This window comes from Pseudopipra pipra, chromosome Z, assembly GCF_036250125.1.
Source record: "Pseudopipra pipra isolate bDixPip1 chromosome Z, bDixPip1.hap1, whole genome shotgun sequence".
NCBI lineage: Eukaryota > Metazoa > Chordata > Aves > Passeriformes > Pipridae > Pseudopipra > Pseudopipra pipra.
The window spans coordinates 29,959,796-30,103,974 of NC_087581.1; the positions used below are offsets into that span (position 1 = coordinate 29,959,796).

General features: G+C 39.3%; 5 protein-coding genes, 2 long non-coding RNA genes and 1 pseudogene across 8 annotated transcripts; 4 read left to right on the forward strand and 4 right to left on the reverse strand.

The window, feature by feature from the left end:
* Positions 1–1,445: 1,445 nt before the first annotated feature.
* C7 (complement C7) lies at positions 1,446–28,506 on the reverse strand. The gene is made up of 18 exons (XM_064643301.1): positions 28,155–28,506; positions 27,802–27,857; positions 27,209–27,284; positions 26,094–26,235; positions 25,176–25,317; positions 24,238–24,376; positions 23,463–23,585; positions 22,164–22,407; positions 21,399–21,512; positions 17,660–17,826; positions 16,423–16,651; positions 15,666–15,837; positions 15,208–15,295; positions 13,788–13,920; positions 12,823–13,014; positions 10,331–10,427; positions 4,993–5,177; positions 1,446–3,095 (listed from the first exon to the last, which is right to left on the reverse strand). Exons 1-18 carry the CDS (start codon positions 28,158–28,160, stop codon positions 2,908–2,910), a joined length of 2,493 nt encoding a protein of 830 aa, XP_064499371.1. The 5' UTR covers positions 28,161–28,506; the 3' UTR covers positions 1,446–2,907.
* LOC135407881 (uncharacterized) lies at positions 6,498–13,655 on the forward strand. Its single transcript, XR_010427062.1, has 3 exons — positions 6,498–9,214; positions 10,086–10,169; positions 11,999–13,655. It is a non-coding gene; the product is annotated as an uncharacterized LOC135407881 (long non-coding RNA).
* Positions 19,412–21,026, reverse strand: LOC135407248 (coronin-2B-like; annotated as a pseudogene).
* Positions 28,507–41,999: 13,493 nt separating the features above from the next.
* On the forward strand, positions 42,000–44,470 carry RPL37 (ribosomal protein L37). The gene is made up of 4 exons (XM_064641594.1): positions 42,000–42,121; positions 42,675–42,810; positions 43,105–43,189; positions 44,359–44,470. The coding sequence occupies exons 1-4, from the start codon at positions 42,119–42,121 to the stop codon at positions 44,426–44,428; spliced, it is 294 nt and encodes a 97-aa protein (XP_064497664.1). The 5' UTR covers positions 42,000–42,118; the 3' UTR covers positions 44,429–44,470.
* Positions 43,502–51,353, reverse strand: LOC135406976 (uncharacterized). The gene is made up of 2 exons (XR_010426610.1): positions 51,071–51,353; positions 43,502–44,133 (listed from the first exon to the last, which is right to left on the reverse strand). It is a non-coding gene; the product is annotated as an uncharacterized LOC135406976 (long non-coding RNA).
* On the forward strand, positions 51,124–70,589 carry PRKAA1 (protein kinase AMP-activated catalytic subunit alpha 1). The gene is given in 10 exon segments (XM_064641590.1): positions 51,124–51,321; positions 51,323–51,470; positions 56,824–56,965; positions 58,197–58,290; positions 59,540–59,684; positions 61,404–61,491; positions 62,383–62,607; positions 63,929–64,415; positions 64,802–64,928; positions 67,514–70,589. Coding segments are annotated over 10 exon segments (1,884 nt in total). The 5' UTR covers positions 51,124–51,138; the 3' UTR covers positions 67,759–70,589.
* A 738-nt stretch (positions 70,590–71,327) lies between these two features.
* On the forward strand, positions 71,328–109,657 carry TTC33 (tetratricopeptide repeat domain 33). Of its 2 annotated transcripts, none has more exons than XM_064641592.1 (5): positions 71,328–71,596; positions 71,791–72,019; positions 93,631–93,712; positions 98,793–98,924; positions 105,814–109,657. In XM_064641592.1, the coding sequence occupies exons 2-5, from the start codon at positions 71,799–71,801 to the stop codon at positions 106,162–106,164; spliced, it is 786 nt and encodes a 261-aa protein (XP_064497662.1). In that variant the 5' UTR covers positions 71,328–71,596; positions 71,791–71,798; the 3' UTR covers positions 106,165–109,657. The 2 variants fall into 2 exon arrangements, with proteins under 2 accessions (XP_064497662.1, XP_064497663.1); XM_064641593.1 differs by lacking the exon at positions 71,328–71,596 and adding an exon at positions 71,650–71,721.
* Positions 109,658–113,155: 3,498 nt separating this feature from the next.
* Positions 113,156–124,152, reverse strand: PTGER4 (prostaglandin E receptor 4). Its single transcript, XM_064641591.1, has 2 exons — positions 122,773–124,152; positions 113,156–115,303 (listed from the first exon to the last, which is right to left on the reverse strand). Exons 1-2 carry the CDS (start codon positions 123,601–123,603, stop codon positions 114,710–114,712), a joined length of 1,425 nt encoding a protein of 474 aa, XP_064497661.1. The 5' UTR covers positions 123,604–124,152; the 3' UTR covers positions 113,156–114,709.
* Between the last annotated feature and the right edge of the window lie 20,027 nt (positions 124,153–144,179).

Below are 144,179 nucleotides of genomic sequence, written 5' to 3' on the forward strand. Positions count from 1 at the left end.
CTTGAACCTGATGCTCTGCATGAGGCAAGCCTTTTTACTGAGCAGTTTGTGATATCTTCCAAGTTACTGGCCTCAGATGATCCTATCAGTAGGGATAAACAAGTTTTTCTATACCTAGATCTGTTTACCTTACATCAATCTGAGTTAAATGTAATCTGCCACAGCTGTCCAAAGCTCAGGTCATCTGTTATAAAATTCCTCCCAAGTACCCTGACACATGGTGATGAGGCAAATGCTCATGCAAAAAAAAGCACGTTTTATTTAATTCAGGTAAAACAAAGGGGTTTACCACTCTCTGCCAAGTAATTTTGATTCCATGGAACCATGGTCCTGTCATTGTTCCTCCCATGTGACACAAATTCATCTGATTTTGCTTTCTTACCAAGAAAAAATATCCTGCAGTTCCTTCTTAGTTTAATATCACTATAGTGGACTAGAGTGACTGGAGATGCTTCTGTACTGAAAGGGCCAAAGTGTGGCCAGCAGATGTGCATATCATGGGGATGGATATAGGACTGGACAGACATTCGTCCCAGACATTGTTTTTACACGAGTACCTGGTTTTCCTTCAATACATACTTATATTTCTTTGAAGAAAATTTCAACCTATTCACCTTACCTTTCCTCCCAAGCAGCATTAGACAGTCAGCTGATTGGTTAAAAAAATCAAAAAAAAGACACCATGTCTGTTCTAAAAACTGTAAGATATCCTCAGGTTTTCAGAAGAGGCGATGCAACTGAAATGCCCCGATGTGCCAGGGAAGTTGTAAGTCAGGCAGGGAAAGGACTATGGTGTCACAGCACAAAGGGGAGCAGATCCTTCCTGGACACCTGCAGTCAGGCAGTTATGAGGGAAAGTGTCCACATAGAAGGAGCTAACTAGGTTGAGAATCAGGAGGGGAAAAGATGGAGTGGGTAATTAGAAAGAAAGAGGAGAGAAAAAGGATCCCTGAAAAGATTTAGATGGGTCAGATAAAGTGAGATGCTGGGGACTGAATGAAGCATCTCAAATGCAGCCTTCATTAATATTTTGTTTGTGTTGTCTCAAACTAATTTATTTTATGGACATGGAGAGCTGTTTCTGCTGATGTATTGAGATGATTATCATACAATCTTATTGTTTTTTGGAACAGGACTTCTCAGCATTTCTTGAGGCTCTCTGCTGGTTTTCTACATTTCCCTATGTTTGAAGACATGAATCATCAAGTCACTATTATTTCTGGGTTATCTCTCATGAAATTTCCAAGTGATTTTCTCTTTTCTTCAGCAGCTATAGAAGCTATTGCTATCCAGTGGGCTCAGGGTGCAATCACATGTTGTGCCAGTTGCCACAAGAAAAAGGTTAGAAATTGTGGACAAGTGACTGGGGAGTAATCAGGTGGCAGACAGCTGAATGCTCTACAAACATGGTACTCCTGAGCAAATAATAAAGAGCTAATAGCCAATTAAATTTATTTGGATTTTATTCTACTTGCTTTCATCTGTATACTATTCACAAAAATTTATTATTTGCTATTAAAAAAAAAAAATTATTTTCCAGACCGCATAAAGGTCAGGAGGTCCTTTCAGCTAGTGTGGTGGTAACCTTCCCCCAGCATAGCTGCCCCCAAAAGAGAGAGTCTCCCACGAAAAGCACGCTACTCCTGTTCTGTCTTACTCCTCATTGTAAGCATCACCCAAAGCAAAGCTTTTCCAGCTGAGGGTAGGGATTACACAAGGAAGCTACTGGTAGAAACATGACTACCAAGAGAGATGTTTCATCTTACTATCTCATTGATAGTAAGAAATAACATCCCTTGCTTTAAAAGCATGCATGTTTCTTGCTGGCAGTATTGCACTTGCCTGAACACCTGTTTGCTATCCAGCCTTTTGACCTTGTTTGCATTCCTGAACAGTCAGAAGGGATGGGACTACCAGCACAGGTTCATGAATGAACTTGTAATATGTAAGCAAAGGTGTCACTATCTGACTACACCAGAGAGCATGCTTAGCTGTGTAAGGAAAGAGCGTAAGAGACTTCTTTTATTCAGGAACAGTCTTTGAAGACTGTCCAAAGGTATTTCCAGGGGGATTGAATACAGAATGTCTCCATTGCTGTGAGGATAAGTTTTCCCTAACAGCTGTCTTTAACAAAGTTTTACTATGGTGGAAGGCCTCTTTGTGCAACGGTCTGTAAGGAAACTGGTCTTGGCACAAACATAAATGTACGTGACAGATGCAACTGAGTTACCTGTGCTCCACGTAGCTCATGATAACAATGACAAGGTAAAATGGCAATTTTTCATTAAGTGGTTCTGTGCACAAGAAACTGCAAGCATAGCTGTGTTCTCAATGCTTTAAGGTGGCTTTCTTATTAACGCACACTGTTTGGACCTTTAAGCCCATCAGGCTCAACAACAGGTTCAGTGCTGTGCGCACTGTTTGCTCAACTGAATAACACACAGTAGGAATAAACTGCTTTATTAAAAGAGAAGAATCATACCTCCTGCTCTGTAAAGCTTAGTCTATATGTTTTGCTGATATAGATGCAAAGCATATGTGTGGCTTTAGTAAAAACAAATTTACCATGTCAGACATGGTAATCCATCACTATAATAGCTACTTTGGCACTTGCACTTCAGCAATATTTTTTAAAATCTGATGGAAATATGAAGTAAACCTGCCAGTGCTAAGGCTAGTGCCTAAGCAAGAGCTTTATTGTGAGCAGTAGTGGCAAGTACATGTCTGTCTAACGAAGAGCCTCAGGCCTTGATTCAGAGCTGACCAGATGCATAATCTCATCAGCTGAAGTGGATTTCACAGCAGAGCTTACATTTGGCAGAGCAAGGTTCAAAGTATGTCCTGCCCAAGAGCTAACACATTTTGAGATATCCCCTGGCAATAACCAAAATAAACTGTAACCGTATCTTATTTACTCTGCACGTCGCAGGGCCTTATGCTGACAAGGGTGACAGCCTGCCCCTGGCATCTGAGCTGCCCAACCTCGCACTCCGTCATGGTCCGACGGGCAGCAGAGCCGCTCACTTCAGCACAGACCTGTATGCCTCCGTCCTCACACAGACCATCTTCATCACAAACACAATTGTTGGATTGCACTAAACAAAAAGCACAGAGGAAAAACATTCAGGATAGGATCCAAGTCACCAAAAAAAAAAAAAAAAAACCAGACTAAAATGTTTCCAGTAAAACTGTAGGTCTGACAGAAATTTTCTGGAGGGTGCTCAGCACAAGGAAGACATGGATCTGTTGGAGCAGGTTCAGAGGAAGAAACAAAAATGATTGGAGGGCTGGAACACCTCTCCTGTGGAGATAGGCTGACAGAGTTGGGGTTCTTCATCCTGGAGAAGACTCCTGGGAGACCTTATAGCACCTTCCAGTATCTGAAGGGGGTTTATAAAAAAGATAGGGACAGCCCTCTTAGTAGGACCTACAGTTGTAGGACAAGGGTTAATCGTTTTAATCTGAAAGAGGGCATATTCAGACTAGATATTAGGAAGAAATTTTTTCAGATGAGGGTAGTGAAACACTGTATCAGGTTGACCAGTGATAGTGGATGCCCTATTCCTGGAAACATTCAAGGCTAGGTTGAATGTGGCTCTGAACAACCTGGTCTAGTTGAAGATGTTGTGGCTGATTGCAGGGGGCTTGAACTAGGTGGCCTTTACAGGCCCCTTCCAACCCAAAGCTTTCTATGATTGTGTGATTGTTTCCCTAACCTAATTCCCTAATCCTTTCAGTAATATTAGCTTAGGTTCTGCAGAACAACTAGAAGTAGAAACAATTGGGGCGCTGCTGGGGCTTCCTCTGCTCGGAGAGGCTGATCGTGTTTGTGGGAAAAGCTTGCTCAAGGTGTCTCAAAGATTTCTCTGATATTACTGCTTGAACTGGTTCATGTATTTACAACTCCAGTGCTCAGATAACACGTAAGATGAGAGATCTGTCCTTGGACACTAACAAACTGATCATGCAAACTCTTACGTCTTGTATCTTTATTTTCATACAGGCAGTTTCACTAAGATTAAAGTATTTGCTGCTATAAATAAATGTATGTAGCTGTATCCATGACAATCACATAAGAAGATTTTACTTGAGATTTATTTTTCATAACAGTGGCTTTGTTTTGGTGTTGTATGCTTACATTTTTTTTGCCAGTTTTTGTCTCTGCTGAAGCTTCAGCCAGTTTTATCTTTATTTTTTTGTTATTATTTTTGTCTGTTCAAAAATAATAACTGTTAGACAAAACAGATGAACTCATATCAAGTAATCCTTTTTATTTTCAAATTATAACAATAACTGTGCCTCTAGCTTGGGCACTTCTAAAACCCTAATTTATTTCTTCATCTTGCCTATTCCTTGCAACACTCCATTAAATGAAACATAGTGTAGGACACTCAGGGAAAATATATCAGGAAATTTGAAAACTTCCACTGCAGACAGGTTACAAAACACAGGAACTATTTCCTCTGAGGGAAGAGAAACTGTGTGAGAAACTGGGGATAGACAATGAAGTACAAACAACAGTAACTGGCTTTCCTACCTAGTATGCAATAAGACATTTAAATCCTTGCCACAACATACTGCTGGGGAGAGTGCTTGGCAAATTTCTGGAAAGGTTTACCTATTCCTGTGGGCAGTAAGGACTCCCAGAGGTAGAAATAGTGAAAAAGAGAAGGGCAAGGGTTTCACCCAAAACTTCCAGTGGACCAAAATGTTGACTCACTTAAGAGGGACTAGGAATAAGCTTTGCCTGCAGATAGTGTACTTTGCTACAATATCCTGTGGGGTTTTCTTTTCCATGGTTGGAGATTCCTGCTGTGCTTGGACACCAAACACTGGGTTGATGGTTTGAATCAGCTCAGCAGTGCATGGTGCTTCTGGGAGGAACTGGAGATGCCATACCAGGACAGACCAACTGCTAATGTGTGACTGGGGGTAAAGACTTCATTTTGGTCGTATGAAAAATTTTGCTTAGAATTGTGACGAATCTCTTACCATTGCATTTTTCCCATGAACGACATGATCCACAAGGTATTTCAGTTGCCTGGGATATTTTGCAGTTTTCTGCATTATTGAGAGAATATTTTCTGCCTGTGCACTCCAAGGCATGCATCTTGCAAACAGTTAAATGTGTGTTTCTCTTGGTTCTTTGATCTGTAGCACAGGTGTCCAGGGAAGGACTGAAAACAAAAGAAAGGATTGCACTATTTAAATGTGCTTTGTCTTGGCACATCTTAAAAAGAGCCGAGAGAATGGAAAATATTCAGAGTCCAGTTCCAGTTTCTCTGTTCATTGAAGTACATCTTAAGAGGGCAGCAAGGAACTAAAGACATAGACATGCGAAAAATCCAGACTTCTTCCTTTTCCATATGGCACCTTAGCAAAGTCAAGATCTGTCCTGTGTGAAGGACAGGGATATTACTCTCTATTTGCCATTGACCTCTGTAGCAGTGAGAGACTTTAGATAAAAATACTTCAGACTTCAATTAATCTCTAATTTATGACATATACAGGAACATAAGTACATAAACAGAAAACATTTTCATACATATAATGATATATATGAACATGCACAAATATTAAAATATTTTACAAGTATTTCTTAATTTTAATACATTAGGATATACTTATAGATCTTTACTCTGCTGTCCTTTAAAAATCACAGCTTTTACTAAATAAAATCTTATGATTCACCATCAGAGACCAAAGATATTTCTGGAAATACACATGCATCTCCACAAAAAATTTATGAAAAATATTTATCCAGGAAACTTGCCGGTGTATTTCTTGAAATGTGGATAGTAACTTAACACCCACAAAAAATGTGTAGAAGTGGCAACAACAATTCTTGGACAACCTTGAACTGTATTTTGGGGACAGTTCCAGGAAGTTGTCATCATTTGTGATTCATGCTCTAAGTGTAGGAGCAGAGGAAAAAAACCCTCCTATTACTTCTGTGTTTTAATCTCAAACCCCAATCTTCTCCACTTGTTCTCAATGCAATCAGCGGCATGTGTGGAGTGAGCAAAAGAACAACCGTCTGGCGCAGGGAATGCTGTACTTTCCTGGATGCACTTTACAGCCATGGGTAAGGTGCAGCACAGGGTACCAGAGAGCAGAGATGCTCCTGGGAGATGGAGAGCTTCGAATTCAGCCCTGAAGTCTTATTTTCAGCACAGCCTCTCATTTTGAGCTCACAAACACTCTCACAGAAACTTTTAGTGTCTTATGGGTCGGTTCTGAAGGCCAATATCAGCCAAACAGGTGTTTGGTGAGCAGGAGAGACTGATGAGGTAAAGACACATGGCCCTGATGAGCTGACTGAAAGGAGAGGATAACTCCCTGTGAAAGTGGCTTGTTGGAGGAGGGAAGAAGAATTCGGAATATGGAAATCTAGTGAGAAAGTCTTGACTCAAACTTTGCTCACTTGCTTGTCAAGCATTAAGGTGACTTTTCTTCCCCCTGCCCCACCCCCCTATCCCACTCCGTGAATTAGAAAGTGGGTTTTGATCTATAAATGAGACACTAAGGAAAAGACCCTTCTCCAAGCTTTTGGAATGGTTCTTTGAAAGATGGTTGGAAAACTCGTAGAAGAGCTGGCTTTACAGAAATTTTAAACTACCTGTAACATAGTGCCTCTTTAGGATATTTAAAATATGGTATGAATTTCACTAGTTGAGCCTGAAAACTTTGATGCACCTGTCTGTTGATATGGTTTGAAGCTGGCTACCTGCCAAGTCTCCAAACCTTACCACAAGAATTCCCTCCCCCCCCCCCCAAACCTCAGGGAGAAGAGGGAGAAAAACAACCAAGAAAACCCGAAACGAGAGACAGCTAAAGCAATATATATAAAAATATTTACACTTATGTTACAGTTATATAGAATTGAAATATATATACAGTTTCACAAGGGAAAGGGAAGGGGGAAGGGAAAAGGAACAAAACCAAAATAAAATATATATATATCCCGATTAGTAGCCTGATATCTAGCAACTAAAAAAGTTAGCAAAGAAATATCTCACTACTCTCCTTGGGACAACCGAGAGTCACTCTGGAACGATCACCGGCAGCCTCCATCTCCCAAGGTTGACAAGGCCTTACCAGGCCTCGCTCCCCAACACGACAGACTCAACAGCAGGGAACCTGCACCTCCAAGCCGCCGGAAAGAAAGAGAGCGAAGGCCTCTCCTCCTTTCTTCTTATAGCCTGGCTTACGTAAAAATCGTAGGGAATACTGGGTAAATCTGGTTACCAACTGGTCACCAAGGAAGGCCTAGACCAAACTACCACACCTGTGACCAAATATTTTTAGTAAAAACATTACATCTCCCACTAAAGTTAGCATCCTCAACTGTTAAAAGTCCCTTAACTGCTGTGCTTAGCCAAAATACCAGCCACTATATCACTAATAAAGTTAGTTGCATGAATTTTCATTAATGCTCTTTTGATAACACAAAGAATGAGGTTAACCCTCTTATTCTGAGACACTGTAAGAGGACAGCCCAAGGGATATGTAGCACTAAGCAGCTGATAAAGGAAGCAGGTGCATTTGTATGCATTATACTGTTTGCTCATGTGGCTGCACAGCGTCTGAGTTAGTGGAGCACTGCTTTAAGTGAGTTTCCTTTGCAGACAGAGTTATAAGAAAAACTCCATCTTTAAATGTAGTCTTAAATTTGGGAGAACAAAATGTGTTCCAGGGAAAGCAACTAACCTGTATTTAAGTTGTTTGTTATATTTAAAATTGTTCAGACACCTTCTTTCCTTGCCCAAGTGATAAATCTCAGTATCTGAGTCTTAAGGTCAAAATCTTGTACACAAGGCAACCTAATTTATCTGAAAATATTAAGACCAGACCTTTGCACTAATCTGCCTGCTTTGCACCACTTTAGCAACACCCAAAAGAAGAAAGGGAGATGATTTAACCAGCTGCTGAAGTATGAATCCAGGAATTCATGGACTGTGTTGCCAAACTCACGCTACAGTACAATGCCTCAAACCGTCTTGAGAGTTCTTTAAATATTTGCTATAGCTGGGTCATCCAGAAGAAAGCCAGTGGGCATCAACATGTTCAGATGCATAAGAAAAAGAATGGAGAATCTCCACTCAGAAGAGATATTAATAATTTGCACTCGTTGCTGAGAGAGAATATTTCCCAGGGCTGGGAGCACCACAGCAGTCCAATAAAAATTATTACAGAAAAGGAATAATCCTTGTAGAGTGAATGTGAGAAATGTAATATTTTTACCTGAAGAAGAAGGCTAGGATAATAAAAACATTTTACTAATATTTTACATTGTGAGAAATTACAAATAATATCTGTAAGTCCACAAATACCTTCTTCCTCTCACCTACAATGAGAGGTAGGAAACTTTTGGTGAAGTGAAAAATTCATCATGCAGCGAATGATATTAACTTCCTAAAATTACATTCAAGACCCTAAGTTGTAATATACCACAATCCAAGGACTCTCAGGAGAGACATAGACACTATGCAAATAAATTTGGAGGAAAAAAGGGGGGATAGTACTTAAAAATTGTCAAATCTCATGTTTCACTGTGGAGATAGCTCTTAGCTCCTGGAGACTGAGGTTCCATCTGTATTAACACACCAGCTGTTCTCTGACCCCTTCCTTGTGCTAGAGACAGTTCACACAGAGTAGCTGGTGTCCATACTCTCTCTGCTCCCAGAAGATGGGGACTGCATCAGACCAGAATGGTCTCTGACCCTAGTAACTCCTATGCTGTGCCTGGGAATTATCCAGGAATTGGCTCTTGCCAGAGATCTACCAGGAGCTGCTTTAGTGATTTAGCAGCTTTGGTGCCAGAGATTGTTCCCTTGCTCTAACTGATGAGAATTGATCTAACATAAGGCACCATACCATAGGGACAAATTACCCCTCACTAGCCTATTCTGGGGGTTTTGTGCTGTCCTGGGCAGTCTCTTGGAAACTGAAAGGATGGAGAAAGCCACGGTGTTCCTAAGTTCCCACACGAACTCTTCTTGTTCCTAGCTCTCTTCAGAGAAGAGGCTGGTGCTGAAAGTCACTGCCACAGCAAAGCAAGTTACTTCTGCTCTCTGAAGAAGGACCAAGATCTGCTTATATGCCTTAGTCCTACAGCCTTAACAGGCTGGAAGATTAGTCTGCTTTGACAGCTGATTATTTATCTTTCTGTCATTAGATGTGTTATTTCAAGACAGTGAAAAGATGGCATCAGGTAACAGGAATGACTGTTATCTATCTTCTTGCTATTTTGAACATAATTAAAAAAAAAGAAACAGGCAAGTAGTAGATTAATTATAAATGAAGCTTAAACAAATAACTAAATGTAATTCATTTAACTTCCAAGGTCACTATGAATCTGCCCATGGCCTTCCCTAGCATTGTGACTCCCCTCATATTCTAACTAACCTTAACACATCCATAAACCAGAGAAGGAGTTGTTGCCTTTTTTAAATAAGTATTGAGAGAAAAAGACCATAACTAGATTATATAAAATATTTAGGTTTATGGATAGGAATAGTTACTTGAGATGACATCGAAGTTTCTTCCTCCTACTACACATGGATAAGACAAATTGGGTCTGTTATCCTGGCATTTCCAAACTGCTCAGCTCCTGCTGTCACATAAACCTGGCCAGATTTCATCTAGAGCTCACACTCTGTGTGATGACTTTATAGGAGACATCATCCAGTCTATGCAAACCAGACCAGATGTTGGAGTGCTGAGCTCTTTAGCATATCTGACTATCAACGCCAGGTGATGTAATTTCCTTACATTATTTCTTCTGCATTGCTTATTGCAGAATATAGCCTTAGATCAAACAGGAAACAATAAACCCTGATCTGCAAACCATGAGGTCAGGAAAGTGATGTGATTGGACTACGAAAACTGCTCTGTAAATGTGAGATGAAATTAGATTACTGTGCCTTTCATAACTCCACAGTCTCTCAGCAGCGAAAAGAAATCTATTTTATTTCACTAGCTTATAGGTTTGATATTTATGTCCCAAGGGCCTCTGTTTTAAGTTTTGCTCCATCTTCTAAATCCTGAAAACATAATTTTATCTTTTTCCATCTATTTCACAGATAAAGCGAAATTATCTCTTCACCTTTTGTCATCCAACCAAATTCCATCACTACTAAAGCCCACTGACAGTTCTGACAAGGCAGGTAAGTGATGAATAGGACATTGATTGAGCTGTAAAGCAAATTACAATGCCTCCTTCTCATATGAGTAAAGCTTTCTCCTCTGTTATGGACTTAAGACTTAAGAACTGTAATGGGTCTTGAATAAAGTGAGAATGTAATTGCCTAATTGAGCCTGAACTTACCCACACTCATACGGCATTTTGCACACACATTGTGACTGATATACCTTCTCCCATGGCTGACATTTAGGCTCTGTCACTTCTGGTTTCACACTGGGCACTGAAGTAGAAGAACACAAACAGTGATATTAGGGGTCAGAAAAACAAGGGTTGTTAAAGGTCTACTCTGAAATTATCAGTAGAGTTTAGCAGGCACTGAATTATACAATCATGACATAAAGTCACATTCTGCATGTTCATTAAAAGTATCTACTGCATGGAAGGAATCAACACTATTGAAAAGATACAATACACTTTGCAAAGTTACTGTGCAATAATTTATCTATGGGTCACAAGTCAAATGGAAAGAGACAGGTACTGTGTTCAATCTTAAGCATTCATCTAATTTCTGCTGCAGCTATTTGTTTCTTCTAAATTTAGCACTGCTGAATCGTAGATGGGAATGGCTTTGTCATTAGGTTTCAGAGTTACTGACTTCACTGCTGTCACTAGAAAAGCTAAGGCTCCAAAGTCCCCTGTAGAAATCTGAACCCAAATATTGTTATACACTGATAGTAATGAAAACTACAAGTTCCATCATTAGCCCTCAATCTGTACTAACTTTAAAAATAAAAGCAACAGTAATTCTTGGGGAATTTTCATCATTGCAGATGTTCCATTCTTTAAGCACACAGTTGTATTCCAAACTTTGCTAAACATTTCTCTGGAGGTTTCTCTAGCAAGTAACAGCAAATCTTGCTAAATCCATATGGATGCAAGTTCTGAGGAGGTTTCATCCTGATTTGTATTTTAGATTATGTGTCCGTTAACATGAAACTTTAGTACTCCAGAATGTTGTTGCCTTTCTCAAAAAAAAAAAAATCTCCATTACAGATTAAGACTGGCTAAGCAAAATAGACGGACAGAAATTACCAAGGAAGAAGAAAAAAAAGAGTTGCAGTGCATTGCAATACAGACAGCAGGCCTAACTCTATCTTCCTGCAGAGGGGTAAATTTACACCAAAATCACTGCATTTTCTTCATCCCTGGGGTTGATGGTTGCATAGTTGATGGTTGCTGACACTCTTGTTGACTAAATACTCCCATCCAAACATATCTATGCCACTATGTCTGTGTATACATATCTTCTTAATTTTTACCCTTCTTATCTCATATTCCTTGGGTTTTTAACTCCAATTCCTTGGATTTCTAATCCAACTGTTGTCCTTTTTTAAAAAACTTTTGTATTAATACAATGCTGCCATACAGTGAGGCACAAGCTGTTTCTAAAGGTAGAAGCATTTGAAACTTTCTAATTATTTCTGGAATTTTAGAACGTGATGCAACAAGACAACAACAAAACAAAACAAAACAAAAACAAGCAAACCCCAAACAAAACAAAAAACCGAACAAAACCAAAACCACCAAAATTCCCAAACCAACCAACTAAAAAAACTAAGTTAAAATCACTGAAGCTAAGCCTAAGTAACTGGCAAGAACAATTCAGCATTTGCTGCTCTGGCACTTTAGCAGCAGTGAGTTGTTTACGTACGGCTATGCAATTCCTTCTGAAATCCCTGTGCTTCCTGTGAGTTTGATTATGGCACAGTAGCAGATGACTTACACCAGGAATTTCACAGGACTGTTGTTTTTTGAGGTCTAAGCCTGACTGTCACCTTCGTCTTCCTGTAGGTGAGGAAAACTCAGGTAGCAGTTGGTTGATAAGGACAGGACAGACAAGGAACATAGGACAAGACTACTCTTCTGCAGCAGCGACTGTTGTCCCCAGGAGAATATAGGAACATCTGGGACCTCAGGTGAAGCTGGCTTGAAGCAGCAAGCTGCTTGGGTGCCCCTGTGTGACTGATCAGCACTACAGCAGTGCTCAAGACAAATTCTTGTCCGTCTTCCACAGTTGGAAAAGACAACTTAGGCTGCTGAGTGCTGTAGCCCAATTCCCCTTCTGCTAGTGTCTGTCCATATCAACCCAGAGCTTACAGCACTCACCATGAACTTAAAGCAGCATTTTCCCATTGCTTCCAGTTCTTGGACATTTACTTCATATCAGCTGTGTGACTGTCAGATGAGCAAAAGGAGTCACCCAGCCCTCTCCTTCTCTGCCATGAGAGGCTATGGTGTAGGGAACAGTTTCCACATAGAAAAACTCTGTCTCTATGGTGCAGTTCATATAGTGGTGGTTTTATACAACATGGGCAGAAAGTGAAGTATACTTGGATGTCAGAATAGACAGCATACATCCCAGGCAATCTCTTAAAATGTTGTTAGTGACAATATGTGATAGCAATAGGGGAGTGTGAAGCAAAAAGCCATAAGGAAATCTCACATAAATTGCCTTAAGGCACCTTGTTTGAACAGACCACAGAAAACACGTTTTCTGTGCTTCCTCCTGGTGGCTTATCACTGTATCAGCAATAGCTCGGTCTATAACTACATAAGGCACAGTTGGTCCAGGAAAGAAACTCCTCCCTTGTACTTGCAGGACTGCAACGGCTTACCTGGTGTCTTGCACTGGACAGTCTTCACGTCAGGAGACCACTTGAGACTGGGCTCACACAAAATGGAGTGTGCCCCTTCTAAGTGCATGCTGTGTGGGCAGGACAGAGTTATTCTCTCACCAATCTCATACACAGCTTTCCATGGCTCTCCTTGCAAACCCCCCTCCAGGTCGGGCAGGAGACAAGCAGTTTCTAAGGATTGAAGCATTTGAGATAGCCATAGTGAATCAGTGGATTGCATAAAGCAACCACATATTTTATCGTCTTCTAAATTCCTTAACAAATTGAATGGTGAGATTGCCTGATTTTTCTGTAGAAACATATCAGTCATGTTAGTGCAGGATATTAACTCATCACACCTGCCAAATAAGCAATACTAAGGACATAGTGGCAGCATCTTCTGCTGCTGCCTGCAGGTGCAGTCTAGCTTTATGAGGGCTTCTCTGTCCTTAGGACCCATGGTTCTGTTGAGAGTTCACAATAGGGAGTAACGTCCTCTAGAGAGTGGTCATACATACAGGATGCTGGGGAGGCCATGTATTGATACACAAAGAGATAACCTTTAAACAGTGTGGACTAGCATATATGGACAGTCGGTTCTGCTTGGAAGGAGAAAAGGATGCTGTTGAAACACAGTGCTGAAAATTCCCATGGTTCTTGCATATAGCTAGAGGACTTGCATATAGCAACAAAGTGTTTCCAGAGGAAGGAATTCCTGGACTGGAATTTAGTCTCCGTCACTTCCAGCCTTTCTTAAAACCAGACTTTATGGGTGTGTTTCTCATTCAGTATTACAATATCTAGATTCACAATAAAAGTCGGTTTTGACCTGATTGTGACTAGGGAACTGGGAAATGAGGGTGTGTGCTTTCCCCCTGCTGTCGTTGGAAAGCAGGTGTTCTGAGATGTTTCACTGGAATTCAGAAATGGAATTGTATTTCAAAACAAGAATCATTTAGACATACCTTGGCAATATCTGTCTCCAACTTGCCATTGTAAATTATCACCACACTTAGCAACAGGATCACCAACAAGAGAATATCCATGTCTGCAAGCATAAACAATGCTTTTCCCAACAGGGTATGAGTTTTCAGCATTCTGAAAGAAAATAAACAGGTGAAATTTTAGATATACAGTATTAGAATTAGCAGCAGCACTGAACTCTCTTTGATTTTGGGATGCAGTGGCTGAGGACAGTGAGAAGTATTAATGCTTCTCTACAATGCACTGATGAGAGCATCTGGAATACTGGGGGCAATCTTGGTTATCAATAGTCAGTAAATGTGATCAAAAGGGATATGGAACAGTACTCTTCTGATGATGCATAAACTGACTGCAAATACGGCTATTATCAAGCATTAGCAGGGCAAGATAAGATCTTGGACAAGCTTGGGCTGGAGGGAGATCAGTAGGGAGATAATGGCTTTGCTAATTCTTAGGATGGCATGTTATCAGCTTTCAAAAATTTAATATGGTGGACTGGAAGACACCAGGTTTTCTCTCATTTTATATCCCACTGTCTTCCAAGGAGACATCTTATGAAAAATTGAGACCACTCTATGAGTTGCACCTTTAGTTTGTGAACCAAAAACATCAATGTAGGAGACAACTATTGATTACCAAAAAAAAAAAAAAAAAAAAAAAAAAAAAAAAAAAAAAAAAAAAAATCCTGGCAAAAGAGGGAGAGCAAAATTTTGGATCTTGCCTCAGTTAGCAGTTTTGTAGAGGCAACCAACTGATTTTTCTAAAACTAATCCTTTTATCTATTTATTGAGCAAGGAGAATTTTGACAGCCTGATAACATGGAGAAGGCATAATCCATTCCTCCAAGGGAGGAATTTGGTCTCCTTTTTTAAGTAGGCCCAAGTTACAGCTAGTCAAGTACCTTGCCAGATCACAGTTTCACCAAGGAACAAGAAAGTGGAATGGTGAGTTACAGAGTGAAGATTCCTAAAATTTGTTTATAATTTTGTTATATTTTGTTTGTTGGATGACTATGGACAGTTTACGTTCTGTGTGTTTTTTTCTCTAATTTTCTCTAATTTCCTGTGTTTTTATATGTAATCCATATGGCTCAGAAAACTTTTAATAAATACATAGGTTAAAGGACTTTTCTCTGTAGGTATTATCATGCAGAAAAGCAAAGATTTTGTTCTGGTTTTGGGGGTGTGCTTTTTTGGATTTATTTCATTTTTAGCGTGAAGTTTGGGATATTGTCATGTAAACTTCAGCCAGTGAAAAATGCTGCACAAGCTGCTATACAGTAGGTCTGATACTAAGCTTAACAAGAAAAATACAAATTTGCAAATGAACGTCTGTATTAACTATAGGAAAGACATTGCAGGTAGGAATAGGACAGATAACAGAGCGATAGAAATAACTTACTTGAACAAATCCATTTTCCAAAGGAGGAGGAGGTGAACAGAATTTTGTAGGAGTTATGGATAAATCAAAACAGTGTGGTTCAATCAAACTATGAAGCAAACAAAAGTACAATTTAGTTTAAATTTAGTCTTCTTTCCTTTCAAAATGCTACACTTCTCAGTGAAGTCTGTTTTCAAGGCTATTATGCTTACATTTTCATCACAATTATATTTAAATCAGGCACTGCCAGGCTATCCAAGAGAGTGGTAAATAGTATGCTGTCAAGTTTACTGGCTTTTACCCAATTTTCTAGTCTTACCTTGTATTGGATTCACAGCTTTTGAATTTCATTTTCTCTCAACTGAAATACTAAAGCTCAGCAAGTGATCTTCTCCCTGAATTCAATAGCTTATGCACCCTTCTGAAATAAATTTTTAAATCTTTCTGAAGTTGTGCTCCAAATGTTTTTGATTGCTTACCGAAGATGCTGCAACTCTTCATCTTCACATGGTCTGCTTTCACTCTGTTCTCCTGTGCAGGTCTTCCCACCCCCACGTGGGGAGGGGTTGTTGCAGGTTCGACTCCTCAATTTCCTTCCCCCTGAGCAAGGACTCCAAGAAGACCAGCAGCTCCAGCGTCCATCAACAACACCTATTAAACATTTGGGAATATTTCACATTAAACCACTCTATTTAAACCACTCTCTCTTTAAAGCACTCTCTGTGAGTGATTTAAAGGCACAGGCTGTTCAAAGCTAGTGATGGTCCCAACTGTGTCCTTACAGAGAATTCCAGGTTGCAATGATCTAATCTTCCATCTTTCCCCAACTTGCCTTGTACATCAGTATAATTCCACAAAGGCTGTATATTATCACTTTCTGAGAGAACACAAAACCAGCTATCAGCTACAACTAATTACAAAATTAAAAAGAAAAATGTTTGAAGTTATTGATACTGGTTAACTCAGGATATGTACTTAATTATAGATGGTAACATTGAGTAGTTACTATTGTCCACTGTATTTAACATTAATAATAAACCCACCTCTTTGTTAAGTACTGTTTAAACATATTAAACAAAGACTCAGGCTTGACATGGCCCTCCCCATGCTGTATGTCTACAATGGTTCCTGACCCAAGCAGGCACTGCACAGGTGTGCAGTGGGACAGACAGACTCTGGAAGCAGGAGGGCACAGTTTGTTTCTTCTAAACTCTCACAAATTCAAAGAGTGCTGACCTGGCTGATCTTGCACGAGAGTTCCCAGCTCACAAGCTGCACCAAAGGTGTAAGGCTTGCAGTAACACACACATTGTGTTCCTTCCACAGCTGGTTCACCACCATTCTGGCAAGGCTGACATTTGCAGGGATGATTTTCAGCCATATATTCTTCAATTGCTTGTTTTAGGTAATGCTTTTTGACTGAGGAGCAGGGCACTTCCTTTACCAGCTCATATAATGGTGTTAGCTACACAGAGTAGAGAAACATGTAAATTAAGCAGTTATGATTGGGATATAAGGCTTTAAAAGCATGCAAAATAACTTGTGACATATGCTCCTGCACATGGGAATTAGCACATTAGATGTTTTAATTTGCTAAAATCTTATGTTAGTATTTAATATTAACCTTTTTCTGAAAAGTTAGCTCTGCTTAACACCATCCTTTAAAGCTGTTGGTAGATCAGTCATGTTTAAACATATTTGAACTATGAAGATATGGTTGAGACAAAAGTGTAACACAGACCACTAGCAACCTGGATTCTCACTCAGCTGTTTCTAGCATAAAAAACTGGACACTTGAACAATCCACTATGGTGGATTTCACAGAACAGTGATCAAAGGTAACAATAATTGAAAATATTTTTTAATTTCGATTGCCTATTTTATATTATATACTTATATTATATACTTATATTATATACTTTTACATTTAGCTGAAAACTTCCTGACAGAAATACTTTGGGTTTATACCATTCTTCAGTATATGAGCAGTTCCCAAAAGGGACGTAGACAAGGTCGTAGTGCATATGGCCACACCGAGCTCTAAGTGTCTGTCTCTCAAAATCTCTAGTTATTCTAAAATTCTGGATGCAGAGTTAAGGTGGAGGGATAAAAGGGATACACAGGAGTTTGTAAGTGAAGTGGAAACCACACAGACATGCCAATATGCATTTCAGGAAAGAGGCTATTTCAAGTCTGGGCTTTCTCCAATGCTAAGGCGACCCTCTATTCCTAACCAGAAGTCCACTTAAGTCACTGAAGGCTGGTAAGATTATAGGTATTGACCTGCCTGTGGACTTAGATTTGTAATGTAGCTGATCATATTAACTTCATGGCATTTTCTTCCTGAGAACTTTTCTTTTTTACAAAGTGATCTGAAAACAAAATGAGTGTAGACCACAGCCTGATTAATCACCAGCTGTAGCTTAATAATTTCTCCCATCTGCTCACCTCTGCTTCAGGAAAATAGCCTTACCTTTTTTTTAATTACTCTGGGATAATCTGTCACTGATGCAGCCCACAAGCTGTAGCTTCGAGTGTTCCCAGCAGGATTATTCAGCTCTAGATAACTAAGGCCAGCAACAGCACCTGGGCTTCCTCCTTCTATGTAAGGGTCTCCTTTAATCTTATTACCACTGCTTCCTGTAGATTCAGGATAGGAAATACAGAAAATATTGGCATTGCTATATTTACAAATGAAAATAGAAACATTACACACAAAAACTATGCCAGCAAGTAGTGAAAGGACTCGCTAGTGCGGTTCAACCACCTGTGCCTGGATCAAGAGCTCTGTAGTGGGTTTCTGTGGCTGGGTTTTGGTAGCAGAGGGGCTACAGAGGTAGCTTCTGTTAGAAGCTGCTAGAAGCTTCCCCTGTTCCGTGGAGCCAATGCTCCAGGATGAGCTTCCTGCCGCTGGTCAAGGCTGAGCCAATTAGAAGTAATAGTAATGCCTCTGTGATAACATATTTAAGAAAAGAAGATTGTTGCGCAGAAGAAACTCCAGCCAGGGAAGAGCGGAGTGACAACATGGGAACAACAATGCACACACCAAGGTCAGTGCAGAAGGAGGGGCAGGAGGTGCTCCAGGCACGGGAGCTGAGGCCCTGCAGCCCGTGGTGCAGACCATGGTGGAGCAGCTGTGCCCCTGCAGCCCATGGGGGAACATTGGGGTGCAGAGACCCACCTGCAGCCCATGGAGAAGCCCATGCTGGAGCAAGTGGATGCATGAAGGAGGCTGTGACCCTGTGGGAGGCCCAAGATGGAGCAGGGTCCTGACAGGGACCTGCGGCCTGTGGAGAGGGAAGCCCACGCTGGAGCAGGTTTTTCCCGGGTAGGATTTGTGGCCCCTGTGGGGGACCCATGTTAGTACAGCTCCTTTGTGAAGGACTGCACCCCACGGAGGAGTGACCCAGGGAACAGCAGTTTGAGAAGAACTGCTGCCCAAGGGATGGACTCACATTGGAGAGGCCCATCAAGGACTGTCTCCCGTGGGAGGGACCCCACAGGATCAAGGGAAGGACTCCTCTCCCTGAGCAGCAGCAGAAACAACAACTGACCATAACTCCCATTCCCCGTCCCCCTGCACAGCTAGGGGGGAGGAGGGAGAAGATGGAAGGAAGGAGGGGTGGGGGGAAGGTGTTTTTAAGACTGTTTGATTTCTCACTCTTTGGTTCTTATCCTGTTAGTAATAAATTTAAGTACTATCCCCACTTTGAGTCTGTTTTGCCTGTGAAGGTAATCAGTCACTGACCTTTCCTGCTCTTATCTCTACTCATGAACCCTTAGCTGTTTTTTTCTCTCTCCTCTGTCCAGTTGCAGAGGGAGAATGAGAGAGTGCCTTTAGTGGGTATGTGGTGTCTGTCCGGGGTTATCCCACTACAGTCTTTTTGGTGGCCCGTATGGGGAATCATGAGGATTTTGAGATAAGGATAATAAATGGGAGAGGTAACAGGCAAAACAAGTACTGAACAATGCTAAAGAATGAAATGATCGTGGGGAATTTTTTGCTGTAATTGTGGTAAAGGTACAAGGGGTGGATTTTGTGTAAATTGTCCACTTAAGTTTGGTGTTATAGTGATGTTATTTTGATTTCTGGTTGGGGGAATTTTTGTTATATTCTGTTTTGGTAGGTTGTTACTTTTGTTTATGTAAGGGTGGGCTGTGAGATGAATGTGGAATTTAAGACTCTTAAATATATGATTCATAGAGGTGAGGGGTGGAATGTCCCAGTCGGTCCATCCTGTTCGTCCCCACCATCCTCCCTGTCGGTCACATTGGTGTACTGGGCCAGGAAAGCAGCCTTCCTCTGTTTCTTCTCCTGGGAGGAGACCTCCTTGGCACGATCATGGAGATGGGCTCAATGACCCCCTTAAGGGTGATGATTTTGTAGAACTGAAAGACTTCACAGGCTGACATGTCCAGGCTGTGCTTCTGCATCACCTCCAGTCCTTTCTGTGGGGCCGGGGAGCGGAGTTCCATGAGGTAACTCAGATAGGACTTGTTGGAGCTGATATCGTAATAGCAGATGTTGCCATCGCCCTTCCCAGCCAGGAAGAGCATGTGGTAGCATGTCAGTGTCATAGAACGGGAAGAGGAGCTCTGAGAGCCCATCGAGCTACTCCTCAATCAGGGGCATGGACAGGTCTTCCTGATTCCACAGGGCAATCTGCCACGTTTTCCAGTGCGACATGCCCATGGTGAGTAGCCTCTTAGTGCTGCCCAGGAACACCACCCTGTTGACACAGTGGTTCTTGCAGCTGGCCTCCTGCAGGACCTGCCCAGAGTGTGGCTCCACCACACGCAGCTTCTTGTCCTTGCAGGGGGTGGCCAGGAGGCTGCTGTCTGTGTTGAAGGACATGCACAGGATCACATCCTTTTGGCAGTCAATCATCTTCACTGGCTTCCTAATGTCCAGGTTCCAGATCAGGACCTTGTAGTCGTAGCCAGCACTGAAGAGGATGTTGTTGGTGGTCGGGTGCCACTCGACCAGCCCCATGCAACCGGCTGTGCCCATAGAGCTCCAGGATGGCCTCCATCATGTTCCTCATCAGCCCACCCTCAGGAATCTCCCAGATCTGCACTGTGGCGTCCTCAGAGCAGGATGTGAAGATGTTCTCAATGAAGGGGTTCCACTTGATGTCTAGCACAGTGCCCCGGTGCCCACAGACCTCGGGGTAGTTTGGTTCGATCTGGCCTGTCTGCTCGAGGGGGTTGACGAGGAAGGAGCCGCCACCAGCGCTCTTGGTGACGATGGCAAGGAAGAGGGTGTTGACGGCACAGAAGTGGTTGTCATGCACGTTCTTGGTGATGGGAATGCCATCGAAGCAGTGCTCAACTGCCTTCTGGCCAGTCCATAATCTCTTCCAGGATTCCTGGGAAATTGGGTTTTCCCATTCGGGCTCGCTGTGTGATCAGAGCTACTCACTGGCTCCATGTAGCACTGTTGCATGATGTGTTGAGGGGATGTTCCCTTTGAGCATCCAGTGCAGCACGGGCAAACGCGGTGCCAAGAGGAGACATGCTTCTGTTCCAACAACTTCTGACGTGGCTCGAACCCCCTCATAGGCTACTAATATCTCCTTTTCAGTTGGCGTGTAGTGGGCTTCTGATCCTTGATAACCCCAGCTCCAAAACCCTAATGGTTGACCTCAAGTTTCTCCTGGTATTCTGTGCCAGAGCCTCCAGGTAAGGCTATGCTCTCCAGCTGCCATTTGGAGGATATTTTGCACAGCTGGTCCTGTTCAAACAGGCCGCAGAGCTACTGCACGGGCTATCTCCTGTTTGATCTGCTCAAAGGCCTGTTGTTGCTCAAGGCCCCACTTAAAATGGTTCTTCTTCCGCATCACTCTATAGAGGGGGCTGACAAGCTGACTGTAACCTGGAATGTGCACCCTCCAGAAACCCACAAGGCCTCTGCAACTGGACACAGGAGAGAGTGAGAGAACAGCTTTAGTGGGTACCTGGTCTCTGGCCAGGGTCAACCCACTACAAGCTGATAATATATAAGAAGTATCTGTTTTTGCAAGTGTCTTGGCAGGCCTGACTTAGGGTGTCCAGAAAAGTGCTGTTTACGGGAAAGCATTAGCAATAATTGATGAGCATTGGAGAGCCTTTTAAATCAAGTTATCAACACCTGCTCCTCATTTTGATAATTATTTAGGATGAGGTGAAGGTTGGACATATGACAACTGTATGAGTCATCATTGAATATTTACCTGAAGAACTCTGCAGTAATTCATCCAGTTTGGTGCATTTCACTTTCTTCTTTTTCACAAAGAATGCATTCCATCCTGATGTGGTACACTCGTATAAGTTTGTTATGCTGACACCTGCAGATAATCCATCCATTAACAGTACTGTACACAGAAAGTGTGTTGGATTCATTTCTGAGTTTCCTGTTGGCTAGAGAGGTCATGAAGTACTATGCCTAAATCAGAAGGCAACTAAAAAGTATGTGTGTGCTGTGGGAAGATCCACATGTTGGAGCCTATGGATGGAGGCTGAGAGATGAGAGATGTATCTGGAAAAGGTTTAGTTTAATTTATTTTCTCAGCAGTCCCTAATCCTGCAGCACTGCTCCACACTGATTACCACCATAGGTGTCACTCTAGTATTTTCTCTGTTTGTAATTTACTGTGTTTTACACAGTTTTACCCAACCTTCATCTCCAAATTACTTTAAAACTTTAACGTTGTTTGAAATTTATATCGGCACTAGAATTGAAGCTTAGCCTGATGAGGTCCTCAACTGACTATCAAATATTTGCTATCCAGAGTGCTGCAGGTCAAACACATGGATCTAGGACTAAGTGTTGTGGTTTGAGCCCTGTTTTGGTTTTCTTTCTTTTGCTCATGAAGAGAATGTGGTGACTTGTAGAAGTCTTTTACTTGATTTTAGATATTAGCTGGGAAAACATGCAAATAAATTTTTATTCTTGATTATTGACTTTGTTTCCTGCAATGAATACACTAATACTCTACCTTCTGCTTTCATTTTGTCAGTATCCACATAAAAAATAACTTTGTAGTGTCCTCCTAGAGATCCAGAGTGTAAGAAATGAGTCCCAAAATGTTCAATAAGTCTTCGATAGATGCTGTAGTCATAGACAATGGGAAGGTTGAACAATTCCTTCCAGAAAGACTCCGCAAGAGTGAGGAAGTCAGGACGGTTGTTAATGAATTGAGCAACTTCCACACTGTTCTCAACAACCATCAGCTGCTTACTCTGGGGGAAGGAAAAGGCATCAGTCATGCTCCATGTCACTATCAGAGTGGCTCCCAGTAGCAAGGCGGCATGTATATTTCATTGGCTACTAATCAACAGCCTTACATAGCTGTCTCATCAACCCAATCAACCTAAAAAGAACACCCTGAAGTCAAGAAATATCATTGGACTTTTATTTATACTTGCTGCAACATCTTTCTTTTCCTCCTGTGTACTTGAAAACTAGCATAAGCATAAGAAAGGAAAATATCACTCTGCAAAGCTAACAGTGGCTTCCAGAACCAGAAGCCTGGCAGTAGGAGGTTAACAAGCTTTTTCTGAAAGCAAATCAGAGGCAGTAGAGAGATGTCCTTTGCACTCTGTTTTGTCTAGATAAGTCTAGGGTCTCCAGCCATTTTGAGGATGCTTCTGAGTTATAAAATCCTATATGCCTATACAATATTATTCATTTCAAACTCTCATAGTTGCTTTTGAACTTTGTTAGGCTGAGTCTCAAAATATGTCATCGTTAGTGTCTGCTTGGGGGCCACAAAATACATGTACTTGTTACTTGATTTTTTCTGCTATAACATATAGGTTATACTTCATCATTGAGAGTTACTCCCAAATTATTTATCTCCTTTTAAAATAGGATGAAGGCATAAGCACTGTGACCTCCTGGCTGTTAAAGACATAAGATATCTCTCTCAATGGAGTTCTACAAATGGCAAATGCATTATAAAGTAAATAAACATTAATCACAGAGCTATTGCAAATTTTTTGCTCCAATATACTGACCAAAAAAGGCAACAAATCCCTAGTAAAAATGGAAAAGATGAATCAAATATCTAAAGAAGCCAAAAGAAGTCAAAGTTTTTCTCCCTCAAATAGTGAGGAAAACAGCTAGTAAATAAATAAATTACTAACAAATAGGTTTTATGGGATATTTAATGTCATGCACTTTGTACCAAAAATGTCTGGATAAAATAAATATTTGTATCTCACTATAAAAACACATAAAAAATGATGAAAATGTTTATGCAAAATACTAAGCCACAGTGACAACTTATACATACCTTTCGCAGACTTTCATTCTGTGAGTTACTGTGTCTATTTGAGTTTTCATACCTCTCTGTGTGTTTCATATAAGACCAGGTGCTGTTGAAAAACTCATAACTGAAATCATTCTGAACTTTGACCTAGAAGGTGAAAGATAGAAGTCTGTATGAAGAGGTTCATACAGGATTTTAAAATGATTTTAAAATGATAACATAGAGCAAGTCCTTACTGATGAAAAAAAAGCTGATGTGTTTTCCAGGCTGAATCCATTTCAGATTTCATAAAAAGTACTGAATACTATTGGAAAAGCATTCATCCATATATATGGATGTTAATATGTGGATATTAAGTATTTATATTATGAAATAAAGTACACTAAGGATTGTTTGGCATGCTTTTGATAAATGTGAGACAAACTGAATCTCTGAGACAGTTACTTCAACCAAAGCATATCTCAAAGATTCACACAAAGCACCCCAAAGCCTTGTATTTCACCCCCAAAACATTTCTTAGGGTGATTCAAGCCATTACTTATACTAGAGAGATGGCTTTACATTCAGTCTAACTGTGAGAGATTTAGAAATTATATTCAAGGTTAATTTTTTTTTCCTTTTATTTTAGCAAGACATATATCAATTTGCATTTCAAATAATAAGCGACTGCAGAGAGGGAACAGGTGTTGTTGAGCTGTGTTTAGGGAACATACCTGCCAAAGGCCCCTGTAAGCTTTGCATCATTCTCCCAGTTTTAATCATGACTGTAAATACAAAGCTGTGCTTAATGGAAACATACCTGGAAAGTATAAGCAAGAACACTTTCACTCAGCCTGTAGTATTCTCTCCCATCGCCACTAAAGACCTTTCTGCATTGCCCTCCAAAGCTTTTTGTGTGAATGACTCTTCCCTTGGTCTCACCAGTAATAGCATCAAAGCTAAAAGAAGAAAAAATATGAAAGGTCATTAAGACAGGGAGCCAAAAATTACAGAGCCATTATAACTGAATGATGGATCTGCAAAGTAAGATCTTTTACCCAAGAAAAGGGGTTATCACCTGATAGACTTCTATACATGCAGAACTGCAGTATGGATAGCATGTTACAATATTGAAAGTGAAATGTTGGATTTGTCAAGACAAATGAACATATTTCATTATGTCTTAACATTAACACATTCGTGTCTATCTCGACTGATTTTAAATTCTATTGTTCAAGCAATTACCGCAACATGAAAACAGCAGGGCACCCATCCCAAAATGTGGGTGGTTTTATTATATATGAAGTATATTGCATAACAAGGGATATAACAACACGGAAGATATTTAAGATAATTATTTTGCTAAGTTGCAGATGGGATGTATAAACAGAAATCCATATGGATCTACAGTACTAAATGCAACAGCAATGAATAAAAAGAATGAGCATTGCTGACTCATTTTTTCCATGATGTAAATCAGGGGTTATTAGTTGAAATTTAATTTTATATCTTAAAAGCTGTTTTTCAATAACAGGAATGAAAGACTAAAAGCTTTATTCTGTGCTTCAGATCAAAGGACCTGTACATGCTGGCTACACTGAGCCACTGGCATGATGGAGGCAGTTCTACCGAACACTTTTGCATATGGGATGTTTTACTATAAGCCCAGGAAGTCTATCTGTACATCTAGAGCTTGTAAACACATCAAATGTAAATGTATGTGGCACCAGTAATATTGAGCCTGGCACGGAACATTACCCTGCTCCTGTGAGTTCTGAATTTGGAGGTGTTTTGTCAATATCACATACAGTTTTCTTCTCTTCACATCGATCTTCATCTGCACCATCTTCCTCACAGTCCTGATCGCCATTGCACACAAGGGATCTGCTAATGCACTGACCTAAATCAGAACAAACATGCACAGGCAAAGGAGTGTTTGTTAATTTAAAAACAGATCACCTAAAATCAAAGTAGAAGTCCTATTTATCTATTACATTAATTAGCATATTCAGTCCCACAATGAACAGTCTGTGCCCACAACGGCTTGTTGAATACCGCACACTTGAGGGAACCACAACCATTTGAGGCTTATGACATATCAATAAAACAGTTGACTTCTAGATTTATTTCCAAAGCTTTCACCTTTTGACCATCACTTATGATTAACTGTGATTATCTCTCTGGTAGCACCAAAACACGTTTATCATGGTCCTCTGTAATAAATGTCTACCTACTGAGATAATATGCTCTTCTGTGAAGGTAATGGAGGCTGCTTGGATACAATGATTGTTCTATGGGGCATTAGTTTCCAGGTGATTTTCAAGATACTTGGATATAGCACAGAACAGCTTCAAACGATCACATCTAAGGTTGCACTCCTTAACTACCTTCTCATAATGAAAAAGACTGTTCTCTGGGGCAAATAAGTAAGGCAGAATGAATTAAAGAGGATACCAGGGCTACAGCATATTATCTGCAATGCTCTGCAATGCTCCCGATGAAATGAAATCCATGCATAGTTAAGGCTGGGAAAAAAGGAAACACCTGTCTAAATCAAATTCATCTGTATATCAAGAGTTCTGCAAAGACATTGCCCATTTACTAAAGTTCAAAGATAACAAGGTTTTCTTCTTAACTTCATGACTAGAAAATGGTGAAAAAAATCTTGGATGGTACCTGAGAAACACCTAAACCGATCACCACAGCCATCCTCTGTTGGACACCCACTTGTGGGGGTGCATGGTCTTGTTTCAAAGGCATCCCCAGAGCAGGGGTTTCCCCCATACTGGCCATAAACTGCTACTGTCCGTCTCCGAACCTGAATGCAAATCAAGAGATTTTAGAAAATCCAACTGTAAAGCAGGAATAGTGTGCTACTGTCAAGACAATGCTACCGCACTGCTGCTGTAAGGAAATGAGATATTCACTATTTTTTCGGAGAACAATCACACCTGCTATTAACATAATATAGTGTGGTGGTTTGAAACTACCAAGAATCTAATTGAACCCTCAAGTTAATAGAAAGACAACTCCTTTATCTATAAGGTCTTTGATGCATAAGCTTGGCTTGGTTTGTTCAAAAATGTAATACGTAACTGAAGACAAGAGAAAGCTGCCAAGAAATTTCTGGGGTTTTTTACATTCTTAATAGGACCAATCATGCCTGATATGAATTTGTTATTAAAGTTTCTCAGAGTAAAAAAATCTTTAAAAATATGGTAAAATATAATATCAAGAGGGCTACTTTTTGTTTCTAAAAAAAGTACTGTCTCATGGCACATCTTCAATTTTGACTAATCTGTTCTTAATTGATGCAACATCAAAATAGATGAAAAGGAAAATCAAAAGCAAGTGTCTTGTACATCAATAGAGTTTCAATGTAAAAATCATCAACTTAGTTTCATCAAGGGTAACACTTCACAACTAAGTTTTCTTCCTTGAGATGTGACACCACTAATGAAAAATCAGTGAAACTGGTACAAACCAGCATCAATGGAGGAATATCTGTGTTTACCAAACAGTTCAGTTGAGCTTTTTGAAGCCATCACCAAAATAAAAAGAGCACAAATTATTTTACAACATGAACATCCTAGCTTTGAAAGGGAACATAGTGGGAAGAGACTAAGAATTTATCTTCTGAGTTCTCTGCTCTTTAGCCTTCTCATTTTGCTGGGGCTTTTGTGTGACACCTGATTTAGGGTTTTAAAGATACAGTGGCTCCTTAGTTACCAAGAAAAAAATCACATATGCTTATGAGGTCATGAGTAGAGAAAAGATGTGTCCATTTATACCTGTTTTTGAGTACAGCCATTGCACTCAGACCAAGGGCCAAAAGAATTCCAGCGGCAATGGACTGGAGGAGAAGGGCTGCTCCAGAAGGCAGTTTTTTTGAATTAAAAAAAAAAAAAAAAGGAGAGAGGAAAATCATCAGTGATTTCCATCCATAAACATGAGTGCAAAACTTTCCTAAATAGTAAATCAGACCTTCAATAACAATTAGGATTATGATCAGGCTTTCTATAAAATCACTTGGATTTGCTTTTCATAGATAAGAATGAAATCAGTCTCAGCTTAGGTTTTCTGGTCACTCAGAAGAAGAAACTAGACACATTCACCCAGTCTAAAGATCAGCAACGACTCTGTGCAACTATAAAACAAGTTTCAAAGACCAGCTTCACACTGTAAATCAGGGATAGGGCAGTCCCCATCAGGGAGCTGACAGGGGCTGTGTGTGCCACTGATGGCTGTGGCAGTACTGACACCAAACAGTGTGTATTTGTCCCAGGAAATACATGTGAAGACCCTTTTAAGGCCTGCCTTATGTGATGCACCTTAATAATACATGCTTAGCCTTCAGCATATAGTTTGTTAAGTAAATATTCACCTGGCAAAAATGGGAAAGAAGCCTGAAACTTCCAGCAACAGAAAAATCCCCAGTACCTGAAAAAAAAGAGAAGTAAAAGCAAACTACTTTGTTTTTCTGCTTTTTCCTCCCTGTTTCAGCTCATACAGCTGTTCAAGGTTTCTGCAATTTTTACACTAATCATCTAAGAAATAAGAGAAGTTCACACTTATTTTCTCAGCTGTGTTGTGCAAGCTTTTGTTTTTAATTTTCTTATTTCTTGCAGTGTTGTCCAATTACCTTTTCAGCTAACTATTTCTCCATACAAAATCATATGTCATTATACTTGACATATTCAACTTTATCAGTACTAATAAAGTAAGCAACTGTCTTACCTTCATGTTAGATGAAATACTCAGATATACAGCAATTACCAGGGAATATGCACTTCCAGCATTCTCAATTCGGCAGCCAAAGGAGTCAGTCAGTCTGTCTGCTGCTGTTCATGTCTTCTCACTCTGCCTTGCTGTTCTGCTTTTCTTTCCCTAAAAGGGTTGAATACTGCCAAGGAATTTTAACCTTAACCCATCCAGTCCTCCCCAGGGATGAAGTCTGCTTTGGGAACTGCTCAGTGTTTTTAAGATACATAAATCAAGTGTTGGATGTATTGACTGGGGCTGGCAGAAAATTGTGAGGAGCACTTACTGGAAGAACCATCACTTTTCCTTATCTTCTCTCTTTCCTCTGAACAAGATTTTTCAGAGATCCCAGGTCACACACACTACATCACAGCTGAGTTCACAGCTTTCAGTAGGAAGAGCTGCTGTTGATAAAGCTGATGTTCTAATCACAAATCTTCATTCTCCACTGAAGTCTTGCTGATTTTTCTGTATCAGTTTTCACACTGAAAATCAGCTTACGGATCTGAATGCAAGTTTTGGTCAATTATGGCCTCGTTCCGCCTGCTTTTTGCGGGATACTCGTACAGAAGAAGAGTACTTCATTTTCTCTTTCCTCACCCTGCCATGCCTTCTTATTTTTAGTTTTGATTTGTTTCACTTTACAGAGCTGACCCATTGCAGTAGCAGCAACAAAATGCCACTGCTAGAGAAATCTACACTAATTTATTCTAGTGTAGCCCAGATAACACCCTCATAGAAAAGTAGCACTTCTATGTGAAAACTCTTCATATATTAGGTCTCAGATACTACACCAATTTTGAACTGCTTGCACAGTCCTCAGAAGACTAAATGCTTCACTACAGCAGCATCACTACATGGTGACTTTTAAGCCCTTCACTCTGTTGACATGGTCTGCTTTTTTTTAAGGAGATATTCCATTCATGTGAGGGATGCCTATGTCCACTCCTCAGAGCCAATTTAGATAAGCCAGAGTCTTTGGGACTTTTCAGGTTTAGTAACTATGAAACTCTTAGATAATGTAGTTCATATGTTGTCATCACTTCCGTACATATTTTACTGCTTTTTATCGAAAACATCATGCTCCTATTTAGTTTATGACCAATTTGTGCAATTTGTGCAACGCTGACAGTGGTCATTTGCCTACAAAGGAAATTATTAAAACCAAGTTAAGACCTTTAATAGCTGGCCCAGAACACAGAAACTCCAAAGAATATTTTATCTCTCCAGACATATGACTTGATCTTGCAGTCAGCTGTTGTAATAGCTTAGATAGCAAATTCACTTTCTGTAAGTACATCATTAGCTATAATAACCCTCAAGATAAAGATTTACTGTAATTTGGTCCCAAACAGAACATGCAAATAAACATAAGTAGAGCTAGCAAAGAAAGTGTGTGTGGTGGCAGGGGTCTGGTCTTAATTAACAGGTAGTCAAATCATTAATAGTAAAGGGTGTCATATTTAAATGAACTTTTATTGATGGAATGTCTTCCTGCAAAAAGTATTTCAACAAGACAAAAATGCTGCTTTGGCAGATGCTGTATAATAGTTCTTTTAGCACACATTTTCAGGTAGTTCAACCTAACAATTTTATCTTTCATTCGGAAAAAGGATCCTGCTTTTTTATTGATCCTGGCTTCAGCAGTAACAAAAGCAAAGAAATGGAACCAAAATATGCAAAACAGAGGGAGGTTAGAACTGGACTTGTGCTCCTCCTTGGACTGAAGTCCAGAGGTCCTATGGCACTTCATTGGTTTGCAGTGGGTAGATGTTCAGTCTCCTCTACAACAGTGGAATTGTGAATGGCTGATTCTTGTTCCATTTCATAGGGTACTTACAGCAGCCTTTTTTTCTACTTAGCATTTATGCTCTGAATACTTCAGTTTAGTTTTCTACTTTTTTTGTGTTATTGACACTGAAGGCAATGTGCATGATAATCTACTTACACTTGAATTTTCTGATGACAGACTATGGAACACCTAGTACAGTCTCAGTCTTGACTGACAGTAAGTTCTACAACAACATCAATTATAATAAAAGGCCTGATTGGGGAGCTCCCCAATTACTTCCCTTTACTGCATGGTAGTGAAGGATGGAGTGTAACTCACAGAGAAGCTGAAGTTAATTTACCCTTACTGTTAGTGAAAATTGCAACAATCTAGTACCCATTTTGCTGTTAAAAGTGTGTTTTATCATTGCAACTTCTAGTTCTTGCTAAACATGTCTACTGTATATTCAGAAATAAACCACCTTTAGACTTAAAATCAATGTTTTAGAGGATTGAAAGAGGCGTAATTTGAGAGACACAAAGGAATAGCCATAAGGTAGGGCATTTCTTTGACTTGCACCAAATGATAATTCTAGCACAGGAATGATTAATGCAATGCTTCACTTGCTGGGCTAATGATATCCTGCCTCGTCTGGAGACAGCATGAAATGGTATTGTCTGTATTCTACTTCACACTAAGGTCAGCCAGAATATAATTATATCAACGATATTTCCCTGTAGACTTCCAGCCTTTTATAGGATTGATGCTAAGGTTACTCAATAGTTTACCAAGCTTTAAATAGTCTTGTGTCTTCATTGTCCAAGTTCATTATGTATTACAGCCCTAAAGACAGTCTGTGCTCTGTGACTGCTGCAAATGCCAAGGTTCCAGTGACAACTGAGTGGAGAAAGAACATCCTGTTATTATGGTTTTGAATTGTGAAATTGATTTGGAGAGTTTTTGTATTTGTTTCTGTATGCTAATGCCGTATTTATTTTTTTTAAAAGCTTTTTAATTGCCTGTTTTGCTTTTAATGTATTTGCTGCATTTCAAGGATTAATGACAATGCCTTGGGATGTGTCTCCATGAAATATGTCAAATAGCATTACTGCTATGCTAACTTTAATGGAAATTATTCTCTCTCAGGAGACCTTGTAGAAGGATATTGCCTTAGATACTGGAATCTGTATGCTGCAGAAACTACACCAAACAATGAAGGGCTGTGAGGGTTCTCGTTTGAAAGAACTGGGTTAGAAGAGCTCATGTTATTAGTATTCAAAATTCAGAGAGCTTCAGCAGTATATTGATAATACATCAGACTTGTCTAAAGCACAGACATTTCAGCCTGTATGTACACAAAGGTCAAACAAATAAGTACTGTTCTTTAGAATTATCGTCTGATCTTAGACCACAAGACGTGGTCTAAGAAATTCATCAGCTTGATTCTGCCCCAAAAGTCGAATTACTATTCTGTTTTTTTCCACATCTTTGCCTGCTTTTACGCCCAATCCCCTGCCATATGCTCCTTCTGCACATCTGGTGCTGGCTTTGGCACACTTCAGTCCTCTCTGAGAGCCAGTTTAATGTACTACAATGACAGAAAATAAACCCAGAAAGAAAAAAAAAGAAGAAAAAAGCAAGAACAACAAACAAAAACCCTTGGTGGTTTTGTGCTGGTTTTGAGTTAGAATGTCTCTCAGGAAGGCCTGGTGAGCAACAGACCTGCAGAGAAGGTAAAAACATACAGTCACAGAAGAAAGATGGGACCAAAGAGGTGAGAAGTAGGAAAGGAAGGAAGGCAATGGGAGAATCTTCTGCTTGCAGATGCAGCCAGCCACTGCATCTGCTCAAGTGTCAGCGAACCAACACCTTGCACAAATTCTTCTGGTTGCTGCTTATGCTAGACTATCAGATATAAATCACTCTACTGCTCACTGCTTCCCAGGAATCTCCTGGACAGGACGGTGGGATACAAATGCGCTGTGTTATCTAGTGATCAGTTGCCCCATACAGGCCTAATTTAGGTTTTCATTTTAAGTTGAATATTTATTTTTCATTTCTACCATTACTGATACTTGCCTCCCTGAGACCTTCCACCTTCAGGCTGATAAAAATCGCTTAGGTTCAGACCATCTGCCTTTGGAGATGACAGCAAAGAATGGGAAATAAATATGAGTGAGATTTTCAGTGGTCTTCATCGTCAAGGGGTGGAAGCAAGCATAGGTCCACTTTGAGTCCTTCTAAAGCTAAAAATCTTGCCCAAAGAGCTCAGAGGGTTCAGGTCTTCCGCAAAAGCTCTTCTGAGAGCTCATCTGCCAGCTGTGTGCAAAAGCAGAGGTACTGTGTCTACAACAGATCTATAAGCTCTCACTTGCGTGTGCATCAACAGAGGGTTCACACACATAAAATAGGTGAATTTTATGAACCAGAGGGGTGATGTCATAATTTGAGCACTTTATATAAGCTAACACAGGAAGAGTCACATGGAACAGGCTATGTTAGATACTAGAAAAAGGTTCTTCCCCCAGAGGGTGGTTGGGCACTGGAACAGGCTCCCCAGGGAAGCAGTCACAGCACCAAGCCTGTCTGAGTTCAAGAAGTATTTGAACAATAGTCTGGGGCACATGGTGGGACTCTTGGGGATGGTCCTGTGCAGGGGCAGGAGTTGGACTTGATGATCCTTGTGGGTTCCTTCCAACTCAGCATATTCTGTGATTCTGTTATTGCATTTGTTCTAACAGGGACACAAATCCACATACAATGTATAAAGAAGTGTCTCAGAGGTTAAACCACATGGAGGAACGCAGAGCCTGTTCTAAGCAATTAATCCTCAGAGCTGGACAAGGCCAATTTTTCACAAGTATCCAATGACTTAAGTTTTTCTTGATTTTTTTCTTGCATTTTTCTACATTGTTTACTATGAATTTAATTTCTACAGTTAAATAAATTAAGGAGCAGCTTTATATGACTGCCTGAGACAGTATTTCACATTGATAATCCAGATCTCTTTTAACCTGAGGTCTTGGTGCTTTTTAAAATATCATCTCTTTCTTATTTCTCTGTAGAGTGAACAGAATGTCCAACATCAGCCATTAGTGACCTTGTCCATGCTTTTATATTTCTGGTTCTTTCTCAGTCAGTGGTGTATGTGCATTATATATTCTAGAATTATTATTGTAACTAGTTGGAAAGCTAAAATGCTTGAAGCAGACCTTGAACAAAAATCTTTCATCAAAGTCTATCAGTCTCCCTCTGAAAATTTCCAAGTATCTTGAAATTAAAACCTTGAAAATGTTTTTCAATAAGCAGAACAAAGATTCCTCTCCTATAAAGGAGAGTTAGGGAACAAAACGAAGGCAGGACTTCAAAGAAATAGATCTTATTAGGATGTCTTTTTGAACTACAACATTTTTAGGACTATCTGAAATTCATTAAAATTTTTTCAGCTTACTTGAGAAGTCAGTAATTAACCCTAACTGCTACTGAGAAACTTTCTGGGATAAGCTTTTGTAGATACCTTCCAGACGGAAACAAAGTTCAACATATAAAGCAAGCTTTTGCAAACTTTAATAGATGCAACAGGCTGTAGAATCAGAAATGACACAGCATTGACTTCTGCCCTCCCCCATTCTTGACTGACTATGCATATAACCACTATCAGACTGCAATAGATGAAAACATATACCAGTAATAAGAAAGGGATGATATAGTTGCAGAGATTCACCTGAGCTCCAGAGAAATTTAGAAGTGCTCATCATTTGTTATTTCTTTCACAAAAAGCTTATAAGCTCTTAAAACTGACATGATGGCCTTTCACGAGTTATTCTGGCTTCTGTCTGTACTTGCAACTCAGTTACAAGGAGCAGCACTGAAGTGCAAGGTCAGTGTGGCCATATTAATTATGTACTTTTTCATTTCCAGACATAAAATTCTCAGACAAATTCTTCCTATCCAGCCATGCAATTATTGTTATATACCAATTTTGATCAGGATGAAAAAGGTTCGTTTGGAGTTATTTAAATCAGAAATGCTTTTATCTGGTACTGGAGATCATACCATTAAACATCTCTGAATGAATCTTCGTTTCTGGAGATCACAGTTGTTCCCAATTAGCCTGAAAAGACATCCTATTCTGTGCTCATTTGGTTGAAAGACCGTCATAAGAGTGCTCAAAAGTATGGTGTTTCTAATACAGGCAGAGGCTCTGTAGAACAATTAATAGCTAGGGAAAAAACATTCAGGAAACAGCAATGTCCAGACATTTAGAACTTGCAAATGATTTTGAGATTTTTATAAATGATCAAAAAAAAAAAAAGAGTTTGGTCTTCTGAGGCAGTAATGAAGCCAGATGTACTGGTTTTGGCTGGAGTGGAGTTAACTTTCTTCAAAGTAGCTGGTATGAGGCTGTGTTTTGGATTTATCCTGAACACAAGGTTGATAATATAGAGATGTTTTTGTTATTAATGCTTGCACAGAACAAAGGCCTTTTCTGCTTTTTGTCCCGCTACACTGGTGAGGAATTTGGGGATGCACGAGAAATAGGGATGAGAAATGGCCAGGACAGGTGAACCCAGCTGACCAAAGGCATATGCAATACCACATGACATCATAGTCATGTATATGAAGCGGAGAGAAGAAGGTGGAAGGGGAGGACATTTAGAGTGATGGGGTTTATCTTCCCAAGTTACCATTATGTGTGATAGGGCCCTGTTCTTCCGGGAATGGCTCAATACCTGACTGACTATGGATAGCTGTGAAAGAATTTCTTGTTTCTCTTTGCTTGTGTGCACAGCTTTTGCTTTCCCTATTAAACTGTCTTTATGTCAGCCCACCAGCTTTCTAGCTTTTACCTTTCTGATTCTCTCCCTGGTCCCACTGGTGCAGGGTAAGTGAGCAGCTGTGTGGGGCTGAGTTGCCAGCTGGGCTTAAACCACAGCACCAGGGCAGGGAAATAATTCCATGTAAAAACACATATCAGCCATGCGAAAGGTACCCTGAGAAAGGCTGGTGGTCAGTTTTGACTGAGGTGAATTACAAACTTGTTAAATGCTTGAGAGATAGAGCAGAAAAGGTAAATTACCAATATAGTTGCTGCAAGGATTACCACATTTTACTCTACTGTTAAAATACAGTAATACAGAATAAGTAGGCTTGGACTTGTCATAGTTTTGTGACCTTTTCACAGTGCAACATTCCCTCAGACATTTTCCATTCTTGAGCAGACACTGTTTATGCTATATCTCTTCCTAACATATGTTCAAGCTCAACTGAAAACTGCGCAATTAGTTAATAAGGACTAACTACACTGATAAACCAAATCCAAACCTGTACATACTGCCATACTCTCCACCATCTGCATCAGTGCCATTCATAAAGCTCCATTTCTTTTCTGTGTCCTCTTTGCACACACAAATAGGGCTGGGCACTGTTTTGTCCTCTATTTTTGTTAAAGCAAAGTAGTGTAAGAGGGAAATTGTGCATGGGTGTTAGGGGAATTCCCTGATGGACCCAGTATGCCTCAGTTCCAGTAAATGCAAAGCTGAAAATGCCTGATACAGGGAAAACATATTCCAGAATAAACAGAAGATAGCCTTCGCAACTACAAAGTTGAGCTGACCTTTGTTAGCAATTCATTTGTACTTAGGGAAGGTTCTCAGCCAGTGAAAATAATAAAATGCAACAGTGATTTTGATGAAGAAATGTGAACTTACTTTACTCGGGGAATAAGCCTTTATCTTAAGTAAATACAGAACTTGCATTTGTCTGTTCCACTGCAAAGCCTTTTTTTCTTACAGTTTGTGTCTCATATCAGAATATTAAAGGTAAACCCCACAACTCCATAGAGGGTAAAGAGACCTATGTAAGTGTCAGGTTTTCCTGCTTTAAAGTGAGCTTACGTTATTATTTCTAGAGAAGAGACAAAGTGACCAGGGAAAGCAGTCATGTGCAGTAGTCCTAGAGCAAGAAAAATGTAAATTCTTTAGGACTCCTAAAGCAAGATATGAGATAAAGTAAACAAATATATAAGCAACTAACATAGTAGGCTTATTTTACTGGTTTGCAGATTAAACATGAGTGTCTCAGTTTTCTTCAATGCTTTCTTCTTTAACCTTCCACTTTACTGCAGACACATGGGATTTCTTCCTGAATGTTAGATCTAAAGTAAAACTTGCAACTTACTAACAGTAAATGTGAGAAGTAAATGCATGTTTCTGAAAGAAAATCAGACACCTTATATTTAGCTAATGCACATTTTATGCACAGCTTTGCATTTATTCACACACTTGGATACTTCTAATTGCAACATACATGAAAAGTTTGAAAATGTACTGTACCAGGTACATGCCGTATCCATGCTTTTAACACTAACAGGTGCCAAACGTGGATGGATCTTGTAAAACTGAATTACCTGCCTACCTTGGGAGACAGAACGCAGTGTAATAAGGCATGCATGTGTATTTTTCCAACATTTCCAGGAGAAGAACATCAGGTCATGTCCTAAGGAATGGCTGGTGATAAGTAAAATCATTCACATTTAGTAAAATCATACTTTTACTAAAGATAAAGTCATTCACACATGCACTTGAAGCACAGCTGAATAACACAAGGGAATGTGATGCCAGAGACATAACTAGGCAAGCAATTCCACATAAAAAGTGAGAAAATTTAGATGGTAAGATAGCCAACTGTTTGAATATAACTTTAAATTCAAGTTGGCTTCCTTTCCTGAGCTTCTCATGTAGACTTTTCCTTCAACATTTCTGCAGGAAGGAGTTGGATTTTTCCCAACCAGCTGATATTGTATTTCTTTTCCAAAGATATTGCCCGTGTATCAGTCATACAGAACATTTGGAAGTATAAAAGAACTGACATTGAAAGTTTAGACATTCGGTTTCCAATTTAGCAGATTTCATCCACAGTGCTTCGGCTTAGATATAGGCTATGTCTCGCTGTAAATCAGACAAGATTTTGATAATTTCTATGAAAAAAGAAAGGAAAGAAAACATTTCTAGTACAGCTAAGTGCATACCATTGATGTGTATCTGTCTACACAGAGAGATACAAACATATATACATACAGGAGTAGGTGACATTTCCTTTTCACTTGTTCAATAATAAATCTTTGGGGTTGAATGTACTTTAGAATAACTCTGAAAATGCAAGTCAGAGACTTACCTCATTCTAAGGAAGGACGGATGTTTGAAATGCAGGCCTATCAGTGGGCTTGTAAGAAAGGGGCCATAGCATTTATTTGGCCAGCCATCATAACAGGAAAAGCAAAAACAATTTGAAGGCACAATTTGTGAAGATCTGACCTTTTCCTTCCAAGTACAAAATTGGTCAAATGAATTTTTCTGAGAAACTAACAGTCATAAAGATAAGAGATAGTTATGTCTCTATACTTAGAGGGTTCTTATAAAATCATAGCATGACAAGAGTATGGATGGAAGGAACCTCAGAAGGTCATCCACACTATTTGCCTTCCCACTACAATATCCACCACACCTAAGCCATTTTAGGCAAACATTTGCCCAGTCTTTTCTCAGAAACTCCAAAACCATCTGAAGGAAAACAAAATCCCGTGCTTTGCAATGTGTACTGGTACAAAAATTTTCCTCACAACTCACTAAAATATTTTCTACTGCAATGTAATGTCTAGAAGCTGGGCCTTTCCACCTGGAATGTGATGCAGACTAAAAACCACACAGTGGTGGCTCAAATGTTTTTTGTACCTCTCCAGTTCTAGCTGTTTCTGTGTACATTTGCTCATGAATAATGCAACAAAGGTTTAAGACAACAATATCAAGCAAAAAGAGATTAATATACATTGTTTTTTATCAAAATAATACTGACAAGACAAGAATATTTTGTGATTACACAACTGAGAAGAAAATGGTTGTCACCTTATAAAGGAACTTGTGGTTTTCTCCCACACACCCGGTCTGGTGCTCAGCCCAAAGGCTCATGCAACCTCCTCTGTGAGATTGAGGCCAGGCAGTGAAACCCCCTCTAAGAATTGTGCTTTGGTGCAACAATGCACTACAGACCTGTAATGTATGTAAGCACATTAAAAGCTTAATGTATCTAAGCTACATTAAAAAAAACAAATAAAAAAAAAATCAAACCGAACGCAAAATGAGCCAACTAACCAAAAACTAGGGAAAATTAAAAATTCTGAATTATGCTGTGGCACTGTGGTACGCACTGGGTGTGTCCCAGGTTTGTAGCGACCTCTGCTGTACAGAGGTATGCTCTTCCTGTTCCCCTAGCTAGATGGAACAACAAACAGACTTCAGTAGTGTTTCTGTTGGGGAGTACCCAGGATCTCCCTGCAGCTATCCATCCTACTTGTAAGCCCCTTTTAGGTAATGGAAGGCTGCTATAAAGTAATAATAAAAAAATATTGGTTTCATATTTGTTTTAATTCCTTCTACTGTATTTTAACAAGCAATTTCAGAAGTTAGTGATGACTATTTATTTTTTCTATCCATTTTTATCTTAAACAAATAGAAAGACTTTTCTATTATGCTCATTAGCTTCTTAGCAGGATATAGCAGCCTTTTTCATAAGCATAGTTTTTTGCTCATATTTTCTGTTACTGTCATAGAAATGTAAGAACCGATGAGATTATATTGTTTTCAGTTTATTAAGATAATGTACTGTTACTGTTCAGAGAGTTTTTACCAAGTTGTTCAGACAAAAAGTTTTACTTGAACTATACTGTCATCTTGTGGTGACCAATGTTTCTGTTCCAAATTCACATACGAAAGTTTTCAAACTAAAGTATCTGGACATTATACAAATAACGTTATGTTTCTTGTGCCTGCTTGGTAACAAATAATCAGTGTAGTCTCTTCCCCACTAATTCCAACCAATATATCTACCTCTGCAAATCAAGATGATACACCCAGAAACAAAGTCATCCAAACCGACCCTGATGAAAACGCTGCCCTCAGTTCTAGTGCTGCATTCCTGAGATGTTACCCATGTCAAAGTGTCCAATATCCAAGAGGATACTGACCTAAGAGATCACACTAAGAGAGAAAAACTTCAGCTTGCCTGCACCACTGAAGATAATTGGTATTAAGTGCTGACTAGCTTCAAGCTTACATGTGTGAAGCTTGCATTTTCACTCTTCCCATCCCTTTAAGTCATCCCTGCTTGCGCAAAGGATGCTACACGTGCACAAATGAGTGATGGCATATAAAGACATTAGATGGAACTTGCTTTGATATTGGTTGTGCATTTGCCACACACTAATCCTTTCAGCAGTGCTCAAGTTCCATAGAACCAGTACTACTACTCTGCTTTTTTTGAAGCAAATCTCACCATGGTCACATCAGGGCCTGTCTGGCTGAACTGCACTCCACTGACGGCATGATGTAGTAGCATAACTTTAAACCTGAGCAAAACAAATGCCACTGAGGTTATTTGGTGGTCATACACACCTTCCTCTTTAATCTCTAGCCAGCCCTGGTTTTGGTTTCCCTGTCCCTGAGCTAGACTCATCTCTAAGGCTTATCTTTAAGGGCATACCTATTTTTTACTTCAGTTTTTTAATCCCACCCAGATCAGACAGGCTGCAGAACATGGTGCACAGTATTCAATAAATCCTAATCTAGATGATTAATAGGATCATTGTTTGCTGGCATGACAAAGGGTTTCTCCCACCAACAAATCTTGCTGGACCAAACTCCTTGTGCAGAAGCTGTGATGGGGTACCGGCTGCAGTGACAGACTACTGTTTCCTACATCAAAAAGACAGTTCTGACGTCCAGACATGTCGCCTTCTAAATGCTGGACTAATTCCTATGCAACAAAGAAGCAGTGTGAATTAGTCAGTGCTAAATTTAGACTTCAGCAGCTGCCAGTACATAAGCCTGTGGGTTCTGAGCAGGCAGGAGTTCACTATGGGCAATGTATTAAGAGACATTTGCAGGGACTAAGAGCTTCTGAATGATACTGGGTCGGCCACAGCTCTGCCCATTCTCTACCCTAAAAGTATTCAGTCTTCCTGAACGCTAAAGACAACTGCATGATGGTACCAAAAATCTTTTTTCCAAACAGATTTGAAGACATGTAAATACAGAAGATCATTTTTATCCTACAAAGGACAAGAATAATTCCTCTAGCAGCATATTCTTGCAGGCAGCCAAATCAACAGACTTCCTTTGGAGGCTGTTGCCATGGCATCTGTCCAATGTTCATGGCATCTTCCAAATTTCTGAGATCTAGTGAGAAAGAAAGAGTTAAAAGCCATACAGCAAAGCTGCTGGAGAAATATGACTCCAGTTCAGCCTGTAGGATATATTCATACTGTTTAAGTGGGATTTTTTTTCTGAATGGCATTTCATTCATAGGACACTGAAGTTTCTCTTTTGATTTTTGGCAAGGAAGACAGAAATACTATAAAAATACTTGAGCCTAGTCATGGCAAAATTATTTTACCTAACTTCAGCCATCTATGTGCCTAGCCTACAGGGGCTGTCTAGGCCTCTCTCGGAATTCATGGAAGAAGGGTTCCTCCTAAGATTTTTTCTCTCTACTTTAGTCACCTAATGTAAGATGGTATGATTTACCATTTGGAACCACTCTCTCTTCTTTAACTATTGCAGGACTCAGTTCTACTGCCAACCCAAATGAAAGAGCTGAGTGAACAGCCTGGACCACATCTTTCTGTGTCTGGAAGCAGTGCTGCTGAAGGCAAAATGGCTTTTTTCCTTATCCCTCAGCCTTAGCAGAGGTCAAAACCTAAGCACATAAATTAGCACCAAAGGAATTCAGCAAGAGGCCATGCTCAGAAACAAGTGAGGATAAATTAACCTTGAGACAACCATACATGGTTTGTCCTTCAGTGAAAATGTAGCAGTCAGACACAGCTTTACTGCCTTGGGCACTGTGCCAGGGGATGACTCTTTTTTTCTGGACAAAGAGCTCATGTTACAGGGGTTCAGCTCATTCATTGTCAGAGGTTTCCTCACAGTTTGTTGGCTTTCGGCAGGCCCAGACAGCCATACTTTGGAAAAACTGTTAGTAAATCAGGAGTGAGATCTAACCTGACAGATAAAGACATACTTTCATCAAGTACTGTAAGACAAGTTACATAATCCTACAATCAAAGATAAATAAATTCACTTTACCATCAATTTCTGGTTTTGTTTGGGATGACAAGATAATGATCTGGTAATAAGATGCACACAAATTTCTTCAGTTTCTCTCTGTACATGTTATTTCCCTCAAATGAACGCTTCTAAGATAAAATTGCACACAGATTGTTAGCCTACTGAAGATGCACAGCAGGCAGGCATGTGAGAATTTAAATGGAGCACCTAAACAAAAGCTGGTTTTCACAGAATCACAGGATATTCTGAGTTGGAAAGGACTCACAGTGATCGTAAAAGTCCAACTCCTGGCCTTGCAAAGGACCATCCCCAAGAATCTAATGAACAAGAAAGCTGTATGAAAATACTAAGTAATTCGGGTCTGCTGTCATAAAAATGTAGATTGGATTTAATAGCAAAATGTAGGAGGTTTTGCTAGCACCATGTGCCTGAGAGCATTGTCCAAAAGCTTCTTGGACTCTGGACGGCTGGGTGCTGTGACTCCTTCCCTTTTTTGTGCTCCTGATGACCATTTCGATGCTTTCAACTGCAGGCAGACTGTGTCTTGCCGTGGGGGGGTCTGGGGAGGACAGGGACAAGCAGAGAGCACAGGAGGGCCTATTTTTCAAGGCAACTCACTTTGGAAGTATTTATTACAGCCAAGAGTACCCTGTCCCTGAATTTCACTCATTAAAAGTCACTCATTAGACCTCACCGCTCCCTATAACTAGCCGACAGGAGGCTGTAGTGAGGGGGGGGGGGGTGTCTGTCTCTTCTGCCGTGCCTGCAGCGAGGGGACAAGAGGCAATGGCCTCAAGCTGAGGCACGAGAGATTCAGATTAGACGTTAGAAAAAAATTTTTCACTGTCCGGGGGGGTCAGGCACAGGAATAGGTTGCCCAGGAAGACAGTGGAGCCCCTCCAAACGTTTAAGCGGCACCGGGACGCGGCGCTGCGCAATGGGGTTCAGCGATTTAAGGGTTACAGTGGTGGCACCGCCCCCGGAATAGGCTGCCGTGGCGGAAGCGGGGCGGGGCTCGGCCTTTTCGGTGCTGCCGGCCGGGAAAGATGGTGAGCGGGGGTAGCGGGCGCGGGGCATCCGCCGCCATCCGCGCCGGGCCGGGCCGGGGGCACCGCGGGGCTCGGCCGGGTGGCGGGGCCGGGGCCAGGGGGCTGGCGGCGGGCGCGGCTGCTGTGCGGGGCGGGAGGCCGTGGTGCTGTGCGGGGCCCTAGGCACTCAGGGAACCCTTTCTCCATACGCGTTGGCGCCGTGGCCGGGGAAGCCGCGCGGCAGCGGTGGGAGGGTGGTCAGGAGAGGGCGGTTTGCTGTTTGTCGGTGAGGGGAGGGGGGAGCCGAGGTAACCGCGCCATGGCTCCGCTTCACTTCAGCACAGGGGCGGGGACGCAAAGGAATGGCGGCGAAAGGCGTAAGGAACACGGTTCCTGAAAATGGAGGCAACCTGTAGGCGAAACTGAGCTGTGGTTCGGAGTTAAGCGTGCCTCTGAGCTGTTAATATAACTTGGTCGGTTTTCGCATGTTTTTTTAAGGCTTGTTCTTTTAGTTTTCGTGACCTGGAAGTATTAGTGATGTTTCCAACGTACTGTGTCTTGAAATGCTTTTCAGACGAAGGGAACATCGTCATTTGGTAAGCGGCGAAATAAGACGCACACCTTGTGTCGTCGATGTGGGTCCAAGGCGTACCATCTGCAAAAATCAACTTGTGGGAAATGTGGTTACCCTGCCAAGCGTAAGAGAAAGTGTAAGTAAAAAACTTTTACCTGTCTTCAGGTTTAAAAAACACTTGTTTCTTTGTCTCCTTCAGTAGTCTGACTTTTTTTCCAGCCAAAGAGGGATATTGTGACACTTTGCAGTGTTTGGAGCTTTTTCCAAATTAATGGTGACTTAGCTATGTTCTAGGTAATGTGTAGTATTGCTGCATAGAAACTTACTTGAACTATAATTTTTTTGTTAGCTTGAATGAATGTGTCATAAAAATTTAATGTGCAGCTTAATTATTTGGTGCAGATGAATAACAGTAACTTACATGTTTTAGATAACTGGAGTGCAAAGGCTAAAAGACGAAACACCACTGGTACAGGCCGCATGAGGCACCTGAAAAAGGTCTACCGTCGATTCAGGTATGACGTTTTATTACACAGTAGCATGGTGTGAGATCTGCGTGGACATCACTTAATTATAAAATTTGTCATTCAATTTAACATTTCAATTTATTTTTTCTTAGTGTCACTTAATGTGGTATGATCTTCTTAAATATATCATGAAATGATGCTTCATATTCCTCAGTCTTTGGTAAGACAAGGGGGTGTATAAAGTTCTGATGTTTCTGTTAAGCGAATATAGCACAGAACACAGAGGTGATTGCAGTAAAAGAGACAAATCTCGAAATCATTCCAGTCCCTACTTGCCCACAAAAAAATTCAGGACAGGAATAACTTTGGGAGCTTCTCTTTATTTAGAGTTCAGTTAGCAGTAAGTAGGTGTTACATCAGATTCTGGGTTACGGGTTTCTAAAACTTGTTACAAAGCTTTCAAGTTGTACTTAGGAGGTAGTGGTGGGAGTTTTATACTGTTGTTAAGAATTTCTTTTGTATGACCACCGTGTTCTAAAATTGAACTCTGCCTTCTGGTCTAATGAACAAGAAAACTGTATGAAAAATACTAAGTAATTCAGGACTGTTGTCATAAAATGTAGATTGGATTTAATAGCAAAATGTAGGAGATTTTAAGTCTCAGTTTGGGATGGTGTTGAATGGTCAGTTCATTTCTTTTGGCTAGCACAGTCTTTCCCAGTAGCAGCCATAAAATACTTTCCACTATGCAACTGTAGCTTGCTTTCTGCTCAGTGCTGCTGAAGTAGAAATGTCATATCCAAAAGCAAGATCGGGGCTGACGAGTCTCTGGTTGGAGGCATAGAGGACATCTGTAAGAAATAGACTTGTGATTCACAAACGTGACATCTTTGGCTGGATTGCTTGGTAGGAGCATGAAGTAAGGTGTGCCTTCAGCAGGTGTGCTGTACCTGGTGTAGTCTTGCAGCGTTCACTCAGTTAATGACATCTTCCTGTTTAAAGAAATCGAATTTACTTAAGCAGAAGAGAGTGAAAACCATGCTGCTTATTCAAGGCAATTGTTAATAAGATGTTTCTATTAACAAATGCCTGTATGAATTATGTACTGAGATAAGCTGAAAAAATGTAATGAGTTTGATCTAAAGCATCACTGTCAGAAAATAACCTGGGGCAAGCATCAACTTTTCAAAAAGTGATAACTGTATTTCTACTTACAGGAATGGATTCCGTGAGGGAACCACACCGAAGCCCAAGAGAGCAGCTGTTGCAGCCTCCAGTTCATCATAAAGACTCATGTATTTGTTAAAATAAATGATCTTATCCAGAAAATATTGTCACCTTTTTTTACATACTTCACTGAAATGCAGAATTCCTGATACTACATAAACACCTACAAACACAAATTCTTAAATGATTGATTTCAAAGAACCCTTTAATTGACTTTTCATTTGATAGCACCTCTGTCTTAAAAAGGACTGTTACCTTTGCACCGAACTGAAAAAAGAGGCTTGTCTGTATTACTCAAAAGAGCTCCCCTGCCAGAGAAATGGGGTATTGGCACTATGGACTTGCCTTGTGTGCCTCTGAATCTCATTGTGTCCTAGCATGGAGAGTCAGAATTTTGTCTTAAAGATAATAGCTGTAATAATAGCTTTATGTGATGTTCTTGGAGGCATTAGTGAAAGAGGGGTTTTCAGTCCTGCCCGTTTTTCACTGCTCTGTGGCACAGAAAGGCCCACAAAGGTACTGCTTGTTGTGTGGGTCATGGTAGGGTTTCTTGGGAAAAAAAACCTCCCAGGTCTGGAACACAAATACTGCCAGATACAGAGGGGTTGGAGATCTGCTGTACGTGGGACAGGAGTTGCCCAAATGGCCTGGAGAGGTTGGTGTGGAAAGATGACTCAAAATGACCATGCTGGGTGTAAATAAAATGATAATTCATATAGTAGAAAAGTCACTGGGAGTTACATGAAAATTACATATTGATGCCTGATACATTTGTACCCTATGTGGTGTGTTACTGGCTTTCAAACTCTGCTTTAAGAAGGTGATCATAAGATGCTGCTATGAAAGTTTGGGGAATTACAGTAATCACTGCAAGGATTTAGAGGATTTTCAGATGTCTTGCAGAGACAATACTAGATACTCAAGAACTTGAGATGCTTTAAGACACTGAGGCTGTTTTACTCCTTTTGGTTTTGTCATGAACTCTCACAAGCAGCATACTGCTTTGTCATTACTGAATGATCAGCAGTTAATGTCTCACCTTGTGCAAATCACAGAAGAAATTTTCAGCCAGGTGTGAAATTGGGGTGTCCCTGACTGCTCTTTCTTATTTTTTTAAATTAAGTAGAGTCAGTGCTTCTTCATGCTTGAGTGTACTGACCGGCTATTTCTAAAAAAAAAAAAAAGTGTTCCCCCTGCTGTTCTCTAGCATGTAGCAAACATACTGCACTCACTGGTTTCAACTGTTTTGTCTGAGAGAGGTTGGAATGTAAGTGGTGGTGATGCTGTTAAAATACACTGAGCACAGTACATGTCTGTGTATTCCCAAGGCTAAGGAGTGCCTCTGAAATGTGTTTTTTGGTGGTGTGTGAGAAACACTTAAATGTAGGAGGAAGTAATCATAAGTGTGTCTTTAAGAGCAACCTCGAGAACAACGTCAAGAAAATCTTAAAGAAGCCATCAAGATTCTAAGGGAGGGCTAATTGAGCGATGGTACAGTTGGACAGTGCTATGGTAGGAACTGTGACTATGGGTGGGAGTGAAAGCCTTTGTAAAGTCTTCCGTGATATTTGTGTAGTGTGGGATTTTGTTCTGACTGCCCTGTTTGACCTGCAAACATGATAAAACCCAGCAAGGGCAAGTGCTTAACTATGTTTGCTGCTAACTGTTAGCTTCTCATCATGAATTCTACTCCTGGAAAATGAACATTTGTATAATACGCAACATACCATGGTAACTGATTCAAACTTGCAAAGACTTGCAGTAATTGAAAACCTTCATTTCAGAGGGCATTTCACTTACAGCAAGAATGAATTCCATGTACAAGAAATTTGACAGCCGCTGCATTTTCAATTGTTTTAGAATTCTTGGAGAGGGGCAGGAAATAAGTTTTTTGGGGTTTCCGTTAGTCCTGTTCAGAAAAGATTACGAAACTTACGTGTCACGTCAGCTATACTGGAAACAGATTCTGAAGCATTCCAGTGTTTTTCTACGTGTTGAAAGCTAGGCTACTTTGGTGGTTGCTCAGTATATAATATTTTGTTGAGATCTTGTTACTAGGATTTTAACTGAAGCATTATCAGTTAGAATGGATCCTCTGCATAATGTTCACTGGCAGTTTAGATCAGCCCCTTTATGTATATCATAGCTAGGCTTCACGAACGAAGATTTGGGAAGGACTCTACCCACATTTGCTACAAGCGTGCTGGTGGCTAATGCGAGGCCAATGCAAGATAGAAAAGTCCGGTTGCAAAAGGCACAGCAGAAAGACTCCTTAGGTGGTATCGGCAAGACACGATTCTTTCTGCATTGTCTTTTGTCCTCGAGAGAGATCCTGCGTGTGTTCTCAAAAGAAGCAGCAGCATTATAGATGGTGTGTCTCCAGGCCTCCCGATTGGAGGCCAGAGTAGACCAGTTATGGTGATCAATATGGCCAAGGCTGAGATGTTGTTTCAGGGAGTCCTTGTATCTCCTCTTCGGGGCTCCTCTCTTGTGGCAGCCAGTGGCAAGTTCACCATAAAGCAAGATCTTAGGGAGGTGGTGGTCCTTCATCCTTGAGACGTGTCCTGCCCAACACAGCTGATTTCTCGGCAACATGGCCTCTATACTTGTGACTGCTGCCTGTTCTAGAACAGATGTATTGGTCACATAATCTGACCAGTGGATGTTTAGGATTGTGTGGAGACAGCGTTGATGGAAGCATTCTAGGAGATGCAGGTGGTGGCAGCAGATGACCCATGATTTGGACCCATATAGGAGAGTAGATAGCACAATGGCTCTGTAAACACTGATCTTTGTGCTTTTCTTCAGGTGTTTATTTCACCAGACTCTTTTATGGAGTTTTCTGAAAGCACTATATGCCTTTGCTAACCTGTTGTCTATCTCTCCATCAATGTTACCATCTGAGGAGATGAGGCTACCCAGGTAATTAAACTGCTTGACTGATTTGAGCTCTGATTGGCCAATGGTGATGTGGGGATGATGGAAGGAAGACTTCCTGAGGTGCAGGTTGATAGAAGACTTCTGTCTTCTTTAAGCTGACTTCCAGCCCAAAGAGCTCAGGAGCCTCAGCAAAGCAGGATGTTAAACGCTGCAGAGCTGCTTCTGTGAGCAACAAGGGCAGCGTCAGCATAAAGCAGCTCCCGGACAAGATGATTTAAGGTCTTGGTGTGGGCCTTCAGTCACCTTAGGTTAAATAGGCTTCCATCAGTACAATATCGAATGTAGATACCGTCCTGATCATCGAGGTCTGCCGTGGCCCTTTGGAGCATAATGCTGAAGAAGATTGTGAATAGGGTTGGTGCAAGAACGCAGCCTTGTTTCACACCACTGGTTATTAGAAAGGGTTCAGAAAGTGCATTGCCATATCTGACTTGGCCATGCTGATCCTCATGAAGTAAGATGATAATTTTAAGGAACTTGGGGGGACATCCTAAACATTCCCAAATCTGCCACAGACCTTTTCTGCTCACAGTATCAAAAGCCTTGGTGAGATCAACAAAGATTACATAGAGACCTTTGTTCTGTTCCCTACACTTCTCTTGCAGTTGTCTGAGAACAAATACTAGGAGTACCACTATTCTGTGGTACTCCTGTTGGCTCTGAAATCACATTGGCTTTCAGGTAGAATTCCTTCTGCTATAGCGGGCATTAGTCTGTTCAAGAGTATTCTTGCCATGATTTTGCCAGCAATGGAGAGCAGAGTAATACCACGGTAGTTTGAACAGTCTGATTTAACTCCTTTCTTCTTATACAAGGTGATGACAACTGTGTCACGAAGGTCTGATGGTAGTTCACCTAGTTCCCAACAGCGCACCACAAACTCATGAAATTTGGCATGGAGTGCAAGGCCCCCATGTTTCCAGACTTCAGGTGGAATTCCATCAACCCCAGCTGCCTTGCCAGTTTTCACCTGCTGAATGGCCTTAAGAGTTTCTCCCATAGTAGGGGCAATATCCAATTCATTCTTCACCGGTTGCTGTGTGATGGACTGAATTGCTGAGCCTTGAACTACATGGTTGGTACTGAAAAGAGTCTGAAAGTGTTTAGACCATCGGTTCAGAATGGAGGTTTCATCTGTGAGAAGCATTTGACCATCTGCACTGAGTAGAGGGCTTTGGACCTGATATGTAGGCCTGTACACTGTTTTCAGGGCCTCATAGAATCCTCTGTAATCACCCGTATCTGCACATAATTAAATTTTTCCTGCTAGATTGATCCATCACTTGTTCTGAATGTCATGAAGCTTCTGCTGGAGCTTGCTGCATGCAAGACGAAAGGCTGCTTTTCTTACATGACAGGATGGCTGAGCAAGATGTGCTTGGTGAGCAGTTCTCTTCTTCCTCAACAATTCCTGGATCTCTTGATTGTTTTCATCAAACCAGTCCTTGTTCTTCTTGAAGGAAAACCTTAAGGACTCTTCAGGGGACTGCAGGATGCTATTTTTAATATGTTGCCAAAGTGTTTCAGGAGAGGGATCTATGGGATGATATTCGAGCCTAGTTTGAAGGTTTGCCTGAAAACTGTCTCTCACTGTGGCTGACTGAAGATTGTTTACTTGGAGTCTCCTCCTTGGAATACCACCCCTTTTAGGTTTGAACTTAAGGTTGAAGTTAAGTTTACAGTGCACAAGTTGATGGTCTGTTTGTCATTCTGCACTAGGCATCATGTGGGTATGATGAACATCTCTCTGTCGCACCAAGACTGAGGTGCCAATGCTTGGATCTAGGATGCATACAGGTTGTCTTCAGACTACTTTTCTGCTGAAAGACAGTGTTGGTGATGGTGAGCTGTTGCTCTGCACAAAACTCCAGCAGAACGTGAACATTATCACTGCAGTTTCCAACACCATGCTTGCCTAATATTCCTTTCCAGGCTTCAAAGTTCTTTCCTACTCGGGCATTGAAATCACCAAGGATATTTTGATTATCATGTGATTATCTTATCACGTGTGGGAACCTTTTGGGTAAGGTGGCGCAGGTTGGTATACAATTTATTTTTTTCAGCAGGGTCAGCTTGGAGAGTTGGGGCATATATACTAAAGAGGACAACACGTTGCTTGTTGTGTAGTGGAAGGTGTAGGGAGATAATGCGGTCAGAATGACCTGTCGGCAGATTTTCGAGTTTAGGGACAATAGAGTTTTTAATCATGAAGCCAACTCCTGAAAGATGCCTTTCGGTTCTGGGTTTATGTGACCAAAAGAGTTTGTAACTGGCACTGTGTTCTCTAAGGCTGCCTTCCTTATGGAGACGAACTTCACTGAGAGCAGCAATGTCCATGTGAGACGTGACAGTTCACAGGCAATTAAGGGCAGAATGACACTCAGGACGTCCACTGTCCGCAGCATCTAGCATGGTTCTGATGTTCCAGCATGCTAGTGTCAATTTGGATACACCTTTGAAGGCAGATGTATGCCTTTGTCTCTTAGTCTTTGTTTGACCACAATTAGAAGATGCCCACTGGGGACCCCAGCACAGGCAAGATGTGGTTCTGCTGGACCATTTCCTGATAAGGGCCATAAAAAAGATCAGAGAGATGGAACAACACTCCTATGAGCACAGGCTGAGAGAGCTGGGGTTGTTCAGCTTGGAGAAGAAAAGGCTTCAGGGAGACATTATAGCAGCCTTTCAATACTTGGAAAAGGCTTATCAGAAAGATAGGGACAGGCCTGTTGTAGTAGGGCCTGCAGCAATAGAACAAGGGGTAATGGTTTTAAACCAGAGGAGGTAGATTCAGGCTACATATAAGGAAGAATTTTTTTTACTATGAGGGTTCTGAGACACTGGAACAGGTTGCCCAGAGAAGCTGTGGATGTTCCAGGCCAGGTTGGATGAGGCTCTGAGCAACCCTGTCTAGTTGAAGATGTCCTGGCTGATTGCAGGGGAGTTGGACTAGAGGACCTTTACAGGTTCCTTCCAACTCAAATCATTCTGTGATTCTGATATTTGCATTGTCCTCAACCTGAAAGCTAGAAACAGCAGAAGAGATACAGGCCCGAATCTGGGCAAAACATATGCTTTCAGGGGGAGCAAAGGCAACATGGAAATAGTACCTTGTGCCTGTGGAAGAACCGTGCTGCATATTCAGTGGTAATGTGGAATCAGAGGCCAAAGAGAAAAGGGCAAGAGGTGAGTGTCTGTTCATGAAATCACACCAATTATGCCAAAGAAGCCCTAATGCCAGCAAGTAGAAACCATCCACATTAACATCCCCCCATTTAATATTGTTCACTTAGTCTGGAGAACTGGGGAAATGAGGTGAAGGTGTGGGAATTCCTGTAACCTTCCTCTTCAATTGATGATCTCTCCATTCGAAAATAACCATTCAATAGTCACATTTTCTGCAGGTTTATCTGTTTCTTTGAAGGCAGGGTTGGAATGTGATTTAAAAATATAATCCTGCTATAGTCAACAATAAAACAAGTATAGTCTTTGGTACCACACTTGTATGGTAGAAAATACAGTGTATGAAATGGAAGGTAGGTTGCTGGCCTACATGCAAGGTGAATGAGTGGCGTGAGTGGCTAGTAAGGCAAACCAGAGGGCAGGTTACCTGCTCAAGGTAGTAGGAGTTAAGAGAGTCCTACTTTTCATTGTGTTCCCGTATTAGGGTCCGGATTTGGGCCACGGAAGAGGAAGTGAGGAGAACAAGCAGATTTAATTTACAAGCTTATTGGAAATACAGACTTTGGAGGTCTATTTTACCAGAGCGGGCTCGCTGTAGTGCCATTCCTGCACTACAATTCCAAGTACGCGCCCTCCACCTCCAATCCATGGCGCCACTATGTGCCGCTGGCCCCCCCCCCCGGGGCGCCGTGTGCCGGCCCCGTCTCCCCCCGGGGCCACAATGGTTCGTTCCCGGGCAACGCGGGCGGGCACCGAGCGCCGGGTTCTCTTCCGGGTTCGGGTGCGGGCGGGCGCTCTGTGGTTGCTCCTCCCCCGCCGGCTCTCCGGCCCGGGCGGGCGGGCGCTATGCGCAGGCTCGGCCCTTGCCTCAAGATGGCGGCGGTGGCGGATAAACAGAAGCACGAGCACGGGCGGGTGAAGATTGGGCACTACATTCTGGGGGACACGCTGGGCGTCGGCACCTTCGGAAAAGTCAAGGGTGAGCGGCCACAGCGGGGCCGGCAGGCGTTCGGCCGCCCGTCAGCGGGGCCCCGGCCCGCGGGAGCGCCTCTCGAAGCGGGAGTTGCGCGGGCTGAGGTGCCGGGGTGGGACTGGCGGTCCCGCAGAGGGAAGCGGTGGCTGGGGCAAAAACAGCTTCCTCATCTGTTTATGCGGAAATAGCCGCTAGAAGCTAAATGCTGCTGCATTTTTTTAAAACGGCGCCGGGCATGTAGCGAAAGTAGGGAGTCTTAGTTCTCGAGTTATCTTTCGTAGCGTTTTGCTGCAGAAAAGTCTCGATGTCCTTGTAAGGAGGGCAGGATTTCTTTCTCTTCCAACAGAGAAATAACAGTAAAAAGGTGGGTCTGGGATTGTTGGATTAACCGGCAACAGAGCTGACTCACAGATATGGAAAGATTTTGTGCTTAGTCTGCTTGACCAGTGGTTATCAAAGTTTTTCTCAGCTCAGACTTTAAAAACTTTACACCGTAGGGGTGTAGATACTGTGCTAGTATATTTGAAGGCTCGTAAAAATAAAATAGAAGTTAAACCTACCTAGCACAGGTGGAAGAACTGTTTATTAGTTTATTCTCACTGTTCCTGCTGTGTTGCTTGTGAGAACTTCAGATACTGGGGCAAGGAAATTGACAATATCTTTTCGCAAATGAGTTGAGTTAAGCTCAGTCTATATGCTTGCTATTATAACCAGTAAAAAACCCACAGCTTTTTTTTTTTCAGTGTAGATGTTCCATTGTATGTGTTCTGCACAAGCTCTTTCAACTGTTGGCATGTTCCGAAGACATTACTAATGTATAGGAAAGAGGATATTTTTCTCTGGGAATGCAGTGGAAAATATTTTGAGAGCAGAACCTCTTTTTCAAGGCACTTGGGAGTAGTGACCCCTAATTGGCAGCTGGGATACCATTCCTTTCCTTGGGAATTTTCTTTCCTTAAATAAAGAGAAAATAATATAGCCCAGAAGACAGGCATCAGGCTTTCCTTCCCCATGAAGGGACCATATGGTTGAGGGGAGGAGTCAAAGATGTCTTTGTTTTGGGTTTTTTACCCACCACACTGCACAAAACTAAATTGACATACCATCAATGTTTTAATATGCTCTTAAATTTAAGAGAGGTCTGTTGTACCCCTGCTTTTCTTATCCCTATGTGATCTACTGTATTACTTTTGCTTTAGCTGTGTGTGATAAAGGACATTTTATTTATGATGCACTGATTTTCCTCCTGGGCACACATTTTCTTCATTTAATACCAGATCTGTGTTTTCCTCTAATTCTAAAAATTTTCATATGGTTTCATCAATTGACATAATGTGAAAAACTGTAATAAATGTGTTCACTTCTTAAAATTCAGTTAGAATTGTCATTGAGCTCAAGTGATGTAGGGGGTCAGGCATATGGCTCCTTCAAAGTGGATGTTTAATTTTAACAGCGATGGCAGCCTGAAAACATTGAAGTGGAAAAACAGATTTTACTTGTAATTGTTGAATGTCTCATGCTATCAGATGAATTCACCCTGCTGCTTACCGTAGATGCTAAAATGCCAAAAGTGAAAAGCTGTGAGATAGAAGAATATTGAACTTAAACCAACTATATGAGACACATTCTCATTGAAACTTTACCATGATTCAGTGTGAAACATCTATCCCTAAGGTTGTCAATTTTTTCTTTAAACATTGATGTTGTTTTCTGCTGAAACCAAATGCAAACTTTTATTTCCAGGTATTTTTTGATTTAAAGTGAGTTTTCATAAAAGGAAGAGTATTCAGGCTTCCAGTGTTCCATACTGAGAAAACGAGGGGTACTACTTCAGGCTGTAAATACACAAGAATTGTTCCAGGCCTCTAGATCTAAGTTATCAGTGCTAGTCTGTATAGACTGCAGACGTTACAAAAGTAGGTGGTGTTTATCAAGGCAACAATAAGGGACCTGGAAATGGACAGTGAAGATCAGTATGATATGTAATGTTGTGCAGCAGGTTGGCTTTGCACACCGTGAACTACCATTTGGGGTTTTATTCATGTTAGTGAAAACATTTGTTTATCCCATACTTTTAAAGGCTGCTTTCCTCTGAGCTTTGGGTTGGCTTTTTGGCCTATTGCAGAATTGTTTCATTGAATACAACATAAGCTTGTTCAGCTTTTTTTTTTTTTTTTTTGCTACTCACTTAATGACTGATACTTCTATTTCATGAGAATGTTGTATTTACTCTGGATGGCCTCATAATCAGTTTTTTCCAATTGAAGAATTGCTGAACTAGGTTAGAGACCCTTGCTCCTGCACTTCAACTGTTAAATGAAGTTGCTGCTGCTTTGAGACTGTCACTGTCTTGGAAGTCTTGCTGCTGTGCAAAGCCACAGTGAAGCTTGAAGGCAATTGATATTATCAGAGAATAAAGAAATACAGGGAGATACTAGATCTGTTAAATGAACTTTTTTTCAGAGATTGCTCTGAAGGGCTGGTAGGTAGTTGAGGATTAGGGTGATAAACATACCTTTTGGTTACTTGAAATTTGTTTGCGCTCCCTTTTATAGGTAATGCGAAGTAGCTTTCAGAAGGATAACACTGACTGCTTATGTGTCTACATGGTGATATCGTCTGAGATGATGCTTTCAGCTCTGTCCTAATCCCGAATTCAAAAGTGTCTGCAGTCTGTTACCAGTCTGTGTCTGACGTTTTACGTAATGGATACCATATCCAAAAAAACAGTTTTATTTTATGATGTGGATGATTATTGAAAACTTGTATCTTAAAAAGTTAGATATGTTATAATTTTATATTGAATTAAAGGGAGGCAAAAATTACTGAATTTGAAATGTTTTAAGCAAGAGAACAGGCTTTTTGGGATCTTTCTGCACCAAACCAAACCACAGTGTATTTTCATTACAGTCATTTATTCAAAGTTGGCAGAGTTGAAGAAGCAGGAAATCTTATTTTCTCCCAGTCAGTGAATAAAATTAAGGCTTGAGGCACACAGCCTTGAAAGCTATGACAGCTAGAATTGGTTTCAGTCAACTGCAAATGTTAGTTTAATTACTTTGAATGAGAAATTTATTTTGAAAAACTTTTTTTGTGTGCCTTGCATATTGAACAAAGCTTGTAGCTAATAAATGACTTTATCATGTTTTTCTGAGTGCTAAGGAAATTCTGGTCTAACATAGACTGACAAATCAAAAATGGAACAAATTGGCTCAAAAGTGAGGCTTTATAGCATATATACAGAATCCTTTATACACATAACACAGAACTGCATATATATAGATGCTAAGCTGTAGAATTGGTCAGATAGATATGCTACTTACTATATTAAACATGCACCTTGTAAAGCAAAGGAAGATGCAGATTCATTCTGATTTTTGGTTAGTTTCTGAGAAGCTGTTTCTTAGTAACAAAAACTAATGTTACATTTAAACCTACTGTTTAAAGATTTTTTTCAAATACTTATAGCTTAGTTCAGTTCCCATTATGGATGGGCAAAGACCTTGTAATTCAAACGGAGGAGTTGATTTTCTTATTTTTTATGTTGAAGATTCTTTACCCCTTAGGGTTTTAACATAGGTGATATAATTTGCTGGATTGCTTTGAAACTTGAATCACATTTGAGCTGAAGAAAAGAAGGGGGTTGTGATTGCTTTAATTGTTGATCTAGTTCAAAGCAGATAATTCTCATACAGTTCCAGGCACTCACCTATCACTGCTTTGTGCTCTCTCTAGAACTTGTGGTGGATGTGGGCTTTGTCCTGCATTCCTCAGCAGTGGAAATGTGCCTGCCCAGTACTATGGTTATTGTGGTCATTTTTAGGTACTGGCTTCTGAATGAAGGGATATGTCTTTTCACCTTGAAGGCAGAGCCTTTCTGTGTTCTCAGGTACTAGAGATGTCTGAGTGCAGCATTGTGATGGTTCAGGGTCTTGGATAATCCACTACTGAGTTCCCTGCAGGAATTTAGAATGCTTTATTTACACAGTGGCTTGTAAGAATAACTGCTCAGATGCTTGTCATTATCTTTGCCTCTCTGCTAAGAATTTCTTCTCACTTGCATTGGTGTTTGGCTCAGTATTGGGGCAAAGGGCAGCGGGAAGGTCTTGTGTTGTGAATAAAGTTTGCAAGTGGGTGTTATTCTGTCCAAATTATCTGTTGAATGCAGAAGGATTTTTGTTTGTCACTGCTGTTTAATCACAACTTCCCATGAATATATTTAAACAAAGTTTGAAGCCTGGAGCTTTTTTAAATTCTCAAGTGAGGGGAGGCACCCACATAGTATATTCAGCACAGGCCTGTTAGTAATGTCTATTCATGTGGACAAGGATGGACCATGTCGGTGTCCATGTAATTTGGCTTATCTTCAAAATGTTCGAATCAGGGTGGCAAATAAATATGGTATATTTATAATTACTGCAAGCAGAAACCATGCAGATAGTGCAGCTTTCTAGTGGAAGAGATATTTAGCTTCTAAATGTTTTATCTGTGATCCAGTGTTGGGTTTAAGAAAAATATTCTTAACAACTTCCTTGTGACTACTTGTAATAGCTCCTGCAAAGTTTAAGTCTTAAAGAGGGGCAACTGATTGGGAAATATTTTACAGTTTAAAGAAAAATTAAACTCCTCAGATTCTTTTCCACTTCCAGGAATGTATGAGGTTGCATGTTTGCATTGTTTTTCATTGTTACTGTTGCATTTCATTTTGTGCATTTCTGGTAACTTTTGCCACTTACTTTATATAGTAAAGCTCTGGTGTTAACTGCACAGACTGTGAGCTTATAGAGCATAAGACTGGTCCAAGGACAGATACATTTTTGTAGGTAAACTGATCAGATGCTCATAGTGGTAATTCAGAGCAATTGCTGAAACAGGCTTCTTGAGGGAGGGATAATATCGATTTCTTTAGTAGAGTGATCTCTGCAGATAAAGTTGAAGAGATACAAGAAAACATGTTTGAGTGGGTTACCAAGTAAGCCAAAAGCTTGGACTGACTTATACAGAGAGAGAAAATGTTCTCTCTAATTAGCAAGGATGGCAGGGTTTCAGGATATGCTTTGGTTTTGTTTTTGTTTTTTTCTAATATTGCAAAAAATGTAGTCATGCTGTGAGACTTTTCAGGGTAAGCTTCAATGTTTTTCTTACATAGACACATCTTCTAATGCTTGAATTGTGGAATAAGTTGGAGCAGGGCAGAAGAAATTACATACCATCTGATTTTCAACCTCCCTAAAGATAGTGGGGATATGTGGAATGCTAACACCTTAACTTCTATTTCTTGGTTACAGTCAAAATGGGCAAATAAGGTCTTTACTGAGCAGTTGAAAACCCTGACTAAATACTTCCTTGTTTCTTGCAGTTGGAAAACATGAGTTAACTGGACATAAAGTTGCAGTGAAGATTCTGAACCGACAGAAGATTCGCAGCCTTGATGTTGTAGGAAAAATCCGCAGGGAGATTCAGAACCTCAAACTCTTCAGGCATCCTCATATAATAAAGCTGTAAGTTTTGTTTGCTGTAATCAAACATATTTAAGCAGTAATCTCACTGATCTGAAATATGTTTAAAGGGCAATACTACAAACAATATCTTGTCAAAAAAGTAACCAGCTTCAAAATCTGCAGCTGTGCCCTCTGTAACATACTTTCACAAAACTTATCTTTCCTGCAGGCTGGACAGCTTCCCTTAGATCTTTGCTTAGAAATTCTTTGGACAGGTATATAAAAGGTAATGTCATGACAGATACTTCTAGTAGCATCCATCTCTGATTTTAGAGGCTACTTCATTTTTGTTTTTCTGTTTATATTTGATCTTTTTTTTTCTGCTTAGAAAATGAGTTATTAAGAACAAATCTGTAAAGGTCATTCTTACAGTACGTTTATGGTATTTTCTCAAAATGTTCTTAATGATGTGCTGGTCAGCGATCTCTGTTTTTTCAGTGTAGATTGCTCTCAGGAAGCTTTTTCTGTGTTTAAGAACACGCAGTTTGTTGTATGTGATTGATAATTCTAAAATTTTCAATATAGCAGCTACCCCGTGTCTAAATGTGGTATTTACAGTATGCCTGTTTACATTTCTTAGTTTATCCGTAGTTCATCAGTGGATTTCAGAGTACAGCTAAGTATATCCCAGAACAGACTCCTCATGTCTGGTCTGTGGAAACAAATTATAAAAATAATTGACTTTCTTTTGACTGTAATTTCCTGCAAAGTTAACCTGCACCTCTAGAGTGTAGGTGACTTTCACTGTCTTAGTCATGATGTTGGTGTGTTTTTATTGGTAGAATCTTGCTTCCCTACTGCCAGTGACAGATGCTATGTTTATGCAATCCCTTCAATTTGGCAACAGCTGTTACACTGAAGCTGAATTGTATTGTGTAAGATCAACTCACTCACTTCTGAAGTGGGTTAGTTTTTAGAAGACTATTGAGCTGATTTGTCAGCAAAATTGCTTGTGCTGCCAGTTAGAGTCCATGAATGAGTCCAAAGGACATAGCTGTAGCCAAAGCAAAATAGGAAGTGTCACTATACCAATTGAGATATCAACATGAAAAATGAAAGAGGCAACAGTGAGAGGAAATAGCTTCTGAAACATATTGTCATTCCAGTAGCTGTAGATTGACTGAAAAAATATTTTAAAGTATATTTTTATCTGACTGTTTGTACAACTTTTAACTAAATGTAACTAGTCTTTTATTGAGTGTGGAGACTAATAGATACCTTCTATTATCAGGTACCAGGTCATCAGCACACCCACTGACATTTTCATGGTGATGGAATATGTTTCAGGAGGAGAACTGTTTGATTACATCTGTAAAAATGGAAGGGTAAGAAGTAAGCCAACTTTGCAAATCGGTGACTTGAATTGTGTTATTGCTTTTGCAACATTCCTGTGTCACCCCACACTGAGGGGACAGACAAATTTGTTTCGGGTATCCTTGCCAGAATGGTACAATTAAAGGTTTATTTTGTCTACAGAATATTATGATTAGCACAGGATTTATGATTAGAGTGGCACAGGCTTTCAGTGAGCAGAATCAATGCAGTACAGTTTATAAATAGTTTAGTATGGAATTTCTAACACAACTTAACTTATCAAATCACCCAGACCCTCTGCAGATCTAGTCAAATCTTAATACATATTCTTCTGTGTCAATATAACAATCACAGTCTAGACTTGAAAATCATATGAAAGAATACAAGTGACTCAGTTCTCCGAGGAAGCAGGGTATTGTGGAGGCATCTGTAGCCACTGAAAAGTCATGAGTCTCATTCCCACTTATGATTTGTAACTGTTTGATGATAAAAGACACTGCTCTGGCTCCTGTTGCACTTCCTTATTCCATGACAGTCTCATCACTGCCACGAGGCTGGCTGGTTGCCTGGGAACTAAAGGCTGGTAAGGAAGTGGGTAATCAGCCTTGCATCCAGGAATCTTGAGGCTGGTGGGGAGGGTGAGAAGTCTGGTTTGTCTGCTTGGTTCACAGGATCTTCAGGGCCTGATAATGAGGGAAGGAGCATGAACACATGACTCACTTGGTCACAGATGGCTGCTTGCCTCATAAAATGGAGTTATTAAGCTATCCTCATTATCAGGGGCTGGGACCGGGGGACCAGTAACACTTTGTTAAATGAAAGTGTGTTTTCGTGTATTCTGCTTTAATTTTGCTGTTATCAGTTAAAATACACTTTATGACTGTGTTTTGTTCCAAAACTACAAGTGGTTATGTGTTAGCGCATTTCAGATCTTTATGTGTGACTTTGTCATTTTTCCTCTTTACTAATATGTTAATTTTCAGTGGCAGAGTACAAACTAGATTGATATGTATCTAGCTGGAGTAGCTGAAAACTGTTTCTTCAGTAAAACCCAGTATTGAAAAGCTATCAGTAGTAATTGTGCACTTATTACTGTCTTTGAGTCTTAGAACAGCTTCTGTGAAAGCTCCGAAGTCGCCTCGAGAGACTGTATAGAATGCTTCATTTAGTTGTTGGGGAAAAATTTCCTCTAGCTCATACAAATGAAAACAAGTTAACTTCCACTGTCTCATAATGGTTTAAAATCTTTGTCTATTTTAGCTTGATGAGAAGGAAAGTAGGCGTCTGTTCCAGCAAATCCTTTCTGGTGTGGATTACTGTCACAGGCATATGGTGGTACATAGAGATCTGAAGCCTGAAAACGTGCTGCTTGATGCACACATGAATGCCAAGATAGCTGACTTTGGTAAGGATTTCTTTTTTGTGTCTGATTGCATCTCTGGTGTTAGAACCTGTTAATAGCTATGGGAAACATTAATTAAAGTGTGTATACTTGAATATCCTGGTGGTGGGACACAATACAAGAGCATCAAGAGTATAAATCTAAAGCAAAATAATGTTCCTGCACATCTACTAAACTTGTTTTCCTCTCAAGCTTGTTTTTCAAGTATCTTCTGTGACTAGGTCAAATTCTGAACTAATTTCTTTGGTTTTCCTTAACAGTACTTTCTCTGAAATGCTAAATGAACTTAGTTCCTGCCCTTTCCACTTCAGAACTCACTGCTGTTGCCTGTCTTCACAATCCGTAAAACGTAGGTGCTTGGAAGGACAGTGCAGGAGCAGTTCACCATCTTTAAGAACCACAATGCTATAGTAAAAGAAACTAGTCCTCCTATTAAATCAGACTGTTGAAAGAAAAAGAAATTAAAGTGTAAAAGTAAAAATAAGAACAGTCAAGTCTTGCAACCTCCTGTGCTTTTTTGCTATGTATGGGCTTAACTAGTCAAAAAGCTTATTTTTCATAGCTGTTTGTGACATAGCTGCAGAGAAGCCTTGCCACTAGTCCTTGGAACTATCTGAGTCAGGAACCCTTACCATATAAGCATAGTAGGGTATCTATGCTGCTATGTCACGATGATATATCTCATGTAGTCATAGTGGACAGGCCCTTGTAAAGTATTTTGAGTCTCCAGTGAAAGGTGCTAGGTAATGTTGAGTATTCTAAGTATGTTGTAAAATCATGGTGGTCACCTGTGGGCCCTGGGAATCATACTGATTTCTCATGTGTAGAAAATGCTGTGGGTGAAATGGCTTACATGGCAAAGGAATGAAGTACAGTAACTTAATGTCAGTAAAACTGTAGCACTCAGTTAATCATGACTAGTTAATAAAAGCTTTTGTGTATTAGGATATGAAAGCTAGTCAAGCCGTACTCTTTCATCTCCACACACCACCACTACCCCACTGCACACTCCCTGCTGCCCCATAAAAGGGCTTCCTTCTTGGAGACTGAGTTCTTTGGCTTATGGTAGTCTTGATCATGCAGCTTCTATTGAAGAAACTAGAAGATATTTTCCACAGGTCTTGGACTTTACTGAGGGCTGGTGAATGAAGGTGGTCTAGTTCTAAAGCAGACTTCAGTTGCTAACAGAGTATCTAAAAACTAAATTGCTGAACTGCAGTGATTCCAGAACCAGCTGAACAATGCAGCGGTTTAAATTGTGGTGAAGTCATGTTTATTCCTCAGCTCCCCTTAGAGAATTTTCGGAAATTCTGTGGTAGTGTCTTTCACTTTGGCATTTTAGAAGCAAATGTGGTTTTTAGTACTTTCGTGTTAATGACCAAAGTCCTATCTTGCTATTCTGCTTCATCTCTCTTAGAGCAGCTTTGTTCTCTGTCACGCCTGTGTCATCCAAACTGAACTGGTTTTTGTCTTGGAATGAATATGTTTTCAAACATTATGGCAATAATGTTGATGTTACTCAGATTTCTGGTAAACTAAACAGAGGATTATGTGGCACGGTCATATGAGAATTTCAGTAATTCCAAACAATGTTATTTCTTAACTGTGATAAATTTGTTAATTTTCTAATTTGATTTACTAGTGGTTTGTTCTAGGTGGTATATGCAGTGTGAAATCGTTTTGCTCCCTGAATTTTTAGTAGTTACTTTTATACACTTTCAGGTCTATCAAATATGATGTCAGATGGAGAATTTTTAAGAACAAGCTGTGGTTCCCCTAACTATGCTGCACCAGAAGTAATTTCAGGAAGGTAGTTTCTTTTATATTGGATACATGTGTGCATGTACTTCAGTCATTTTGCTGCTTGATTCTAAAGGCTACAAAACTAGTTCAGTTGACAACCTTGATGCTGAGAAACTCTGGGCTGTTAGTGGTATTGATAATTTTTCATGAATATTTAAAGCTTCTGTGAACTAGCTTTGAATAATTCCTGTAAAGTAGAGCTGATGTCTGATGCCACAAATCCAGTGTGTACAATATGCCTGAATTGGTTTAAAAATCTCATGTACAGCTCATACCTTGGAAGGAAAGGTGCAGATAGAGTTACAGGCAAAGCCTGCTGTGAGGTTGAGTAGCAGTGAAATACCTGCTGCAGAGTAGATACTCAGTCTGGAGGTAACTTGCCCTTTTGTGGACTATGATTGTCAAATCTGCTTTCAGCCAACTACCCTCATTTTGTCAATTGTTGATTGGAGACCAGATGTCTGTTTTATTCTGGCAGTAGCACACAATATGTGACGGGTTCTTAAACTTGGACTTGTCTTAAACTTTTCGGCCTCGATTTGGGAGATAGGTGACTTTGCACAGATTCCTTTAAGACATTGGTAACAATTTACGACATAGGCTTTTTTAGTAGTAGATGCATGTTTTTTTTCAGTTTGCCATTGTTTGAAATTTCATTGTGGATTATTTTTATATAATAGAGAGGAAAGCTCTGTACTCGTGCCCTGTTACATATTAGAAGGGGAAGGACATTAAAGTTCAAGGGAGGCATGGCATAGAACTGAACTGGTATAGTACTTGCACATCAGTTGTCCTAAGTTAATGTGTTTTTAATTACTGTGATACAATGTAAGAAAGTTGAAGAAAGAAATATTTAAATGTATTGTACACAAATAACTAATAGTTAATCTTTTCACAGATTATATGCAGGCCCAGAAGTAGATATTTGGAGCAGTGGGGTTATTCTCTATGCTCTATTATGCGGAACACTTCCATTTGATGATGATCATGTGCCAACCCTTTTTAAGAAGATATGTGATGGTATCTTTTATACCCCTCAGTACCTGAATCCATCTGTAATTAGTCTTTTGAAGCACATGCTGCAAGTGGATCCAATGAAGAGAGCAACAATCAGAGACATTAGGTAAAACTCTAACTGATGTCTGATCACCAGATGATGGAATTACAATGGTGCAAATCTGGAGAGCAAAGAAATCATTGATACAGCTTGTGCATGTTTTTTAGACTGAGATGAAAAATTCGGCTTCTGGTGGTTTGGTTTTAGCTCTGACAGTGCTCATTTTCAGTGGACAATGAAATATGTTTTGGAGATCACAGTAAAACAAATTTTGTTATATATAGAAGTTCTGAGAAACTTTAGGTTTAAGACTGCCATAGCAAAGCTGTTTACCTGCAGAATGCTTTGCAAAAGTTACACTATATAGACTTCTCTGGGTAGAAAAAAATTGTCTTAGCTGTTAAGAACCACTCTTCTGTATTGTACATGTCTGAGGAAGCTCTTTAATCTGATAATAAAAAAGTTGTTGAATAATGTTGGTTACAGAGCGTGGATGGATTATAAATCCTTAACAGTTCTGTTTAGAACAACTAAATAGCAGAACTAAACAACTGAAGCAGAAGTCATATTGTTTAGTAAGGAACAAAGAAACTTCTCCTAAGAGGGAGCAGGGGAGGGAGTCAGAAGAGGCAGCCCTTTCTGCAGCAGAGCAACCATAAGAAGAGGAGGAGGAGGAGGAAGGGACTGAAATTATAAAAGAGAGAAACCACCTGATCACTATCCCTAAATTATTTGGGAGATAGCAAAAAGATTTCAGCCATCAACCAGGTGAGCAAATTCTCAGCTGGTTACTCCAATGCTGGGATGTTGGGACCAAAAGTCAGGAATTAGAGGGTGAGGAAGCCTGGCAGCTGGGATCCCTTGCTTGGGATAAGGCCATTGACAACAGGATTGTAAAAGGATGAGGAGTCTTCAGTCTTTGGAGGTGAAAAAAGGTATCCCTTCAGAGAAGGTCTTGCAAACTCCCTAAGCAAATGGACCATTGCTGGAGGAGGTATATCCTGTATCTGAGAGAATTAGCTATAGTGGAGGTGATCTGTAGCAACCTGGATGGCAATCACGTGTCCAAAGACTGGTGAATATAATTTTATATAAAAAGCTGGTTGATGAGTTATAGAAAGATGTTTCTGGAGCTCAGGTAGTTGAAAACCTTACAGTGAAAAAGATTGGGGTTTTTTCAGTCTCTTGCAAAATATCTACTAAAATCTTGTGCAGGTGGTGGTTAACTTTATGTGCTGTTGTATTTCCTGTGTTCCAGGGAGACTTGGACTGGCAACTGTGATTCTTCTTGTACAGACTAAAATGAATTTTATTTTTTAAAAGACTTTCATGTTAAAAATGTTTACGTTACTTACATGCACTCAGAATTTTTTATTTTTAATTGTAGGGAACATGAATGGTTTAAGCAGGACCTTCCAAAGTACTTGTTTCCTGAAGACCCGTCATATAGCTCTACCATGATTGATGATGAAGCCTTAAAAGAAGTGTGTGAGAAGTTTGAGTGCACTGAAGAGGAAGTGCTAAGTTGTCTATACAGCAGAAATCATCAGGACCCTTTAGCTGTTGCTTATCACCTCATTATAGATAACAGAAGAATAATGAATGAGGCCAAAGACTTCTACTTGGCTACAAGTCCACCAGATTCTTTTCTGGATGATCACCATCTGTCTCGACCTCACCCTGAAAGAGTGCCATTTTTAGTAGCTGAAGCACCACGTCCTCGCCACACTCTTGATGAGCTGAATCCACAGAAGTCAAAACACCAAGGTGTGAGAAGGGCTAAATGGCACTTGGGGATCCGGAGTCAGAGTCGACCAAATGATATCATGGCTGAAGTTTGTCGAGCAATTAAACAACTGGATTATGAATGGAAGGTAACAAAATAGAGGATCTTTACAGCAAACAATACATTTTTGTTTGAGCTGTGCAGTTAAATAGCCCAGAGGTCTGAAACTGTATTTTTGCATACTGGGATATGATCTCATATGCCTGTGCTGTGCAAGAAGGGTTTTGGGGGAGGCTGTTCATGCTGACAGGAAAATAAGTTGTGCTAACATGTCTAAGTTTTCTGTTGGGGCTGTAGGAATAGTTTTTTTTCTGTTGGCTAAAAAAAACCCAAAACCAAAAACCACACAAAAAACCCCCACAACCCACAAATCCAACAGGTAAGCTTAATAAATACTAGTGAGTTGAAATGACAAAAACAACATGCAGTGATTTGCAAGCAGTTCTGGTTACTGACTCATCTCCTTTGTACTAGGTTGTAAATCCATATTATCTGCGTGTTCGAAGGAAGAATCCAGTAACAAGTGCATATTCCAAAATGAGTCTACAATTGTATCAGGTGGACAGCAGAACATACTTACTGGACTTCCGCAGTATTGATGGTATGTGAAGAATTACTTAAATTAATTGAGTTGTAAGGGAAATCATTCTAAATGCAAACATAATTTATTTACTTAGAAGTGTTGCCCTTTATTATTTTAAACCAATCTAATCTGTATTAGTGTTTCTTTATTCCTTCCTGATCTAGTGTTCCTTTTTTTTTTTTTTTCCTCCTTACTGAACTGTGTTTATTTCTACCCGTGAGTTTTCTCACTTTGCCCTTCAAATTTTCTTCCCGATTGTGCTGAGGTATCAGCTGCCAGGCGGAGTCAACCCACCAGTGCTAATGGTAGCTAAAATCTGAGACAGGAATTGTATGCTTGCAGTAAATAAAGTCTTGAAAACATTTGGTCTAATCTGTAGAAAGAGATATTTTATAGAGTGGCAGTAGCAGACCATCAAATCCTGGTTGGATGTCTTCCTGGAAATGAGTGGAGGAGCTAATAAACACTGACCACAATGCTTGTTTATGGGCATAGTAGAATAAAGCAAAATTACCTACAGCCAGTGGTGTAGATGACTAGCCTAGGAAAACATTGCATTTATTGAAGTGTGGCTTCATTACAGCATAGGATGGCTAAGACTGTGTCCCATGACAGTTTAATCTGATATGATTTAGCCATACAGTTCTTGCCTTGTTCCTTCTAACAGTACAGGTACTTGCTTAGATCCAGTGGTGCTTGACCGAAGGGACCAGTGGCTATCCTGTGCTAATTTACTGCAATATAGGACAAATGGCGAAGACAAGTTCTCCATCAACCTGCACCTCAGGAAGTCCCCTATCATCCCCACATCACCATTGGCCAATCAGAACTCAAATCAGTCCAGCAGTTTAATTACCTTGGTAGCCTCATCTCCTCAGATGGTAAGATTGACGGGGAGATAGACAATAGGTTAGCAAAGGCATATAGTGCTTTCAGAAAGCTTCATAAAAGAGTTTGGTGAAACAAAACACCTGAAGAAAAATACAAAGATCAGTGTTTACAGAGCCATGGTGCTGTCTACTCTCTTATACGGATCTGAATCATGGGTCATCTACCGCCACCACCTGTGTCTCCTAGAATGCTTCCATCAACGCTGTCTCCGTTCAATCCTAAACATCCACTGGTCAGATTATGTGACCAATACATCTGTTCTTGAACAAGCAGCAGTCACAAGTATAGAGGCCATGTTGATGAGAACACAGCTCCATTGGGCAGGGCACGTCTCCATGATGAAGGACCACCGCCTCCCTAAGATCCTGCTCTATGGTGAACTTGCCACCGGCTGCCGCAAGAGAGGAGCCCCAAAGAGGAGATACAAGGACTCCCTGAAACAACATCTCAGCCTTGGCCATATTGACCATCATAACTGGTCTACTCTGGCCTCCAATCGGGAGGTCTGGAGACACACCATCTATAATACTGCTGATGCCTTTGAGAAAGCACGCAGGATCACCCTTGAGGAGAAAAGGCAACGCAGAAAGAATCGTGTCTTGCAGAATATACCACCTAAGGAGTCTTTCTGCTGTGCCTTTTGCAACCGGACGTGCCTGTCTCGTATTGGCCTTTTTAGCCACCAACACGCTTGCAACAAATGTGGGTAGAGCCCTTCCCAAATCTTCGTTCGCAAAACCCAGCCATGATGATGATGAGGACAAATGCCATCCCTGTTGGAGAGGGGATGACTGCTTAGAGCCATGCAGCTGGGGGAGAGCAGCCTGCTACAGTCCTGGTTTCAACTCATAAGGAAATACAACCCAAGGTCGTGGATTTGTCATATTTTTTCCAGCAGTGAAGCTGATTTGATGTTCCTTTCTATCCACCATGCTTAACTGTTCTCTGTTCCACTTAACAATTTGTACTTAAAAATAGCTTTGTGTAAACAGGAGAGATTGCCTTGTCACTTATTTGTCCTGAAATAACTTCGCAGGTGCCAGGTTAGAGTCAAGTTAATGTTCAGTATTTAAAGTAAGAATTAGAGATGCTTCATCATAACACTACCACTAAGAGGAAACTATTTCCTCCTTATGCTGAAGGTAAATGTAAGCTGGTGCAGTACAGCATTCTAGGTGAAAAACTTCCAGAATTGAAGGATAAATTAATGCAGATGCTAGTGATTAATTTAATATACTAATCATAATAAAATCATAATAAAAATGCAAATAATAACAATGTATAAATACCCAAATATAAAAAATAAAAATAGAATAAAGTAGATACAAGCAAAAAACATCTACAAAACATTTGAACTATTACTGAACTTAATCTTATGCTATCTTGTTTTTGTTTTAAGTAACCTAAACTGAACTATTAGCTGCTGAAATAAGTTCATGAAAAATATGGCTGGTGCTGATCTAAACTAGATGTAAATGGTTGTGGACCACAGTTTAGAGTACAGAAATAATTAGCATAAGGACGACGGCTTTTGTGTTACTATGTATTTAAGCTTTTATTTTGTATCAAATATACAGTTGCAAAAGCTATTTATGTATTAATCAAGATTTTAAAAGACAAGATTTGGAGGTGTGAGGTGAAGGTATTTGCTTTTCCTGTAACTTATTTGATGCTGATTTCCCAATTTTCCTCCTCTCTTCTCTTGCCCCCAGATGAAATTACTGAAGCGAAGTCTGGGACTGCAACTCCACAGAGATCAGGTTCTGTGAGCAACTACAGATCTTGTCAAAAAGATTCGGATGCTGATGTGCAAGGAAAATCTGCAGATACGTCCCTTACCTCATCAGTGAACTCTTCACTTGACTCCTCCACAGCTGACGTAACTCCAAGACCAGGGAGTCATACAATAGAATTTTTTGAGATGTGTGCAAATCTGATTAAAATACTTGCACAATAATTTTGAAGATGGGCTTATTTCTTTTATAGCAATAAGCATGCCTAAATCATAGTCAGATGCTTCCAGTTATAATCAAGTTAAATTAACTAAGGCGCTGAAAAAGCTAGCCACAATGCAATTTGCACGGGGATTAAAATTAGTATGGGCAGTTAGCATATATTATTTTGAAGCTAGAGTGAATTCTGATTGCCTGCTGCCCAATGGCATAACACAGGTACAGGAAATAACATGCCCTTTGGGTAGTGTTTATAATATTTTACATTGAGTGCACATTAGCTTGCATATAACACTTAAATTAGATGGACCTCCTTGGTTTTTTCACTGGTAATACATATGTCTGACGCACTGTAGGTAAATGTACTCTTACTAGTTCAGTGACCCAAATATGACTTGTTGGTCACCCTCTACAGTTGTGACTCAGTTGGTCAAAACTATCATTAACAGTAATGTGTTAAAACTGCTATGTTCCTTCCCCCTTATTTGACAGTAAATAATAAAGACTAGTTTGATATGTTACAATGTACTATTTCTAACAATACATTTTATTACATGCATGCAAATCCAGCCAGTTGGAAATGTGTGCAGGTGCTCTTTAATGCACTGAGGGTGAAGTTCTGTTGGCAGTGAGTAGAACAATTGAGTCCACAACAGCGGTAAGAGACTTAATGCTGAGAAGACTTGGCATCCCGTGGGCTAAATGAAAATGTTGCAGTGTGGAGAACTGTGAGCAAGCCCCTGGTCTGTGCATATACCTTAGTGTGGTAGTAGCACAGCAGCTCCTACTGCAGGCTGAGAATCCTTTTCCTTAGAAACAGTTAAGGGCACAGCTTAAGGGCTGTTTCATGCTATTCCAGAATCTAAAATTGACAGTTTTTTAACATACAAGTTTATACTTTGATACAGCTAGTTATCACATGTTAACTTAGGATGTACTGTGTAGTGTTCACTTTGCAGTTAAAACTACATATAAAGGTTTTTATTTTTTCCCAAGCTGCCTTAATAGCAAACATTGCTATTTAATGTAACTGAATTAAAGTCTAACTTCTCAATAGAACGTTGAAAACTGATCATAACAACTTGAGTGCTAATATTGAGAAAGTTTTCAATAGTAAATCACAATTACCCATAACAAAAATCTTTCTGCATTTATGGTTTTTGCAACATTTTAGGAAGAAAATTGAACTTGATATGTTAAAATGGCAGATAGTACTTGTACCTTTAGCCTCTTGCAAATTGGATATAATTAGCCACAGTTCCATTTTCATCTAGCCCTTATTAGACATAAACAGTCATAAAATATTTAGGTTTGCATTCAAGAATTAATGTTCCCTTCAAAATAATCTTCATGACCTACTAAGTTTCAAGGGATAGGCTGGAAATCCAGGCATTACTATGAGCAGTGAAACCTGGACTCTTCAAATGGATGGCAGTTCTTGCCAATGACTGAGGTTTTATTCATGAGAGACTGATAGCTACAGATATAAGAACAGTTTAATCCTGGCCACCTGGCATCAGTCCAGAAATTAATGTTTTGATTATGCACAGAATCTGAAGAAACATAAAGCTGCTTTAAACCCAGCTGCTGTAACTCTGTTCTGAACTGGGTGATTGTGAGGTCTGTCTAGTAGGTGGGTACTAGTTACAACTTCATTTCTTTATTCTCAAGTGTCACACATGGTCTCTGTAGGGACATTGGCTGTATCACTGTACCTCAAAGTGGAACATAAAGTTTTGCGTTTAAACTCCCCAGGTTCAGATGTCAATATGAGGGACCAGTTTGGGTGTACTGAATAAATCAGTGTTCGTTTTTGTAATCCTTTTATTTCAAAATTACTAAATATTGCACTTGCATAAACACTACAAACGCACAGGTTTTTAAATTGCAGTAATTCCTCTTCTGGAATTGGTTTGGGATCACTTACATATGCTAAACTATTTATAAATAGTATCTGCTCCTTGTAATGCTGACAACAAATGCCAGGTGTCAAGGTGCAGATAGCTTTTAATTTTTATATACCTTTTTGGCCCTCTTGTGCATTAAGACAACCACGTTTTTTCCTTAGTTTCGGTAATCTGGAGGTTAAAGCAAGTTTCTGGCAGAAGTGTACAATATGTGTATTTTAAATAAAGTAAATTTTTATTGGTATGGTGGATCAGTTTTGATGGTCAAAGGTTTTTTGATTGAACCGAGATTTTTATAGGGAATGGGAGGGGTAGAAAGGGGCACTAACAACCTAGTTGAACTCAGTTGCCTATTGTGTGACTTTCCTATGCTTTGTAGATCTTGCTGTTGAAATTGCTTTCTTCACATGTTCCTATTGATCTTGCAGACCTTTAGCATTGCAGTAGAAGCTGCCAATAGGCTGTGAAATGGAACTTCACTAGAGAGTTGCCAGAGTTGTAAGGAGGCAGCTTATGCAAATACACAAATTGGTCAAGTGTGTTATCTGTATTCCCAAGCATACTCCTTTTGGAGTACAATGAATTATCTTGCCTTTGTATTGTAACTTTTTCAATAACATGGATGAACCTGACTGTCCATGTGCAATATAACTCACTAGGTAATGGATAAAAATTCATCTTGGTTGTGCAATATTAAAAAAAACTTTCATGTTTGTCTTGATATTAGTGTTTAATACAAACTTTGAACTAAATTTTATTTTACCAGTTGATTACCATTGTAAGATATGAAGTCCTATTCTTTAACAAATATGTGCCTACTTCTTCTGTTAATTTCTTTTGACAAAGCTGAATGGCAAAAATGCTTGTTTATAACTGTGTAACTTTTTAAACTTTCAAAACTTAAAACCAAGTAAACATAAAATACTGAACCATCTTGTTTGAAACGGTGTGCATGCTGTCTTTCAGTGTTGTGTATGTTATAAGTGGACAAGAACTGTTACACTTGTTTTAAAAACAGCAGCTATTACAATTTTAGAAGGAGCAGCAACACGACAAAGGACTGCAGAATTCCCAGCAGGCTGGTTCCCCAGCTGAGCTCACAGGGTCTTGCTGTTTTTTCCTAGATCCTGTAAACCCTTTCGGTGCGAAAAAGGAATTTGCGATGGGAGGGACACTGAATACTCAGTGTAAAAGCTGCCTTTTTCCCCCCCCCGTGGTCACTCGCCTTGTCTGCCCTTTCCACTCATCGCGGATGGGGCTTTTGCCTTGGTATTTGTCCCCGTAACTTGGGAACAGTTTTAAACCCTGCAGCGTGTCTTTTTTTTTTTTTTTTTTTTTTTTTTTTGTTTTGTTTTGTTTTTTGTTTTTTTGTTTTTTTTTTTTTTGGTCTTCCGTTTAGAGTTAAACCCCTTCCTGATCAGCCTTGGTCACTTTTCCTTGTGGTATATCCCGGCGGGAGCCGCCTTCCCGCGGGGCGTGACTGTTGTCCCAGGCGCAGTCGGTGCTGCCGAGGTGGCCCGGCCATTCCCGCGCCCCACACCTGTCCCCCTGCGGCACTCGGGCATCAGGAACGGCTGGTTCCTACAGGGACGAGTGTTGTCGCCCCTCCGCTGTTGTCGCTCTGCTAACCGGCGCTGTCCCGGTCCGCACACGCATCCCGGCGGGAGCGGGGAATAGCCGGCCCGCCGCACTAGTTTCTTTACCCCCGGTAGCCTCAGGGCAGCGGGATTTCACACGCACTGACACCCCCAGCCGCGGCTGTCCTTCGGCGAACTACAGCTCCCGGCTGTCCCTGGCTGCCGGAGACCTTCCTTCCCTTTCTTTCTCCCTTCTCTTTTCTTCCTGCCGCTGCCGCCCCGCCTTTCCGCTTCCTGCCGCTGGGTCACGGGTGGCGCGGCACTTCCAGCTCGGGGGAATTGCCCAGTGGGAGCCGCAGGTAACGGCAGTGGGGCTCCAAACTGGGCATCCCTCATTAACGCTTGTGGTGGGACCATGGGCAGAACAGGCGTGGGGGACTGCCAGTCTGCTCCACGTTACTGCTCTGGGGTCGAGAGGAGTGAGGTGTGTTTTGTATTCTGTGTGCTTAAATGTTGCGTTACCTAACTACCGAAAATGTATTTTTTTCTCCAGTTCTCCAGATGGCTTCTTTTGGGTGGAAGAGAAAGATTGGTGAGAAGGTTTCAAGAGCCACTTCTCAGCAATTTGAAGCAGAAGCTGCGGATGAAAAGGATCTGGCTGGCGATGATGATACTAACTGGGTGCATGCAACCAAGAGAAGAAAGGAAATTCTCTTAGAAGACTGTGTGAAGAAAAGTAAGGAGCTCAAGGATGAAGGTGCAGACTTGGCTGAAAATAGGAGGTAGTGATGTTGTCTTACGCTTTTACTGAATGAGTACTATGTGCTATTTTAATCCCTTCTCTAAACAATAGGTAATTTGTTAGTATTTGCGTTTACGTTTTTCATATTCTAAAAAGTGATAATTTCATTCTGCCTTTGCTGTGTGGTACTAAATAAGTTGTTGCCTTTGGTGGTGGTGTCAGCTGTGAAGGAGCATGTGTTCTCATAACAACAACAAAAAAGAAGGCAAGAGATAAAAAACTGGTTGGATCTGAAAGTTGAAAGGGTAAATAAGATGCAGTGAGATAAGCCGTACCGTAAGTAATGCTTTAGCTACTCTTGAAAATCTGTGTTTTCTCTTATTGAGGGTAAGCCTATTTTAAATGTGTACAGTGCCCAGGCAAATACTGCAAAGCAGCCAACGCACTGTTAATCTGCTAATGCTTTTGGAAAGTCAGGTTCAGGTTGTTGCTCTGCATGTATTTTGTTTTGGATGTTGTATATCTTTTCTCTGTGGATTCTGGTGTGCTTTTTTGGGGTTTTTTTGTGTATTATGTAAAGTGCAGTAAATCTCTTGAACAGCAGCAAATAATCTGTTGTAGGTGTGGTTTAGGGCAGGGAAATACTGAGCAGCAGGTAGGTTTTGGTGCTTTTAATATCTTCAGTTGGTCTTAGAAATTGAGTTCTCCATTACCTGTCAAAAAACAGTACAAAAGCTTAACCCATCCATAAGGATTTCTTGTAAACTTAGCGAGAACTATATCTCATCAGAAATGCTTTTAAGAACCACTGAGAAACTCTAAATGGTTTCTAACAGTTATGAGAAAAAACTTAACATTCATACCTGAGGCTTAACAGAAGTTCTTACTTAGAATTGTAATTTCCATCAGTTACTCTAGCATGCCCTGTACAGTTCAGGCAATGATGGTGATGTGGTGCTGCTGGGGTACATAACTTTCAGACTGATTTTTCTCTTAAAAAAAAAATCACATTGGTTGAAGGATAAACTTACAGTGTGAGACTTTTATTACTTAAACAGGTGAAACAGTTGATGTACCATTACAGGGAACTTGAGGAAGCAGTCTGAAAGGAGTGTTTATCCTGTCAGGTTGAAAGTGGTTGCTGTAATTGTGTTCAGATTTATGTGGTCTATTTCTTGAATATCCATCTGTACAACATAAGCAGACATAATTAAATACTTAAGGTAGATTCTTTCCTGAAATATGGCGTAGTAACAATTAAGGAAAGATTTGAGTCGAATTGTGTAGCATGTAGGTAAAAGGATGGTATCTCTTCCACTGAAGAAACTCAGAAGAAAGACAAAGAGTGAGCACTAGAGACTAACAAAGGTTGGTTCTTAGTTGGTGTCACTTGTGGAGTGGAGATAAGGGGATTCGAAAAGAAAACAGACTTGTGAAGAAGCAAGAGGCTAAATAAATAAAAGAATGGGAAGTAATAAATTCATTTCTTATAGAGGAGAGACTCAGAGGTAATGTGCATGGCAAAAATTAATATGATGAAAGGTGAATTTTATAAGCGGGCCTACTATTACTTAGGTAAAATAGTGATTACCACCTTTATGTGGTGTCAATCTTTTTAGCTTATTTTCTGGTAATGGAAGGCAGTGATGGTGTTAAAATCCTTACCATGGATTTGTTAGTCTCTGTGTGTATAGTAAGTCTGTTTCTGTGGATAAGTGAAATCTGATCGTTTTATGTTTGCATAAACATAAATCGATCTCAGTAGTTCTTTGGGGGAGGGAATAATGAATAGGCTTCCTGGGTGTCAGAATTTGTACAGCCGCTTTATTTGCCCATCAGCAAACCTGGGAATGGTGTGGATGAATTGTTTGGGAGGTGATGGCACTCTGTGGGTTTTCAGCTTTGATGGAACCTACTGGAGGAGTTATTTGTACTTGCTGTAATGTGTGTGCATGAACCTGTGAAGCTGAGACAGAAGAAAAATGGTGATGAAGACAACAGTTTCTGATGCATATTTTAGTCTTTTTGTGGGATGGGAGGAAAGATTAGGAGACAAGCAGAAAAAGGTGTTACACTATGTTGATTGTCACAGTGGATCTGTTATTGTGAAAAACATGGTTAGGAGATCCTGACCTAGAAGTAGGCAGTTTTGAAGATGGCTTGTGAATGAGTGATTTTGTCAGAACAGCAAGAAAAGGCAGACATGTGGAAGAAGTGTCATATTTGTTTTTTTTGAGGTTTGAGGAGTAATTAAACAAATATGTACAAACATAACACAGTCTTTTGGGAACAGGCCCATAGGGAGATTCTTGGGGCTGTCCTGAGCAGAGCCAGGAGTTGGACTTTGATGATCCCTGTGGATCCTTTCCAACTCAGGATATTCTGTGATTTCTGTGAACAGAATACTGTCTGTTGATGGAAAGAATGTAGAATATTACAGAAGAGAAAATGTTTTTGCTTATAATCCTGGTGGATTATCTAGCTTGAGACATCAGTATGGATGTGCCCATACACACTGGAATTAAAAAAAAAATGGCAACAAACTCCAACCAAAAAAGCAAAAGCAAAATCAAACCAAACCCCCAAAATCACAATCCAGGTTAGTTTTTTTGTGTTAATAGCCCTACACTGTTTTAAATCTAACATAAGTTCATGTGCTCAGCCTCTGTATTTTGAACACAGCAATTGTCATTACAGTATATTTTGACTGGTAGGTAGGGAAGTCTTCGACTATGGCCACACAACGGTGAAAAAAATAAAGGGTTTAGGAGAGTTTAAACAGTGGAATATAATGTCCTCAAGCATATGGCATGTGAGAGCTAACAGCAAGAAGAAAAACTTCTGTCAGACTAGTATCCTCCGTATAACTGAGTTGCCTATTCATGCCAGTAGCTTTGCAATCACCCTTTTGTGCTGTTTTCAAACTACGAACTTCCTTATCTGCCCAGTAAGTGGCGATAGAGTTCTTCTCAACGTACCCTGAAGAAGTGCAGAATTTCTGTTGGAAAAAGACACTACTGGGTTTAAATTCTTATTGATTTGCATTTAATTTTTCGGTTTTGCTAAATTGAAGTTAATACTGCTCTTGCTCCTGATGATGTTTACTCCATTTTGTACTAAAAAAACCAACTCCATCTCGATTGGGAACGTCTTATTGTTGGCTGGAACACTCTTATGTTAGGGATTCACCTATAAAAATAAATATTTGTGTCACTTTGTCACTTGGTGTATAAATTATACTGATTAATAAGATTTTATTCTTAATTTCCTTTAGACTTTGCAGCAGCAAATTAAATAAGGACATTAAATAAGCAAATTAAATAAGTGCAGTGAGCACACCAGATAACAAGTCAATTTTTATGAAACTATTTATTTCTCTAGAGGGATTAATTTTTTAGAAATACTTAATTTAATTTTCTAATCTACTGAAAAAATTGGACTTTTCTGGAGGGTCAATTTTTCCACATTTTAGCAGCTGAGACTTCTTCCTCTGATGCTCATGCCAGCATAGCTCCAACATGTGTAGTTTGTGATTTTTTACCTATATATGGTATATACCTATATATGAGTTTGTCTTTCTCACTAGACATTGTAAGATGTCAGATGATGAAGCACATACCTTTAAAAAGTATCTTTAGTGTAGTGGTAAGTCAAGTGTCACTGAACAAGTATGTTTAGCAGATAGAGCAGAGGAATAACACCTATTTAAATTAAGTTGAAAAGCCTTCCATCATGTTGTTTTAACTCTTGTATTTGTTCCATTTGCCTGTGTCTTTCAGGTTTAGATTATGATAAGTACTTGTTTACTAATAAGTTATGAAAATGCTAAAGTAATAAAATTGCTTTCAGATTATATTGATAGTTCATTTTGATGCAACTAACATGGCAAAGGATCATTATGTTGAAATTGCCTTTCAATTTTCAGTCAATGAAACTGATGTTACTTACCTAATATAGTGCTAATAAAGAGGTTTCCCAGAAGATCCAACAGCTGCCTTTGGCAGAAACATTTCAACAGCTTAATACGCTTAGTTACATTATGGAGTAGCCCAGGAAAAGTGGAGTATGTTAGAGAGAAGAGGGATCCAGGGGAGCTGGTTACATTTGTTTTAAGTTACTCCTCTCAACTCAAGAGTTATTCATTCTGATGAAGAGGAAATCAAGAAAAGGTGAATAAAAGTCCTTCATGGATGCACAGGAAGCTCCCGACAAAATCCAAACATAGAATGGAAATGTACAAGAGGTGGGAGCAGAGTTGTGTGATGCATGGGTTGGGAAAGCCAAAGCCCACCTGGAGTTGAATCTGGGGAGGGATGTGAAGGGAAAAAAAAAAAAGGGCCTCTACAGGTGTATCAGTAGCAAAAGGAAAATGAAAGATGTGGGTCCTCTACTGAGTGGGGTAGGGAATCAAGTGATAAATGATGCAGAACAGGCAGAGGCACTCTCTATCTTTTTTGCCTTTACTTGTAAGACTTACCTTCAGGAACCGTGGGCCATGAGACCTGAGGGAAAGTCTAGAGCGAGGAAGACTTGCTCTGGGTGGAGGTAAGTTAGAGTATGAAATGTTTAGATAAAACTAATGTATAGAAGTTCATGGAACCTGATGGGGTGCATCCTGGAGTGCTGAGGGAGCTGGTTGATGTCATCACAAAGACTTCAACTGCATTTTAAAGGTCATGACAGCTCCTGTTTGCTGCTAGAAAACAAACATCACTCCTTACCTTCATGAAGGGAAAGAAGGAGGATTCAGAACTTTTAGGGCAAATAACCGTAAAGCTATATATGGGGACAAATTATTCTGGAAACCATTTTGAAATGTGGGAAGTACAAGAAGGTTGTAGGGAGTAGCTGGCATTGATTAACAAAGGTGCAATTATGATTGGCCAACCTGAGAGATGACAGATTGATCAGAGAAAGGTATAGATTTTCCATCATTGTTGATACTCAGAACCCGCTGGACAGAACTCCACCTGAGCAACCTCCTTCAGGTGACCCTGCTTTGAGCAGGGTGATTTGACTAGATGATCTCTAAAGATTCACTCTAGTCTTGGCCGTTCTGTAAATATATCCCATTAAAGCTACAGACACAAAGAAATTCAAAAAACTGCAGTTTGCTCTTCCTTCTTACCCTCTCTGTCTGCTGACTTCATTTAAAGCAAAGATATATTTCAAAAAGTTAGAAAATCAAAAGGATTGATTCAGTAGATAATTTGGGAGTCTACAAATTCTTATTTCTGGCTCCTAAAATTCTGTTAGGCTGCTGGGTATAGTGTATTGGGAATGTTGATGCTTCCATAAGACTAATCTGAAAGCCCTACAGAGTTTTGATTTTTATGATTAAGTGTGGGAGAAATTGTTGGAAAATGCTTATGATGAAACTAGGAGAATGTACTAAGTACTCACTCCTACTGTTCCTTGTAGGCTAAAAATAACTGGTGTCAGTATGGATGTAATTTGCATGCCAGGAATAATTAGCAGGTATATATAGTGCTTTCCTCCTTCAGAGTGAATTACCAGTATTAGTGTTCTTCAAACAAAATCAAACTTTTTGGTATCAGTAATTATTATCTTTGATTAAGTAGAGAGTTTTCTAGGGTCAGTCATGCAAAAATGCAGAGAAAGTAAGTAGGTTTTGCACTGTAAGTAAAAATGTACAGTGTGAATAGGGGCTTGATTAAAATTTTCTTGAGTTCTAGTCAAAATACCTGATCAATTTTTAATGTTTTTCAGTGTTTAGCATTACTAGTTTGTGTCTGTATAAAACTTGGTTTCTATTACGATTCCTTGAGAATGCTTTACACATGGGACACTCACTAAAGAGCCTAAGGGTGTATAAGATGGAAGTCTTGAGTGCAGAACACATGAGCTGAAACAGAAAAGGGTGAACAAGTAAGAACCTTGTACCTTTGTTTTTTGGAGAAAGCATGTTACAGCTTCTCTCTTATTAGTCAGAACATACAGATTGTTTTTCAGGCCTCATAACCTTTCTACAGAATTGAAAAAAGTGCAGAGAGTGGTTTGTAGTGTTTAACACGCTCCCGTAAACTGCTGTGTGAAGTAATACATAATTTTTGTCTAAGTTAATTTTTATTGCTGACTCTATTGGTTTTTGCCACTTACCGATAGAGTTGTTGCTTCCTGGTGATGCATCTTCTCTCATTGAGGAGGAAGTTCTTTGCAGACTGTTAAAATAGTTCTTTAAGGTGTAATTTATCTTTAAATTAGCTTTTTTCTTTTTGCTCTGGAAAACATTATTTTCCAACAGCTGGTTATTATTGGCAAAGCAGGAGTTCAGTTATGAAATTGTTACTAATTTAGTGCAGATTTTTCTGAGAGTGTGCTCACAGAGTTTGCATGATTTTGAGAGTGTCTTTTTGTTAGAATTATTGTTCCTTGAGGATGTTGAAATATGACATTGCATGATCCATCTGTATTTGAATGTGTGCATATTTTTGTAGGTATGTATTTGTAAATAGAAGCAGAAGGAATATTCGTAGAACAGCTGTAGACTGTTCTATGAATTTATATATATATGTACACACACATCTATTTGTATCTTCCTTAAGAGAAAGCATAATTTAATTGACGCCTTCGTATCATCCTGTGTAACTTCAGAAAGTTATTGTTGTCAGCCAAGATACGAATCATTATTCATTCAAGGTTGCTTGGTAATGTAAGGAGAAAGAGGTATTGACATAATTAATCTAATGGGTACTTCACACGTTACCACCATTTTGTGGTGCTTTTGCCTTCCTGAACTGGGACAAACTGGGAGAAGGTTGTCCACAGCCATGCCAAGGCTGCAGCTGGGAGTAATGCTGCTCAGATGCCAGTATCTGGGAATGTTCCCTGGAACCATGAGTGTCTTAATGCAGGTACAAGCTCTGGGGCTGCAGCATGGCTGAAGTCCTCCTGTGAACACTTCAGGTGAGGGACCAAAACTTACTTGAGGGGAAATTGGGCCTAACTGCGAGTACTTGCTTGGAGATCAAGGATAATTTGTGTTACCTGACTTTGGATTTAAGTTTAGAGGGTCTGTTCCTTCTATGTGTGAAATGTAGTTTACAGAATTTTGTAAGTGGAAAACTGTTTATTCACTGTACATCTGCTATGCAGTGTTTTTTTTTTAATGAGTTCTTCAAAAATGTGTCTATGTACTTAAAACCTCCCCTCATACTTCAGTTTTTGTCACTCATTATCATAGCTGTGCTTGAAAAATTAAAATTCTGAAAGCACATGTGCCGGCATATTTCTAGCCTTGTAAATTATACAAAAGTAGAGAAATTAGTTCCACCTTTTCTTACTTAATTCTTATGAGAGCCTGTGATTTTCTTTGAATCTGATGTGGGTATACCACCAGTCTTTGAGATATTTTCTGACATCAACGTTTACAACCTTTTGCTGCATATGAGGGACAATGGGTTTATATATCAGGGTGCAAGTGGTGCACTTTTTTTTCCTCTAAGTGCTGTGTTGAGGCGAAATGTTTCGCTGTGAGTTTCTCTCATAGACGGATTGATTTCTGAAACTGTCTTCATTCCTTTTCTCTTGCTGCATATTACTGTGATAAACTGAGACAGGGATTGTCTTTTAAAATATTAGACTTGGTGACAGTATAACCAACAGTACTGCCATCCTGCAAAAAAACAATCTCTGCTAGCAGGTCTGTACTGGTGGCAAGATGGCAGCTAGAGGTTCATGTTAATACTTGAATACAAAGTCTGTCTAGCAGATTAAAGAACATGTTTCTGACTTGAGCTAAGAGATTTTGCCTATAACTTCAGTTAGACATTCTAACAGTGCAGCTTTTAAATGTAGACAATTCTATTATTTATATACCTAGTGTAAAACCACTTTACAAGAGGCAGTAATTTACATTAACAGTATAAGCAGTTTTTGCACAGAAATACAACCTGGGGCCTTTTCCATATCCTTCATAGGATTCCCGGTATTAATGACATCAAGGTGGATACTGTACACTATGATCATAGCTCATTTTTTTAAAGTTACGGTTTTGTGGGTTTGTTTATTGTCTGGATCTACTGTTAAATACATCTATTTGCTTTTACTTGAATAATAAGCCCTTTGAATTTAGAAATTATTTTTTCATAATATTATTTCTCTTCATAGGGGAAGCTGCAGGGAAAAAATTAAGTGATTTCCTAATTTAATATCTTTTGTCCAGTTGTTCTTAAATTCTAGTTATTGTTGCTGACAGAGATAATATTCCCTTCCACTGCTTTTGTTTTAACTGTCTCTGTGGTTCATGGAATTTAATTTTGAAACAGTAATTCAGTGTCCTTTGCCTGATCCATATTGAACATGGTGTATATCTGTTGTTCATATCTTCTAAAATTAAAATGTACTGAATTTAAGGGATTATAATTGCCCATCGGCATGTGGTTCAGGAATTTTCTAAGGAAGTAGGATATGGCATTGTGTTTTGTTACAAAGGTCTTGGTTTCTATGTATATGTCAGATTGCTTTCCAGTTCCCTAGATGGTGTCCTCCACCTCTTAGGGCATATTGTGAAAGTATCCTTAAACTGAAAAGGATGCTTAGCAGTAAAGGCTCAGAATAAAAATTCTCATCTTGTTCAGCAGGGTCCTTTGAAGGTGTAATTCAAATAGCAGGTGGGGAAAATTGAGAGTGGTACATTCTTGTTTTACGTTGTGGAAATATTTGGTTTTGTAGAAGTGATGATTGTTAAAGAGTTGACTTCATAACATAATGTACTACCACAAGAATAATTGCTTGGAAGGGTCCTGTACAGTAATCAAGTTTCTATTATATATTATAATATATTATACTATATGTATAGTATAATATATTTTATTATTTATGTATTATTAAATTTGTATTATAGGGTCATCAAATTTTTAAGAACCTGATTTATTGTGTGTGTTGCCTGTCTTTATTGGTTTTTTTTGTTCTGTTGATTTATTTACATGGGAGTTAATGATGTAGTAATTTTGTAGACAATTGTTAAATTATGTCAGGGCTGAGTTAACTGAAAGCAAGGGCTGGTGTGCACGCTGCATAGCTTTGGTTGTTTGCAAGTGAGATATCTAGTCCAAGGTTGCAGTTCTATCACTGATTATGCTGATTTGAATTGGAGTCAATGTGACCCAACACTCCTCCCCTTTCATTTCCACCACTTTGCAATGGTCCAGTTTTTTTGTTTTACTGTGGGGGGAGACAGCTCACAGTACCAATTTGTCATAGGGCTGGAGAAGAAGCCTAGCTGAGAAATAGTCTATTTCTGGTTGCTACTTGGTGTTTTCAAACAAACTGGTATTAGGACAGGTCATAACCTGGTTTAGACTGTTGACTTGGTTCAAGAAGCAAGAACTTTTATACTGGTGCAAAGCAGGGACAAGGGAGGGGGCTGAGGTAAAGAAAGTGCAGAATGACTTTTGAGGACTGACTTAATAGAAAGTTGCAGAGTCATTTGAAGACATTTGTATTTGCCTTTCAGAAATGTGGAAGAATTCCAATACTTTCTATATTGTCGGTGGAATTGAATGAACAAGGTTTCAGAATTTATTTATTTTAGTAGCTGATTTCTTTTGTGATATTCAAAAGTAAGAAAGGAACTCCAAACAATACTGGAAAAAAATTTAGGAGTGTTGTTGACATACAGAATTAAAGAAATTAATATAAAATTAGAATAATAAATATTAAAAGGTTCTAATGAACAAATCACTGTAATAAAACCTAAGGAAACCTTCTGCAAATTACTTTTATAAGCAATTATACTGAGCATTTTGTAACAAAAAATCTTTAACCTGGCTCTCTTTTTCTGTGTAATTTATTGTTTTTTTTAATATAATTTAACTGATTGTGAGGTTGTCAAAGTTATTTGGTTTTGGTCATCATATTCTGGTAACAAATTGAGGTTGAGAGAGCAAAATCTTAAACATTGAGCAAAACTGGAAAAAATCTACCAAGGTAGGTGTATTTCTTGGTCTAAAGACAATTCATTGGTGCTGTTAGAGTTTGTAGATGGTAGCTTTTGTTAAATCCAGGAAAAGGAATTGTAGAGAGATAAGGCTTTTTTTAAGTCAGACTTAATTGTGTTTATCTTATCAGTGTGATCAACTTAATTTTTAAAGAGAGAAGGTAGCAAAGAATTTATGTTAAAGGGCATATTTTTATAGCTGAGGCAAGAATCTTTTCTCCAGAATGCAACATTAAAGCTATCAAGCTTTGCTTCCTTTTTTGTTTTTTTCTCCATATGAAAAGATCTTCCAGTTCACAGATGCTTTACAGCCTTGTTCATTATCACAGCAAACTTGCGTCAGTTTCCCTGTTTGCTTTTCTGAAACTGTGTTATAAATATATAGGTAGTTTATTGGAACAGCCTTCCAGAACTCAAAATATTCCTTGGAGGTGTTTCCTGCCAGGTAGAGCATAGGACTTGAGTCATACAATAAGAGAAAGGATTAATTTTAGAAGTTAGGATTCAGGAGCATGGGACACTGTGGGCAAATGGCTGGAGTATTCCTATCTAGTAGTTAATGTAGATAAAAACATCTGATGTCTTAATCTTCTGTTGAATCTGTAATGTTTTATTTTGCATCTCATGCTGTGATATGGGAAAAAACGAAGTGAATAGCTCAGACAGTTCTTGCTGTTACCTCTCTTTTGACAGGCATTGCTATATGTGTGCAAAATAACTGCCAACAAAAACCATCAGTCTGAATCTGTTGGTTCCTGCAAGGTTTTGCATATCAGTAGAAACAGCAGCATAGTAACTAACTAACTAGCTCTGTCATGGTAATTGGAACACAAACGTGCCTCTTCTGACGTTTCACAGAACATTTCTGTCTAGTGTAGCTGAAGCTCACCACTCGATGTAGTGCTGGTAGTGAGAGTTCCCACCCTTCTTGCCACTTTCATGTGGATGAGTTGCATTATTATCTTGAGATTCAGAAGTATGTTGAATTTCCTTACTTCCTTAGATGGTGATATCCAGTCTCCATACAGTCATATGTATATTACGTCCTCGTAGATAGAGTGTTCTGTTTATTGCACCTCTATATTTCACTTATTTCAGGAGACTTCATGGCTTTTTTCACTAGTATTTGCATTAATACTTCATAGTCATTTGACATCAATATCTTCTAATAGTTTCAGCTCTGTGGAAGGCTTATAGGGTACCTGCCTACTTAACTTACTGGAACTTTCATGAAAAATAAGATAAAATTGCCTTTTAAGTATCAAAATACCATAGAGAAGTACATGTTTCCCCTATCTTTGTCTTTCTCTCAGTTTTTGTCTATAACCTTTGTCATTATTATTCTGTGATGTTGACATCAACAAACATTGTAAAGAACCGGAAGTAATAGAGGGAAAGAAAATGAAGGGAAATTACATTATTTAATACAGATAACAAGAGCTCATCAACTGGATGAAATGGAACTGATCAGAATAGAATGTGAGCAGACTATTGCTTTTTGTGTATCATCTCTCCCCAAATCTTTTGTCGTGTTAATACCCTACCCATGAGTATTATATTTTGGCAATGAGTAATTTTAAGAAAGATAGAGGAATGCTGGTATCTAAATCCAAGAATTTTTTTCTTTGATACTGTTGACAGCTGTTGATTCCGGGCATTAATTTCTGTGTCTGATTTCTGAGAACCACTAGGATCATAACATGTGGTGAGAGACACAGAGCTGTCAGCCGTCTGTGGACAAATAATTAAAAGGTTAAAAGGAATAAATGCCTACTCAGCTAAGAACAAAACAGATGATACCCATCATTCTAGCTCTATTATTGTGTGTGTAAAGGGTGTCTGAACAAATAATTCTCAAGACAAGAGTATTGCTTCAAACGGTTTTTCTTCTACATTTTCCTTCCTGCTGCTTTCAGAGGAACTGCAGTTGAAACTATTTTGAGGAACTAAAGCTTTGTATTCAAAACTTAATTTCAACAATAAAAATGCATTACTTCTCTGCGAATACTTTAAATACTATAGCTATTGCAGTATCTGATACTTGATTTATATCAATTTGCAGCTTTTGTTTAGGATAGTAAAATAGTGAATTGATTTTACTGAAACAATTCACTTTCGAAACTTGTAAGGTTATGATACTCTGTTCTTACTGCTTAAATAATGAAATGGCAATAAAACTTGTATTTCTCTTCTTAATGTGAATTTCCGTGCTTCTCCTATTTGTCAGTGTTTATTTTGGCTTCCTACAGAGCTCTCATCTGTAAAATGACAATCAATACCCGATTTTAATTATGTTATGTTAAATTACAAGTCTGATATTTAATGAAATAACCTGCATGTTTATACATGGTTGGAAAACAACTTCTAGAGCCTGGTAGAGGGATTGTTATGTGTCATCTCTTCAAACAGCTGTGGTCTAATCTGATATTAATGCTGAACATAAAAGCATTTGAAACTGTATTTTTTTAATTATATGAATGTAATTACAATTTAGGTTTTTTTAATGTTCTTAAATGAACACCAGTTATACAGCACACCGAACGTTCTTTTGTGTGAGAATATTTCTCAGTGGTGTGGAATGTCTTGACAATTTCTGTTCTTAAGCACTCTAGTATGACAGTGTGTGAATACAGCTGTTATTTCCTCTGTATCAACAAGTCTGTTTTTAGCGCTGCCTTTTTAAATAGAAAAATTACTGTTCTACTATGTGTTTAAGAAAAACAGGTATGTTATATAACTTGCAACTATAGATATTGGAGAAATACAGATAAAAGAGTAACTCATTTGTAAAGTGGATCTCAAATATTGCACTCTGGTGAGTGAGATTTTGCATTTGTACACATTTGTACACATTTTACACCTTTTACACATTTTTACATCTCTCTATGTTCTACTTTGTAATTACCTGACATTTTGGTATTAATAGAATACAGGTAGAAATAGCTTATTTCTTTTGTCTCTCTGTTAACGTCAAACGTTTATCCATACTGTAGTTTTTAATTATTGCATGGTAAAAATCTAAATACTTCTCACTGCAGTCTGTTTGTTAATATTTCTGTAGTTAATCAGGTATGCAGTCAGTGACAGTAGTGTCATGTGGTTTTCATGCAAAACTAAACCAGCAAAACTACCATTTGATTGAAAGAAGCATAATTTCTTCCAGTTCTTTTCCTCTACTCATTAACAGCCTATAGAGAGAACTTGAGCCATTCTCAATTAAAAATGGCACTACTGAGTTTTCAGTACTACTACAAATGATTAACAGTGTATTTCTTAGAGTTTCTAACAGTCATCATGGTGTAATATTACTGCAGGTAAGTAAATTCCTCTGTGTTATATAAGTTTTGAGAGGAAAATATGAAGTAGCAGTGCCAAGTCCGGTGAGATTCTGCAGCAGGGCCGGAAACAAAGCTGCAGAACATCCGGTTTCTAGAATTTTGCATGTGATTGGTATGTTTAACTAAGTCTTTGTTTAGTAATTTGCAACTTACTTGTTTTTTTTCCTGAATATGAAGTTTTTTTAAACAGAAAAATATGTTCTTTGATCTTGCTTCTTAACCAGTTATATAATTCTCTTTAGTCAGAGCCGAAGTAATGGTGTTGTGTTTGAAGAATCAACTCAACCATAGGCACATAAATACATGCTTTCCAAAGCCCCCTTTTAGGAGAAAGCACTGAAATTGCACACGCTGATGGCCCAGTGTACAGGGCACAGGAACAAAAGTGATCTGCAGTTAGCTCCAAGAGATTGGATTAGCATCTGGATGTTGCCTTTGTATTGAAAATTTGGTTGTCTCCTTACAGATGAGTGCAGATATCTGAGGGGGGTGGACCATGAATCAGTGATTAACCAGATTGTAAAGAATGGGGTAGAATAAGTCAAAGGTGGCAGAGCCCTCAGCTCACAATTCACTATAAAATGTATTTGTAAAAGACATATTATGGCAGACTATCAGGTGTGGCAATGCTCACTCTTCATTTCCTCTGTCATTTGTTGCTAAAATTATTTACTGCAGTATATTCCATTCCTGGGTCTCAAAAGATGGTTGTGACGTAGTAATGAATGATTTTTTTTTTGAGACTACTTTTTCATATTGTGTTTGAGGAAATTAAGTGTTATTCCCCTGTGAGAGAGGATGTCTATCAGAGACAGTATCAGAATCCTGCTTCTGTGGCTTTTGCTTTTGTATATTTGCGTTTTGGTATGAAATTGTTTATCTTTCTCCAGTATTGTATTTCATGCTTTTTTCCTTGATAAAAGTAGTTTCAAAACTGCACTTTCTTAATAGATGCAGTGATTAAAAGTAGCCATATTTACATATGTAGCTGGACTAAAAATTAGGAAACTCGTGAATGGAACTTACATTAAGAACTTGATCTTATAGTTCAGAGTGATGACAGGTGATAATTGCTTTTGACACATGATGAAATGGTATTTCCCATCTTCAGTGGAAGTTCTTAAGAGAGATATATCTCTTTGAAATATTTGTGTAGCTATTTAATTTTGTGGTATTAGTTGATTTACATGTAACAGTACTTTGTATTTGCTGCATAGGTAAAGATTCATCTGTGCAAACCAGACTTCATTTCACTCTGTACACTACTAATGTCCAGGTGTCAATGACCTGATTATGAGTGGTCTGATATGTGCAAGAATAGTAACTCTGAATACCTAGCTGTGTGCATGCTGTTTTGCTCCGTTGTCAATTCAGGATAATTTACCTACTCAAAGGGTAGTTGCATCAAGTTTGTTTGTGTTTATCTCTCCTTTACTATAGGGTAAGACATTATATATGGTCAGGTGCCATTGCAGAATTGCCATGTAGCTCTCTACCTGTGGAGGTTAGTGTGGCCACACCTAAATGAGCCAGTTAAATTAAAACGTTTTATGGGAATTTTTAGTAGATAGTTAAACTGTTGTTTTCTCTGTGCGTAATCAGAAATAACCACAAAAGAGCTATGCTTTTGAGCAGTAATGATGATTCATCAATAACGTCAAAATTGTCTGACAAAAAGTTGGAAAGTTGCTGAGAGTTCAGAAGAACATTTTAAACACATGAAGCACAATAGTGAGAGTACCAGTTTTACGATGGTTACCAGTGAGGTTGAACATGCTGTATAGCACTAACTGTGGACAAGATTTTTCTCTGCATGTTTAAGCAAACAACTTCCTTTTGCCTCTTTTTGCACTGTTCTTCTCTGGGTGCTTCTACAAAGTTCGGTACACCTCCCTCCCCACCCACAGTAGAAGTATTTTACTTTAAAAACCACACTGGCTTAGAGAAATCTGAAGTTGTTAAACACAAAAAGGCATGTTACGTGTGTGCTCTTTATTCTTTTTAGTTTCCTCATTCACCTGTTTTTTGAATCTTTTCTCCCACAGTCTGGCCCTGCATCATGTCCCAGCTTAAAAAGGGAAGTTTGTTCCTGTAATCAACTGCTTTCATTTTCATTTCTCTTTTTATGTCCTCTGTATAATTACTGTCTAGTGCTCTTTTTCTCTACCCTCCAGTGATGTCTGAATTTGACTCTACACTAGGTTGAAATTGTTCTAGCTGGTGTTGTTGGTGGCACAGATCGTTCATGTTCATCCTCTGTGATAGGAGTGTTTGACAATTATTTGTATTCCCTTTAAAATTTACTTTCCCTTTCTTAGCTCTGTCTAACCATGTTTTTCCTCATTCTCCTATAACATCTGATTGTAGGAGTGTCTGTCCAAGTCTCAAAGAAATCCAGGAGTTACATCTCCTCATACCTTCTCCTGGCACTGTACTTCTGTACTCTGCCTCTCTCCTGCAGATGTGTCTCATTTTGTCTGAATTTGATACCATCTCTTCTTTTTCAGTATATCTGCAGATATTTTCAGTGTCATGCTGATCATGTCCTGTCTCACTGTTCCTGAAGCATCAACTGTGGGAAGCCTGTTAAACTATAGGACTCTAAATCCTGCCTGAGCTGCAGTGTTGCTTTCTAGCATTAGGTATATATGATTCAAAAACTGATCTCTGTGTAACTTGAGTGTTTTTTTTTTTAACCCAGAAGCCTCAAATTAAATATTTTTTCTTTGGGAATGAGAGTTTTTAAAATTATTTTGTTTAAGAGTTTTTTGTTTGAGTCCTGTTTTCCCAGAAATGGTGTTGAAAAAGTGAAGTGTAAGCATGAGATGTTTGTTTCAAAACTTTAGCAAGCTGTAGAAAAATGTGCCAAGTTTCTATAGCTCCCAGATGGTCAGTAGCACATCTGAAGAGAGCAGTTTTAGTATGTTAGGGGAGCTGTGGGATTTCATATGCTGTTAAATAAAAGTTGTCAAGATCCATCTGGTCTTCTATGCTGATGCCATTCCAGATATATCCATTTGTCAATAATTTATTCATTTTTGTGGCTTTGCAATAAAGAGGAGAAAATACTAGTTAAATTCTGATTAAAACTGTATAATTTTTTTCTGTAGTGAGATATACTACTTCACTGAAATCACAGTGGGTAGATAAAGTTAAGTATACTGTATCTGTATACTCACATAAGTAGTAATTCTTTCAAAATATGATAGTTTTTCTTAAAAAATGCTTTATGTTACTGTTTAGGTGGTTAGTTACAATGTATGTGCAGATAAGGGTTTTAATTTTTCGGGAAATAACTAATTTCATAATCTATAAAATTAGGGTATGTCCATTATTAATATTCTGTGACTCTATTACATTAGATAAATATATGTAGTAATCCCAAAGATCTAAACATGAATGGGTCTATTTATTGTAAGATTATAATTTGCTTAAAATTTGTTTTAATTTAGTGAAGAGAAAATCATATCTTAAATCATGTAACACTGACGTTGCTGATATCTTAGTATCATATAATCCTAATGAACACTAAGAGATTTTCTACTTCAGTTCCTGCTCAAAGCAAAGTCACCTTCAGTAAGTTGCCCAGGACATTGTTTAGTTGCATTTTGGATATCTCCAGCGATGGAGATATGTTTAAACAGAATTTTCTGTGCTTCAGTTTGTGCCTGTTGCTTCTTGTGCTGTCACTGGACATGACTGAGGAGAATCTAGTTCCATCTTCTTTACTCTCTGCCCCACTTCCAAATGGGTAATTTTGCACCTTGGTAAAATTCCTCTTGAACCTTCCCTTCTCTAGGTTGCATAGTCCTATTTCTTTTAGCCTCTCCTTATATGGCAGGTGCTCCAAGCCCTAAATCATCTTTGTGGCCCATTGCTGGACTCATCCAGAGATGTCCATGTCCCTGTCACACTGGGCAGCTCAGAAGAACTGGACTCAGCACTTCACGTGTGGTCTCACCAGAGTTAAGGTACATCATCTCTGTCTGCTGGTGATGTTAAGGCAGCCCAGGATGCTGTTGGGCTGCTTTGTCACAAGGATACACTGCTGGCTCACACCCAGCTTCTTGTCCCCCAAGTCTTTTATCTGCAAAGCTATAGTCAGTAGGCCCACAGCCAACTGGTTAATTAATCCCAAGACAACTAGTGTTTGGGATTAATCTCCACTTGAGCAAATACCAGAGATTTCTGAAGAAGGCTTATAACATCATAGATCACCAGTGGATGTATCTGTGGTTTTTTGAGTCTTATTCTTGTTTTTGAGATGTTATTTTTGAGACAAGTTATTTTTGTTTTGGAAGTGCTAGGTTTCATATTCTTTTTTCTGAAGGGACCCAAGATTCAAATGTATGTTATTGCTTGTCAAATCTGATTTCCTTTTATGACAAGGTAACCCACCTAGCTGATCAAAGGAAGCCAGTGGATGTAATCTTTCTGGATTTCAGTAGAGCTTTTGATACTGTCTCTCACAGGATCCTTCTGGGCAAAATGTCCAGCACACAGGTGGATAAACACATCATGCAGTGGACGAACAACTGGCTCATGGGTCAGGCAAAAAGGGTTGTAGTGAGTAGGGGGACATCACATTGGTGACTTGCCACTAGTGGGGTTCCACAGGGCTCCATCTTAGGCCCTGTGCTCTTCAGCATCTTCATAAATGACTTGGACACAGGACTCAAAGTGATATTAAGTATGTTTGCAGACAGTACAAAAGTGGGAGGAGCTGTTGACTCCCTCAGAAGCTGAGAGGCCCTGCAGAGAGACCTCAACAAATTAGGGGACTGGGCAATCACCAATGATATGAAAAGGCAGGTGGTGGATTATGCTCCTGGGATGAGGCAACCCGGGGTTTACATACAGACTGGAGAGCAAGATGCTGGAAAGCAGCACCACGGAAAGGGACCTGGGAGTCCTGGCAAGTTGAATATGAGTCAGCAGTGCCCTGGCAGCCAGGAGGGCCAACTCTGTCCTGGGGGGCATCAGGCAAAGCATCACCAGCTGGGCGAGGGAGGGGATTGTCCTGCTCTGCTCTGCACTGGGGCGGCCTCACCTTGAACATTGTGTGCAGTTTGGGGCACTGCAATATAAGAAAAATATTAAGCCATTAGAGACTGTCCAAAGGAGGGCAACGAAGATGATGAAGGGCCTTGAGGGGAAGCTGTATGATGAGTGGCTGAGGTCACTTGGTCTGTTCAGCTGTATGATGAGCGGCTGAGGTCACTTGGTCTCTTCTTCTTCACTCCTGGAGAAGAGGAGACAGAGGAGAGACCTCATTGCAGCCTTCAGCTTCCTTGTGAGGGGAAGAGGGGCAGGCACTGATCTCTTCTCTGTGGTGACAAGTGACAGAACCTGAGGGAATGGCCTGAAGTTGTGTTGGGGTGGTTTAGGTTGGATATTAGAAAAAGGTTCTTCATCCAGAAGGTGGTTAGGCACCGGAACAGGCTCCCCAGGAAGTGGTCACAGCACCACGCCTGACAGAGTTCAAGAAGCATTTGGATTGTGCTCTCAGGCACATGGTGTGACTCCTGGGGATGGTCCTGTGCAGGGTTAAGAGTTGGACTCTGATACTTGTGGGTCCCTTCCAACTCAGCATATTCTGTGATGCTGTGTATCAGCAGTGCCATAGCATGTGTTCAAAACATGTGTGCTCTCTCTCCATATCAGACATATTGGGAAGAAGTCCTGGCAGACCTTGGTGAAGCAGCATTAAGCTAAAATTCATTACTTCAGTTTTTCCAGCCGTGACATGGTAGTTTTTGTAGCTCAGCATGCATACATGCTTGTGACCTGCTAGTCACACTACTGTATGTGAGCTTGTTTAATTTCTAAGAAAAGAAATGGGAATAGCAAATGGAATCCCCATTAAATATGTGTCGATTAAATCCAAAGCACATCTTATATTTATGTTGAAGTTTTGCTTTTGAAAACTAGTTACCTTCTCATAGTGGTAAAGGTCCTGTATAGTTTAGCTCAAAAAAAGATACTGGGAACCATAAAATGATTTATTGTTTTAATTATTTATTTTACAACACTACTCCTGAGTTACCTCACTTTTTATTTCAGCCAAGGTTTATGGTTTTCATAAAACATTTACTGCAACATTGACTATACAACTGTACCTTATATTCCCAGGAAACTTTTTCAGTCATTTGATATTTAATACAGTATATAATCTTTTCCTTCAGAAGAGAGAGGTATAAAATTCTTTCATTAATGGACTATCTTTACTTAAATGATTTTTTCTTAAATTTGTGTTACTAGAGCAAGCAACATGCTTCAGTTTCTCTTAGTAAGGACCTTAGTTTCTCCTGGAACAGCAATGGAAACATCCTTTTTTCAGCATATTTAAAGGAATAGAGCAGTCATGTTTTATCAGACTTTCCTCTCAAGGAAATACATGCACTGAAAAGATGACTATTTCACAGCCATGTGGGTGTCTCCACACTGTGAACTGCCAGTCCTTTTGGCAGTCAGTTCAGTGTGTACCTGCAGAAAACTTTTCCTTCACCAGCCCTCTCCTGTTGTGTTCTCAAGCTGGGAAGTGATTCTGGCATTCTATTGTCCATTCTCTTGGATCATGCTTCCTGAGGCTCACAGAGTTAAGTAACTTATTGTTCACAGACAGAACCACACATAGCGTAGTGTTTCTGTTAATGGACTGCTTTTTTTCCCTTGTCCATCTTTATTCTGTTGGCAGACTGCTGACAAATTGTCAGCAAAACCTAATAAGGTTTGGGGGAACATTAGCTTGTATTTGGCGCTTCCTTCAGAGGTAGTATGTTCTGGCTATGAATTTTTATTCCATTCACATTGACACTTTGAGCAATGTTCTGTTCATAGAAGTGAAAATTACGATTCCTGAAATGCAAATTTTTGTCTTATATCTTTCTACTTGCAAGATGCCAGTTCCTTTCTGGTTACTGATGTTATTACCGTATTTGCTCCGTTTTCCAAAATCTTTTTTTACTAAACCTTTTTGCTACATTTGTAATATTGTACCTTTCTGCATGGCCAGGATACCACCTAACTGAGCAGAGAACTTCCCTTACTCATGTAGACTTCGTTGTGCAAGGTCCGTGGTAGGTCTTGAACCAAACTGTAAGCTTCTATTTAAAAAGTAGTCCCTACCAAAATAACAGCTTAAAATGTAGAAAATACTATGATGGTTTTTTAGAGTGAACACACCGGCCCATAAGGAACGAGCTGAGATGACAGAATGCACAGCTCGTGGCTGAACTTTGAGGAAATGTGGAGCTTTATTGGAACATCCTTTGCTTAGGACTCAAATATCATACTTACTAGTGTAATTTGCAAACTAATAAAATCTGAATCACAAGGAGAGTTTGACTTCAGTTGCATTGCTTTTCCAGTCTTATTTTTCTATTCTCACTTGGTTCAGAACTTTCTGAAGTCTTCATGTGACTCCTCTGGAAAACCTGGAGGTGTAATAAAACCCAGAGGATTGAAAAATGGGGAAAGGAAAGAGAAGGAAGAAGGGGGAGTAGGGGAAGATAAGAACTGTTTCCATATGAAGTGCATGTAAAAATTACTGTAGTTTTATCTATACTGTATTAAAATTGCAGCATGTATATCTACCAAGAGGAACTGTTTTCATACCTTTACTGTGTAATTAATATAAATACAGGAGTTCCTGCACAGTTCCATAACAAATGTGGATTTTCAAACAGATTCAGAGAACACGTGGTATCCCACAGACTCATTAATATTGATCTGATGCCACCTTTAGGGCTGAAAGAATGTACCCCTTTAACTGCATCTTGCTATTCCATTACAATTCTTCAATATGGGCAAAACCATAGTATGCATTTGATCAAGTTTTACCTCATTGTTCAAGACAAAGAGCTAATTTTTATTAGTTTTGGTCAACTCTTCTGTTTTGTTCTGTCTTCTAGGATAGTCAATATATGAAACTAGTGTATGCTTTCCCAAAGTTGAGTGATTTCAGTCTAGCTGTTTACTTTCAACTTACTTTTTATATTTATATACTTTAGTTACTTAGGTGTCCTTTAGATTATTACAGTATCTTACAGTACAAAAAAGAAGTTTTAAATTGTGACTGTTATCAAGTCATGAAGCTTTGCTACAGATTTCCTATGTTTATTTGTAAATTCACTTGAGGCCAGTTGTATAGTAGTACTTAGCATCTGTTCTGTCAAAACAACAAGTGGCTAGTTCCTGAAAACAGTTCAGTATGTCTTATGGGGAAATAATTAGAAAAATAATTATACTAATCAGATGCCATGGCACTTTATTTAGGACAATGTCAGGATATAAATAGAAGTATCCAGTATCTTTAAATATAGTGACACTGTAATGTTGTTTTAACTACAGGTACCGAGAGGCTATTTTCAAGTGGGATGAAGCACTTCAATTAACTCCAGAGGATGCTACACTTTATGAGATGAAATCACAGGTAAAACATGACAGTTCTTTATCAGTTGAGAAATTAAGAAAAAAAACAATGTGTTTGTCAGCAGATACTGGGCAACATTGTTTAGTTGTTGTGTGCAAGAACTACAGCTGAGAAACCAGCTGTGTGACTTTGATTAATCTTGTAAAATATCTTTCCCTGTCTAATGAAACCATTGGAGAGTAATGAAAGCAGAAAGAATAAAGGAACCCAGGCCTCAGCGTCCACCATGCCTTTGCTTGCTTTCCTGAAGAGGAGAGCAGGGCTAGGCAGTTCACTCTTTCTTTTTTTTTCACATCCTTACATTGTGTAACACTTCTATTACACTGTGAATGAGAACACATGAAAAGCTTATGTACAGAATATACATTTATAGAACTCTTTAGTGAATCTTTTTAACCAAACATCTAAACATCTAATGTTTCAATTGGCAACCTCTCTTTCGTATGTGCAAATAATTATTACAGATGTTTTTTGCAGTATGACTTATGCTTACTGGAAGCTGTTTAGTATAACGTGTAATTTGATACCCTTCTACTTCTAAAGGCACTAACGTGAGCTGTAAAAATCCATTTTTGCCAAAATATGTAATTAATTAAAAAAATATTGTGGTTAATATTTAACTGATACTGTCTTAGAGCTGACTGTGTTATTCCAATGCAGCATACCAATGCAAATACTGCGGCTGTTCATCTGTAGCTCAATGAAAATGTTTTGGAAGAACTGTACAACTTCAGCAAGGGCTTAACTGGCACTGAGTCTTAAAAAATCTGCCTGTGTTGGTATGTGGGTCACATAATAGGGGAGGAGATTCATGGTAAGAATGACTTTGTGCAATACGCAAAGATTCTTTATGGTCTCTACTAATTTTCTTTCAGCGGGGAAAAGTCTATTAATGAAGTAATTTCTTTTGAGAATTTAACATTGGAGGATGGAGTGTTTGTCATGGTCTTGAATATCTGTCTAGTATTCTGTTACATTTATTAAGATAATCCTATATTATATAGGATTATATAGCAGCTTCCCAGTTCATGAGTATTTCCTTTCTCAGCCGCAAATTTAACATTTTCAATACTGTGTTGTTTAATATCCAGCTCAGATAAATATACTAACAGCACAGAAGAAATCTGTAAATGTTCATGGTAAGTTCTTAAAGCTCTGTATTTTAACAGATGTAGGACAAATGTCTTTTAGCATTTCTGAAGAGCGGAAATAGCGTTTAAAGTTCCTAGTTGTCAAAGACACTTGCAATAACTGTGTTTCCAGAAAATCACATGAGAATTGTGGAATTGCTCAACTGCTTCAAAAACCCATAGAAGCTGATGAGATTTTTTTTCCATTTCCCTCAGCTAGTCTTTGACCCATTTAAAAACAGATTTTATGGTGTGTGGAGAGGTTAGGGGTGCACTTTTCTTTGCATGCAAGATCTGTCTGTATATATAATTGATATTCCATTACCAACCTAAGCTGCTCCCATATTGCAAGAACGAGTGGCAAGTAAATGTTTATGCAAGTTCATTTTTACATTTTGTTGAAAACCAAAAATCTTTTAAAAAGACCCTACAACAGCAGCCTAGTGTTGATTGTAATGTTAGATAAGTATCATTGTAACTATGTTAAAAGGAATGTATAAAGACTGCCTGTATTAATGCGTGAAACTAATTATGAGCTGAATTTCTTAGATATTGACTGAATTACTTTATTACTGCTTTGAATTACAAAGATGGAGGAACAAAATTCAACATATTCTTTAAATCTGTGTTTGAATATTTGGGGACTGGACCATGTGGGACTCCTTACTGTGTGAAGAGAGCTATCAAAGGACTTGATACATTGTGATGTTTCTAACAAATTTCTTGAAATGAGACATTCTGATATTCTGTACCACTTCTGAGAACAAACCTGGTTAGTGTTGCTTATCTAGTGATACTTCTACCTCAGATCTCAGATAACATAGTTGAACACACTATGCAACTATGACAGGATTTTTAAAGGACACAATACAATTGTTTATAGACGTTTATAAAAACAAGTAAATTCAAATGTAAACATTCAGGTTTAGTTCCACTTAATAAGCTTTTTAGATATTTTGTCATCAGCGATATGAGGATCTAGTTTTGTACAGTGCTGCATCCTGAATTTGCATTCATTGAACAGGATCAGGATTTCAGATGTATGTCTCCTCTTTGGTTTTGTAGATGAAAGCCATCACACTCATATTCAAATAATTCCATTTCCTCTTTTCTAGAGGTTTTTTTAATCTTGAACTGGGTGAACGACTTCCCACTTAAGAAATTATGAGGTTTCTAAGACAAGACCAGACCTAAACCAAGTTTAGGTTATAAAACATCGCTAATAATCGCTGATTATTTTTAATTTTTTTTTTTCCTTAAGTTGGGATGTGTAGTGAGACGAGTTTACTATCAGAACATTCATGTAAACTCCAGAAAACGAAATTGCAAAAAAGCATTTCTGTGTGGTGTAATGGTAATCACTTTACAGCATGGATAAATGTAAGCTGCTTATGGGTAGGATGAATTCTATTCATCTGTATTTTGAAATGGGTTTCTGGATGGAAAAAGGAATTGGGTTAATTTCACTGGACTTGGAATGTATCTATATATAGTGATTCAGCCTCAATCCAGTGAGGTCATTTAAAACCAGAATTTACTCAGATTCATAAAACTTCCGAAATATTTTGGGTAGAACACTACTCCATTACCTGGATTATTAATACTTGGTCAGTGTCTTGATGATAGTTGCTACATTTAACTAGCTTTTTGCCTCTGAGTTCTTCTAATTCGTCTAATCTCTCATGTATGGCTTTTAAAGCTATATCTGTTAAACTAAGTCATTGTATGACATGGATGTTGTTTGTTTTAATGCATGTAACAATGGTAAATCTGTTGGAATAAAGTCCTGAAAATCCACTTACTGAACATCTTTATAAGACATTTCCCTCTAGTCAATTTTATATATACACGTTTATATATGTACAATGAGATTCTTGAGATGAGTATTGGAAAACAGAGTGCATTAATAAATTTATTCTTTTGCAATGACTGGCAAGAATTGCTGAGTCATTTTGTTAATAACTGAAAAAACTACCTATGCTGGACAAAATGCATATGCATTCAAATATGTACTTGTTTTAATGGACTTTGAGAAACTGATGCCAAAGTTACTAGGAGCACAGTAATTACTACCATGATCTGGAAGAGCATTTTTAAAGCAGCTGTCTACGTTAGTACACAACAACAGTCATAAATAGATGAAAGTGGAATAATTGCCTTTTATTACTGAGGTCATAATTCAGTAAACAAAATATTAAAATTCATTAAAACTACAAAAGACTCCCTAAACATTTACGTAGATGTTTTGGAATTTTGGAATTTGCAGTAGAAAGTACTGGTAAGAAGTACTGAACACTTGGGATGCATAAAAATGTTCTGGTGAATGTGTACTCTCTGTTTTCTCTTTAGAGAATAAACACATTAATACACTAATGTAAAAGGTAGCTGATAGGTGCAGAATCACTTAATCTTGGTAGGATGTACACCTGTCCACTAGTAATAGTTTGATTAATTTGACAGATCTGCTGCAGAAAAGAGAAATTGTACTCAAACCTGTAATTGCACTGAAAGTTTTGGAAAAATACATAACATTAATTACATATCATTTGATACAAAGCACAGTCATTTAGAACTGTTGAGGGAAAAAAGGGGAAAATGACATATGACTGTGGGTTGTTTTTAAAAAATTTTTTAAGTACTTCTAAATTTTAAGGTACAGTCCATTAAATGGAATCAAAGAGAAGCTGTAGGATTAGTCTTCAGAAAAATGTAGTCATACTACAACAGCAGAAGTATGTAGGGTTTATCAGAAGCTTTGCTTGTGATGTGTCTTGGTTTCTTCAGTACAGGATTACTTTCTGTAAGTCTTGCCTTCCTCTGTTCTCCCCTGCCCCCCTTTTTTTTAGTGTACTCACCCCTGTGCTGTGCAAGTACTTTACGTTAATTACAGTAAATACTGAAGATCATCACATTTGAATCCTCCTTTACTCTGCACTCATATTTATCTATTTAATATACCTTAGAACAGTAAGATTAGATAAATGCTTTTTGCACTTCAGCAATAGTACTAATATGTTCTAAAATTATTCATCATACTTGTGGGCCAGATGGGATGAAAGTGGTTGCCCACACATGGATCTTACTCTTGTGGTTGACGTTCTCCTCATACTGCAGGAATGCAGTTGTCATTTGTTTCTTACAGTGGTGTCTACCACCACAGCATGTGGGTGTCTGAAATCGTGACCTCAGAGTGTGATGCAGGTTTTCGGGTAATGTGCCAATCTCATGGTAGTCTTGGAAACATATGGCAAGCTTTGAGCCACATTAAGTATTGCTAACTGTGATTTATAGGCTTAGTTATGGAGATTGAATGCAAGAACAAAAATACTATGGTAACTGCTGAGTACCAGATTTTCACTTTCAGGAACCACTTTTTTTCTTCTTTAAATAGACTTCATGTCTACACTAGGCTTTGCTGTTGCAGAATGCTTACTCTCTAAATACAAGTCATTGTTAAGGTCTTTTTCCATGCTGAATTACAGGAGATTGTTTCTGTAATTATATCATGTGCACTGTAACTGTCTTCGGTAGGTTCCAGTCTTCTATTAAAAAGAAAAAATACAACCCAGGAGTTTTTCAACAACAGTTCCACATTTATTGTGTTTAATTCTCCATGTGTTTGTCCTTCAGTGTATTCTGTTATCCTTTTACAGAGTGTAGGGTTTATAGACAAGGGGAGATGCCATCAGAAGCAGTTCATTTACTTCTAATGGAGTTGCTTAAATAGTTCAGGTGAATCATCCTCTAGCATGCCTGTTTGTCACCATGGGGATAGAAGTGAGTTTGGGTGACTGTCTGAGATCAGACAACTAAACTATAAAAAGCAAGATAAGATGAACTGGTCCTTAGTTATTGAAACAATGGTTGTTGCCTGGGTAATCCCAGAAAACTTAAACTTTTCTTCAATTTTGCTTATTTTTCTTCCTCTTATTTTTCTATTTCTTTTATAGGTCCTGATGTCTTTACATGAAGTGTTCCCAGCAGTGCATGCAGCAGAAATGGCTGTCCAGAGAAACCCACGTTCCTGGGATGCCTGGCAGACTTTGGGACGTGCCCAGCTTGGATTAGGAGAGATAGCACTGGTAGGAAAGCAGAATTAGTTGTGAATGAGAAGGAAAGAACAGAAATATGAAGGTAGCTGTATATCCTGATGGTAACCTGAATGTAGACAAGGAAAAAGATTGTTGTTACTTATCTCCCATAATTTTCTCTACGTTATTGCTTTTCACAAATCCTTCTTGTGCGGTTTTGTTGCTGGACTTGTGAAAGACCTGCCTAGCTTGAAGACTTTTGTGTTATATACTATATTTACATGGTGGCTTTACGCAGTAGAATAATTATGTTGACATAAATACATATTCTAGGTGCTATACTGCTGCAGGTCACCATAATTTAAAGATGAATATAATGTGAAGTCCCAGTTGATATTGAGGCTCACTTCTATACATGCCTGCTGATAAAATTCTGGTATCTTGTTTTCCTTGTCTCCTGCTCTCCTGCTTCACATGCAGCAAATCATGTGTTCTCATTCCTGCTTTCCTCTGACTCCTTGACCTCAAATGGTGACTGAAGTTGCTTCTTCACTTAGTAACACAGCAAAAAGCCAGGGATGCTCTCTAGTAGTAGATGAAGTGCATCTTTTTTCTAGCTGCAGCTGTATGCCATGGTGCTATCTTGTGTACATGATGTAACGCAAAGGGAGACTTTCCCCCTATGTCATATTACCAGCTGTGTGTAAATACTGTAACATATAGAGTATAATAGATTTCTCCTAGTTGGTGTGGAAACACAGCAAATGACGTTTTAAATTCAGACACATTCACAAAAGTCCATTAGAAGAATAACTCATCATGAGCTCTCAGATAAGAAAAGATACTGCTTACATTTCAAAACCAAAAAACTAATTTTTAAAATATAGTAAGGAGCAGTATTAAAACAAAACAAAACAAACCCAAACAATGGAAATAACCTAGAATTACAGAATCGTGGAATGGTATGGGTTGGAGGGAATCTTAAAGATCATCTATTTCCAACCCCCCTGCTGTGGGCAGGGACACCACCCTCTAGACCAGGTTGTTCAGTGCCCTGTCCGCCCTGACCTTGAACACTGCCAGGGATGGGGCATCCACAGTTTCTCTGGGTAAGCTGTTCCAGTGCCTTACCACCCTCACAATAAAGAATTTCTTCCTAAAATGTAACGTAAATTTCCCCTCTTTCAGTGTGTACCCATTACTCCTTGTCCTGTCACTACAGTTCCTGATGAAGAGTCCCTCTCTGGCTTCCTGTAGGCCCCCTTCAGATACTGGGAGGTTGCTATGAGGTCTCCCTGCAATTTTTTCTTCTCCAGGCTGAACAGCCCGAGCTTCCCTGTCTTTGTAGGGGAGGTGCTCCAGTCTCCGCAGACAAAACCTAAGGCAAAACTGTGCATTGCAGATGTGCAGAGTGCTCCCTTTGTTGTTATAGTATCATAATATGAAATATATCACATAAATCCATGCATATCTGCATTACAACACTGGTGACATTCCATGGCTTTTGTGGTGTAGAAGGTAGGGGTAGATGGTCTGTTCTGTCTGGATCTTTTCCTTTTAAGGAAGGGATGAAACCTTTGCTGTAAATTATGTCCAAGATTTCTAAATGCATTAGGCTCAGGAAATTCAAAGTTTTATTTCCTTCAAGGGTCCTGGGTAACTAATGCTTCTTATTCTGTAAAAAAAGCTACAGCTGCTGTAATATCAGTTATAAATAGTGATATATCCATACTACTTGTACCACCAGGTCTGCTCACTAGGTCCTGTAAGCTTTGCCTACATAGGCAAATCATGTCACACCAGTCAGAATGGATTCTGATTAATATGTTCTCACATACAGAGAACTTGGGGAGTTGTCCAAAAATGTAGATAATGTTCACTATTTGTTTGTCAACCAAGCAATTTTTAAGGAATTTTAAAAGGTTAAGACTGAAGGAGTTTTAAAATATGAAATGAGTTCATAATTATTGAACCTGTGGAGGCTTCTTGCCCATGTGGTCTAAGTCATAATTATCCTTTTTCCTCTAGTCTTTCATTGCCATGATTTTCTAATTTTTCCCTGTATTATATTTTTTTACAAAGAAAAATTAATAAAGCATAAGTGTCAGGGCTTTTTAGTGGGTTTCTTTGAGATTTGGAAATTAGTACCCTTCTCAAAAGCAGCTTCTTCTGTTTCTTTGTTTCATTTCCCCCACCAGTGTCTGTCTTCATTACCCTCATCTTACCAAATGGTCTGTTGTAAATATTTTTATTACTTCACAAGGGATGATGCATTTTTTCGTAGAGGAAAAAAAGATTGTATTTTAATTTGAAGTTTCCCAGGTCTAAAATACACCTTCATAAATCTAATTTATGAACTAACATATTCATTTTTTGCAAATAAAGATTTGTTTTGATTTAGTTTTTGTCAAACTTGTGATAGAAAGAATGATGTAAATTAGTCCCTTTTTATTTTACTTTTTTTAAAGTTGTTTGCTCTTTTTTTTTTCTGAATTTACTAAATAGGTTAATTCAACTGTACTACCTAAATGTGAACTAGGAGAACTTTATTTCTGTAAAGGCAGAAATTCCTTAAATTCTACAGATCATTGTGCAGAGCACAACTGAGTAAACTTGCAGTGTGAATGTAGAAACTGTATAAATTTAGTCAGGCTTTCAATATTTCATTTAATTGTAAATATTTGGGTTTACAACTTATATTTATTGTATTGGTGATGACATCTTAACCAGTAACAACATTCACATAGCTTCATTAGAACAGCTCTTCCTGTGAAACAGAGTAAGCCCCATACTTTGATTAAACAGGAAAAAAAGAACAGCCCAAACAGAAGCAGCATTAAAAAATCTCAAACAAGAGAGGCCAAACAAAAGTGACAAGTTTCCCATGGTGGAGAAATTCATCGGCCATCTGGAGATGGTGATGGGCAAGCAGCTGCAGGTGGCCCTGCTGGAGCAGAGGATTGGCCCTGGTGGCCTCAGAAGGTCCTGGCCAACCTCAGCCATTCTGTGATTCTGTGACTGACCCTGTTCTGGGTCCCTGTCACATCTGGAGTACTGAGGATTACAAAGTGAACTGGGTAGATGTGTAAATATGCACCAGTTTTTGCATGCTTTTTGTTTGATATTTCAAAGGATGTGGTTTGTTGTATTCTTACTAAACAGTTAGTGGCTTAGCAGTCTTTATGTGTGACAACATTTTGTCAAAGGAATATGAATATGAATACTGAGATCACCCCTTTCTTTTATTTCTCTTGAAAGAAATAGTTTAGGTATTGTAGATAATGATGGGAGTTATGTGCTCCCGAAGAGAGAAATGTTTTATTGGAATCCTGCTAATTAACATAACTAATTCTGAATTTGAGATAATTTTTCAAAATGTTACCAGTGTTAGCATTTAGAAATGTAAAAAATTTTGGTAATCAAAAGGAAGCTGATGGTTGGCCTTCCACTGAAAAGCTGAAGTATTTGGAAATACTAAGTTAGAGAGAAAATGCCATGCTTTGTAACTTAAAGTGGGGTTCCGTTATATTCTTTTCAACAGATTTTAACAGTCCTACTGAGTTATAAGTAATAACCAGTTATTTTACTTTCCCCAGAAAGGTCCTGTGTTAGTCCTGAAGTGTAATCCTTTTTTTTTTTTTTTTTCAACTGCTGTTGGAAATCGTAAATATGTTTTGTGTTAACCCACCTAATAATTTTTAATGAATGAAAGGATTTTCTAATCAGATTTTCCATGAAGAAAGCAGAAGGGCAAGCAAGTCTCCAAAAGTTGAAATGCCCTTTTCAGGTACATTTCTGCCAGGGGTACTGAGTTCTTGCAAGTGATTGCAACTGATATAGCTGGTGTCTTCTGAGCATCTTTGGCAGATGCTCAGAACTTCTGAGAAGTACATTTCTGAACATTTTGACCTTGTAATTAAAAGTGCTAGCTAAAACAGATACACAGGATAAGACAAACCGGGATGTGGCAGAAAGTTTGTTGTACAATTGTTTTGAAATTCCTGTAATAATTTTAGCAGTAGAATTTGGTAATAGAGAGGTGAATGTTTTTTAGTCTCCTGGAGTGTCCTGGTTTGCAAGGTAAAAGTACTCATACCCCAGAGCTGGATGCAGTGCTCCAGGTGGGTCTCACCAGAGCAGAGTAGAGGTGCAGAATCACCTCGACTTCCTGCCCCCTCTGCTTGGATGCAGCCCAGGACACTGTTGGCTTTCTGGGATGCAAGCACACATGGCTAGCTCATGTCCAGGTTTTCATGCACCATAACCCCAAGTACTGTGTTGAATGCTGTAAAAACAAAAAACAAATGAACAAAAAAAATCTGTATTAAAAATCATTAAACACAGAAGAAGATTGTTTGTAGATGTATTGCATATCTTCATTGGTGGACATCCTTTAAAATAGGTCAGAAAGTGTCTCTCAGGTGTAACATAAAGGCCTAATACATGCTTTGGTGGCAGATGCAAACTGCATAACCTCTTAAAATGCTCCCTTACCTTTTTTAGGGGTTTCTGTATAGTGACAGTTGCTAAGTCCATGAGTTATAAAATCTTGTAAAAACTGCAATCTGATCAAAACTGCCCTTCACATTGAAAGACTGTGCAGACTAGCAGAAGAGACAGCTCATGGGACAAATGAAAGATTGTTTTCTGCTGAATACTGTCTAGTGAGATAAAATGTAAAATACTTTAAAAATACAAATTTTTCAAATATTTTAATTCCACAAGCAAAAATATCTTGTAGTAGATTTTACATTGCACCTCTCTGCAGAAGCAAAACCAGATACATGACTATGTACTGATCTAAAGTCCTGTAGTCCTTACATGTGGGATCTCCGAAACCACAGCTGCCCTTTAAAATGAGGCTAGAAATACCAGTTTAATCTACTGTCACCATGTTTTCCTATAAAACAGGCAGTTGGCAAAGGAGATTTACATCTCCATTAGGGGGAGATTTAGAAGTAGTACTCTTCTTTTCTTCTGTCTTAAAAGAAATTAGTGGCTTCAGGTGCAGTTGCAGAGGCAGCGTAAAATTTTATATCTATGATAAGTCTGTATTTTTCAGTACTACATTGCTGCTTTCAAATTAATCCCTCTGATCTTTTGCAGCGCTTAAAAATTTATTATTTTATTATTTCTTTGTAAAAATGTCACACACAAAAACTTTCTTCTAATTGATTTACTAAGATGATCTTTTTATGCTTTATGAATCATCAAAGCAGCTTCAAAGCTTTATTTGGTAAGATTTTTTTCAAAGCTTACCTTGTATTTTATTACTGTGTTTAACATTGTTTATTGTGCATGAATGTAACTATATATAGACAAGCTTTAATCAGGGGACCTCTTCCATGGAAAGCTTAAAAGCAGATGGTGTTTGTTTATATTTTGTTTTCAACAGAAATACAAAAAAGAGCATTTAGTGTTTACTTGGAGTTCATCTATCCCTGAAAATTAAAAGCTAGCAGAGTTGAATAAAATGACACTGGTTTACAAGAATTAAACTGCACTCCTCCTTCTGTTTAAAGTTCAGCATGCTCCTACACTTCAGAGCTGGCTGTTGACCAATAACCAAAGTTTTTTTTTTTCCCCCGGAACTGAAAGGCTGCCTATTACAACAGCAATAATACTGGTAGCATAATCATAATTTCTTAAATCTGATTTGTATCCCTTGTCTTCTGAGTTCACGTCATACAGGGTTCATATATTCCTCTGTGCCATCAGAAGTATAAACTATCAGTTTCTGTCAATGCAGATGAAAGCTTGTGATTTTGCAAATTAATTTTTATCCTTTAAGTATTTATAAATTACAATAGAATATGGAATCTGATGGTTGTTCTTATGTCTTTAAAGTCTTAATATGCAAATTGCTATAACTCTTCTCAAATATAATCCAAATCTATATAATAATCCATATAATCACTCTTTTCCCAGTCTATAGGAAGGCTTCTGTATGTTCTCACACAAGAGTTTGGTCACTACCATGACCATTTTTGTATCTGGCTGTACAGTCATAAATGTGAAATACACACGTCTCTGTACAGATGCACATAAGTTTGAGTAAGTAAGGTCAGTCTTTACCTTTTCACTGTTAAAAAAACTAAAATACAATACATTTGTAATTCTTGGTCTAGCTTTTTTCCAGTATTGTAGCAACCTCTTTTTACTGTCAAACAGCGCATCTACTGGATTTAGATGGTCACTTTTCTTTTTTATATATTTAACAATTTATGTGCTGAAGATTTCTGAGTCTTTTCCTAGTTGAACCGCATGAAAGGAGAATCAGTATCAACTTTACTTACTTGTTACTAATATTACATGGTTTATGAGATTATAGGAGTTCTTTCTGAGAGGAACTCTCCAAGTTGAGAGTTTATTTGCCTACTTTTGCCCATTTATTTAGGTGTTTTTGCAAGCACAAACCTGTTACAGAAACTGCTTGTCATGGGCTACTATTACTGTAGTATTAGGTCTATATATGAAGTGATTGTATGCTAATTTAAAAGCAGCAATATTAGCGATACTTTAAATTCCAGTCATACCTTTTCTATATTTCTTTAAACCATATCTGCTTTTGGCTTTCCATACATCTGATGATGAGAGAGATGTGGAAAAGAAAACCATCAAACCAAAAAATTATTTTTGCTTTTACCTTTTTTAATTACAATACTGTTTTTCATATACATGAACTCTTTATTTGTGCCCTTGTTGCCAGGTATCTGTTTGTTTATGCGTTTTCATACTTTCAGACACAGTTGTTTGGGAGTGATGCTGCTATGGAATGTAAGCTGAGGGAGGGTTGCTCCAGTAAAGACAGTTTGGAGTAAAATGGCTTTTGTCTTTGAATGAATGATATATGTAATTTTTTTGTTGTTGTCAATTTTTATGATGAAATAGGTAGACTTTAGAGTGTCCAATCTTTGTTTCTTCCCTCTTCTGTTTATAGGCAATCCGAAGTTTCCAGGTATCCTTACACATCTTTCCAATGAACCCCGAAGTATGGAAAGAGGACCTTTCCTGGGCCAGAAAACTACATGAACAGCAGAAGGCAACAAAGACTGAATCAGTGCAAGCACTAGTGAAAGAAAAGGAGCTTGCACAAGAACCAATCCCTGACTATGACTTTGAAAGTGATGAAATTGTGGCAGTATGTGCTGCCATCGCAGAGAAGGAGAAAGCTCTTTCAGCAGCTAAATCGGTAGTGATTGTGTCTGCTTCAGGTACAGTAGAGACTGTTACTGAGAAGGACAATTGTCCCACAACTCCTGATGAAACCCTCTTCATCAGAGCCCGATAGGACAGCCTCATGGGTTGCCATCCTGTTTTAAGAACTAGTGTTATTTATTGTGTTTATCTTGCTTTGTGTTTGTTTGTTTGTTTTCTTTTAGTGGTAGGAGAACCTACAAAAGTTAAAGAATAGAAGTTAGTTTTCTTTTGTAAATTAAAGAATCAATGACCCGAGTTGTTGCTCCACCCATGTTTTTATAGAAGAAAGCCAAGAGCTGATTGTGAAAAGCTTATGAACAAATGTAATCTTAAAATGCTTAACTGTGTTCTAACAGCTGCTTTCATCTTGATGTATTTCATAATTTTACAAGTGAATGTCTACATTTTTCCAGTAATTCGGAAGCTTTTATTTAAACTGTAAAAGTGTCATGGTTTATCCCCAGCTGGCAGCTCAGCCCCATGCAGCCACTCACTCCCTCCCCCCAGTGGAATGGGAAAGAGTGAAAGGGTAAAAGCTTGTGGGCTGACACACAGTTTAATAGGGAAAGCCTAAGCTGCCCATAAAAGCAAAGCAAAACAAGGGATTCTTCCACTGCTTCCCAAGGGCAGGCAACTGCTCAGCCATCCCCAGGAAAGCAGGGCTCCATCATGTGTAACAAACATTGGGAAGACAAACACCATCACTCTGAATGTCCTCCATTTGGGATGGAATATCTCTGGAGTTAGTTGGGGTCAGCTGTTCTGGCTGTGTCCCCTCCCAACTTCTTGTGCACCCCCGGCATCCTTGCTGGTCGAGTGGGTTGAGCAGGAAGAGATGTTGACACTGTGTGAGCACTGATAAAGGCCCTATGTTAGCAACACTGTTTCCAGCACAAATCCAAAACACAGCTCCATACTAGCCACTGTGAAGAAAATTAACTCCATCACAGCCAAAACATGCACAAAAAGAAAAAGGAATTTTTAAAAATTATTTCAATAATTATTAATTAACATTATTTATCTTCCACTCTAAGTTTGAACTGTTTTCTGTTATCAGCAGTCTTTTTTCGCATTAAGATTACTTTTTCTTTGAGATAGTTTCCTATGAAGCAGAGATGGATTATTATTTTGCATGTACGTGTATGTGTGACAGATTTGGTTTCTGATTTGTAGTCTTATGAAATCAAGTAGCAACCTCTATGTTGCTTTCATAGGTGAATGGGTTAAACACTGATTAGATGAAAGGAAATGCTATAGCAAACAAGCCCCTGAATGCATACTTATACTAAATGTTTCACCAGAAGAAAGAACATTCATTTTGAGACTGAAACTGGCCTTCCCTTATCTTAAGTGCTGTGCTGCAGACATCACCGAAAGTAAAATGGTGGGAGTAGGAAGTAGGTATGGCTGAGGCGTATTGTGTTCAGCCTTTTCTTTCCTAGTGAGGTTAATCTGATAAAGGGAGTAAATTTGTTTTTCCTAATTCCTATGACCTGCCACTAAAAGTATGTTCTTAGTGAACCAGTTTTTCAGGACAGCATTACTTTTCATCCTTTTTGGATTTTGGATGCTGTGGTGGGCATTCACATGGTGTTAACGTAGAAACATACTGTAGGAGACTTTTTCAATGTTGATCTTTCTTTAGGGGAAGGTGGCAATTGGTTCCTCACACAGGCAGTTCAGAGAAAGTAAGTCAGGCTGTTGCTTTGATGTGCTCTGTGCTGAGATTACTCTCATTTCATTGTCTTGGAGACATGGCAGAGATGGTTGCCTCCTAACTGTAGTGGAAAAAATGGTCAACTGGGGGATTCCTGAATAATTCAGGATTGGGAACATGTCATTTTTACTTGATTAAGATAACATTTTGTTTGATGACATTTGAAAAATAGTTTTGTAGATGAGTGAAACCTTTTGAAATCTTTGCCTTTTTCAAGTCTGGTTTCTAATTTTAAAATAACATGTTTTAAAAGAAAATAATGTTGCTTTAGAAGCACAGTAGTTTTTGCAATAGAAAATGTATTGCAGAAAAATTAAATCATACCTTATAGTATATCTGATATCAGAATATTTTTATTTAAGAGGGCACTTACAGTCTTTGCAAAAATTAATTATCCCTTTCAAAAACTTAATTGCCATATATTGTACTTACTAAGTTTTCATTAATTTTTGCAAGATTCTTCCTGAATAATATGTTTTCTTGTATGTGTGAATTTTTAGATCTGTGCTTGTGGCAGTCATCAAGGAAAGGAAGACGCAACAGCCAGGGGGTTCGCACAGAGTGGTAGCTCAAAGCTATCACAACTTTATTCTGGGGCGCTAGCTCTATTTATAGAGTCACGTGGGAAGATTCTAGAAATTGGGGAGGAGCATAGGACAGGCAGGAACAACAACCAGTTACGAGAGGAAGGAGGGACCAGAGGATTAGTGGGGGCCAATGAGGAGAGTATCTGCAATGCAGCAACTCACAACCAATCAAAAAATAAGGGATAAACGTGAGGGGAAAATTACAATACCATTTGGTATAAACTGTGGTGTAATAAATATTTAACTTGTATTAACAACTTGAATCAGTCTCTGTTAAGTCAACAGTCTCTGTCTTCACAAATCCATGCTGGGTATCTTCAAAACATGTCCTCCTCGGCTGCTGCCTCAGCCATAACCTCCTGCATCTGCTTCTTCCATTTCATAAATTTGTCTCTCTCTTCATCCATGCCCTCCGCATGTGCTTGCACAAGCACAGACAAAGTTACACTTCTTAATATCTTCCAAGTATTCAAAATAATTACAATTACATTGACTAAAATTTTTTAAGAAATGTAAAACATCATCCTACATTTTTATTTGCTCATTCAACAGAAATAGATTTTAAATGCTTATGGAGTAGGCATTTGATTAAGATATGGTTTGACAGTTTAAATTGTTACAGGTGAAGGATTTTTTAATCTTATTTCTTCTATCAACCTAAATTATACAATCTAGTCAGTCATGAGAAGAGTTAGCATGAGAAGGATTTGGACAGATTTCTTTGAAGACAAGATGTTCTCCAGCTAGAAAAAAATCTGTGAGATACTCTAGGCCATGTTTTCATTTTGAAGGAGCTTAGCTATATCCACCACATCTTTTCTTTCTCTGCGCTTTAAACTTGCGTCAGTGTTCTGTATTTACTCATAAAGGAAGGAGTTTCCCTCCTCTCAGAGGCTCGTGTTATCACAGAATCTGTTTCCACTGAAATGATCCACAAAGTTCCTATTGACTTCAGCACTGCAGGGCCAAACTAATAAAGGACTGTGCATCTACACCATCAGGCAGAACGGCTGCACCAGGTTCCAGGGGTGGTTCTTTCCATCTGCACCAAAGTGTGTTTTCCTTCTGATAAGATTAGGTTATGAATTCTAGGTATTGTCAGAATTGGGGTATTCTGTGGAGCACTGCAGAGCAGATAAGTTCTCATGGCACTGTTATTCTCAAACTGGGAAGAAGTTCAAAAATCGATGATTTCAACATTGTTTTTTGTACAGTATGCTATGTTTTGCATGTATGGAACTTTCTGGATCTGTTTGACTAAAATACTGACTTCTCTGCTACTTAGTGATGTCTGTTTATTCTTTTGGTTATAACAAAAATAAGTGTTATTGCCCATTTTGGAATGCTCCTCATTTAATAATTGGCTTCTGTCTCTGGGAAACACGCTAATGTGTTACAGTAAAAAAAATTAAAGACATCTCACTTGATGCTTTTAAGCCTTTCAGGGGAGCAAAAGGAGATGTTATCTGAAATAGATACCCCTTTGACATCAGGAATTTATTTTATTGTTCTTCATCCTGAGTAGTGGCAGTGACTGCAGTAGCTTCCATGTGTTTGCTTTCCATGTGAATCATACATTAAAATGCTCAAATGTTGCAATATTGTCAGAGGAAAGCACAACAACAACAGCAGGTTAGGTGGATTAATTTGCTTGATTTAAAAATCTACAGTTAAACCTTTAAATGTATTTTTTTCCCTTTGAGTCCCTTTATATCCAGTGGAAAGAAATACACAGCCTCACAGGGCTATTCATATGCCTTTTGTTAGATAAGTATCTTAGAATTAGTTGAATCAGCCTCCCAAGGTGCCTAATTATTTCCCTTGACTACAAGGGAAGTTCAGATTGACTGACTGCCAGTTAACTTCAAATGCTGAAACTGGGCATGTGAGTTCCACTCTTATAGAGGGAGGTAAGTATTTCATAAAAACTTAAAGGTAGATTATACTGAGAGAGAATAAATCCTTTCTGACAATACTAGAGGGTAAACAAAAAAGTATGGATCAGATAACACAACAGTGACTCTTAATTTGATAATACCATGAGATACTGGGTGTTAAAAGTAATCATGGAGGAGGAAAAAAGCAAATCTAGTGATTTACTCTTCTAATTTCTGAAAGTTGTCTGAAGTTGTCTGAATATCTCTTGGTGTTGGGGATCAACATCAGAGAGGTAACTCTGGAAACTTGCCTGGCCATACAAGGTCCTTTCAATCCTAAAAACAAGGGGAAGGAGGTAAAAAACTTGTGTTGAGGGCAAGTGCTATCTTAACTTATTTTGAGGCCATACAGTAGCTATAATACTATAATGACCACAGCTAGGACTGGGGCACAGGAAAGCAGAAGCATGTGGGCTTGGTTTGTTGGCAGGTTGCAGGCACCATGTGTTTCTTGTAAGTTAGTATCATGTTAAGATTGTGTCCTCAGATGGGCTGGAGGCCTTGGGCTGTGGTATCTCCAGGGAAGGCTAGTTCAGAACCAGGAGGAGCTGCTGGGAATGGATGACTGCTGGGTCCTGCTGGCCTCGTTTTGAGGGCTGATTTTTTAAGAGTCACAAAGCTAGGAGCTCTAGGGGTTGTACAGGATAAATGAGCAATGAGAAAAATTAGGTCTGGGGATTGAGTTGACTTTGGGTTCACAAAGCAGGAAATTTAGACTTCAGTTGGTTTCCAGATCCAGTAGATCCAGATCTAGACCAAGGCCTGGGAGTGGAAGGGCCTGGTCATAATTAGTAGCTCTAATGGTAAATCTGCCTTAGGTAGAATAGGTTTGTTGTTTTGTCAAGGAGCAGAACTAAAAACTTTCAAAAGCTTCTCTGTTTAGGATCCTGGCTGGTGCCATTTGGAGATGTCAGATTACATTGATCTTGTTAGTGCACTGGCATTGTGCCTGTAGTGCCAGTTTGAGTCAGGCAGTGCTGGTCTTGCAGACTGCATGCTTGATTTAAAGCAGGATCCTGGAGCCCACCCTTAGAGTCCAAGTCCTCTCACAGTATATCCTACACCCTAAACCATTCATAAGGCTAACTTAGTGATCAAAGATTCAAAGTAATGCACAGATTGTCACAGAAACCACTGTCTTGTACAGATTCTGGCTCTCATCCTACCTGTAGTGGGAGGATCCTCCAAGCTATGCCACAAAACAGGGGCTTCAATTGAGTTAGGGCTGGGGCTTGGGGCGTGGTAGCAGGGTCAAGAGGTCTAGCAGTGCCTCTGAATGGAAAAGGTTTGGTGAAGTGGTTGGGATGTGTGGGCAGGACAGGCTGCTGGAAGTGAGGGAGGGGGTGTGCCAGTCACAGGACTAGCAGGGTGGAGTCAGATACAAGTTTGGTATGAGGAGATTTTGAATGGTAAATCGGTGCATTTTCTGTGAACACAGAGTGGTGAAGGTGGATGCAGATGTGAAAGGCCATTCTGAGGGAATATGGATCTCTGGGGGTTAGGAATTTAGGGGAGCAACTCTGTGTGAGAAGGGAAGCCCTTTTGAATATGTGGAAACTACTCATAATACCTTGGACGAAAATAACCTCCATTTGGCAAATTATACTATACAAACTTGAAGCTTTATTTTATGAGACTTGCTGTGCTCAGGGAGACTGAGAAATATAATTCAGCAATGTGTTTGTGGTCAGCATTGAAGGAAGGTGCTAAACCTGAGTGGACTGTGGGTGAGGTGAGAGAGGTGTAATATTTTTGTCACCCTAAAAAAAGGCATGCTTGCCCAGTCCTTTAGCCGGACTGCTCCTGAACAGTCATCTGTGTTTGCACTGGCAGCCGAGGTGCTCCCATTTTGCCTTTGTGCACTGCCATGGAGCTGTGGCAATTCTAGTATTGCTCAGGAGACTTTGTAATCTGTGGGCTGGTTGGGAATCATGGATTTGTGTTGATGATGTGTGCTGCGAATCCAGTCCACTACTTGACACACCCAGAATGCTGTGGGCAGGAGGAACACCTCAGGGTTATCATATATGTTTGCTGAGGGAAGTTAGAAGGTCAGCTGCTTCAGATGGTCTGTGTTTCCCTGAAGTTCTTTTCACACCACACGTATTTCTCATCAGTACTGATGATAAAGAATAATAAAATCATATTAATGAAATAATTAAAAAAATAAAAATAATAAACCCTTGCTTATTTAAAAACTAATTATACACTGTAGATGTTTAATTCTGTCATTGCATACAGTACCAATAACACTGGTGTGCTGCTTTGGGCCAGCTGCAAAGGTGTGGTCCCATATTGGTACATGTGGTGTTAGTTGCAGGTAGCAGTCCCACCTTCCTGGTCTGCCAGGTGCTATTTCCTGTCTTGGGAAGTATGGCGACTCTATTCTATTTGTTGGTAACTAGTAAGCAACAGACCATAGTTAAGTGGTTTAATTGCAAAGATTGAGGCAGATCTTTATCTGTAACTGCAGTAGGAACTTGGGTAATCTGTTCTCCAGCTTAACTGGTGGAAAACTGGCTTTTGCTGCAAATATTTGTGTAGAGATTTAACTTCACTTTCTATACATATGAAGGCAAATAAGCTCATCTGCTCCCCCAGTAAAGGACGATGTCTTTCTTTGTTTGCTTACTTAAAGAATTTTCATGGCTCTATATCAGTGTTCTTGGGGAACATTTCTGAAGATGGCTACCTCTTGCTGATGGTGATCATGCTGTGGTGTTTTGGAAACTTACAGGACAAAGTATGTTTTGGCAGTAACTGAGCACAGAGCATTCCAAGATGGGAGGCTTGTTAAGGTAAAGACTTGGCACTGAATGGCAGTCATGTAAACATCTGAGATCAAGCAGAACATTTCCATTTAATTGTGATCCCCAAAATTACTTTGGTCGGTACAACTGCTTAAACATATCAACATAAGGCTCAAGATTTTCATTACAATATAGCATTCACATGAAAACACTTTAAGCAGCATAACATGCTTAGTATTTGACAAAACATCCTCCAGATATCTGTACAGAATTATTTTGATACACAGTGTTTCTGGAACAAGATCTAACCCTTACAACATAAAACACAAAACTTCTTTTGTCAGTGGTTAACAGCTGGTTTTGGTGATGTGTTTGCCATAAAAACTCTAGCAACAAATGCTTTTCAAGGTGTTCAAGACCAAGATATAGTTCTATATAATCTATACTTTAAATGAAGATTCTGCTTCCATGGTTTTGTACATTTATTTGACGGAGTATCAGATTACACAGTCATAAAATTCTATTTACTATTTAAAGTAAAATGATAAATGTTATGAAAAAATACCTTTATTACATCAGTGATGCTTTAACTAAAGTGAATATTATGACTATTAACCAGGAGTTGAAAGTTTTGGGCCCTGATATTGAAAGCACTTCTATATGTCCTTACATGTCCTTACACTTTACATGTAGGGAGTCTCCCTGGCAAGAGAGGGACTACTCTGATGGGCGTTGTTAAGTGTGTGCCTAAAGTGTGCAGACTGGGGGCCAACGTACTCGGAGAGGCGCGCACGTGTTATACAGAGAAACATTCTCAGAATATAAATAAAATTTGCTTTTTTTAGTATACACATATACTGAAAACTAATATTCTTAACTAAAAGGATGTGTTTTCTTTTTCTCTCTTAAAAATGCATATATTCCCATTTCACTCAGAAAGTGCTTATGTATTCTCAGCTAGATAATTTACATCATCAGCTGTGAATCTAGCATGGACAACAAATCTAATCCAAGAATGTCTTATCAGCAGGAAATACTGAGGGAAGAGAAGGCTGGCAATTGTTTCTATATACCTTGTATTAATAACAAACCTTCTCATAGAGAAGAATAGACTTTTAAATATTTTCAATCCTGATATATATACAATGATAAAAATTCACATTTTCATGCTTTAGTGAGACACTTTAAAATAAAATCCTACCCCAGGCAGCTCTCAGAGTAGCTGTGTCCAGTTCCTAGCAGCTGCCTGAAATTCAGCTCTAGTACCAGAAGCTTAAACTCTTGATAGCTGAGCAACCATGGGGAGAGAAAACACAGTTCCACTAGACTTGGAAAAGGAAAAAAGAAAAGAAAAAAGCAAGTGGTGGGTCTTTTTATTTCTCACAACAAGACCAGACCATTTACGTTTCCAGTCCCATCAGACCTGCACTGTACCATTTCTGATGGCAGGGCCCAAGTGCAATGTCTGTTCCACACAGTCCTCAGTAGTCTAAAAGAAATGTACCCATCGCACAGCAAGAGAAAAATAGCCCTTTGAAGCACAGCTGAACCCCTCTTCCCATGAATAGGCAGAACACCTATCTATTGCACCAGTTTTTCCAATGTACCAGGAAGTATCCCCAGGGTTGATGCCTTTCATGGCAATCTAGATGCACTTTTCTGATAAATTCAATGTCTCTGTGGGGAAGGTGACCTGGAGAGGGCCACTTTTGGATGTGGAGCTGGCCCCGCCACCAGACTTGATTTCATTCACCAGGAGGACACTCTCGGAGTCCTGTCCCTGTGAGGAGTCCGAGGTCTCGGAGCTGCGCAGTGTCCTCACAGATGTGGTGTCGGACTGGGCCAAGCTGGCGCTGGGACCTGGGAGCAGCACGTGGCCCCCGATGCTGCTTTCACTTAACTCCGGGGGGTAGAGCAGTGTTTGGGAGGTGCTGCTGATCTCCCTCAGCTCACGGGAGATGAATGAGGGTGACTGACTTGACATGGCAGAGGAGGTCCTGCGCCCATCCACGCAGTTGAAGTTGCCCCCTGAGTGCTGCCTCCGAGCCCCTCCAATGCGGCAGAAGAGGCACTTGATCTTCTCAATGGCTTTGCTGAGCACAGTCTTGCGGAGGAGGATGTAGACCCATGGGTCCAAAATGGGGTTCACTGAGGCGATGCGGATGGCTTGCAGGTCAGGGTTTTGCCTGACATCCTTCACTGGTGCCGGCTGGTACAGCTGGTTCACGAAGACACGGACCTACCCAGGACATGAGGGAAAAGGAAGATATAGTTACACAATTGCATCAAGAAAGTAAAGTTTACATTTCGAAGCAGAGATCTACATTTGCTGCTGCAAGCTATGACAGAAGAAGAGGCTGGCGAGATCAAGCATATCAGACTGGCGGCCCTGCGTTCATTTTTCGAAATAGCAAAAAAAAATCAGACAGATGAGAATTGGCCACCTATGTTACATGTAGGAAAGGACTGGATTTTTCTCTTTTTTTGCCTCATAATTAATCCCTGAACCTCCAACTTTTGGCTGATGTTTTTAAAAATTCCTGTGAACAAAGATGTAGACTTGTATCCTGCCTCCTTGGTACACCTTGAGTCTTATGCTACCTGCAACGAGGTAACTGACTGGGGAGACCCGATCGGTTCCTCCAGCAAAGGCCTAATAATCATTTAGAAATGAACTCAAGCACAGATGATAATCCAAATACACAAGACACTGGAAACAAGACCAGAGTTGTTGATTCCCGAGTTTAGAAATGCATTTTCCTGGCACCTGTCCTTACTGGAATCGTTTATATAACCTGAAATGTTCGCTTGCTGCAGCATGGTTTGGAAAAATAGAAATGTAAAAAAAGAAGGGAGGGAAAAAACAGAAAAGTTCTCCTACACAAGCCAGCATTTTGGTTTTACCTACAAAGATACTGAAGAAGTGGTCAAGAATTTAAGATGCTGAAGTTGCTGTGTGAAGTGACTATTTAATTAGCAAATTTAGTTTATCATGCACAAAATTTAAAACTAAAGGATCCTGTCTTCTACACAGAAATGTCTTCTTCAGCTTATTCATCTAGCTGCTTCTTCAACTGGTCCCTTTCCTTGTTTAGAAGCCACTTTTGTAAATGGTACTATGAGTTAGGCACAGTTCAGTTTCTTGGATATCATCTTTCTAGTGTCACTAAGGAGAATGGCATCACAGGAGTTGGTTATGTTGATCAGTCTCTAATAGCTGTTCTCCATTTTAGCAAAACTGTGCAATGTCCAATTACAGAAAGGCCTAGAAAAGCCACTGAAAAGTGGATAGGGAAGATTCTATTTTCTTCAGATTCCCTAAGGTAAGTCAAAATAAATAATTATATTTTTATCTGATACAATAAAAATCCGATAGCAAAATGATGAGGTTTTAGAATCTCATCCTTTACTCCTGAAATGAATCAAGTCTTGCCTAGCTAGGAGGTTAAGACAAGGAAGCAAGCAAGCATTTAAATAAATAAGCCAAAGTAGGACAGCCCTCTTAGGTAATTTTTATTAGAAGTCCTGCATGTGAAGCCATCCAAGTCTGATGAAAAATTTCACAATACTTGAGAAATCTTGCTGCAAGAGGGCAATGTGGTGGCATTCAGCCTTGTCAGGATTCAGAGATGGAGTGTGCTCCAAAGCTATCAATGAAGTATGTTTAGAATAACACAACGTCCCTCTGTGGAAGCCCTGTGCATACAGCCTCTCTCAAACAGTCTGTCAAATTGATGGTTGACTGTATTTTCTTTCTCAGCACTTTTCTCTAGGATTATGAGTAACCTAGTGAATTCAAAATATGGGAAAATCTTGAATTTAAACAGCAATATAGTGATCCCAGTTCTCATTACTTTTTATGATTTCTAACACAGCAGATGTCTTTCTGACAACTAATTTCCTGACCTTATTTATCTCTTAGGCCAAACGTGCCATTCAGGTACTTCAAAGAGTATTCCTATGCATAATGAACTTATTTTTACGGCTTTTTTTCCCTTTTATTAAGCACTTTCCTATTATTTTTAATATTTTTCTTTTTTTTAACCATTTATTTTATAAATAAATGTATTTATACACATTTAAATTCAACCTACTTGTTTTATAAATAATTTTCGCTACTTATGTTATAAATAAACAACAAATAAATGGTTTATAAATAAAAAAAATAAATAGCTTAGCAATAAATTCTTCTAAAATAAATAGCGTCCTTTGCGATGTTGTGTCGCTATGTGGTTCCATGACTAAGAGAAGGCGAGCCTCTCCAGTAGCCGGGATTTTTAAATACCTGCAGTTTCGCTGTTATTCGTTGATGATTCCTTAAAAACCGTCCATAATTAGGGATGGAGGGGGTCCCGTCCCGCCGGGGGCCGGGCGGTGCCGTTCCCGGGCTCGCCGCGAGGTGGCACCGCTGCCCCGCCCGAGGGGACTGTATATGGATGTGCAGTATACGTGTGTGTGTATATATAAAATATATACCTAATATGTATTATATGGATGTATAAAGTGCATGTATTTATATGTATTTATAACATATAACTATATGCAGGTCACATATATAATCGCGCCCAGGCCGGGTGTCCCCGAGGGGATGGGGGGGCATCCAACCTGCACCTACATCTCAATGCTTCCCCAAACGCCCCTTTCCCTGCCCCGCACCGCAGACCCCTCGTGCAGGCGGAGGCACCCCGCATCCTGTGGATGCCGGCGGTCTGTGTGTATTTCAGGCGCTGAGCACAGGGCAGGTGCGTGCCCCACGGCGGGGACCCTCCCTGCCAGCAGCTCACACAGCCCCACGCAGCCACGGCTGCGGACAGGAGACGTGCGTAGGGAGGGATGTCCGCTGACAAACCCACCCGGGTCAAACAACCAGAAGGCACACTTTGAAGACAACAGAGGCAATACACAGTTCAACTCGAAGACGTGATTTTTTTTTTTTTTTTAATCTTTTTTTAACTTGCAGCTATAGTTACACGTCAGTGATTTAATAGTCGGATTGTTCTTTTGATAAGCAGCACGTGAAACTAAGGTACCTGTTCCACCTTTCTCTCTCTACCTGGCAGACTTTGTGGAAAGGCGAAAATGTCTTCAAGCGGTGGTTCTGTGGCTGAAAAGGACTATTGCTGATGGTACAGTGCAGTTTGCTTTATGCTATCTCTGCATGCTTTATTTCCTTTTGACTGATACACAGCATGTATAGGTTAAACATTCATAGAGTGGACCTATTCAGTGGAAATTCTGACTGTACAAAACTGTTTCTACTTCCCAGAAAGGACCCATAGATCTTATTAGAAGCTCCCCAGAATGTCATATGCATGTATCAATTCAGACCTGTGGCTGGGGTTACATCTTGAGCACAATAAGGTAGAAATTTATCTATGTTGGAATGTCAGTTCTATCCTTCTTCACTTACTGGTGAAACAACATTTACTAACGTATCATATAAAAGAACAGCAAGCAAGGTACCCTGTTTCAGCTAAAAGTCCTCTGCTGCAGGAGGTAACATGATAAAAGATACTGCCTTGCATCTGCTGAGCAAGTGCCAAGTAAGTGGAATCCACTAAGTTATCTAATCCGATGCTTGAATTTGTGCAATTTGAAATCCTAATTAAAGAAAGAAGGAAGCCAGAACAATTCAAATCTCTAAAGAACGAGTTTTGTATGTTAGCTTTGTAACGGTAGAATCCAGACAATGTATCTTATTAAAAGTATGAGCAGTTTGTTTGCAATTAAGAAGCACATAGCTCTAAGGTACGTTGAGTTTATGCTCATGATAGGTACTCGTGGGATCAAAGTTCTGCGTGCTGTTTGTGCTTTTCTTTTTTACTAACTACAGATGGAAGTCATGATTTCTAATCCTATGAAGCATTATAAAGTGACTTTTATAGTTACAGTCACACTAGTAATTGTCTTTACAGCTCCTACCTGCCCTCAAAATCTCCCCACATGCTGATAAGATAAATTTAAAAAACATATATGGCAGTAAGCAGGAACAAGTTTTTCAGCTCCATAAGCCAATAACCTTTGCCCTTCAAGGGGTTAGTAGTGTCTGCTTGGTGGATACTCCACTACTAAAACATAATGTCTGACACCTTGCAGTCTGACACTGCAGACAGTGCCTGATATTAAAAAGTTGAAAGCAGCCAAGCCAAAAGAAAATCCACTTTTAGTTCAATTAAACATCAAGTTAGAAACTCCTGATTATTTCAGGCAATCAACAAGATGTACACCCGGAAACATTACATTTTATTTTTCATCATAATTTAACAACAATGTTCAGTGGTCAGGATGAGAAAAAGACCTCACACTTAAAAATTTTAAGAGTATTATTTGACAAACTGCTGGACAGAATTACAGACTTTGAGTAGTGTGTGCCTATTTACTCTTGAAAAAGTTTAGTGTTCTTTAAAAGGCTGGATAATAATTTCTACTCTCTCCTTGACAAAATTCCTCCTAATATATCTTATTCCCTACATTTTACACTACCCAATTCTGATTTCTAAAAACTCAAAATATTTTAAGAGATGACATAACCAGTGTGGAGATAAGAGTCAGCACATAACCTATGAATTTTTCTTATTTAATTTTTAAACAACTGTCAGATTTGTGTCTTTCACACCGCTTTCTGCACATTGAGGACACACTGTTATATCAGAAGTTTCCTTTCACAATTTTTTTCATTTAACTTCTCTGATAAATTTGATCAGCTCCCAGTTCTGTCAAATTCATTCATCAATTTACATAATCCCCCATGATCTTGTTACAGCACTTGTTACTGTAAAATTTTGCTGATTTTATGAGTAAGTCACTAAAACACTAAACAACCCTACTTGTGAACTATGTGCTGAAGCATTTCATTATTAAAAACTGCTGTTCTCTGTGACTCAGTTATTTCAGAGCTATTTAATATTTCAAGACCTGAGTTTTTTTTTTTTTTTTGTCAAACCATAAGTATCTGCTATCTTATTGTCTTGTGAAAATGTTCATTCTAAAATGTTAGAGGTTTATGTGTCTCTTTCAGCAGTTGCTTTGCTCTGACTGAACTGGTGGTTTATTCAGCTGAAATCATCAGCAGGAAGTCAGCTCCCCAGAAAACTTCAGTCACAAAGCACCCTCTGAGCCCACTCTGTGTGTCTGAATCATGCTGGCACCACCACTTCACCATTTGTATAGTCTTAATGACTGCCAGGCTGACCTGTTATAGGTGAGCCTCTCAGTCAGTGAGGACTTTCTAAAACTCCTCTGAGTCATGAAAATGTAAGTCTATATCTTAGTAATTTACATATTTCTGCTAGTGGCTCGTTCCCGGGATTTATAGCATAAAAGTGTCACTTCTTAGAGTTTCCCCATTCTTAACCTCAGTGTACATACACCCAGAGGGCTTAACACAGTGTCATGCATGGCAGTACATCATGGCACAAAGAAGCACATGTGGCTGTGGCTTATTCCCACAGAGGGAGGCAAATGACTTAAAAAATCTACTTAACAATGAAGAAATTTAACCACACTGGACACTTTGATGATGTGAATCTATGTGGTTATTTAGTTGGGTTTTTTTTAGAGAAAGGTTCCTTTTATTTTTAGTCATACGTTTAAGTGAAATTAGAGTCTCTTACCTCATTTCAGATATAGAAAATATGTGCTGGTTTAGCAGGGAAAATCTAACTTATGTGAACACTCCCAAGGTAACGCTGTGCCTTTGTAAGAAGTGAAATCAAGGTCTGGGAGAACTACACACCTTTATCACCTGCACCTTCACATACTTCTGCTATATGCAAGTTTTTCAGTAGCTACCGTTTAAATAATAAACCTATTGCCTCATACAGCTTCATTAATTTTAACTCTTAACCATCCAGTTCCCTTTCTGGTAACCCCTACCTCTTGATTTTTCCCCCCCTTTTTTTTTAGGTTTATGTGAAAGACTGCCTAGGTCCAAATGGATATAAACAATTTCATTTTCCATTTCACATCCAGTCTCCTCAGCCTTCCTCTAGCTGCTTTGCCACAGGATAAAGTTTGGCTTTTTTCTGAAACTGCTGAAGTCTATCATGTTACAACACTGTATTTAATTCACAGAACCTATTCCCTGCATTTACCAGCACCTCTTGAAAATGCAGTATTATTCCTTTTGTGAAGTAGCTGTTTTCATGCTAAGTTAATCAAATTAAGTAGTCACCCCTCGCTACTGTCGGTGTTTCGGCCACCTGATGCATCCCCCTGCAGCCAGTCAGCTCACTCCCGCAGTTTCTGGAGCTGGACTGCGGGGCAGGCTGTCTAAAGCGTGTGCTCCTCCCAGGGACACCCTGTGTGCAGCTGCGGCAGCACCTCTCGACCTCCTTCAGACGTCAAGCAAGGAGCACATAGGCACTGTGCTCGGTCATGCCTCGGCAAAGTGACAACGCCGAAGAACAGGAGACGGCAGCCGGAGCACTGGTGCTCCAGCACAGCTACACTTCACTAGCTCCTGTTTATGTTAGTAATGTGGCAAAACTGGCCCAACCCTTGTGATTACAGCTCCTCTGAGCTGAGGGGGACGGACTCGCTGACAGCTGAGTCCTGTTCACATGCCCTTCTCTAAACTTCCTTACGCTGTTTTGCATCCCCAGCTGGCCAGCTGTATTTGACATACATTATACCCCCTCTGTGACAGAGGGATCACCCTACTGATGATAAACCACCTTAAAACAATCCTTCCAAAAACACCCTTCTGTCTGACAACCACTGCATGGGTCCCTACTGTGTTTTGGAACATGGCAAATAAGGCAAGACAGCTACTTGTTTAATGTCTCTGAGCCAGAGGAGGACAGAGGTTTGCCAAGCTTTATTATGGTGCCTGCCAAACAAGAACTGAGCCTCCAGCTGGTGGGTTTCATTTGGGTTTGTCTTTCTTGGAGATAAGGTGGAGGAACAGAAAAATGTGGATTCCGAGTGTTCGGTTTAATGACACTAATTATATCAGCCTTTTCAGAAAATTAGCAAATGGTTAGTGGTAATGTTATTTGACATTTCAGTATGATCTCAAAGTTTATGTGGGCCAGATTCCTCCAACACTCATTTAACTGAGCAATACTCCAACAGGTGGTTCCACTGAGTTTACTCCTCCTACTGTGTGGGGAGCTCCTGGAGGGATGTCTGTGTGGGATCTACCTCAGAGATCATGCATGACTCCCTGAGGAAGGGAAGCTTAGCTCAGGTTTTGGTTGTCAGGCACTCTGAACGTACTGGTGCTAGGTGAACACAACCCTGTCTTCCCTCTGCACATCAAGGATTGCTGTACAGCATATACTTTCCTGTTCAGCAGCAGTATGCACAAATTTGAAACACACCAAACATCTAGAAATGCAGGCCAGACCCAAACCTCACTCATCACAAATTAATTTTGCAGGTGAACTTTAAAGTGCCTTTAGCTCTCAGTAGGATTTTTGCTATGTGAATTCCAGTTGAACAGCAAAACAATCATTGAGAATTTTTGGCACTCTATTTTAACCAAACAAAGGAGTCCAGGACTTGGGATAAGCATGTTTCTTTTTGTGTAAATATAAATCTACTCAACTTTCTCTCATCACGCACATATGTTAGCAGCCTTTGAGCTATTATAACCCTTTGTGACACTAGCTAAATAGGAATCTGTCCTACAAGCACAGACTAGGAGGAAAAAAGACTTTGCATCTGTTTGATGGAACAGAAGTAAGGTTGCATGATGTTACTCACCACCAGAGGAATGGAGCAGATCACCACCACCAGGGAAGTGGCAATGAGCAGAATGACCATCTGGATCTCTGCTCCGGCCATCCGACGGAAGCTCCGGCGTCTGCGAAAGTCAGATAAACGGCTGGAGGTGGTGTCTGTCCCCAGGGACGTGCGTCTCATGAACTGGCGGTGCATGCGAATGAGGGCCACGCACACCAGGATGTTGCAGATCACAGTCACCATGATCAGAAAGGAGCTGAAGCCTGCATACATATAGGAATATGCTGCATGGGTGGCCTCCTTTGTTCGCCAGTCTATGAAACACCAAGTGTAAGGGTACTGCATGGTAGATTTGCCGAGCCCCATGCTGGGGAGGGCGCAGAACAGCACGTTGGAAGCGTAGATGGCAAAGAGTGTGAGGCCTGCCAGCTTCTTGTCCACGTAATGGTTGTAGAAATAGGCATGGTTAATGGCCAGGTATCTCTCTATAGACATGGCACAGATAATGCTGAGTCCAGAGAGTCCAAAGAAGAGGAGGATGAAGGAGCTGTACTCACACAGAGCAGGTCCTCCTGGCCAGCGGTTCTGCAGGTAAGTGGCAATCGTGACTGGACTCACCAGGCAGGTCCCCAAGAGATCAGTGACAGCCAGCCCACAGACCAGCGTGTAGAAAGTGGTCTCCTTCTGCTCCTTCCTGGACTTGCAGAGCACCACGATGGCTATGAGGTTGCCCACCACGCCGAAGATGAACATGACGGTGGGGATGGTGGGGGGCTTCCCGCCCTCGGCCCCGCTGGCGGTCCCGTTGGCGGAGCCGTTCGCAGGTGACATGGTGGTGGGGTCGAATGACATGATGCTCACACTGCAGGCGGCGAGTCCAGAGACGGCAAGGTCGGCTCCGAAAAGGAAAGGACGAGGAAGGAGGGGACGGGGGTTGTTTAGTGAGAAAGTAAAAATTCAAATGAGCAAGAAGTTTAAAAAAAAAAAAAAAAAGTGGCGTGTTTCAGTTAAGGAAAGAAAGAAAAAAAAGTCCTAAAAAGGGGCCGAAGAGGGGTACCGTCCGGCAGCCACCGACCGCAGCCGGGGGAGTCGTGGCTGCCTGTTCCTGCCGCAGCTCCGCGCCCAGCCCGGAGGGGGATCGGGGATCGGGTCCTGAGCCAAGCGGGGCCGAGCGGAGTCGCCTCACCGCCTCTCACTCCGACGCCGGGCAGCGCTCAGCGCCGCGCTGGGGCGGCCCTGCGCGGGCGTGCGGGGGTGCCCGAGGGGGCGGCGTGAGAAGGTGCCGAGGCAGCGCGGTGGCCGCGGATCATCCCCGTCCCGCCGGCCGGCGGTGTGCGGGGCGGTGCGGAGCCGTGCGGGGAGCGGGCGCCGTGTCCGTGCCCGCGGCGCTCCCGCCGAGTTTCGCCGCGGAGGGCGGGGGCGGCCCGGGCAGCTCCCGCCGCCGCTCCCCGCCCTCGCGCGCCATTGGCCGCGCCGCCCGGGGCAGGTTGAACGGGGCCGGGCCGGGCCGAGGCGGGCGGAGCTGGGCGCGGAGCGGGCACCTGTCCGAGAGCTCCGCGCCCCCCGCGGCCGGAGCCGCCTGTGCCCCCGAGGGGTGGGGGGCGAGGAGTGTGAGAACGGGCTGCTCGCGGCTCCCCCAAAGCGCTGGACGGCGCCCCAGGGGAGCGGTGTTTCCCCAGCAGCTGCCGCGCCCACCGTGCTCCGCCGTGCGAGCAGGGAAGGGAGCCCGGGCTCCACGGGCAGGGCTGAGCCCGTGGGAGCCCCGCTCGTACGCGGGCCGCTCGTCACAGAGGAGATGCCACATGGGAGCACGGCCGGCAGCCGGTGCTCTGGTACCGGGGCAGCGTGACCGCCTTGTCCCACTGAGATCTGATGTACGGCTGATTTCCTGATGTACTGTCTGAATCTGGCCTCTGTTTTGCGTGGGTACTGAGCACAGGAAGGGTGTGTGTACATTCAAGGGATGCATTTGTATGTTCCAGGAACTTGTTGGGTCTTGACTGAGACAGTCGCGTATGAATTGGAAATAGGGTTGCACTTGTTGGCAGAGCACTATGATTGTAGTTTAGTCTTATCTGGGCTGATGGAAGGGCAGCAGTCTCTTTATGCAGTGCCTATGTGTGGCTTTCACCCGAGAGGTGATGGTGGTGATGTAGTCCCTAGCCCAGAGATGTCCACACCAAACCTACGACCACAAGTATGTGCATGGGTGTTTGTACTAGTGACCCGAGCTAATGCTTTTGGCTGAGGCATGAAGCTCTGCACTGTCACAATGGACTTCATACCCAGGTTCAGCTGGTCTAATGCCCTTTCTTGTACACTTGGTGACCTTAGTTGATAAAAAGAATACAACAACCTGTGTCCCAAAGCATGACATTTATATCCTCACGGGAACCTCCTCTCTGACAAAGAGAGGCAAAATGTCATAAAAATCTATTACTTGTTAGTCCTATTATCCTCCTCTCTATTTTTTTTTTTAAGGCCTGTGAACATGATGCCTGTGGACTTGCTATCAGTAAAGGTACAATAATACCATGACATACTGATGACAAAAATACTGACAGAACAAAATACGTGAGGACAAGTGTGTACTGTGGGAAAGAGAAGAAAGAGTTTCAGTTTTCAATGCTTGTATGAGCAGACATGAAGAAAAAAAGCTTTTTTTTATTTGATCAGCTTTTTAGTTATCTAACTGCTTTGAAAACTGAAATTCAGGTTTAGAAAAAGCTTTTACGTAATGCATATAGAAATAAAGAACCTATGGCAGTGGTGTTGATCTGGTCTGCTCAGAGAAAACAAACAGCACTTTTCCTTTCATTTTGCTAGTATTGGCAGCTTTTTGTCTTTTACAAAATTAGAAAGTCATTCTGTCACAAGCACAGAGGTAACACGTGGGAGCAGAGGTTGCTCAATTAGGTTTGCCTAATTGTCAGAAGCAAATTAGAAGCACTTCAAAATAATTCTCAAAGAAAGTACAGCACAAAGGTTGTTTTTTCATATCTTTTAAACAGTTTTCTGACTGTTCCAGGAAACCTGAATCAGGTACAGAGCAAGCTCCTAATTCAGGAAGTGTAATTGCATGTGCTTTCTCAATAGTCCTTCTTTCCTGCACTGATACTTTGGTGCTCTGGCATTAGAGGCCATAATTTGGGATTAAATTGACACAGGTGCAGCAATATTTACTAGTATGGGAAAAGAACTACCTTGCTTCTGTGAAGCGGTACAAAGGTTTTTGATGACTAAAGGCAGAGGAAATGATCTGTGTTTCTTTGTTGCTGCCTTTTTTCCACTTTTCTTATCTGCCCATCCAGTCTTATGAGGTATTTAGACCATCTCATAACAGGCTGTGTGTCTTCAGAAGGCTCAGTCTATAGTAGAGGTTGCTCAGGTCGTTCTGTGGGTGCATTGACATGAGTGTATATGTGAAAGAGTGAATGCTATCTTTTGTTCTATAAGGTCTGTCTCATAATGGATGCATCTGAAGAACTAATTAAAAAGTGTGACAAAGGAAAATCAATGAAGAAACAACAAATGTATAATTTTGAGTGCAAAGATAGTAAGATCAGTTTTGTGAAACAATGTTAGTTCTTTACTTAGAGAATATTATAGAAGTCACCCACAGAACTGTGGGACAGGTTTCATGTTAGCTTACTGTGTCTTCCCACTGCGTAGAACTTTCAGAGTTTTAGAAAAACGCAGTAACTTCTGGGAGTTTCCCTCTGAACTAATGGTAGAACTCCTAGTCAAGATGAAATGTATAATCATGTGAAATCCTTAGTCTTCAGAGCAAAGAAGAGACTCAAAGTGGAACTGAAAATATGAAGAAATTCCACTTGTAACATGAGTCGTCATGCTCTCATAGCTGAAATGTCACATGTTGTATCATTGAGTAACCACTAAAGAACTTCTGTTTGTGAGGAACGACTTAGGTGAGAAAATATGATGAATTAAAAATGAAAGCTTTAGAGTGGTAACCATCTATGGAAACTCCCCAATTAATTTAAAAAATAGTAGGTTAGAAAGCAGAAGGACAGACAAAATAGTTAGAATTTACTTTTACTTGCCTCCGAGTAAACTTTTCTGATTATAATGTTACAATTTTTAGAAGGTTAATTCTGAAACATGTGAGTCAACTACTATAGCCTAATTAGTTGAGCTGTGTACCTAACTGTGGTCATAGTTCTAGCTTGATGAAAGATTTTAATTAAAATATTTGACTTTTTTTCTTCCATGGCATATTTATTCAGTGTGTCTCATCTGCCAAGTGATATCCCTTATAAATCTCCTTTAGCCAGCTGATGGTTCCAACACCTTACCTGCACTGCTCAGAGGCAGCTGGAACATAGGCAAATAAACTATGCACTGGTTTCCCTCCTGTGTGTAACTGTGGTTTTAACACCAAAATGGTCATGTAGACATTTGAACTGATTGGCATTTTCTGGCAGTGCTTCTACGAGCTCTGCTTCCAGAGGAGCTGTGTGTTCAGCAGTGGAAGTGTATATACAGCCAATTTTGGAACCTTTGGACTGCTCTTAGTGTGCTGCAGGTCTGAAAAACATTTTGCATGTTAAACTCCCATTACATATCTGGAGTTCAGTAACATTTTTAACTTAACAGTTTGCCAACCTTTCACCTTTCATGGGAAAGTTGCGTGTGGGAAAACTTTATTGTTGCTTTTTTGCTTAAATTTTGTTCAGCTGTCATACTTTTGACACATACAATTTTTCAGGAGAAAACCCAACTGTTGGAGTAAACTCTGTCTGTATGCCAAAATAAAATAATTATTAATAGACAACAGAGATAGACTGAACCAAATGTTACATAATGATCTTTCTTCAATGAATAATTAAATGAAAAATTACACAAGGAGTAAGTTGAAAAAAATATTTCAAAGGAAGTGGAAATTCTGTAACATCATTTGACAGAAGTAGCATTGTAAGTAGATAAAACTTTTATATTTTAAATATTATAATACTTTTCTGCCCACATATTTTTGTATAAAATCATCACAGCTAGTAACGGTAATATTTATTTTTTTTAGGAACTCTGGTTATTACCAGTATTACTAGCAATGTTACTAGGACTTCTGGTACATTTCCTTTGTTCCTGATAAAACATCTTGATGAGTGGGGGCTTTCCCAGGGCGAGTGAATTTTCTGGTGAGTGAGAGCAGTCGTGTCCCATTCCTGCTCTTCTTGCTGCATGACTGTCGAGGAGAGAGCTGCAAGCTGCCACTGCCCGGGGATCTAGTGGTGCTCTGGCATGCAAGGCACCTCTGCGCTCCCATGGGACACTACCATGCCAAAATACACAGCTCTGTAATTTACTCCACTGTCATGTGTTCCATATTAGTCAATCATGCTACTGAATTTTTGTTGTTTTTGTTTGTTTGTTTGTTTTTGTGGGGTTTTTTCTTTGGTTTTTTTTTGGGTTTTTTTTGTTTGTTTGTTTGTTTGTTTTTTCCCTGTTTAAATGATGCTGTTAATCTTTATAGTACACTGAATGGGTTTTTCCTCTGTAATAGCATTGGTACATAGCTCTATTTTAGCAGTTATGAAGTCTGCATTAATAGTTAAAATACTTTTAAGTTATTTTTTCAATTCATTTCTTTGGAGCAGTGTAGGTTAAAATAGCTTCTCTCTCAACTGTTGCTTATACTGCTTTTGTTTTGGGGCTTGTTTTGGTTTTTTGTTTGTTTGTTTTGTTTGTTCTGTTTTGTGGGGTTTTTTAAGTTTGGTGGTTTTTACTTGCCTTTCAGAGGCCAACAGCAGAAATGGGAAGTTCTTAGAAGAGCCCTTAAAATAATTTTGACTATTTCAAGCATTACCTGATGAGTTGTAAGTAGCCAGCTAAGTCAGACCCTATGCAGAAAAAAAATGTTTTGAGTTAAATGCCTCTTGGGCACAAACTGTTACCTTCACTGAAGTAAAATAGTATTTTAAAATAAATGCTGGATTAGTTTTACAGGGGACTTTGGAATATACTTTGAAAATATTAGTAATTGAAGGTTTTGTATTTTATTAGCTTTCCACAGCTGGTGCTGTGTAGTGTTTCATTTTGTTGTGCGGAGTTGCACTACAGTAATCAACAGCTGTGGTAGAAGCTGAAACAGCCCAAAACTGCACAGGAAGTAGTTATCTGGCAGGTCCTGTCCCAGTCTAGCTGTTCTGCAGATTTTCCTTGAGAAATAGTAAGACTGAAGACCCTTTCCAAGGGTCCTGACTGTAATGCTGGGGCAGTATCTGTGTGCCAGAAATTTCAACAAAGTATCAGGCTTTATTCTGTTTGGGTTTTTTGTTGGTGGGTTTTTTGTTGTTTGGTTTTGTTTTGTTTTTTTTTTTCTTTTTTTTTTTTTTTTCTGGAGGTGTGATGATGGTATTCTAGGGTGTGTTTCACAGCTATATTCTGTGGCTTTGTAGAAAGAACTGAAGCTGTGCATTTTTGTTTGAAAGTTGGAACTTTTATCAGCTCTTAAAAGCTGTGTACCAAAGGCACCTGTGGTGAGATCAGTGAACCTGTGATTTTTGCAGCTGGATTAACAGTCATGGAAGTGGCTTAACTCATGATATGGTTGTGTAGCATTCCTTTCTTTTTGTCATACTTGGCTTTGTTTTTTGTTTAACACCTCCATGTAAAATAAACTGAAGTTTCTCTGGAAAGCATACAACCTGTGTACAAACTGTGTTCTCTGTTTCTATCATGATGCACTCCAAGAAAATGGTCAGTAATTTTGAGGTGAAATTTATTTTCTTCCATGAAGGTACCTGGACCATCTTCAGAAAGAGGGAAGAATCCTTTATAGTATATGCTGAGGCTGTATTCTACCTTGGCATCATGAAGGCTGGCTTGGGCATGCGATTTGAGGATAGATGTGAGTTATGATCAGCCAAAAGTTTAATAGAAGTTTCTTCTTGTACCATCCTGCCCACTGTGGGGCTGAATTTGAAAGTGTTTCTAGCTGTCAGGATGGATTAATAATTAGTAGTGGAATGGAATGGCTCTTTTGTTATCTGGTGGAAGGATTATCTGAATAAATGCTGAATCTGGGCTCTTTCAGAAGGATTTTTCTTTTTTTATATTGCTATTGCAATTATTCAGAAAGTTTTTGTACACTATGTAGTTACCGTATGTGATCAAGTGTTGCACAGGGTGAACTATATCACATTAAGTATTGAATTCTGAAAGATTCCAGACCAAGAAAATAATAGTACAAACCAACAAGCTACCAGATACTATTTGTAAATCAGCAGCTTTGTTCTTAGAAAAATCTACTTAAGCTCATTGAAAAAAGGCTAATTTTGTGTGAATGATTCATGTATTAGGTGAGTCATTATCTTTCACTAACATGACACTGGCTGCAAAATCGTTGGAATAAGCTCCAGCTTTAGTAAGTCTGCAACAAATGATGAACTATATTTGCTGCTGAATGCCTCAAAGAAGGTCTGCAAGTTTTTAAGATGTTTTCATGCCTGTAAATTCTCTCTTATTCCAGCAGAGGGTAGTTTATCCTCTAGGAAGCTAGGTGTGCTGAAGGAATGATCAGGAAAGGTAACTTAATGATTCCCATTTCCTCTTATTTTAGATAGGGCAATAAAAATTAACTTTAACAGACTGACCTCATAAGATTAACAAATACTGAAACATAATGTTAGGCTACAGTATGTTCTTAGGCCGGGACTGGAAAAGGCAGCCAAATTCAACAGTAGTCCCATTTCTGTCCTGCCACCAAGTGCTTAATTTGCCCTTCAAGAATTACTGCAGTTTGTTTGTCTGAGAACAGTTGCATTATCAGCCTGATGCTTAAGGGCTACTTCACTTTCATTTGTCAGCTAGTAAAGTAGATACAATATGAAGCACTTTTTATTCTGAAAACCTAAAATCATTATAGTTGAAGAGTATTTGACTTGCTTATAGTTTCTTAAAAACTCTTTTTGCACTGTACCCACTGCTGCAGCTGTTGCTACGGAGAATATATATTTGTGGGTTGTTTTGCATCTGCTCTCTGCTCTGCTCACTGGTGACTAGGGGGATGCTCTTTCTGAGTTCTCCTCTGATATTTTATTTTAAATCACTCATCAGGAAGCAGTCCTGAGGTAAGCTTCTGCAGCTGTCAGTCCTATGATGCAGCACAAGCTCTCCTGATATGAGAGCATGAGGGGGGGGTAATGACCCCTGAGTATTTGAAAGGGTAGCTGAGCGGGGGTCTGCAGTTGGTTGTTCTGTTGCCATGTTCAAATGAAGCCCTGTTACTCAGACTTTGTTTCCATTCAAAGCAGAGTTTCACTTCCTCGTGGATATTGGCCTTTTTACCTGATTTCTAAAAGAGTAGTTTTGTCCACTGATCATGAAAAGAAAATACAGGGAGCGCTCTCAGAGACCCATGAGGAAAACTATGTATATGTCTGTACTTCAAGCAGATTTGGTCTCTGTGGATCTTGTAGCTGGCATGTGAAATTTTCAACACAGCTACTGATAAATGGCCTAACTGAATAGTAAAAATGACATAACAGCTATTAATATTTATCATTTAATTCATCTTAATGAGAGGTGTAATATGATTAGTATTATGCTGCATATTTTAATTTTGAACTTCTATCTATCACTTGGAGTTTTCCCTGTGGCTCTTTCCTCCTCCACCCCCTACCCTCCCAATATATGTCTAAGTCAGGTAGGGCTGTAATTCAAATCTGGCTGTATCCTAGCCTCCCCTCCTCTTCTAGTATTGAATTTGCTTTCATGAATGACACACTGCTGTTTTCTATTTATTATTTATTGGGAAAAAAAGCCCTGAGTATATCAGGGATGAATAACATGTGTAAATTCTTTATTTTGGAGCAATACAGGTATAATCAGTTAACTTGATTCTATTTTTTAAACCAATATTCTACATGATCAAAGGAATATAGAAAAACTTTTGCATGGATCAGTAGAAGACATAGGTCATCCTCTCTTAAAAGCCTAGGCAATTAATCTCTTAGGGCAGGCACTTTGCTAAGCTATTTTACTAATGTGGCATGATTTCAGGCCTGAATACCAGTCTAAGATCACTGTTGTCTAAACACCAGAGAGAAAAAAGAAGGAGGAGGAACCCAGGACAGATTTTCCAAAGTCATACAAAGGGTTAGTGCCAGAATTGCTGCTTGCTGGTCCCTTGCAATTTTGCTTGACTCTCTTGCCTTTCAAAGTGGAAATAACTTCGGAGGAGAAAGATCCATTTATAGTTGATTTACCGTATTTCATTTAAATTTTATGCTGTATCACTGGTAAGCAGTTTGCAAAGGGCTAATGCCTGGTTAACTGAGACTGTAATCTTGTCACAAATGAAGAATGTCTGTGTTAGCAATTAATATATTTTAAATAGGCATAAGTAAAATATGAACCACTGCAGTCTATAACAACAGTTCACCATTTAATAAAGGTATGTATTAGCTTAGTACTATTTTTGAGAAGTTTGTAAGTGAATATTCATATGTATGTCTTTATACATCTTATCCATTATTCTGGCATCTGGCTATAGTACAGTTACAGACTGGAAAAAAATGAACTCTCTGAAAATGTAGCTAGATAATAGTTTTATATAATATACACATTGAATTCCTGATGTTGTTTTCTTCACCAGCTGGAAAGCCTCTCACTGTCGGAAAGGCATTCAGTATGTTTGACATTAAGGGTGGGGGAATGTTTGTGTAATTATAAATGTTAGACTTGCAAACACGCCTTTTGATTGCAACAGCCTGAACTTCCACATGTCAACAGGAATTGTAACTTCACAATATAAACCTTGGTTTATGTACCTTGGCACCTTGCTTCTTTCTATATAGTTTCAGTATGTATATTGCTAACTCCTAGCTGAATTTTACATGTGTGCACGTTTCAGATGAGGCATTTAGATAATGTAAGTATTCTTGCATAAACATTCAGTTGCTACAGCTACTGTGTACAACTGTAACAGTTTTGGTATTGTGATGAAAGCTGAAATCGCACCATGTATGAGTAATTACCTGTGATCATACAGGCTTGTGATATCTTGTGCAGTGCTGCTGAGCCTAGAATTAATTTTAGAAAGCCTGCTGAGGTCTGAACTCAGCAACCAACTCTATATGGTTCCTTCCTAGTTATGTACCACGAAAAACTTCAGTGCTTTTTAGTGTCTCTTCAGTGCTTCACAGGCTTTTTTTTTCTTGTTACAGTTTTGTTCTTTTGTTTCAGCTGGAACACTTATTTAAGAACTTTTTTATGGATTCAGAAAGCAGAGTGGCTGAAGGCTTCATCTGATCTGAGGAGGAAGAAAGAAGATTGAAGTTGCCACCCTGTCATGTGGAAGATTGCACTTTTAGACTGTTTGTTTTAGTATGGTAAATGAAGTGTCTGTGTGCTTCCCATCCTTTCTTAGATAAAATGACTTCCACATGCAGGACATGTGTAGTCTAATCCTGGAAATGATCTAAGAAAAATGATAACTCAGGATCTATTAAGTTTTGTACCAAGTATTTCTGTGCTGTGGGAGAACCCCTTCAGACATGCTGACAAGAAAGAAAAAGGAAAACAATGCAAAGGAGTGATGTTCCTTGTTGGATGATAATGGCCTATGGAGATCTCAAAGGTTTATGCCATCTCTTTTGTAATTTCTTCCTGCATGTGTCTCTGTGATATGCTTACTGCAGTAATGCTTCAACCACACCTACCTGAACAGGTGCAAATATAGCACTTGTGGTGTTGTGGGACACCCCCTCTGACATTACAGATCTTGAAGGAATGTGTGTGATGCAGCACTCAGTTCATGGACAACTATGCCATGTGGAAGGCATTCCTGCATAATGTCCTGATGCATATTAATTAGACAAGCAAGACACTCAAGTGATGTAAATCAGATCCTTTCTTGGAAATGTGCTGATTTATATCACAAGTCAAAATCTAACCCAGCAGGCCGAATAAGGAGAAATTATGACCTGTGTTACAAACAACCTAAACTAATTTTTTATATATTCAGGGAGAAAGATACATGTAGAATGTTTTATTTTAGTGATTAATGCTTAATCATGTTAATTTTATTAGTGTGATGAGAGAAGGGATATTATCTGTAAAGGCTGTGGAAAGATGGCAGCTTTCAAGAGAGTTGGTGTGGCATAGAAATTGTGGGAGGTTTGGTGATAAGACTGGAAATGTTGGAAGAAAGGAACACGACGGGAGCACGTGGAGAAGCAGAATTGGGGAAGACTTGTTTTGAAGGTGCACTTCGTTATCTGTGAACTTCATTGTTTGTATATCTTGAAAGTTTTCTTCATTCCATTTCCTCATGACTTTCTATTGAATTACAGTAAATACTTTCAGTCTGAGCTGCTCACTCTATTGACTAATGTGCACTGAGAATTGTGCTGACCCCAAGTGATCAAGGTATATCCCCACTCTGGCAGTGACACCTTTCTTCTTGATCTCTTCTCTAAATTGGTGGGTACCGCACTCAAAGAAAAGCACAAGTTGTTGCAGCTTCAAGCTTTGCTGTACCAGGGTGCTCGATGTTTGTGAATTCACATCATTAAAATTATCTGCTTAGGAGGCCCCTAGGAAAAGGTGAGTTACATGGCAAATCCCAATGAGCTGAATGGAGAACTGCTTGGGAGGGATGTTGAAAAGAAGTTCAGGTGTGGCATTGCCATAAGCAGTGTCATTGTCTGGGACGCCAGTCTCCTTCACTGCAGGATCCCTTTACTGAAATTAGACATATGACCTTTTTTGTTCAAAACCTCTTACTGTTCTGTTCCTTGCCTGCCACTCCCAACGCGTGCTATGCACTACCTCAGCAGTTAAAAGGCATCAGGCTTGCATTCTGTTCCTTCCTCTGCCTGAGGGAGCTCTAATCAGCATCTCCTATCTTCCAGGAAAGTATCCTGGCTATAAAATACTGAGGTGGAATGGTTGCAGTGTCTCCTTTTGAAGGTGTTTTGCTGTGCGTGGAATAATTAAATATTAATTGGGAGTGCAAAAGAAGATCAGTTTATGAATTATCTCACACATCTGGGAGTAGAGAGACGAGTTTTAAGCCCTAGCTCCAGGGAATGATTGTCATTAGTCTTGCAGTCTGTCTTCAGCCTCGTTTTCTGAGGATGTCCTTGATTAGATTGTCAGCTAAGGGAAGCAGTGGAATGTGGAACTATCCATAGATATGAACAGAAGTGAAACTCTTTAAAATTAAAACGGTACTAGAGATGTCAGCTATCTTGAGCAATAGCAGCTGAGTGTGCTGATATGCTTGGTTAAGTAACAGTGATGATGATGCTGAGTATCTAATTTTGGAACTTAAGCAGCAAATCCAGCATCTAAATTCTACCTCTAGCATAGTTATAAAGATCTAACCATGCATGTCATTGCATGCTGAAAATGTAGGGTATTTTTACAGTCCCGTGCAACCTCTTGTGCTGCTATCACTGCTTTGATCCTTTTTGTGTTTGTGTTCTCTCAAACTTCCTCCTGTTTCCACAGCTTTCTGTTTTTGTGTATATTTACATTTATTCTGGCGAGAGTGTCTCAGTTCCTTTTTGCTAGATTCCATGTCTAAAACTGCTTCTTCAAATACACTATGTCATATGTCTGTTCAAAGCTCATTGTCTTACCAATAGTTTCTGTAGGTTGTTTTTAGCTTTCATCACTTCCTCATTGGAGTGCTTTCTGATACCATATTAACCAACTTGATTAATGTATGGCAATGATAGGATCAATGCTCTTTCTGCTTACTTTTTGTTTCTTACAGGAATTAATCAGTCTATTTTATTGGAATTATTATCCTAGTTTGTGTTGGTTATTTTACTGGATAGTCATTGGTAATCACCTTTTGAGAGATTAATGGAATGGAGAAATGTATACGGATTTAAATAGTAGCAACTGGCTGTACTAGTTACATTTTTATCAGTCGTCTGCACTAGTTTTAATAACTGTGGCGAGTGTTAAAGTTAGCCCTTTACTGCAAACTAAATTTTTTTAGCAGAATCCAGAAACAGTCAAAAAAGCTAAAATAGTTGTGGTAGTTTGCTTTCAGTGTCAGAAGGCTTTGCTAATACTTAGTGTGCTTGTAACACTTTTCTAGTAGCTAAGAAAACCTCACATAAAGCCAGAAATTTCTGTAATAAAATTTGTGACATCTGCAAATGCCTAGTGTCTAGAAATTGTTAATACAAAAGATGATGTTGTGGACTTCAATTTTTGGAGCAGTTCCTATTCAGGAAGCTTAAATGCCAGAGTCAGTTGTAGTGAACAGTATTTTGATAAAGTGTGTCTGTTATTGCAGGACCTTACTGGCAGTTCTTAACATTGTGTTTTGTCTGGGAATAAGAAGAGAATGTGTTAGAGCAACACCAAACCTTTTATAAACTAAAAAATCTGGTACCAAATGCTTTTTAATAGTAACCAGAAGCCTGTTTTAGATGTCAGAAATATCACAGCATGGCAGATTAGTGGGTATTTTAGTGATACAGAGAACTGCAGTATCTATTTTACTAGACCATTATTTTTCAAAATACTATTTGTTTTATGTGAAGGACACACAGATGTTGGTGTCAGTCCATTTTAAAGAAAATGGATCATCATGACATTTTGAGGGCACCAGTAGAAGTAGTTTTGACTGTATGCCTACCCACAGATGGAAAAGTGCAATGCGTTTTCATTCAGCCCCAACACCTATGCCTTTTATCTGTGCAGAGACAGAGTAAGAAGCATTTATTCTTATAATACTTTTATTAAATGTTTGCGCTGTTAATTTCACTTTTTTTCCTGCGTGCTGCTTTAAGCCAACAGCAGAGTGTGATGTATGATTTTCATTCAGACTGATGAACTCAGTTACTGCACTAAAGGTGTTTAGCATTACCATAATTTCTAGTATCGTATTTCAGATCTGAATTAACTGCTTCTATACTTTTTTACTCTCCAGCTCCGCAATTATTTAGTATTAATGATAAAATGTGATTCTCTTTGTGAACTTAACAATACAACCTAAAGTAGTTATGATGTTGGTCTTATGGAAAAAAGTATGCAGATATGCTTGGAATTTCCCAGTTACTAATTTCTTTCTAATCTCCCCATAACAGGGAAGTAGTCAAAAGAGGTTTTGATAGCCAGCCAAGAGTTGCATCATAAAGGTTTTAAAATGACAAATTAAATTCCATTAATTTTGACCTGTTTCTATGAAACTGTACCGATGCACCTAATTCAGAACATACTGAAATCATGCTGTGCTGTTCCTGGCTCATGTTTTCAGGATATTTATGTTATCAGAACATTTGCTAAATGTGGTTTAACTGAAGGTATGTTGAAAATGTCATCTACCACTGTCATGATGAGAAGTGCAAATGAACTAAAAGTTCCATTACTTTTTTTGTCAGCTATATTTCACTTGCAAAGCTGTATGTTAGGAATATGATTTTTTATTCTTTTTTGTTTTTAAAATTATTTGTGCGTTTTTCTTTTCATTCTTCACTTCTGTTTTTCTTTTTTTGATCAACTGATTTTTTCAGTTTCTCAGAGAGACCTGAACAGTGTACAAACTTGATATAAAATAGTATTGCGTAACAACTAACATAAAGTAATACTGGGTGACAGCTACAAGCCCTGACTCAGAGTTTGGGGTTTTTTTAACTCTTTTTCTTATGTTGTGTGCATGTTTATAAACTACAAACCTGCCACTTTGGGTTATTAGTGGAAATGATGCAGTTTGTGTATGGAACAGGAGGGTTAAAAGTAATCTAGATCATGTCTCCTGTCTTCAGATCACCAGCCTTAATGCCATTTCTGAACTCCTGTTGGTCATATGGCTTTGAGGAAGATTGCAGAGGGGCATAAAAGAAGAACTACATTCTAAATTTACATTTCATTTCCTCCATGTACTTCAGTTTGGCCTCCAGAAGTTTGTTTAGCAGAATGCTTAGTAGAGGCAACAGAAGTCTTGAGCACTAATGAGATACAGAAAGATAAATACACTTCATAATAAATTCATGTTACTATCCACTCAGAACAAATTTTAAGGAGGCAAATGAAAATTAAATATTTATAAATAAAATGAACTGAATTGCAAAACAAATTTCAGTCTTTAAGAGGAAGGGGAAGCCTTCTGAAAGTTAAAATTGCTGTTACAGTAACTGGAAGGCTCAAATATTGCACAAGAGATTTGACCTGACAGCAGATGAACAGTTTAGGGAAATGTACAACTGAGCAGCTCTATTCCCAGTAGCTGTAATAGATTCAGCAGATTCTATTGTGGAGATTATGACCTCTGGATTGGAGGGCTATTAAGGTATGTAATTTTTTAACCAGTTTTAAGCCTAGATGGTCTGTGTCTAAAAAGCACACTGAAACACGCTGCTGTTAGTTTTTAAAAGAGTAGCTCAGACCTTAGTAGAACTTGTCGTTTTGGAAGGGATGTATACTTTCACCCTTTCTCTCTGCTTTTTGTCCTGCTCTTGCTATTTAATCTTCACTTGTTCCCAAGCCTTTGCCATGGTATGTGGATGCTGTCTTTTTGCTAAAAATAACTTGCAGTTTAAGAAGAATTAACAAAGAATTTACTTGATGTTCTGCTGAAATCTGCACTCCACTCATAAGCCTTTCAGCTTTATATGATTGAAAGGCAGATCTTTGTCTTCACAGAAATTAGATCACAAATAAATGAGCTATATGGAGATTTTTACTCAAATAATGACTCTATGCAGATCTTTATAAATCTGTACTTGTTGATCTGTATTGTAGGGGCCAATAAATGTCATACTTTGTATGAAATTTAGCTCAGGATGAAAGACTGAAAAAATACCTGAGAGAAAGTTCATTACTTATTTTAGGATGGCCTTTCAATAATACAATGAAAGAAAGACACATTTCGAAATATCTACTCTGTTGGTTAGCTTTAGTTTTGCTTTCAAAGAATGTTTCCCTGATAAATCCAGCATTTCCCTCTTTCTCTCTTGAGTCAGAGGACTGCCCATGTCATCATTTCCTTGGTAATTATGAGGTCCTCCCACAAGTTTCTCTGTCCTTTTCCTTCTGAGTGATGCTGTTTCTCTTGCTCTTTTTCTGTAATTTTTTTCTTTTTGTGTCACCACATGTACATTTCCCAGTGGCTTCTGTGAACACTGACTCCTGGCTTTGGCTCATGTCTCCTGTATCCCTGGTGGTGTGTATCTCCATTCCCCATACGCTGTAAACCAGGAAAAATACCTAGTGCTTTTGCTTGTTTTGTCCATTTCCAGGTTTGCAAATATAGATGTGTTCCTATTGCCATAGTACTGGGTAAGGTAAATATTTTCTATGTGTATATTTCTTATAGTAGCTGTTGTTTAAAAAATAGAGCTGCAATGTTTTTTACAGAGTCAATGCTTCCTGAATGAGATTTGAATAAATGAAGAAAAGAATTTATAAGCCTTTTACTGTGCCATGAAATAGTGTCTGACATTAAAATAATGAGACAAATACTCCCAACAGAACTGGAGAATGTATAGTTCTAAACACTCAGTAAACATATTTCTTGGCTGAAGTATTTATTTTAAAATCCAATATAGTTAGTAAATTAGGTCTGCCACCTGTCTGTAATCAGGAATGGACAACATCCTGGAACAGAAGTGAAAGTGAACAAATTGACTGAGGTTGAGATTGTCATTTTAATTGCATAATAGCAAATGTATGTCAGTAGGAGGGACAAAAAGAAGAAGAGGGAGATCAGAGGTTCATGGGAGCATGTTACCGTGTAAGTGTGCTGGCAGTTTCAGAACTGTAGTGTTTTGAGAATGTGAATTGGGACTAATTCAAGTGGTAATGAGCACAGCTGTCTAAAAAAGCAACAATGAGACCCAGGAATAAAAATAGTTTTCAGATACTTGTTTTAAGATATATTGCCAGTACCTTATTTGCTGGCAGATAGGGACATCTTGAACTGGAGAACAGACAGTGAGAGTGGAGGGCCAGGGCTGAAACCTGCCCATTTAGGGTTTCAAGAACCTTGTGCCAGTGTTGGACTCGAGACACTGTGGTCTACTGATCATCATCCTGTAAGCTGCAGGACACGGGTAATTTGGTCTTTGTGTTGCTAGATTGGCTGGTGGGAAAAGGTTTCAAAATGTGACTTGCAGCAAGTCTCACTGACCATTTATAGGAAATCTGAAAGGTCTGATGCCATTTTCTCAAGCTTTGTAAGCAGCCTGGAAAATCTTGCAAAACCCATAAGAGATACAGAAATAATGGAAATTAAAAATCCTAACATTGTTTTATTCTATGTATATTTATCTATTCTCAGACTTAAAAAAACAAAGTCTACTCTTTAACCTGAAATATGAAATATCAAATCTCAAAAGATTTGAAATATCAAATGCCAAAAGAACTAGCCCAGGAACTGCAAAATTATATGTGCCAGATTATTTTCAGTAGTTTTTTTATGTATAATATTTTTGTTTTTTCTAATAGTATGGAGTTATTTGCTAAAAATAATCCATGGAGATTGTCTCTTTTTGCTTAGAAACCCAATAGCATTCAGGATTCTCAAATTTATGAACAATTTAATACAAGAATTAAAGTTCTAACAAAAAAAAATCATGGAACACTCAGCAGGGATTTAGATATTCTATGTGGTAGTCATTAAGTGCTTTTTTTCTACAGCTCTCAGGTTCCATAATGATCAATTCTGCAGAGGCAATCTAAAGTCTTCTTAAATTGTTGCCCAGAGACTTTCTAAGGTGGAACTCAGTGGTACGTGAAGAATTTTATGACTTTAGTTTTGTGAAATTTTAAAGATGGACCTACCTTGCTGCATTAGTGTGCTGAAGGCAAAGACAAAAGCATCTTGCATTTAGAGGCTTGCTTTGTTGTTTGCATCTTCAGTGGAAAGATGTTTTGCACAAACAGTTGAATAGTCTGTAAGAAAAAACTTGCTCTACAAGCACTGTTGGAAAGAAATGTCATAACTCTGCCCTACTGAGTATAGGGAAATTGGAGGCAGTTAAGCAGATTTCATATGATTTCAATTCTTACAGTGTTATCTAAGTTTCTTCTGTAATGAAGGGACAATCTAGAACTTCCTCCTATTTCAAACTGCAGTTTTGTCACCATTTTAGATTAAAGTGGGTGCACGCTGCTGTTCTCTACTTGCAGATTTTTTTTTTCCCTGTAGGTGTTCATTGAGTCATATTGGGTTTTAGGTTTCTGAAAAGTTGTTGCCTTGAGTGCTTTCACCTGAATTTGGAGGTTCATTTTTGCCTTAATCTGTTTCTTGATCTCATCGAATGTGAGCATACAAAGGCCGGTAGGAATGTGCAGCTGTGGGAGGACAGGATTGTTCCTTTCAGCAGTGACCTGAGTTAAAATACTCCTGTATTTTAGGTGCCACAGAGATTGTCCTTGAGAGCATGTAGAGTTGTCCTCTGAAAGTACTCTTCTGATTGTAAAGAGAATCTTCTTAACTTATTGAAACAATATTCTTTATCTTAAGTGGTAACATCAAGTGGGATCAATCCTACTCCCAAAGTCTGTGTTTCTGTACATGGTATTGTGTAAGTACAGACTTGTGGTAGGATATGGGCAGATACCTTTAAGAAAACAACATTAATTTAAAAATCAATTTTCATGACATTTTCTAAACTTGCTGTTATTGTGTGAGTGAAGTAAGAATCTGCTTTTACTGCCCTGTCTACTGACAAGTATCACTTGTTGCTCACAACTTTGTTCTGTAAATTAATCCTCCTGATTTCACTTAGTTGCAACAATACACTAAATTGGATCAACTGAAAGTACTATATTTATGGAAATCTATTAAATTAATTTTGTTGTTTATATTATGTAATTTGATTTATCTTTTAAAAAACTTGGGTTGCAAAAAAAAAAAAATATTATAATTTAGATTTATGTCCAGTGGAATTGTGAAGAATGGGTTTGATTCTGGAAAATGCTGCCCATGTGAATAACACCATGAAATAAACAGCTAGAAAATGTCTGTCAAAATTCATAGTGAACCCATAGTATATGTCTTTAAAGTATTAATATTGAATCCAGTGCTTTCAGTATTACTGTCTTTGGGTTTAATGGTTCCTGAAATAATTCAGGAATCTGTCTCCTGTTTTTTCTTTAGTGTCTTTGCATTTTTTATTGTTGTTTGCCCAGTGAATTTGGTTTAATTTCCCAGGTGGACATTTTTTATTTTAAGTTTTCCCTAGCAACTTTCAGAAGTTGCAATAGATGTGAAGAAAACAGAAGGAAAAGTTGTGGGTTTTTTTTACTGTAGGGTGTTTTTCCAAGAGTACTTTATGAACTTTAATCCTTTTTTCAATGGAAAAAAAACTTTCTCAATTTTTCTAGGAAGATGACAGTCTTCAGTCACTATGAATAAAACAGCATTATATGTTATTCTCTTACAATAAACCCCACTGTTTTTTATACTGTAAACATTATAAAGATATTACTCATTAATCAATGCCTGGAATTGAGTTTCAGCTTTAGCTTTCAAGCCTGTTCCAAGGAACAGAATAGGAAAAGACCGGGGAATTTTTTTGTATGGACATGTCTTCTGGCCGGATGTTTTTTTACCATGGAGGTAAACTTTCTGTGTGTGCTTTGGCTCTTATTTTCAACTGCTCATTCTAGAGAAACAAAATAAAGGAAAAAAGAGGCTTAAAGAAGCATGCTTTTGACCTGAAGACAGCTACTATGGAGCTTCCAATTTTCATGGTATTAAAGAACAAAGAGACTTCATTGAGTAATAAAATGAAATAATGGAAAATGTGTCTATGAGGTTAAAATAATTGTAGTGATACAATACTGTGAGAACTATGCCAAAGCACAAGGGGATGATTTGTTCTTAATATTTATTTCCAGTGTCTTCTGTTGTTAAACGCAATTCAACAAAACATTATCTCAATATCAAAAGAGAACGTTCTTAATGTCTGTCCTACATGTGATAATGCTGATTCAAACTTTTTTTGTCCAAACTGTTTGTAAACTTACACTTGCCCTGCAAAAAATCAATTATTTGGCAACCTATCTACAAGAGCTGAATTCTGGTTCATCTTGTTTTATTTGAGCTGATGTAAATTCTTTAGACCAATTTGCCACTTCCATTTAGGCTGAATTACTTTATGCATGTGAAGGGGCATTGATTCCAAAGGAGCTCAAATGTGTGGGACTGTTCCGTGGAAGAAAGACGGAATTTTCTTGGCTCTTTCTTTGATACCAGAAAATCTCTCTGCTTTATTCTATGCCTTTAAAGAAGGTAAGTTCATTAGATCCCAAAGCATATTACTGTTTGTGCCTTTCATTTGTATGTGTGGTCATTATACAGTAAGATAATTGTTCCAGGAACTAACATTTTCATCTCAAGATGCAAAAATACATACATTTAAGGGGATGTTTTCTGGGTGTATGTGAAGCTACAACTGCATTTTCGAAATCTTAGCTTTTGAAATTTCTATGTTCTTGTTTGTCTGTGATGTGTTAGCAGCCATTGTCTGTGTTATCTTCCTGTTTCTGATGACAGGCAGAAGTACCTTTACAAAAATTGTTTGAAAGACGGGTTTTACTGAAGTCAGCAGCAGCTACAGCTGTTAACTGCAGTAGGATTAAGATGTCCTCCCCTCAGTGGGACATCAGCAGCCTTTTGAAAGAGAATTCCTGCTTTTAACAAAATTGTCTTAAAATTCTTCTTCGGGATGAATTTTACTGAGGACCAGCACAAAGGCATACGTGGAATATGAAGATAACAGTTTAGTCTGGCTCTGGACCTGAACATTCCAGAGATATATTTCATTCTCTATAAGTAGTATGGCCACAATCTTGATTTGTGCTTCTCTTGTTTATACACCATTCTAACACATGATAAATATGGAAAATACTGCATAGAAGAAACTATTTTTTTTGTTGCTTTAGATATAAACCATTGACATTCACTTCTAGCTTAAATTCTTTGAATCATTTCCTGGACTGCCTTTGATGGCCATTTGTTGCTGCTTACGTTACTAGCAATCTCAGAGGTACAAAAGTGTACAAATCATTGATTTTAATTTTTTTTCATTAATAGTATGATATTTTGGAACAGAGTGGTATTATTTGATAATTTTTTCACTTGACAGCTGTGTTGCTTTTATATTTTTCTCTTTTAATGTCTTGCACTGCAGAAGAATGTTCCCATACTAAGGGAGTTAAAATGAACGCAATAAAGAAGGAGTTAGTTTAACTTAGGTAATATGAATGTATTTTGATGGTCCTTCTTATTTGGAAAACTGTTTTTATTAGCACTATTTAATTGGTGTTTCATTTTGGAGAACTACAATTGAAAAACATGGATAAATAAAGCCTGCAGAAGCATCAGGTATACAAACTTGGCACTTGACTCAAGTTTGCTGTTTGTTCCATTTTCCTTTTATAGCAAATGTTTCTTGTGAACAAAACAAATGATGTCTACATTTGATTCA

Excerpts from the sequence above, each read along its gene's own strand:
- C7 (XM_064643301.1), bottom strand. Across the intron at positions 27,285-27,801 it reads TTCTTTCCCATTTTTGCCAG|CCCTTCTCCTCCAGTCCATT; the intron begins GTGAATATTTAC and ends CTTCTGGAGCAG. Across the intron at positions 16,652-17,659 it reads CCAGAGTAATTAAAAAAAAG|CTAACACCATTATATGAGCT; the intron begins GTAAGGCTATTT and ends TACTCTGTGTAG.
- RPL37 (XM_064641594.1), top strand. Across the intron at positions 42,811-43,104 it reads TGCCAAGCGTAAGAGAAAGT|ATAACTGGAGTGCAAAGGCT; the intron begins GTAAGTAAAAAA and ends TACATGTTTTAG. Across the intron at positions 43,190-44,358 it reads AAGGTCTACCGTCGATTCAG|GAATGGATTCCGTGAGGGAA; the intron begins GTATGACGTTTT and ends TTCTACTTACAG.
- TTC33 (XM_064641592.1), top strand. The coding sequence starts at position 71,799 with ATGGCTTCTTTTGGGTGGAAGAGAAAGATTGGTGAGAAGGTTTCAAGA. Across the intron at positions 72,020-93,630 it reads GACTTGGCTGAAAATAGGAG|GTACCGAGAGGCTATTTTCA; the intron begins GTAGTGATGTTG and ends TTTTAACTACAG. Across the intron at positions 93,713-98,792 it reads TTTATGAGATGAAATCACAG|GTCCTGATGTCTTTACATGA; the intron begins GTAAAACATGAC and ends TTTCTTTTATAG.
- PTGER4 (XM_064641591.1), bottom strand. The coding sequence starts at position 123,603 with ATGTCATTCGACCCCACCACCATGTCACCTGCGAACGGCTCCGCCAAC. Across the intron at positions 115,304-122,772 it reads TCTGCTCCATTCCTCTGGTG|GTCCGTGTCTTCGTGAACCA; the intron begins GTGAGTAACATC and ends TGTCCTGGGTAG.